This window comes from Mustela nivalis (genome assembly GCF_964662115.1).
Source record: "Mustela nivalis genome assembly, chromosome: 8".
In the NCBI taxonomy this organism is placed as follows: Eukaryota; Metazoa; Chordata; class Mammalia; order Carnivora; family Mustelidae; genus Mustela; species Mustela nivalis.
Genome location: NC_139027.1, coordinates 54,242,767 through 54,386,945, shown reverse-complemented (window position 1 = coordinate 54,386,945; position 144,179 = coordinate 54,242,767). Strand labels below are relative to the sequence as shown.

The following is a 144,179-nucleotide window of genomic DNA, read 5'->3' as shown; positions in this document are numbered from 1 at the left end:
AAATCTTTTTTAAAAATAAATAACTTCTTTTATTGATATCATGCTACATTTCAATATGCTTTTTAAAAGAGCTATTTTCTTTAATTGGACTTGGAAGTCATATATATATATATATATATATATATATATATATATATATTTTTTTTTTTTTTTTTTTTTTTTTTGAGAAGAAACTTAACTGGACTGTTAACCAGGACAGGGTTATAAAATAGGTGGAGTAGCATTTGTTTAGAGAAAAGGTGTTCTATATTTAGAAAAGAGAACAAACACCTCATTTGTCTCATTTGATTTTTTTTTTCCAAAGGTCTAATGAAAATTCTCTAGGGGACATTGCTTTTTTGTTTGTTTTTTTGGGGGGGTTTTCTTTCTGCAATAGAATAATAGGTAGCCTACAAACTTAATATTCATGTATAATTTTGTACTAAAGGAAGCTTTAAACATTGTTATCACTATTTTGTGAATTGGAAAACCTAGCCACATGCAATTTAGATCCTATGACCCACCCTTAGCCAAAATGTGTAACAGTAAAGTGCAATGCCCATTCCACTTAGTGCTTCATACTGTCCTCTCCTGGTAGATTTTCTGGAAAGCTCACATCTCAGGCAGCTAAGTCCCAAATCCTAGACAAAGCAGTGAACAGATGCACATGAATATCTGTTCACCTCTGAACCAAAAATGAAAAAGAAAAGGAATTAAAAAGTGGACAAAAAGAGAAGAATACATTTGGATATGTCTAGATTTGGCAATTCAAATAATATTAGAATCATTCTTCATCTACACACCTACCACTTAGTTCCTTAGTTCCTTTTTCTCTTGTTTCTTTTTGTTCTTTTCTCAAGAAATAGCTCATCAAAATAGCTCATCAAAATAGCAAATGACTAAGTGGTTAGGAAGAAGGAGCCCACGTTTGAAATTGTTTTGTTTTTAACAGAATGAAAAAAAAAATCCTAAACCCAAACCCTATAATTCAACCCAACTTGTCACTACCCTCTGATTAAAGCATTTTTTTAAATAACAGATAGGAAGCTGAGATGGGCATTGAGATAAAGATGGTTAGCATAGATCAAAAGGAATTGTACATACGTCAGTTAGATTAAGTGACAGGATGTGGGGAAGTGGTAGGTCCCATATCCAGTTACTTTATGCACGAGTACATTTGCTGAATGCAGGTACTCTAACAGGCTAGCCACGCATAGACGGAAACCAGGGAAATTAATGGAAAGCAATCTATAATGGCTAGAGTGTTTGTTCTGATATGGATCCAAGACCACATTTCTCCTAATTAGTAATATTACTGTAATTTTTTATAACTGTCTATCTTGCCCTGCCAGGATAGTAAATTATCTTTGAATCTTTCATCTGGCATTTCTGAGGGGTCAGTGTTACGTTGTAAGTATTCTGTATCCCACATACATAAACTTAGTAATTAGATATAGACAAGTTTCCCAGCCAATTAGAAAGAGAAATATTTAAAATCTTCTCCCCCACCAAAAAAAAAAAAATCCATCTGAAGGCAATGGGGACACAAAGGGGGCAAATGATATAGAATTTCAATATCAGTAGAGCCCAGAAAAGAATACTTATCTGGTTTTGAGGTGAAGTAGTGTTGTGGAGAGGAGAGAATAAGAAGCAAGAATAGTTTGTTTGCTAAATAAAATGAAAAAATCATACAAGGGTTATTTTCCAGGAAGAGTGAGTTACAACAGAAGAGTATTGCTTAAGACCACAATTAATACCACATATTTCTTTGGGATTAGATTCATATATTACCATTCATAATGAAGGTGATCTTGGCTAATCAAGCCAGACTATAAAACAGAGAAATTTAAAACCCATGTTAGGGAAACTCTATGGGACTTAATAAGGGATCGCTTCCTTACCTAATGTAGTCACTAAGATCTGAAATTCTAGAGCTGGAAAGACCTTCTCACTTACTTTTACCAGACCTGACTAACTCTAATTTAGTAATAATCAAATCACCCTTTAGCTGAAACAATTGCATATCTTTAATAATCCAACAGGCTAGGACTAATATGAGGGAAATGAGGCACTTTGCCTTCAGGCACAAATTTAAAGGGGGCCAGAAGAGGGGGTTCCACTGCCTTAGTAGTCAAGATAAATAATATTTCAACTTTGCCTACCCAAATGCCTTCTCTGTTGAATCTTATCTTTAAATAAAATTTTGTTATTTTGTTCATCATGAATTTTTTGCATTGATTTTGTTGTTTTTAAAATATTGTTTATCTTGATAACTAAGGTTTTTGGCACTAAAATTTTGTACCCTAAAACAAATACTTCACTCACTTCACACTAGTCCTGGACCCATAAACCCATTCCACTATTAAAGATTTTTATTTATTTATTTATTTATTTGATAGACAGAGAGAGATCACAAGTAGGCAGAGAGGCAGGCAGAGAGAGGGGGGGAAGCAGGCTCCCTGCTGAGCAGACAGCCCGATGTGGGGCTCGATCCCAGGACCCTGAGATCATGACCTGAACTGAGCCACCCAGGCGCCCCCCATTCCACTATTTATATAATTTCAGAATCAGAAATTTTTTCCTTACATCTAACTCAGGGTTTCCCAAGCTTAGCACTATTAGACATTTTGGGACCAGATAATTCTATTTTGTGAGTGTTGTCCTATAAATTATAGGATGTTTAGCAGCATCCCTGGCTTCTACTGGATGCCAGTAACACCCTCCCTCACCCTTCCACCAAAAATGTCTCCAAATTAGTCCTGGTTTAGAATCATTATTCTTCCCACAGCCTCTTATGCTACAAACCACCCCATTTCTTCCTGTTGTGTCCTCAGTAGAGATAGAAAGCAGCTTTTCATCATCTTCTAAATAACCCCATGAGATTCTTTGCTTTGTAGAGTGTGTGTTTACTTTATAATCTGATTAGAGTGATGATAATCATGTTAGTATGTCTAGACATACCAAGGTCAAACCCCTGGCCTCTGTAAGGTTTATTCCTATCTAATATCTGACATCTCATAGACCACTTGGCCATCTGAAGCAATAGCTTATTCCAGAATTTCCAAGATGTCTTGTAATCATAACCCCTTTGTCAAACTGCAAACTCAACTCCCTCATTGAATTAGGCCAGAGAGATTAGTTATACCCAACCACATTTCATTTTCTTCAAAGTGAATTTCATCTGGGAATTTATCAATAATCTTTATGTAAGCTATCATATCCTCTTCCATCTCAGAAACTAAGACTCTAATGAGTTAGATTACATCAAGTAATTCAGCAGTTCAACTTCCTCTGTGATCTTGGTTTTCTAAGTACTATAGTTTTGGGAAGCCATTTTTCCTGTAATGAGCAGGAAAGATATTTAGTATTTTTTCTTATTATTATTCAAAAATGAAATTCTTTACAAAATGTTTAAAGCTCACAGTTAGACCTAGAAATCAAATTACACTTGGAAGGTAAAAATCCATTTCTGGATTCTAGTTTAGTAGCAACATGCCGAAAAGTCTCATGTCCATCCATGCGAACTGCAGTATGAATCATAAATAGGTAGTCAAACAGACGACCTAGAAATTCTTCCCAATGATGCACAGTCTGCCACCTTCATCCTCCACTCAAATGAACTTTCATAAAATTCTGGATCCATATGTGGGAGTTTTTTCCAGGTAGGAATGGTGTTGACTACCTATATTCAAGATAATCAGTTTGAAATAAGCAACTTCTTCTTTCCAGGTAGGAATGGTGTTGACTACCTATATTCAAGATAATCAGTTTGAAATAAGCAACTTCTTCTTTCGAAGAAGAAGAAGAAGAAGAAGAAAAATTATATATATATATATATATATATATATATATATATATATATATATATATATATATGGCTGAGTTATTAAATAGTTCAAGGAGTTTCCAACATGATTGGAACCAGGCTAGAAAAGGAGACCAGACAAGGGAGTTAGGCAGCAAGTGGACCCCCCCCCAAAAGAACACCCTACCCGTCTAAGGAGGAAGCCACCACTACTGCTACTACCACTAAAGAACGGATGCTGCAAGTTACCAGGCAGCCACAGACAGTGAACTTTGAATGGTGCTCCTTCTGCTACCACCACCTCAGTGCCTCTGGATTCTCTACTGTCTCTGCCTCTTTATGTTACCAGCTCCCAGTTCAGTCACTAGTAGAGGCTTCTCTTTAGTCAAGCTTGGGTCAAGTGCCTATATTCTAGCTGCAGTGGAAGCTGGGATAATGTCTGGATTTCTCAGCTTCTAAAGTGAGAAGCAGGCAACCAAAAAAATGAGAGCTGTCCTTTACAGGTATGATGAAGAGAGGTAACAAATAAAAACAGATTAGAGGGGCGCCTAGGTGGCTCAGTGGGTTAAGTCTCTGCCTTCAGCTCAGGTCATGATCTCAGGGTCCTGGGATCAAGCCCCACATCGGGCTCTCTGCTCAGCGGGAGCCTGCTTCCTTCTCTCTCTCTGCCTGCCTCTCTGCCTACGTATGATTTCTCTCTCTGTCAAATAAATTAAAAATTTTAAAAATTAAAAAAAAACAGATTAGATTTTGGGCTCTGGAGTCAGACTATCTGAATTTGAATTTATGCCTATTACTAGCTATGTGATCTTGAGCAAATTACTTAAATTCTTAATCATTTCTATTTCCTCACCTTTACAACAGACCCTTTATGAGGATTAAATAAAAACATTTATGTAAAATTGCCTAGCCTACAGTATATGGCACATAGTAAGTACTTCTATAGATTTATGTTTATATGTCTGTACACACATAGTTACACATATATGAATGTGTGTATGCGAGCATGCAACATTGATAACAGAGATAGACCTTTTCTACCCCTATTCTCTTCCTCCTTTTTAAATACCTACCAAATACTGAGACAGTACTTGTATATCTCAGCCTTTTCATTTAGTTTAATGCAGAACAAGGCAACTAAACTTAACTTTGGTGTCCCCCACCCCTCCACTTAAAACATACATGATAGCAGAGCAAAACCAAAAAAGAAATCATCATCATTCAACATATGCTAGAGTAGCATAAAAATGGAAATTCAAAAGACGGGATTAATTTTGTCTAGGGAGCTAGAAGATTCATTACAGAAGGAACTTGACTGGAAACATGAAGAATAGATAATGAACTTCTTTAGAGAGAAGAGAGAAGACTTCTGCCAGGGAGTGAGAATACTCTCAGCACAGCTATGTAACTGCAGGTCTGCTGGGAATAGGGAAGAGCTGGGAAGGACAAGAACAAGGGATGGGTGGGAGGGTGGAAAAAGATGACCGGAGAAAGACAACTGGGGCCGTATTATCAAAACCACACCAGATCTGACCAAAGGCCCTGGCAATGTGTCGCATCATTGGGATCAATATCTTAGATGATTATTTATTTCTGGTAAGATTTTTGTTCATTATGCAGAAGTTCAACCCCAGGGATTAAGGCTGGCTTAAGCAAAACAATGGAATAGGCAGAGTTTGTCCCACACCTTCCTTTTGTTGAGTCTCCCTTTCCCTCTAAACCCACTATCCAGGTCCCCATGGCCATGTGGAAAGCCTCTGCCTGGATAGCACAACCTATCTGATGCTGCCAGAGGTTTCAGGCCTTTATAGTGCTCCCAGCTCCGTGCCCTGCCATTCTTCTTCCTTCTCCACACCTGTCAGAGCCCCACTTTCTGTTTAATTGACAAGACTAGGAGTGTGCTAGACAGATAACGCAGTTTCACCTGCAGTCCCGGCCCACAGCTCTTCCTCATAACACATTGCCCTAATAGTTGCAGTGGGATCCCCAGAAACCATATGAGCAGTTCTCCAAACTCAATTTTGTTGGCTCCTAGACGTACATTTTCCCAATTTCTTCACCCAAACTCCAGCCACAGGTAGATCATGGGCTCTAATGAGCACAGAAGAGCTTTTTTTATAGCCCACAAGATAAGAAAGCTCAAAACAGGATTGCTCTAGAAAGTCTGATGTGAGTGATTGCTTCCTCATTTCTTCTCAGGAAATAGAAGTGGCTCTGGCTTCTCTTCTGGACATAGAGTTTGGTCTCAACTTCTTCAAGACCATTAACCCAGGGATCTGAGCCCAGTGAGACTGGAAACTGAAGGGTTTGGCCTCTTGCTGTGGAGAGGTTTAGCATACTGGTTGTAGAGCTTAGTGGGTTTCTTTTAGGTTTTGTTTCAACTGCTAAGAGCCCAGGGACTCAAGCCTTATGAGATGTTCAAGGAATGTCAGGGAATTGACTGGGACCCAAGGAATTGGTGTTCACTGAGCTATCGCTGGTGTATTGCCTGGGATGGAGAGTGAGAAGGCTTAGAGATGCAGCCCGCCCTGAGGAGCTGTGGCTGAGAGGGCTTCATGCTGCAGGGCTAGTTTCTTTAGTAATCTACTCTGGTAAGACACAAGGGATGGATAAAAATGAGCAATTATACTTGAGGCAGATCCATTCCTTCAGTGGCAATATATTTTCCTCACATGGTTTTCTCTTCACAGCAAGCAAATGCACATGAAGCCAGTGACTATGAAGTCAGTCATATTAAATTTACTCAGTTTTCTTCAAGTCTTAAAGCGTGAAGTGTTACAAACTCTCATGTGTACACTAGGAAAAGAAGGGAAGAAAAAAAAAAAAAAAACTCCACAGCAAGGCCCAAGGAAAAACCTGTGGAAAGAAAACGGCAAGATAAAGCAACACAATTTCAAATCTTAATCTCCTGAAATGGTGCCTTTAAAGCCTCACTTTCCACATTTCTGAGTGGGGCCCATCAAAACTCCGTGTCAAATCATGTTATAACCCTGCTTCTTATCTGTTTGTGATAGCTTTCAAGGGCCAGTAATTCCCCCATATGTGGCAGAAAAGTTCATAGTAGAGATTTGCACACTTGACTAAGCTTCCTGCATTGCTTTTTGTGGAGTGCTGGTGAAGGAGAGAGATTTGTTCTCCCTTTCAGATCTAAAGCATGCAACTGCCAGCGACACAGTCTAGAAGCAAACCAGAATCACTCACTTGGTCAGATAATCTACAGAACGATGACTTAATATTATATATTCTCCACTTTTGTCCAGTAAAACACACAGCCAGGTAGAATGCCCCTGCCTTTTTTCAAGTGCAAATTAATGAACAAGACCCCATCTATGAGGGAGGGCTTTTTGGTGCCCTCTGCACAGACCCCCTCCTTTGGCACTTCTGTTCCATCACCAGAGGTGGCCTGGAGCTCTGGGTTCCAGCTGACTTCTGCTGTAAGGAAAAGAGATTTGTGGAAGCCATAGAGCTGTGGAGAGAGGATGTGTGTCATCTACCTTGGGAAGGGTGGGGGACAACTCACTCTGTTTCCTCCTCTGTCTACCTGGTTGCACTGACTGGCCTGAGGCTTAAACAGGAAGAGACAGGTTTGAGCAGCTCTGAATGGCATCCTCAGGCCCAGGAGTCATAATCACAGGCATCAGCCAGGACCAGGCAGATAGTGTCAGTGAGTGAAATGGGCCAGGTACAGGCAGTAAAGATGTTTGGGGTCTCAGTAAAGAAAAAAAGACATAATCTACTACGTTGATTATTTGTTTGTTTTTTGGGGTTTTGGTGTGTTGTTTGTTTGTTTTTAAAACAAAGACAGCTTTCTTTTTTTTTTTAATAGACAGCATTCCGAAACAAAAATAAAATTAATCCCTCTTGGCAAACTAACACACTTTCTTGAATTAGGCATGACATCTTTTTTTTCCTTTTCCTCTTGACTTTCAAGAAGCCCAAACCTATGTGGTGTGCTTGCCTTTGATTTTTTTTTTTCCAAGTTTGTTTTTTTGTTTGTTTTGTTTTGTTATAAGCTCTACACCCAACTTGGGGCTTGAACTCATGACCCTGAGATCAAGAATCACATGCTCTACCAACTGAGTCAGCCAGGCATCTCCCTTTGATTTTTTGGACGCAGTAATCTCCCTTTCCCTCCCATCCATTTCCTTTCCTGATACACACACACATAAGTACACATACACACAGCACACTTGCCTGGTGCGCTCTAAAGATATAACATAGATAATATAAGTGTAATACTTATTAAATATTTCAGAGTTCTTAACTTCTTAATATTAAGTTTTAATATGTGCCAAGGTCCTATTTTTATTTTCTTCTAAACCCTTCTATGATGTATTTCATCTAAAACATTCTATTGAATGACTGAACTCAGTGGAAAGAACCATTATATAAGTTCTAAATTCTGGCTCTGTCAGTGAACTCTAAAGGTATCCTAATTATAAAACATCTTTTATTCTCATTTTAAAGACCAAAAGTATTTCCTTTGGAAATTTTTGGGTTTTGGTTTTTGGTTTTGGTTTTGGTTTTCTTTTTCTTTCTCTCTCTTTTTTTTTTACAGTCACTACCATCACTGTCTGCCAGCCAAGACTGTGAAAAGAGATGATATATTTTACGAAGGGGCCATAGATCCAAAATTAATCTCTCTCTACCGGTTAATTCCTGCATAAATTAAGCTGAATATGTTTTCCAACACCATAAATCAAGTGTAATAGGTATAAATAAAACATGAACTCAGGTTTCCTCATTTGTAGCTTCAGATCTATGACACTTCAGTGTGGAGAAAGGTAAAATTGTTTTTGTTCTTTTTTTAGAGCTGTTGGGTTAGTAGCTTTGTAAAATCAAATAGATTTCCTCTCTTTGGCTGAAAAAGCTAATAATCAGAAGCCCACAGAAAAATTCCTTCTGCATACTTGTGCAAAACATCATGACCCTCCTCCATCTATATTGATTTCAGCTTTAGGCTCATTGTATATCAACTAAACATTTATATATGGAAGGCTTAGATTTCCTTACCCTAAAAGATACTCATGCATGCTTGTATTCTGAAGCATAAGCTCATAGGGTCAGTGGACCAGATTTTCACAAAAGGAGTAAGGCTCTGGGAACAAAATGAAGTAGTCTTAAATCCCCCAAGATTTAACTGAGAAGTGTGAGTCTTTGCAGCAGGCAAGCAATGCCCAGGTTGGGGGCGGGGCTGAAGACTAAAGCACGAGCTGAAGACTTTTGGTAGAGCAGAAGAAGATGTTCCATGGCTGTGAAAGCAGGCTACCTGATTGAAGGTAGAAGACAAGCCGTAGTCTCAATGTCAACTTCCTCATCCTTAACAAGAACTAAATGTTACATAGAGAAAATGAGTTCATTCCCTCCCTGTTATTTACAGAGAGCTTGCTCTATATCATATGTCATGTACGTTTGCCTCCGCTTTCTTTCTTTAGGTCTTCTCTTTGAGTCTTCAAAGGAGTAGTTTCCTCTTCCTGAATATTTTAGCACTGGGTCTGTATAGAAGTATAATGCAAGCCACATAGGTAATTTAAATTTTCTGGTAGTCAAAAAAAACAAAAGGAAACAGGCGAATTTAATTTTAATAATCTATTTTATTTAGCATAATATATCCAAAATATTATCATTTCAACATACAATCAGTATAAAAACTTGTTAATGAGACATGTTCCATTCTTTTTTCTCATGTTAAGCGTTCAAGATCCAGTGTGTAGTTTACACATATACTACATCTCATTTCGGACTGGCCATATTTCCATTGCCTTTAGATTTTGTGTGTATGTTATATATACAAAATTAAAATTACATTATTGCCTTTTAAGTGAGATTAAGAACAAAATAATTTAGAGCAAAAGTTTCCAAACAACTGAACACAATTGGGCACCTTGCAGGTCAGTTGTAAGGATCAAATAAGATTATTTATGTTGATGCCCTGCATAGTCTGACACTTAGTAGGTATGAAATAAATCATAGATAGTCTTGAATTGAAATTACAGCTACCCTTAAGCTACTCTTAAGGTTTAAGAGACACAATTTTAATAGGTAATTGGTGTAAAATCCATAATTTCCAGCTGCAATAATGCTTTTTTTTTTTTTTTTTTTTTTTTGAAGGAGCATGAAGGTGGGGAGTAGGGAGCTTGTGGGAAGAGAAGGCTGGGCTAGAACTCTTTTGTCACTAATCCAGCATCCAGCCAGGGGATTTTTTTCAGTATGTTACATCTGTATGATAGAGATATGTTTGTCAGTGGGAAGAAGGAAAAAGGTAGGTAAAGCAAGTTGGGTTAAACAAGCAAGAGGAGCACTGTATAACCACCAATTATCTAGACAAAGAAATGAAAGGAGAAATGAAATCTGGATAGGATATTAATGAAATCTCCTCCTACAGAAAGAGTAACTGAGAGGCCCTTAATTCTGTCTGGAACACAGTAAATAAAACACTTACCTTGTTGAAAGTATCCCCACTGGGATCCTCCCTCATCCATGCTACAATGGCCACAAGTGTGGAGTAAGTAGCTTTACTCCTGTAGAGTGTGGTTTTTTCTGCCTATAGACCTGACCAGAAGGGCATGGAAATAAATACATTTTTCCAAAAGATATGGTCTGAGACCACATGAAATGCTATGTGTTCAAATATTGGGAATGATAGGGGCACCTGGGTGTCTCAATCAGCTACGTGTCTGATCTCAGCTCAGGTGTTGATCTCATAGGTGAGAGTTTAAGCCCTGTGTTGGGCTTTATGCTGGGCAGGTTTAATCTCTCTGCTGGAATTGATACATCCTTCTCTTGTTCACTGACCCTGACACTCCTGGTTCTCAGGCCTTCCTGTTGGGACTGGAACTATACCATGGGCCTTTATGGGCCTCTAGCTTGCCAACTGCAGATCACAGGACTTCTCATTCTCCATAACCTCGTGAGCCAGTCCCTCATAATAAATCTTTCTATATATCTCTATTATTTCCTATTGGTTCTGTTCTGTAGAGAACCCTAATACAGACTTCAATATATCTTTTAGGGGAACACAGATCAGCCCTTTGCGTGATACAATGGCAGCAGCCAGGGAAGACCAAAGTCTGAGAAAGAATTGGGAGCTGGCAGGCGTGGACAGGAGAACCACATTAGGCATCACGCCATGGATTGTATTTACTGAGAGTTAGGGGTTTGGAGGAGAGTGAAGGCAGCTAGATATGAGCTTCTCTTTCCATCTGTGTTTCCAGCCAAGGAAACCAGCTGCAATTCCAGAGAACACGAGGGAAGCACTCCAAAACATGTTGCAAAATGCCTAGTTCCTGAGCCAGATGCAAGCAGCCTGTTCTATACTAGAGCTAAAAAAAGAAGAAAGTCAAGGGAAGGGGTGACTTTGTACTTGTTATTTCTCCAGTCCCTGGGGCACAATGAAACCTTTTCAGCTCAAGACTTTTGCTGCCAGGATTCTAGCATGGTTTGTCAGACTGCGCTAACCAACCATGCATTCATTATTCCTCCGGAATCCCAGTTCTAGAAGCATTTTCCCCAACCCATTCAGACCATCAGTATCCAAATCTCCCTAAGGGGATTTCTTTTTGTTTTATTTAGTCAGAGTTGAATGTCCTGATTGCAACCCTAAGGATGCATCTCTTAGACATGAGTCATTTAGAGTTGTATGTATACAAGGCCAAACAGTACTGTCCAAACACATTCTAAAACAAAAGCCACATCTGCTGGGCCTTAACACAAAGAATATTCTGTCCCTTTGTACTTAGGATCCTCTTCTTGGCATCCATATATGTGCTTTTAAATGCTCTGTCAGACAAGCCCTGGATGCAGCTCATGGTCATATTTGTATGTGGGAGTAGAGGGGAGAGGGGAAGGCTTGGGGCATAAAAGAGAAGATGGAAAAATGAGCGGATTATCATGGGCAGAGCTTGATAGCACAGTGACCAAAGGGAGGGTAAACCCTGAAATTTAGAAAATAAGAGTAATCATAGTGATCATTTCTTACTTTTACTGAGCATTTAATAAGTGCTCTAAAAGTATTATCTTATATAAGCTTCATGGCAACTCTCTGGGATGGGAACTATTATTGCCTTCATTTTAAGGATGAGAATCTTGCGATTTAAGGGATTAGGGATTTACATAAAGTCATACAGCCATTGTAGTAGCAGCACCCAGGATGAGATCCAGGCAATCTGGCTTTGAGACAGACCCTTACTGTTTTTTTTTAAATCTTATTATGTAATCGTTGATGCATAAAACATAAATAAGGCATATATGTTATAATGTGTAATAATAACATTAATCACTGTGCAATGTTAAAACTCCATCACTATCAATGTCTTTTAAGTGACCTATTCACTTCTACTTATTCCATCTCCAGCCTAACCCCTGGAGAAACCACCATTATGTGTTTATCACCCCCTAAGTGTGTAAAATAGTCTTTTCACATAGGTAAATGTCCTTAAAGCTATAGTTTTAGCGTGGTTTTCGAGCTTTTAAAAAGTAAGTTCATATTTTCTTTTAATTTTTGAATTTTTTTATTAACATATAATTATTATTTGCCCCAGGGTACAGTCTGTGAATCGCCAGGTTTACACACTTCACAGCACTCACCAAAAAAGTAGGGTCATATTATACACAACACCTTGTGACTTACATTTTTTATTTTATTTTTTATTTAAATTCTAATTAGCCAACATATAGTACATCATTAATTTCAGATGTAGAGTTCAGTAATTCATCAGTTGCATCTAACACTCAGTGCTCATTGGGGAAGGGAGGGAAAACGGAATGGGAAGAAATCAGAGCTGGACTTACCTTTCTTTAAAATTCAACATTATGTTTCTAAAATTCTTCCCTATTGAGTCAGTTGACTGTACTGTCCACATTTTCACTGCTCGGCTCCATTTGTATAAATAGACCACAGTTTATCTATACTTTCTCCCGTTGAGAGACATTGGGGTTGTCCCCAGTTTCTGCTGTTGCAGACAATGCTATAATGAACATTTTTGAACTCGTCCTCAAGTCCACATGTGCAAGAATATCTCTAGAGTGTTACAGGATCAAATTATTTTCCAGAGTGTTTGCACCAATTTCTACTCTTCAACTGTGAGTAGGAGTCCTTACTCCACATTTTCACCAACATGAGGTGTTGTCAGGCTTCTTAGTGTCTGCTAAGATAGTGGGTGTGTAAAATGGTCTCTCATTTCATGTCAACTTGTATTTGAATGTTATTTTATTATATTTGTATTATATTATTATTTTAATCATATCTGGATAATGTTTGTTCACCTTTATCTCAGTTTAGCCTTCATGTTTACCAGGTATGTTTGCCCATCATTCCTTCTTATATTTCTGACCTTCCTACTAGGATAATTTTTCTTCTTCCTGAATGATGTCTTTTAGAAGTTCATTGTTGAAGAGCCATTGATTGTAAATTCTCTCATTCTTTGCTACTCTGAAGATATTTTTATTTAGCCCTTGTTCTTAAAAAAATGCCTTTCCCGGAACACAGTCTTATTTGGATAGCATGTTAATGAGCTGGAAGATATTCCTGTCTGCTTTCCCTTGTTGTTATTGAGAAGCCTACTGTCGCCCCATTTGCCTTTCCTTTATAGGTGATCCTTTTTTCCTGGCTAGTTTTAAGATCTTTGGTATTTTGTGGAATCATAGAAAAAATATGTCTAGGTGTAGAATGTTTTTTATTCTGTCTGATATGTGCTGGTCTTCCTGTAGCTGTGGACTCATGGCTTTCATCGTATTTCATCACTTCAAACACTGTCTCACTTCTCTTGCTCCTTCTGTTTTTCATACGGTTTAACTTTTATGTCATCCTTCTCATTTCCCCATGTCTCCGTGCAGTATTACAGTTAATTTCCTCAGCTCTTTCCTATAGTTTGTCAGTTCTTTTCTCAGTATTTCTAATTTTCTGTTTAACCCACCTGTTTGTTATTCACATCAAGATTATAGTTCTTCATTTCGGAAATGGATTCCATTTCTGACTTCTAGGTCATTGTTGATAGCCTCTCATATGCACATTTTTAATATGCACACTTTTAAGTGAATTTTTTATCTTTAAATTATCTTTAAGCTTTCTTTAAAGTTTTCATTTTCTGATCATTACAATATCTGAATTCTTGGAGGAGCACCGCATCTGTTTTTGTTTCTTCAAACTCTTGATTAGTTTCCTATAACTGCTGTAACAAATTATTGCAAAATTGAAACTGGTGATTTAAAACAACACAAGTTCATTCTGTGACAGTTTTGGAAGCCAGGAGTCTAAAATCACTTCGTTAAAGCTGGGGTGTTGGAAGGGTTGCTCTTTCCAGATGTTGTAGGGCAGAATCAATTTCCTTTCGTTTTCCAGCTTCTCGAGGCCACCCTCATTCCTTGGCTTGGGACCCCTTCCTTGCATCACTCTGGCCTCTTGCTTCCATCATGATGTGCCCTACTTCTGTAGTCAAATCTTCTTTCCTCTCTTAAGGATACTTCTGATTGTATCTAAGATCTACTTGGGTTATCCAGAATAACTTTCCTATCTCAGTATCCTTAATCACAGCTGCAAAGTCCCTTTCTTCTTGCAAGCTGATGTTCACAGGACCAGGGATTGGGACTAAGATATTTAGGAGGTTCATTACTAAGACTACCACACTCTCAGTTGTCAGAGACTGTTAGTTACCAATTCGTATCCATTCTATCATCCCTTCCTAGGAATGAAAATACTAATTTTTAGCCAGGCTTATTGTCAGCCAGTTAAAATTCCCTAGTTTTTTGTTTTTTGTTTTTTTCCTTGTTTTGACATACAGATGTGGTCACCAGAATTAAAATTTTGCCAGTAAGTTATAAGTGGAGGTGCTATGTGCAACATCCTAAATATGTTTTTAAAGAGAATGGTCATGCTCTTCTTGTCCTTCCTTCCATAATGGTCTGAAATGTGGATATCTGGAGCTTCAGCAGCCACCTGGGATCACAAGAACAAAGATCATAAGCAAGATCTCAGAGGATTCACGAACCATAAGAAAATAAGTCCCTGACGTATTTGTAATAAACCTGTCCTGGATATCTACTTCTTCATTTGTTTTAAATAAAAACAAATAAATGCGTGCTTAAGCCACCATTATTTGGTGGGGTTTTGGGGTTTGTTTGGGGCTTTTTTGGTGTGGGGTTTTTGTTTGGTTTGGTTTGGTTTTTGATTTTTGTTCTTTTGCCACATGAGGTTGAATTTAGTCCTAAGTGATTTAATCATTATGTCATGTTTCCTCGTGTGTTTGGTACTTTTATTCTGATCCTTTATTTGGTTTTACACAATCTGTGGGAATTCTAAAAACCTGAATTAATGTCACCCCCCCCAAATGGGTTTGCATTGACTTATTCCTGGAGTCGTATATACCACCAACAGGAGATGGCTTTAACCTTCTTAATGAGGGAATAGTCTCCAGCAGCAGGCTGAGGTTAGCTTCCAGTCCCTGCATTTTTGGCTGGCATTGTCATTTCTTTATCTTCCAAATTTGCAGTTTTCTTTCCTCTATCAATCCTGGTCTTGCTTATTTTTGCATGTTTATATGTTGTTCTTTTGTTTTATTATCATTGGACAGTTCTGCGTCTGGTGAGAGCTCAATGTATTAAAAATCATGTCATCGCCTGGATACTATGCCATTGTAGTAGACTATTACCTCAGGGGCTCTTGTTCACCTTCCTGCCAGGAACCACCCCAGTTTCATGATTAAGATGAGCCACAAAGGCCTTACATCTGATTGGCCCACCCAATATTTTGGTGCAAATTTGGTACAAACAGAACTCTTCTGGAAACCAGATTGGTAGCACTTTCTCTGACCATGGAATCCATTCATTTACTTGTTCTCAGGGGTTCATCGCAGTTAGTAACTATGATTCTCTCTTTTAGAGTTTCCGGCAGCTCTTTCAAATTACACAGTCTCCTTCATCTGTCCACAGAGATTTTGATACACTTCCAGGAAAACATATAATAAAACTCTACTAATGAGCTATTATAATATGTGTAATATTCTGCAGCTTGCTTTTTAATTTAGTAATGCCTCCTATCCATCTCAGTACTTCTAGTCACCTCATTCTTCTTCCATAGCTGCATGGTATCCCAAGGTAAATGTAATAGCTTCTTGGACAATTTGATTGTTGATGGACAGTTAGTATGTTTCCAATTTTGTGATATTATTAACAATGCTATGCTATAATAAGCACTTATACACCTATTTGTGTGATCACATATGTGAGAGTAAATACATAGAAAGGATTTCTAAAAATTAGTGTTTTGGTTCAAAGACTATGAATATTTAACATTTTGACAGATGTTCCCAATTTGTCTCCCTCATGTTAATGTAATGGTGTTTTGTGACAAACTACTAATGTGAAATCAATGTCCATTTTCCCTAATTCCTGAGTGGGGAGTCTCTGTTTTATTTCAGAGTAGTGGTATGCCTACCTAGAGACTACACTTCACAGCCTCACTTTCAGTGAAATGTGACCGCATGACTATCTCTGGCCCCTGAGCTGTGAGTGGCCATCTTGTTTGGAACATGGTGCAGTATTGCTCCCTGAAACTTATGCCACTTTCTGCCCTTCTGCCTTTATGCCTTCTTCCAACATATGCAGGGGTTTAATGGCTAACATTCCAGTATCCAAGATCATTAGAAGTGGATTTTGAGGATAGAAACTAGCCATTAGGGATTGTAGAGAAGAAAGAAAGGAGGCTGAATCTTGGAGAGCTACCGTACAACCTTAGACTCACTACATCTTGACTCCCATTATAAGAGAGAATAAACCCCTATATCCTGAGTCTTTGTAACATGCAGCTGAATTCCTAAATGACACAGTGTTCCTTTCAACCATTTAACCAATAAGCTAGTCTTTGCTATGAGCCCGGTCTTGTGCTATGGATTACCACCACAGTGTACTTACCTGTACCCAAAGTGGGCTGTCCTTGGAGGGGTTGGTGTGACCATGTATGTGACATTTTACATTGATGCCCATCTCTTCTTCCCCAAATGGTATTCTCAGTCCACAGAATAGAGCAAACTTTAAATTCCTGTCTTTGGCTCAGATCACCTAAGGAAATCAGTCAGAAACACGCACGCGCACGCACTCACACACACACACACACACACACACACACACACATACACACACACACACACCCATGCATAAAAAAAGCCAAATAACTTTTCACAGCACCCATAAAACTTCCTTACTTCAATCTCAGGAATTTTACAGAATAACCCTTTGGCCCTCTTTAAGAGAAGGCCCGTCTGATGAAAAATGTAATAGTTCTATGGATTAAAGAATTGCAGAATTAATAATTCAAAGCTACTATTAAATCAGTGTACTTCATGTTGGTTTGTCAATGTGGACTGTTTCAATTAGACAATTTTATTACAGTGATGAATACCAATGGCACAATTTAGAGAGACCTGTTCTAAGTTATGGCCGGGTTAGCCTCGCAATCCATATTTGCTACTGAGTAAGTGTGATGGCTGTAGCCTTTCAAAGATTAACAGACCCTTATTGGGAACTGAGCCTGCTCCTGTCCCTGGTAAGGATCAGGCAGGAGTGACTTTACTCGTGTATCCCCAAAGGATCCTTCCTGACCATTGTAATGGCTCACTTCCCTCCCCACAAAAGGAACACACACCCTGCCAGTGGCAGGTGTCACAGACAGTGCTGACAAGTATCTGAGTCCCAAACCAAGTCCTACATTGCCTGGTAAAGACAGCAAATAAAATTCCTTTTAATTTACATCTTCATGTGTATTAAAGTTCTAGAAGAACTTGTCAAATGAGAATCAAGTGTGGCAAAGGTTCACAGTCAATGCAATCAAATCCAGAGAGTCTCTGTTATGAGTAATGTATGATTAATGCCTGAGTTATTTTGCCTGCTGTCAGGAGAAGCGACACCAGATACAGAGCAGAACAGGGAAATGCTGGCTCTACCGTACTCTAACAGTCACCTTAAGCAATTCTCTCAACTGTTCTAAGCCTTGGCTTCCTCACGGGTAGATTGGGGATAATAACCTCTACTTTCTAGAGTGGGAATAATTACATAATAAAAGAGTGTACTTCCTCTAGCACAGAGCAGATATTCAAAAAAGGCTGATTGACTCTGAATCTGTTCAGTTTATTGACAGGACAGCCCCTGTGCCTCAGCGAAGGGTCAGGAACTTTCACTTTTCCTTCCATGACAATGTTTTATTATTGCTTTTCCTCTTTATCTGATTGGAAGTACATGCTTTTTGGCCCATTAATGATCTGTGAGCAGTATTTGTTGCTTCCCCTCTGAATTTGCTGTAGGAAACTCTTGGCTTACAGCTGTTCCATATTTGATGGCAAAGATGGTGTCCCCTGCCTTGAAGGGAATGGCAAGCCAGGCAGATAATCTTGCTCCTATCCTTGTTTTGATGCCCCTAAAGCATGGGCAAGCAAAGTCCAAATTAACCCTGTTGGCTCTCACATTACCTCACATAATGTTCATGCCCCTCCTGGTCAGCTCCTCAGAAGTCAGAGCACAATTCAGTCCTTGAAGGGGGGTAGGATGACTAACTCATCCTGGTCTATGTGGGACTTTTCTGGGTTTTTTCCCTGAAAGCCCAGCAATATCCCAGCACTGGTGGTCACCCTCAGAGGGGAACAGCCCCAGCATGTGGATTGGAATAGCTTCTCTTAGAGGCCTTCGCCTGTTAAATGCAGAGCAGGTCCCATGGCCACCTGTGGGTGCTTGACTCACTGGGTTTTCACTGCCTTGCATCTTGCTTCAGAGACTGCTCCTCCTTGGGGACAAGCACCTGGTCACCAGAGTGCTGCTCCTGCCTTGGGCCTCACTGGGCCAGGCAAATAACAGCCTGGCCTGAGGGACCAGGCCCTCATGGGTGTCCTTTCCCCCATGGCAGGCAGGCACACGAGCGAGCGCTACACTAATTAGCAGATCCCATGTTTCTCCTTTTCCCAGGCTGCTCCTGAGAGAGTCCTGAGGGCAGGAAGCCCTGGGGGCGCAAAGCCGTAGCCAGGTCTTCCCCACTGGTTAGTAATGAGAATGCCTGTGGGCTGAGGCCTGCAGCTAGCGCTGTGTTGACTCTTCTGCAAGTTATTTCTCTTTAGGGATGTATGCTTCCGTATCAAAAATCACACAGTTACTCAGCACCCATGCTTGTTCCCCTTTCTCAGGGACTTTACGGTCTTTCTTTCTATACCCTCCTCAGGGTTCTGCCCGCACCCATCCTGGTGACTCTGTTTCCCTTATTTGTGCTCTAGATGTCTTCCCTCTTGTCTGACCATGTTGGTCTCCTCTTAACTTTTAGATCTGTGGAAGGTTGTGTCAGTTTCCAGAGGGCTCGCGCATACCTTCTCGCACTTGCTGGTTTTGCAGATGGCCACCTCAAGCTAGACCTGGAGCACCTGAAGAGCAGGACTATGGCTGTGCCTCCCCACAGCATGCTGTTTTGGCCTGTGCAACTGCCGTTCCTCTGCGTCTTGTAGTGATGGTACCCTCATGCTGCTGGAGGAAACCGTCCAGTCTTTTCCACATCGTGTGGACTTTTGTGGGCACAGGACTGGGCCTGAATAATGAGAGCACTCATTCTCCTTGACTAACACAAGTTAGCTCAGGGAGGGCCTGGGACCAGCTCGGCCAGTAAGCCTTGAGCCCAGTACCTCCACTGGATCTGATGTGGGAACATGCCTTCTGCCGGCAAGGGCTGCCCAGCTGAGCAGACATAGACTCGGTCTCTTCATCTACCATGTTGGGAGAGCCTGCCCGAGAATGCAGTCAACCCATGACTCCAAGACTCTGCCCTAGCAGCACTGCAGGAACTTAGCATCTTGGTTTAGCCATGCCAGACGCAATTTACCCTGGACTTCATAGTTTCACACTTCCCCATTTTTATTAGCCCAGTGTGACCCGAGTTCCTGTGTCTTGAACCCAAAAAGGCATGACTTACCCTGCAGCTTTCTGATTCTGTGATCAGTGTTCTTTCTGTTCTACCGTGTCACATCTTTCTCCCTAGTGTGCCACACATGTGCCCTTCATCAGCATCTCCGCTCCAAACCACTTTGCCTGGCCTGTGCCACCAGCCATCAAGTTCAGGTCAAGACTTCCATCTCTTCTGCCAAGCCTTTTTTTTTTTTTTTTTTTTTTTTTCCTGCCAAGCCCTTCTTAACCTCAGCACCCTTCACCACTCTGCCCTTCTTCTCAATTCCTGCCCAAGGGGGCACCACACAACTTAGCAATGTCCAGGTCATTGGCTCTTTTTTCCATAGAATGACCTTATCTCTTCAATTTTAAGTTGTCCAAGTTCAGAGATGATGCACCTCCACTTCCACAAATATTGAATCAGTGTTGGGAAAAAATAACGACTAAAAATTTGTGTGAGCACATGCTGTGTGCCAGACATAAGTCTAAGCCCTTTACGTGTACAAACTCATTAAAACCCTCGAGACAAACCTGTAACTATCATTACTGTCCCTATTCTACAGAGGAAGAAAGCAAGGCACAAAATGTTAAGGCCAGGAAGTGGTAGAATTAGGATTTTCTCCAAAGCATTCTGGGCTCCAGGGTCCCCTGGTTTGACTACTACACTACATGTCATTTTGTGAACCAGTTTCTGCCACTTTGTGAAAATTATCAGTTGCTGGAACATAGGGAATTGTGGAATTTTACCAAGCATGAAGTAGTAGTTATTACATTTTTCAGAGTCACCTTACTTCTCTGATAATCTGAAAGTTTTGTACCCTTCTAGAAAATATACACATCTCTCACATACACATGTGCATGTGCACGTGCACACAGAGCACACACACACATGCACACCACACCTGAAAAAAAGGTGCAACCCTGAGTCCTGATTCTGGGGTCATTTTGGCATCTTCAGTCTATCCCTCAGTCCTTTGTTATGGCTGGGTGTTTGCAAGGGACACCACAGAGGAAGAGGAAGATGTCTCTGCTGTCCAAAAACTCATTCAAAGCATAAGTACAACTAGAGGCTGACCTGACAGGAGAGCCATTGGTTTTCTGTGCCTCCTGCCTCCTGTTCCCCGGCATTCAACAGGTGCAGGGGGCAGCCACTGTGTCTGCCTTTCCAGCATACATGCCCTTATTTCTTGTAATAGCATTTTGATTTCCCTTTGGGAGGCCACCACCCCCTTTTCATGCTCTGTTATTTGGACAGTCGACCAAGGAGTCTACTCTCCTCTGGCCAAGTTATGAGTACAGGACCCCAGCAGCCGACCAGACTGTGTCCTGGGAATTTGAGCAGTCCAAAGAGGGAATGCAGCTGGAGGGGACTCTGGGGCTTGGAGAAAATCTGAGTGTCATTTTCAGGTTCCCCGGAGCTGCCTTGCTTTCTTTCCTGTCCTTGGTCTGACTGCAATTTTTCCTTCAGTTCCATAAGCTACCTGAGGTGGCTTTATAATCTGCCAACCTGGCTAAGCTGAACTACTTCCCAGAACTCCCTTACCTATATGTTTTCATGTAGGACGAGCCAGGAGAGAGATTCTGGGGTGAGACTTGGAAGGTGGAAGAGAAGTATCCGCTCCTGGGACCCACAGTGTTGTCATTCATCTGCTCATTAGCAAGAGGCCTTACTGCTTCCCAGCCCTCACAACTGTATGAAGTCAAATCTCTGTTAAAGAATATCTATCTATCTATCTATACATATATATATGTAGATAGATAGATATATCTATCTCTATCTACCGATAGAGAAATATCTGATATATCTCTATCGGTAGATAGAGATAGATATATGATATATCTATATATTAGATATATATGAAATATATGATATATATCTATAGATATCATATATATGATATCTATAGATATATAGATCTATAGATCTATTATAGATATATATCAAAGATATCTATGATATCTATATCTATATCGATATAGATATAGATAGATATCTATGATATCTATAGATCTTTATCTATATCGATATAGATATAGACAGATATCTATGATATCTATAGATCTATATAGATATCATAGATATCATAGATATCTATATATATGATACATATATTTATAGATATCAATATCAATATCTATGTTATCTAGATATATATGTCATATATATCATATAGATCTATATATATATATATAGATATATCATATATCTATCTCTGTCTATCGGTAGACACACCTCCCCAAATCCTCCTCGTAGAGTCCACTTCAGTGGAAGTTATCCAGAATCTATTGCTGCTGCTTGCAGCCCCAAATCCCAAACTATATACATTGCATAATGCTTAAGAAAAAGTTTTCAAATGAAAGAGCACTTAATACGCGCATATTCCTACTACTCTTCCTAGTCTAGACTGTGCTGGAAAGGCAGACTCTGGGGTCAGAGAGATTTAAGTCTGAATTTGGCCAAGTAATACTTGTATGACTTTGGATAGAATTATTTACTCTTTACTCTTTCTGACCCTGATTCCCCCTTTGTAAAAAGAAGAAAAAACAGTGTTAGTAGTCAGCAGCAGGTATCCATGCATACAAAGAGAAAATCCAGAGTACGTGCATTTGTCGGTCATGTGGAAGCAGTAGAGGTAAACAGACTTGGGTTCTCCATCATCAGGCCCCCAGGCTCCTCACACCCTGTGTTCCGCTGTCCCTGGAGGGCAAACCCATGCTCAGGGTCGGTGGTGGCCGCACCTAGCTAAAAGGGAGGCTGGCAAATGCAATCTTTATTATGTGAGGCAATAAAAACAGGTTCCTGTCATGGAGGAAGGGGGAAAGAGCAGGCAGGGAAAGCAACTGCTGCTGCACAGTGGGAGACAACAGGGCTGTGCCCAGGGTGGGAAGGAAGCCAGAGCCCATCCATGGCAGAACCCAGCAAGTGTCCATTTTCCTCCCCTACTCGTCTCCTGTTTCCCGCCTACCCTGCCCCCAAGCCCATCAGTGGGCCCTCAGTGCCTCCTGCTCTGATGAGAATCCCTGCTATAGGCTCCATTCACTATGATAAAACTTTCTAGCAGGGCTTGTATCCTTAAAGTGTGAAATAAATGGGGGAAAATGCATTAAATATCTTATGCCGATTATATGAAAAAGGAGAGGTTAAAAGTCTGGGTTCTAGAGTTAGATAAACTACATTTCTACTATTGGATCTTCTGCTGCTTGGCTGTCGAATTTTGAGCAAGTCTCTTAATCTCCTGAGATCTTTTTCTTAGAGGAGAGGGAGGGACAGAGAGAGAGAGGATCTTCAGCAGGCTCCACACCCAGTGCAGAGCCAGATGTGGAGCTCCCTCTCATGACTCTGAAACCACAGAGCTGAGCTGAAATCAAGAATCAGACATGTAATCGACTAAGCCACCCAGGCATCCCTGAAGTCTATTTTTTAATTGCAAATTTCAACAACAGTATTGACCTCCAAGTTTTTGTGGTGAGCAATGAATAATATGGTGCAGGAGAAATACTTAGTACTGCCAGACATATAGTAAGTGCTCAGTAAATATTAACTGTTACTGTTATCATTATCATTATCTTTATATACATTATCTTAGTCAAGACTCTCTGTAGACACACTAACGGTTTTCTCTCTGGGTTCATTCTTCACTGCTTTCTTATGCTTTAGGAACCTGAACAGTGAGTGAGAGAATGAGGCTTCTGACATTTCTCCTGTCTCAGAAGCTTTACTGGACAGATTCGGAAAATCCATGGCATGCCCCATGGCCCTTCATGGATGAATAGAGATTGAGACCACAAAGACTCCCCTGCTGAGACTTTTGGCTCTGTCTTCTTTGGAATCTTAGCCTGTGATTTCCCTGGAGTTCAGGGACCCCTCGGTAGGTGGTAACAGTTTCCCATAATCCGTTGATCATCTAGTGTGAGGACCAGGCCAGCACTCTTAGGGTTCCCAGTGTGCTTGCTGCAAACACAGACTCCCTCTGAGTGTGAATGTTGTTTCACACCAGATAAGGCATGTGCTCAGTCCAGATCAAACACTGGTTTATCTTCAGAGTGCTGAGAGCCAAACCTCTGCTTCTGTTCCTCGCTGGTGTTTATTTGCTTACCCTTGTTGCCTCTGACCCTGGTGTTATTTGCATACCTGATCTCAGTTTCTGGCATGGATGCCCAGAAAGGTATCCTGCTTCTCGAGGGAATAGAACATGGAGCAGCTTGTAGGTGGTACAGGGCAGGGAGCATTGGACTAGGGGGTCAAGAGACATAGCCCCTGAATCCATCTCCAAATGGAAGGATTGGGCTCAGTAGACTTGAAGCCCTCTTCCAGAGCTGACATTCTGTTTTGCTATGATAATCCCAGCGTGAGCGTTCTTAGGGATAAAGAAGAAAAGTTGAAGACTTAAAATGAGGAGCAGGAAGCATGTCTTCAGCCTTCTGTGTCAGGGAGAATTGTGAGTCTCTTTTGACCACATTATTTTGTGTTGCTTGACTTAGCTGTGTGGTCACAGCACCAAAAGTGAGCAGGAGGGCTCCTGCTCATTGACTTGTTTGTGCAGAAATAGCTTGTAAAAACAGTGACTATACTCCATGCAAATATGGAACAAGAGAGGTTGGGGGAGAATTCTAGAATCCTTGCTGGAAGATAACCAATGGTATAAGGAGGTCCTTACTTTGAGAAATATTTCATATTACAATCAGAACTTACAGAATGAATGGGTGGTGGGAGGTAGGGGCATAGATTATTTACTTTACAAGATAGTTTCCCACTTTAGAAGAAGCCAAATGTTTCCTTTAGGAAATCAGCCCTCATGGTGCACTAAAAATATGGTTGAATCTATAATAAAGCTGATTACACAACTTTTGGCAAATGAACCCATTGTGTACAAGCTTGGCCATCCTGTACAGCGTTATCACATTCTTTTCATAAATACGCTCCCATCTTTGGGAAACATTTCTAAAGATAATGCCTTTTTTGCGGTCTAGTTTGATTTATGCGTTTACTGTGAACAATGAAGATTTTTCCAATTGCAGCTGAAGGGCAAAATCCCTTTTCTTTGGTGATAAATGATCTGCAATGCCCGCGCTTTCCCACAAGGGGGCAGCACACCACAGGGCCCTTTGGTACAACACGGGCTTGGGATTCAGAAAGCACCGCCTGCCCTAGGAGAGAGAAGCTCATTCCCAGGTGGAAGACAATTCACTAAAAGCTGTTAAAAGGCAGATCTGATAGTGTCTCGGCATAATTGAAAGCCCTAAATATGTGCCAGAAACTTTTTGGCTGTTCTTTTGGAGAAAAAGGATGAAATCATTTGGTGATGGATAATCCTTCGATATTAGCAGAAATTATTTTTTCTATATCAATACAAAATTTATCCACCTATGTCACCAACAAAAGTAATCTTGGGCAAAGATACATTGAATCATAAATATATTGTTTCCCTTCAAGTTTCTTTGGTGAGTTTATGGAAATCCATGAGGTCAAGTGTTGCATTCATGTTCTACTCCACTGCCCAGTAGACAGAAGCAGGGCTTAGGATTTGAAACAATTTGTTATTAAGTAAACACAAATTTTTAAGGAAAGAAATTTAGGATAGAAGATCAGTTTGAGTTTTAGGGAGAGCGTCCCTTTCATAATTTTATACAGGGCCAGGCTTCCACTACATGTATGTAAAGAATAGTAAAAGAAATTCAACGGGTCAGGAAAACAAGTGATTCCACCATGTCCTGTCTATACTAGCTGATGGAGAAGATTCAGTTGCCAAAAGTGTATTTTGGTTGCCAAGATCCAGTTCCAGCCTGAGAGATATGAATTGATCACTCCCTGGTTTTCACCTCATGGGAAACCTTAGCCAAGGAGATTTTATGCTGGACTATTCTGTGATACTGTGGTTAAATCCATTATTTCTCCTAATAGCCTTCCTTCCTCAGAACTTCTGGATGTGAGTTGAATATATCACTGCAGGGAATAGATCTGTTTCTCAGGTTACTATATGGTAGGTGTGACCACATGACCAAACCGTGGCCAATGAAATGAAAGCAGAAGTTGTATTCCTTAAAATGGCAGGGTATCCTTTCTCTTACTTTCCTACTTTTATTTCTTGCTGGCTGGAATGTAGATGTGATGGTTGGAGCTGGAGCAGCCCCAATAATGATGAGGTAAAAGATATATAATAAAGATGGTAGAAAAACAAGATAGAATCAGGTTTCTTCTTATGAAGCCATCATAATAGCCTAGACTGCCTATCTAGATTTTTGGAAGAGAGAGAAGTAAAAATGTTTTGGGTTTTTCTCATCAACAGACATATGTTGAGAAAACAGGTCAGAAGATGGACTTTTTTTTCTAATTATTTGTTTTGCCATGATTTCATAATTTTTACCACCAATCAACATATATTGAACATTATATGAAGGGCACTGCTGGATGATTTGGTTTTAAGTTGGCTTAAGGACAGAGATCAGGACCACCATAAACAAAGTTCAGTTGTTAAAAAGTCCTTCATGGAAATTGCTTCAGTGCTACTACATAAATAAAGGCAGCTGTATTTGGTCACAGCCATAGCTTTTTCTGACATCTGTGTTTTCCCTGGCAGCAGAGGTTGTGTTTATCCCGAATCTCCCTTATGACTTAAACACAGTGAGAATCTGTTTCTGCATTCAAACTTGATGTTTGGTGCAAAATATGCAAAACCTGTGGACATTAATGGTCATGGCACTGTGAGGCCGTTTTGCATCCTCTCTCTCTGTGTCATTCTAACTAAGAAGCACCCACTTCTGTGGTTCGAAGTTGAGCACAGGCATGTCTGTTTCCCTCTAGATCCTGACACAATGATACAGGTTCACAGGATCTGGATAAAACAGTTTTCATGCAGCGACTTGCCTGCCCTAGCCCTACAGGAGCCAAACTACTTCTCACCCCTCCAGGCAGCATTCAGGGGTGTGGGTGGAGTGAGGTATAGGGCAGTGTCCTAGCAGTCCTGAGTCCTCAGCTGTCTGGATGAGGGACAGGACTTCCATCAGGTCTGAGAACAGCACGGGCTCAGTGCCTCCTGGCTTATAGGGACTCCTGGGTATGGCCCAGCTCTGAGAGCTCTGTGCAAAATAGGAACCTAGTAGCCTAATCCCACCCACAGTAATGAGGTGGGGCCGCAGAATACAAGGGTGGCCATTTGGGGCTGAGGTTTTTCTAGGCACTTAAAATGATCAACCAGTCCTTTTTAAGTAACATAGCTAAAAGCCAACTGCCTGCTTATTTTCCATACTAGCCAGAGCAACTGAAGGCAGACAGAGATACTATACTCAGATTGCACAAACCAGCCTTCTATTCAAAGTCTATTTGCTGCTTTGCCCACCTTAGGGGACAGTCTGGTGTCAAAGGAAAAACATGTCTTTACAAAGTAACACTTGCCTGGAAGGGCTGAGACCCCATGATGAGAATTATTCCAGGGAACTTGTACCAAAATATTCAATAATTACCACCATTCCTAGCCAAGTGCTAATGTTTATGCTACAGGAGGATAGAAACAAGTACACAAAAACAGACACACTATCCAAGGGCTTCACTGCCCAGAGTTGGGTTTTCAGGCTTCACCAAGGCCCGGATTATTTCTAAATGCTGCCCATGTCTGGTTCTAATTTGACCCCACAGGAAGCCTTCAGATATGTTAACACAGAGGGTACCCCAGCTGGCAAACCTAAGCATTATGGTAGCTAAGAGACTCATTTCTCACGGTATACAAATGAAGTGCCATTTCATTTTTGCATGTTTGGTTTATATGGTCTAGTGCAGGGCACTCTCATCATTGCTTGGGATATTGAAAAACAGCACCAAGGTTTGAGGGAGACCACACTGAGGTAATGTCTGGTCCAGGAGACTATCTGAACTCCATTAGGGTATCCCCAACAGCTGGTAGTAGGTCCTAGTTGTATGATAAAGCTTGTGAGACTCAGAGAAAATTAGTACCATTAGTGATTAGTAATAGCCATACTAAATTAGGGGCAGGGAGGTGTGAGAACAGGTAAGTGGGACAGGAGGGCTGCATTCCAAGTAACAAACTTCATTCATTTTAACCAGTCTGTGACCCTCCTTCCACATTTTTACATCTTTGAAGTTGTGATTCATCCTGTAACTTTACCAAGCCAGACTGTATCTTCGAAAAGTGGACAAAATATTTTAAGTCTCACACGCTCTTCCAGGACCTAGCCACGCCCCCATAAAGAACTGGAATTTATGTCCCCTCCCCTTGAACTGGGGAGAGAGGAAGATTTTGTGACTGCCTCAACTAACAGTGTGTGGCAAAAGTGATGCTAAGTAAATGATGGAGCTAGCCCATTAAAAAATGCTCCTGCTTCTACCTGGCCTTCTCTTCTGGGATGCTCATCCTGGGAACCCAGCCACCACTGCTCCGAGGACGCACACGCCATGTGCAGAGGCCCTGGTTCTCAGGCCTGGCTGAGGTCCCAGCTGACAACCTGAATGCCGCCTTGGAGACAGATCCTCTAGCCCTAAGGAGGGCCGCCTGACTGATGCTGCACAGAGCACAGTTACTAAGTTTTGCGATGATCTGTGACACAGCAACAGACAACTGAAATGGTCCTCTGGTAAGCCAAGCAGCCATCATGACCGTTGTCACCACCGGCACGGGTACACCAGAACTTGCAGAGAAAGTGTCCAATAACTGGAGACAATAGAGAAGCAGGTTTCAAAGAGAGGCTGTGTCACCAACATTTTTTATGGTACAAAGGACAGTACTGTAAGGAAAATATTGAGAGGTGGTGTAGAAGGATCAGACTCTGAAGCGGGAGAAATCCGAGGCATACCATGCCAAATTTATTTTTTATGTCTTCCTTTATAAGGATGCACAAAGTAAAACATATATCTAAGTTTAAAAGAATATCCAGGGGCACCTGGGTAGCTCAGTTGTTGGGCGTCTGCCTCAGGCTCAGGTCATGATCCCAGGGTGCTGGGTGCGAGCCCCGCATCGGGCTCCCTGCTCAGTGGGAAGCCTGCTTCACCCTCTCCCACTCCCCCTGCTTGTGGTTCCCTCTCTTACTGTGTTTCTCTCTGTTGAATAAATAAAATCTTTAAAAAAAAAAATATCCAATGAACATTAAAGAAATGCTGAGTCATAAGTGTGTATGGGTTTCTAGACAGCGTATTCCTTTCTCAGTGGTTGAAGTTCATCTTACAATCGATGACATCTTAGATTTAATGAAATCAAAGTATTTATTGTTCTTGATTTAAAACCTCTCTAATTACATCACCAATTACAAGTTTTCTAAGAATTTCACAAATTTTTCATTTTTCTTTGACAATTAAAAAAACCCCAATCAAAAACACCAGCAGGTACAGGCTTTAAATTCAATTTAATTTTTACTTCCATAATTATGTCCACAGCAAAAAAATATCTTGAGGATTTTTTAAAAGGTTAATTTTCTGAATATTCCAGATTAATGACTTTCCAGGAACCCATGAAGTCACAGGACTCTTAGATATTTCAAATGTTTCAGGTGGCCGATTCCTGATCTGAGGAGTGAGGGAGGGTGGGCTTAACGCAAGTGAGTGCCTCCGAGCTAAGTGAAAGATCTGGGGAGCATTAAAGAGGCCTACTGAATGAAGAGGTTCACAGAACAAAGATGTGATGGTGTTGGCTTTATTACTACTATTAAATTAACAGAATCAAAACTTCCATAGATTTCAAAAGCAAATTTATTCATAAAATATATGAAAAGATTTGACAAAAAATAAGGCTAGAAAACCTCCATAATCTTATACATCTCAACATCACTTACCAGTCAATAACCAAAAGTCCAATTTGACTCCTATTTTTTTTTTTTAAGTAAAAAGAGATCATTGTACATATTCACTTGGTAAATATTTTTTCATTTTAGGAGTTACACAGCTGAAAATAGTTACCCAAATCTAGTCTGACCATGCCATTTTGGGATTTTAGAAAGTGATATTCTTTACAGAAACTTACTGACACTGAAATCTCTCAAAGTATATTTACGAAGTTAATTCACAGTACTTTTAGAACTATTTTAAACCAAGTGTTACGGTAAAATATGTAACTCTGGGGATGAAGAACAAATTTAAAATACAAGTATCAACTTCTTCTTAGAAATGGAGGGAAAATGGACAGAGCTGGAAACAGTGGTGTCCCGCTGCAGCAAACCAGTTCTGAGTCCGGTCACTGGAAGACAGCACTCTGTGTTTCACACCCACGGAAAGGCTAGTCTGGACGTTGGCATCTGGGGTCTGTTTTCATCAGTCAAATCCAGCTCTGTTCAGTGAGGGTCAGAGGATCCCAGTGCATGTCCTAAATACTAGGAGTGTTCCTCTGGAAGGTTTCAAGTCCTAAGTCTTCAGATCAAATTTTATGGAGTTTTGTAATAATCAATACTCTTACCATTTGATCAAATGAACTACAGATGCAGAGACCCCTTTTATCTGGACTCCAGTCCAAACTGGAAATGGGCTGAGTAGACAAGGTGACATTCTGCAGAAGGCTGACGGAGCCCGCAACTCCCATCTCTACTCCCTCAGAATCTTTCTTTGACCGCTGAACAGGGTATTCACTGCAAACAAGGCCAGAGTAGTAAGGAGAGAAATCTTAGCATTCTCCACACTGTTTACAAGCATACAGACCAGTAGCTCTATTTTTACTTCTATGTTGATTACTACAACTAACTGATAACTACTTAAAGAATCTTTCTAACGTTGTTTTATAACAATAAAGAGAATATATGTGTGTGTGTGTGTGTTTCAAATACACACACACAAAAATCAGCATGTTGGGGTCCATTCATTCAAAAAACAGTTTCTGAATTAACTAGATAAGATGCCCTAGGAACTCTTGTGTGCTCAGTAATACAACTTAACTGCACTACTACCAAGGGAAAATGGCAAATGGAAATAAGGCTAAGTATCATTTTACTTAAACCAAATCTCTTTTGCTGGTATAATACTCTGACAGCAAATCTCCAGACCAGTTTGAAGATTATACTAGATATCTTTTTTGGTAAGGATTCAAGTTCATACTGAGATAAGCTTCCAATTTCTAATTAAACACAAGTCCCCAATCGTCAAAAATTCTAGCTGTAAATGTGTTTGCACATCACATGGAATACAACTCCATATGTGGATTACAAAGAAAACGGGAACCAGTTCTTCAAGGAAGCAGCCTAAGGAGTTTGGTTCCCAGGCAGAATAATGCTGCTGCATGGCTTAACTAAGGACACAGGCAGAGCCTAATGGACAGTGCAGACTGGGCTGGAATAAATCAGGGAAGGACAATGGGCAAGATATTAAGAAAACAGTAGTTACCAAATGGTCTGTCTACCCGGCATGCTCCCAGAATTCTTAAAACTCTTCCTCTGCTTTTTACTCACAAAAACTATACAGTGTTGATCTAATGCATTCACTCTGTTTTTGTTTTTGTTCTGTCGGCTAGATCCCTAAATACCTTAACACTTTTCAAATGTAGCCCTGTTTTTCAGCTTCCCTGCTAGCTTCTTTTTTTTTTTTTTTTTAAGATTTTATTTATTTATTTGAGAGAGAGAGAGAGACAGTGAGAGAGAGCATGAGCGAGGAGAAGGTCAGAGGGAGAAGCAGACTCCCCATGGAGCTGGGAGCCCGATGCGGGACTCGATCCCGGGACTCCGGGATCACGACCTGAGCCGAAGGCAGTCGTCCAACCAACTGAGCCACCCAGGCGTCCCGTCCCTGCTAGCTTCTAAAAGGAGCTAATACATAGACATGTATTTTGCAAATGTGAAAGTCCCAGCTATACTGAAGATGGTGTTTTTCTTCTTCTTCTTTTTTTTTTAAAGATTTTATTTATTTGTTTGTCAGAGAGACAGGCACAGCGAGAGAGGGAACACAAGCAGGGGAAGTGAGAGAGGGAGAAAGAGGCTTCCTGAGGAGCAAGCAGCCGATTGTGGGGCTTGATCCCGGGACGCTGGGACCATGACCCGAGCTGAAGGAAGACGCCTAACGACTGAGCCACCCAGGAGCCCCTGGTGTTTTTCTTCTTATATCATTAATCAAACTTTATTTTTGAACTATCTTTCAGTTGCAGGCTTGTGTTGTTAGGTATTTTTTTTCCTTGAGTGATGGAAAAAGAAATACCATTCACTCCTATCTTTTATTGTGCCTTTTAAATGAGCAGCTGACCTCGTACATGCCACCTTAGGGACTTGGGATTCAAGGCACATCTACAGCTGTAACTCAGGCAGCCCCCAGCATACAGAAAACAAGCTCAATGACCAGGCTTTCCCTGAAGACCCATTGGGCCCTTGGCGCTCTTCTGGTTCTTTCATTACAATGGTATCTGAACTTGGGCAAATGAATTATCAGGATCTAAAATTAAGAATTCCAACCCTTGGGGCGCCTGTGTGGCTCAGTGACTTAAAGCCTCTGCCTTGGGCTCAGGTCATGATCCCAGGGTCCTGGGATTGAGCCTCACATTGGGCTCTCTGCTTAGCGGAGAGCCTGCTTCCTCCTCCTCTCTCTCTCTCTCTCTCTCTCTCTGCCTGCCTCTCTGCCTACTTGTGATCTCTGTCAAAAAAATAAATAAAATCTTAAAAAAAAAAAAAAAGAATTCCAACCCTTTTCTTATTCTCTAGAGGTAGTGTTGTAATGACCAGATGGTAGTATTTCCAAAAAGCCTTCAGTCACATTTTTCATATCAAAACAAAAAAAGACAAAAACAACAATTTCAATTAAAAAACCACGATTTTAAACCTATGAAAAGAATGATTCCTAAGGCACCCTGATATATGGAAGACACAACTACAATGACAAGTATATGCAGTGTGTCAAAAGAAGGTTAATATTTACTAAGTGTAAAGTAAGTACATGAATGTTTTAAAAAGCTGACAAAATAACACTTATGTAATACCATTTAATTTAAAATCACTTCAAAATGAATGAAGTCAAAGGAGGAAGAAAGACAACAAAGTTCAATCCAATCCTACTTTCCTCCCACCAGTAACTTAAAAAGCAGCAACGTGCACAGGCAGAGACTTACTACTTCCAGAGGTGAAGGCTGCCGGCGCCTCCCGCTGTCAGAAAAAGCTCTCTGTTCTGTGGCAGGTGTCGGACCTGCCACACAGTTGATTTATGAGCCTATGAGGATGAGAAGCACATAACTAGTTTTTACATTTATATGATAAACAAAGACTGCCCTAGAAGAGAAACTCTGTAAAAAAAAATTTTTTACTACTATAATTTCAACTGTTATTAAAGTATTTCTGGCACATCTCTTTGTGAGGGCTACAGAGATTTATAGGAGTCCATCACAAATTAAGAAAAGCATCATTTTTCTTTATTGCTTTATGCAACAAAGTTCTACTGGATTAAAAAATGTTAGATTAAAAGTCCATATAAGTTTATAGTACCATATAAATTATGCAAATAGATTTTTACACATTTAAGTATCTCTAGCTCACTCCGAGAAGAAAAACTCAAAATGCAAACATATATACTTCCTCCTAAGGGGAAAAAAAGGATACTGAATTAAAAAAAAAAAAAAAAAAGAAAGTAGACTTTATTTTTTTTTTTAAAGATCTTATTTATTTATTTGACAGAGAGAGAGAGAGATCACAAGTAGGCAGAGAGGCAGGCAAACAGAGGGGGGAGCCGGCTCCCCGCTGAGCAGAGAGCCCGATATGGGGCTTGATCCCAGGACCCTGAGATCATGACCTGAGTTGAAAGCAGAGGCTTAACCCATTGAGCCACCCAGGTGCCCCTAGACTTTATTTTTTACAGCAGTTTCAGGTTTCCAGCAAACTGAATGGGAACTACAAGAAGTTCCCATACACCAAATGAACTTTAACTTAAAGCTCCCAGAGCCTTATCTTTAATTTATACCATTTGACCTGTCTAGTCTTCAAAATAGGTATCATAAGACTTATAAATGGTGTTTAAAGCCATAATAAGCCAGGGTCTTTATCAGTCACATTAAACTAAAAGACAAAAATGGCAACTGGAAGGTAATAGCTTGTTAGCACCTCCACAACAGCTAATAAATCAGTGTTAATGGTGTATTCACTATAAGGGATCTGAGAGAGAAATGGAGGGAGGCAGGGAGGAGGAAAGAGAAGTGAAAAGGAGGGAGGAGAGTCGGATGGTGGGAAATAGGAAAGATTTTGTTTGCAGAGACAGTGAGACCAACTAGATCTAAGTCATTCTTAGATACTTCACATTTCAGTGAGTGATTTGTCTTGGCATTTGACTTAATAGTCTTATAAAAGGATTACCACTAGCAGATTAAAATCCCATATCTCAAAATATACCCTTTAAGTGTGTAAGACTCCTCAACTGAGTGGGTTCAAAGTGTTAAAACCTATTTCAATTTTAAACTTCTCTTTTGATTCTGAAAGCTGATAAAAAACAAAACAAAACAAAACAAAAAAAAAAACCTAAAAAGCAAGAGGGGCGCCTGGGTGGCTCAGTTGATTAAGCATCTGCCTTTGGCTCAGGTTATGATCCCAGTGTTGTGGAATTAAACCCTGCGTTGGGCTCCCTGCTCAGCAGAGAGCCTGCTTCTCCCTCTCCCTCTGCCTGCTGCTCTGCCTACTTGTGCTCTGTCAAGTAAATAAATAAAATCTTAAAATATATACTGGATGAGGGGCGCCTGAGTGGCTCAGTGGGTTAAAATATATACTAGATGAGAAAAGTGTTATAACTGTATAAAGGATAATTTAACAAAGTGCTTTATATTGTTTGTAGATACATAAGTATATTCAGAAATAACAAAGGCAAACAATATTGCAATTTATAGCTGCCTTGTTAAGATTTAGTTCATCAGGCAGTGACAGCAATTTATATGCAGTGATAATAATAATTAACAGTAGTAACAGACAAAACAGGAAGGTTTGAGAAATACTGCTGAATCCACAATGGAGGGGGAGAGCGCAAGAGAGTAAATTTTTATTTCCTGAGCAACTTATATATTTTAATCTTATAGAAACTACAAATCTGTAACTGATCTTTACTTTCACACTCAAGGAAGGTAGAGTCACATTCCCAACCCGTCTCTGGCCAACAACAGGCTGTTTCAGCTTGAGTCTGATGCAGTCCTTACTGCAGGCTTCATTATAGTTTTTTTCTTTCTTTAACCAGTATTTTCCCTGTGCTCTGCTTTCTTCATCTATTTTTGAGGTTGTAATACCTTATGTTTCCTTCTAAGCTACCTTAGATACTTCTGGAATAAGGTAAAGTATGTATATATGTGTAAGTGACTGACTGAAGAATTTTTTTGAACCTACTATGTGCCCACGATTGATGCTACAAATAATTTCACTTAATATAGAAAACCAGAATATAAAATGTGAAGAAATGACATAAGGTATATGTGTTATATGTTCTGAAAAGTATGCAGATACTAACACAAATATTATATATTTATTAGAAAACACCAGGCTAGATTTTGTTGATCTAATTCTTCGCATCAGCTAGTTGTCTTGGGATTGTTCCTAAAGTACAAAACAAGATTCTTAGCCAGCTGAGGCCTTTATTATAATCAAGAAATCTAAAACTGATCAACTTTGAGAAAGTACTCTCTGCACAGAAAAACTTGTCAAGTTCCCACAAGAATATATTAAAAATAGCTCCTTTCATATAAAGACCTGGAAGGAACCTTGGTGACTAATTCTATTTATTAGTCTAAAACAAGCAATGAACATTCCTGTTCATAGAAAGACATTTCCCTCATATTTACCTTCTCTGAAACAGAAGCAAAACCTTTCGTTGGATGCTGTGTTCTCATATCAAAAACATGAAACTTTCCTTCCAATGATGTAGCTACTAACTTATTCATACTTATGTCTTTTCTGTCAAACTCCAAGCTACATACCTGAAATAGAAAATATTTATTATTCATAGCCTAATAATTATTATTCAGGAGGCTCTTTTAAACTAAGTAAAACAACTTTAAAAGCGTCAGCTCATGTGAAAGCATTTAAATAATCAGTTTATCTTTTGAGGATCAATACATCAAATACTTCTTTTTTTAAAGATTTTATTTATTTATGTATTTGTCACAGAGAGAGAGAGAGAGAGAGAGAGCGCACAAGTAGGCAGAGGCGGAGAGAGAAGCAGGCTCCCTGCCGAGCAAGGAGCCCGACGCGGGACTCGATCCCAGGACCCTGAGATCATGACCTGAGCTGAAGGCAGTGGCTTAACCGACTGAGCCACCCAGGCATCCCTCAAATACTTTTAATTGAAAAAATTTCTTCTTGGTTCATAGGATCAACAAACCATTTTGAGTTCCCCTGTCTAGAAGATTAATTTGGAAAGCTATATAATCTTTTATTGTTGTTACATAGTTATTTTATATAATGCAACCAAAGCTAATTTTAGAAAACAGGAAGGAACCACATTCTTTATTAACGGTATACGGTATATGACTCAGGACCCCAAAATCTCCAAGTACTTGGGGAGGCTGTTACTATTCAGGCTTTCTAATATTAGCAGGAAAAAAGGCCTCTTACTAGCTCATTTTAATATCACACTGCATAGCTACAGAGGTCCACAGATAGGCTACAGGGACTGGTGACTCACCAGGGATTGTCATACCACATCTGAGTATGTGTTCACTTTCTGAAGAGAGGCTCCATGATTTTCATTAAGTTTTCAAAGGGCTCCACAGCCCCAAAAGTTAAAAACTACTGCTGTACGAGATGAGTCATTAGAGGCGCTCTCCTTATGAAATAGTTCAGAGGTGGACACAAACATGCTTAAGCTATAAAGCAACCAAATATACTTACCCCATTTTTTATGTTTGTCTCCCACCGCAACGACATATTTCTGAGATCAAACAGTTTGATATCCCCATTGTCATAGCCAGCACAAACAACACGTTCCTCTTGATTATAAGCATTGCCTAGAAATCAAGATACGTTGCAGATCTGTACAAATGCTCATTTGAAGGCTGCTAAAATAATGTTATAAAACGACACATATAGCTTGTACCAAATCTCTCTCTCTCTCTCACACACACACACAATCACACTAGGCAGAATCTCATTTTGCTAATCCTGACAGGACATCAAGATTATTAAGTTGGTTATCTAACATTGTTTTTCAAAAAAAAAAGCTCATTTGCTGAGATTCTCTACTGAAGGGGTAAGTGAAAGTGTTCACTGGAGTCTGAGTCCAAAGCAAATGTTCTTTCTCTACCATATTTGCAGACTAAGAAGTCTCGAGATTCCTTCTATATTCATCTACACGTCTTGTGACCTTTTATCATTCCTACCCTGTACTATAATTAGTGTGGATATCATGCCCTCTTTACTAAACTACAAGGTTCTTAAGGCAAGACTAGGAATCTCTCTCACCTTTGCATGTCCACAGTATTCTGGACATACTTGACATTCATAGAAGAGTAAAAATAATGGATTATTTTTCAAATTTAATGTCCCCAATTTCAAACTGCACTTATATTCCTTAGATCAAAGATGAAAGGCATTAATGGACCCATAGGTAATTACTTTTTAATTACCATATCAAATTTTAGATGATGACTCTAAATACAAATCCTGAAATTTCTTACCAAACTGTACACGTGCTAAGTTTATATATTATTGTTCATAATGTACAAACACAGTAATTCCCATATAAGAACTTGTTTTTTCTTTAATTGGAAACCTAAAACGTTCCTCTGATTACAAAATACTGCAATTTTAAAATAACATATGAAAGTTAAACAGTTCACATATACTGTTAAATTAAATTTTTAATGTCTGTTATCAACAAATTATTTTAATTATGGCTCTCAGTAAGAGATACTAGGGCACACATCAATTAGCCCTACAAAGTCAATATTCATTTTATGTATAGTAACAGAAGAACACATTTATCAAATTATAACAAATAATTCTATAATGGCATAACTATGTTCTAGAAAATAAACATCTTCTGTGTAGCATATAATGTAAGATTTGTTAGGTCACATTCGAGCATCTGAAACTCTGCTTGGCTCCATTAATGGCATTTGGTTCTAAACTAGGTCAACATTATCTAGTTAAACAGAAGTATATAATAGTAGCAAATATTTTTGAGCACTTAATAATTTAAGCACAAATCTAAGCACTTTACATGTATTAATTCATTGAATCCTCATAATACTATTAGGTAAATTCTATTATTCGTTCCACTTTATAAATGAAGAAACTAAGGAATAGAGACGCTCGGTAAATTGCCCACTTCACTCAGCCAAGAAATAACAAAGTGAGGATTCAAACCGAGGCCCCGGAGGCTGACATTAACCACCACCTCTATTTGCCTCAATAAACTATCAGAATAATCCACAAAACAGTGTGTGATGAGACTATTGGGAATTTCTGAAAGCACTATGCTTTTTACCATATGATACCTCAAATGCAAGGTTCTTCAATAATTTACCGAATGCCACAGTCCAACAGTCTCTCTTGTTTTCTCCTTGTACAGGTTCCATATTAGCAACAGGATCATCTTTTTGTCTTGGGTCCCACACCTTCACAGTTCCTGTTGTGCATATAAGTGAGTTGGCAAAATTCAATAGTGATTGATGACATTTCTTTTCTGCATTCTCTTCCTATGACTTCCTGTGTATATGGCCACATTACAGATAGTATAACACTTAAAAATATTCATATATTTCTGACTTCTACTTGGGTAAGTTGTATTTAAAGTTTTTTTTTTTTTTTTGAAGACTTTATTTATTTATTTGACAGACAGAGATCACAAGTAGGTGGAGAGGCAGGCAGAGAGAGAGAGAGGGAAGCAGGCTCCCCGCTGAGCAGAGAGCCCAATGCAGGGCTCTATCCCAGGACCCTGAGACCATGTTCTGAGCTGAAGGCAAAAGCTTAACCCACTGAGCCACCCAGGCACCCAGGCAAGCTGTATTTAATAACAGAGATACAACCCATATGTTACCGTCAGACTTGATTTCCAAGTTACTAGATACACAGAAAAGCCAACAACTGTTCTAAAGTTTCCAACAAGGTGTAACTGACAAGGGAAAAACAAATGTTACTGACTCAGATCATGTCTTTCTTTGAGTCTAAACCTAATGTACTATTTACTTAGAAGAATATCACTGTTATTTTAATTCTTTTCCATACTACCATATAATCATGGGCATTTTTCTTATACAGATGAACAAACTCTAATTTTTACATTTATGATTTCTTATATGGGGTTTTAGAATACTATCTCACATACAATTAAGTTTAATTTCCCTGTGGCAGTAGAGATGAGGGAAATATTAAATAAAATTAACACATATTTCTTCTCATTGCTTCTCCTTTTAATGCAAACTGCAGGACTACTAACTAAACTCACCACTGCCTATGAGAAATACAAATGCATTTAATAAAATGGCGAAAAGGCAAGTACTTAAGAGAGAACAGGACAAGGGTGAAAAGCCCTTAAAAGAGATAATAAACTCAGGAAAAGGAGAGATATCCCACTAGATTTTTCTCCAACGATAAAATAAAGTTGGTCATTAAAAAGGCTACTTTAAAGAGAATAAAATGCTCACAAATGTGACAAGAGGTTATTTTATTACGCTAGAGGGTTCATACAAATTGATAAGATGCATGTGAAATTTGCAACAGTTAAATGAGCAAAGAATATAAACAAAATTCACAAAGCAAAACTAACTGAAAAACAAATGCAGAAAGAAGTTAACACAAATTGGAATGGACTACTATTTTTATCTATAAAATTAGGGGAAAATGGAAAATCAATGCTGGTAGGATAGACTGGAAATCCACCTCATCTATCATAGTTCAGAATGGACATGGATACTTTGGAAAGTCTGACAATAACTTTTAAAAATAATAAAGTATGCTTATTCTAAAAAGTTATATACATGATGATACTCATTCCCTCATTATTTTATAGTCACTCTCCCAAAACAATAAACAAAAACTTAAAGCAAACTGAATGCTTAACAAAGACATAGTTAAGGGCTCCTGTGACACATCCATAGGAGAGAATATCACAGTCATCAGAATGGTAATGATGGAAACAGCAACATTTGCATATGACAAAGCACAAAATAAAAAAAGACAAAAATGGGGCGCCTGGGTGGCTCAGTGGGTTAAGCCGCTGCCTTCAGCTCAGGTCATGATCTCAGGGTCCTGGGATTGAGCCCCGCATCGGGCTCTCTACTCAGCAGGGAGCCTGCTTCCTCCTCTCTCTCTCTGCCTGCCTCTCTGCCTACATGTAATCTCTCTCTGACAAATAAATAAATAAAATCTTTAAAAAAAAAAAAAAAGACAAAAATCATATTCACACTGACAACTATATAAAATGGTATACAAGACTGGAAAGGAAAACAAATCTAAGGGTTATGCTACTGTGGTAGACTGAATGCTATTTTTCCTCCCCTATTTCATATTTCTTCTATTATTAAAAGGAATAATTGATTTCTGAAACACATATACTCTTGAATAACTATTAGAAAATTATATCTCACTTCTTTTAAAACAATTTCCTCATGGTCTTGAGCAGCCATTAAAAACTAGCCAAACCCACTAAGGTACCAAATTTTTTATGTACCCATCATGAAGAAACAAATTCTGACTCCTCTTACAGTCATTCAGAACATCTTTGGACACCAATAGACCTGGTCCCTGTTAGTCACCACAGGTAGAAAAGTAGAGTTCATGCCCTTGGATCTTTCACAATGCTTAGTGGAAGGATCATAGAACTTCGATGTTCAGCCAGCTGTCAACACGATAATTTTTGCAAGTACTAATTCTACTTTTTAAAAAAAGAAAGTGAGGAGTGCCTGGGTGGCTTAGTCAGTTAAGCATCCGACTCTTGATTTCAGCTCAGGTTATGATCTCAGCGTCATGAGATTGAGCCCTGGGTTGGGCTCTGCATTGGGCATGGAGCCTGCTTAAGATTCTCCCACTCTTTCCCTCTGCTCCTCCCCACCCCCCAAAATGTGAAAAGCTGCCACCCACCTTATATTGTCAGCTGTCTCAAAAACCTGTAAAGAAATTTTAAATCTTTCAAAGTTCAAAGGAAAATATGATTGTAAGGATTTGAACTAGCTCAAAGCTAAAATAGTAAGTGCTCTGCCTCTATCTCAAAACACCCAGAAGTCTGAGGCAATTGAGGGCCATGCAATTAAACGTACCTATTAAAACAGTACAGTTAAATTTAGGGAATCATGGCTACCAAAGAGGATTTCCATAAGAGAAGATGTACTGTTGCACAAAGATTTATCTAAAGAAAAAAACAATTTTGAAATACAAAGAATACTTTAACTTACCATCTCGGCTGCCAGTCACAATTTCTGGTGCGCCTTCCCCAATTCCCAGTCCACCTACACCATCTATGGTGTTTATAATTTCCTTATGGCCCTTTACGGAATATACTGGGATCTCTGGAGCTTCCAAATTCCTAGACAACACAACACAGCTTCTTACTTACTCCATGTGTCCCAAACATTTAGTGCACTACTGAAATTTAAGAATGCATACTGTACTTAGATTTTTGTTTAAAAATAAGGGCTTTGCTGTGAAGCTAATTTATACATTTACTTCCAATATTCTCTCTCTATTTGAGTTTCTTTCGAGCCCTCAATGAGAACTGTCATAATTCAACTTGGAACTCTACATCCTGAGCCCACTTAGTGATTCTCAGAGATAATCTATCTAGGACCTTTGCACATGACTTATTAGACAAGCTTGATAATAAATGTGGGCTCCTCCCCATATGTAATGGATGAGGAGCCCCAAATCTGCCAACCCTTTGGGTCACTGAAATCTAATAATCACTACTTTAAACAAAGAGTAAATTCAAAGTAATTCAGAATGCTTTTTCCAAATAGGTCTTGGAAGTCTGATCTTGAGATCTTTTGGAAGGATAAAATACAAGTAGTGTTTACTTTGTATACATTTCTCCCTTTATAATGTACTATTTTCTCACTAAATTCCATACTATTTTTCTCTCTTTACATATTTTTCAGTGTATCATCATGCTGGTCAAAACAAAGGCAGGTGTGTCTAAGTGTAGTTTAGTTAAGAGAAAGAAACAGAGAAAAGCAGTCACCACGAGTGCCTGAATCTACCCAAGATGGCAGGGTGATGAATGGTTCAAGTAGGTTACGTTAACATATCCCTTCACCTGTCTCTCTTTTTTCTACTAAAGCTTCTAAATCGCATTTTTCTATAACAAGTTAGTTTCTGATAACCTACACTTACAAAAAATTAATGTAGCTATCCATGAAATGTAATCCTACCTTATTACTAGGCCAAGATTTATTGGTAAAATCTCCCTAATTAAAATTTCAGGTAGCTCAACCTAGTTCAGTGACAGTTTATTTTTGTAGTATCACTGAAAGAAACAAGACTAAAAGGGCTGAGATTTTACTTAAAAGAACTGTTTTACTGTTTTTACAGACTTTAAAACACTGTTTTTATAACATGAAATTATAAGACTTAATAATGAAAATAAGTCAGTAATACCTGTAACTATACTAAGGCACTCTATTAGGAAGACAGTCAACAGTGTATATTTTTTTGCATATTCTTATACTGAAATATGTTATTTTTAAAAATAACAATCAGACTCGTCTTTCCCCATTTCTTTGAAAGAATATGACACAGCATATAAGAACCATTAAGTATTCTAACAAATGCAAACTTAAGTATTTAGCAGTTAAAGCAAAGGTAAGTTAAAATATAGCTTCATTCTGTTTTATATTGTGATTCTAAAATAAATATGTTAAGAGTAATTCAATTACAAAGCAACAGATTCTAAGTGAGAATCAAGAAAGGTCACCTTTGAAAACAGAAGGCAGAGGAAATCGTTTCTTCCTAGAACATTACTATATATACTTCACACAGTTAAAATAAGAAACATTCTTGAAAAGTAATTAAGGAGAAATATCAATTCCTGCAAATTAACTTAAATATGAGGAAATAATTCTAGGTAGAACATGAAAATTACAAACATTTGGCATAATTACAGTTTTGTTCATTTATAACAGATTTATATTGATTTGTTCAACAGATGTTTTCCTAAAAAGTTGTGCTTAGATGTTAGCTAAAGTATTAAAAAAAACTTTAATAAATTGAGGATTCTACATTAAAAAATTAAACAGGGGCGCCTGGGGTGGCTCAGTGGGTTAAGCCTCTACCTTCGGCTCAGGTCATGATCCCAGGGTCCTGGGATCGAGCCCCGCATCCGGCTCTCTGCTCAGCAGGGAGCCTGCTTCCCATCCTCTCTCTCTGCCTGCCTCTCTGCCTACTTGTGATCTCTGTCAAATAAATAAATAAAAATCTTAAAAAAAAAAATTAAACAAAGAAATTCAGTAGATTATTCTGTAATGCCAATTGTCCTGTTGATATGTTAACAATATCAAACTTCTCTGTGTTACACATGTGTGGGGAAGAGCCCTTTATGTACACTTATAAAGTATTAAATGCTAGCACCAAACAGCTGGTGTGGAAATAAATACTGGTAACATTATGAAAATATCTACAGAAAAACAGTATTTTTAAAAGGGTTTTGAATATAAAATCTAAAAATGTATATTAATAGACAATTCTTGCATTTTTATAAATAGTTAAAATTGAACAAGAAATTTTAAAATTAGAATTCTCTCTTTCAGAGGAAGAGCAACAAGACTATCAAAGGAATAGCCTACCTCATGTCTTAATATTGATCAAATAATCTTACCATATATGAAGGTTTCCAGCAAAATCTCCAGTAGCTAAATATCTCTGCTGTAAAGATGTTGCACCAAATGTTCCACATTTAATGGGTTTGGCCTTTTCAATCTTGACAGAAGGGAGGAAGAGAGGATACATTATTTATGTAAGCAGCTATTTATAATTCATGATATTTATGGCTCTATTATGGAACTTTAATAAGACACATAATATAAAAAGCAATTAAAACACTTTCTGGTCAAAATTATCATGCATTTCCTCTAGTCACTTTCCTATAGTTTAAAAGTATGTAACTGTCAAAGAGAATGAGTTTTAATTTTGCCTTTCCTCTCATCTCACTAATGAGACATTCAAATGCTGACAAGTATACCATCTCCACTGGTTTGCAAATATGAAAATTTCAGGATTTAATGTGCTATTCTTCTTTAAGATCCTCAGCAGAAACGAGAACATAATGAAGATATTATTCTTTCCAGATGGCTACTGGAACAAAAATGTTTATGTGTCTCCTATAGTTTTCCCTGCAGGACCCTATAAACTGAGAATGTTTATGTCCTTATTCTCTCTGGGACCTTATCAATGCATAGAGATTTGTATACATGTGGGTACCAAAGGCACTGCTATTGGTATGGATTAGACAGTATTTTGATGTTTCTTTAAAAAGCAACTGCTCCCCGTATTGCATAATCACAGTAGTAAAACAACTACACACTGATGTACTATTTAATTAATGTGGCTTATGGGAATCATGTATAGACCATATCACCGAAAGGGTCCTCGGAAATGATATCATATCCCGCCACAAACAAAGAGCTTGAAGCATACAGCTTTATACATTTGCCCAACTCGGGCATTCAGTATTTTTAATGAGTTCCTACTAAATGCAATCAATGGACTAGGCAGAATAGGATACAAACATGAAGGAGATTGGCCATGCCCTCAAGAAGCTTACAATCAAAGCATCAGGACCTCTCTGACTCCTCCCACATACACCTATGCGTTCTGCTACTCTCATCTACGCCCACACCTCTGTGGAGCCTCTGCTAATCTTCTACTTCCTGATGATTTCCATTTGTCTGCTGCCCCCTACCCGCCCCTGCTCACCCCGACCCCACCTGTTCAGGCCACTGAAGTCCCTCCCGGAGAGTGCTGCTGCCTTAAACCCTGGGAATTCTGGGCAATGCGGAACCAGATGAGGCAGTTACCTGATGCCTGCTGACACCATACTCTAGCCCTATATCCTCCCATTTACTGCTGGCCTCAACACGGCAACTATTCCTCCTATTTAATCTCTTCTAAACTCTTAAGTTTTGTGTGTACAAAAGTAATACGCGTTCCCTATACAAATTCAAACAAAACAAAAAAACATCAAGAAGTGAGTTTCCTTTTGATGCTCCCCAGTAGTAATCTCCATCCTTCTAGACCTTTTTTTACACATTTACAAGCATACATAGGTGTGCTTTAATATAAGAAAGCCCATAATATATTTTCATTTCACTTTCTTTTGTTTGACATAACAATATTCTGGATATACTTTTTTCTCTCCACAGAGAGCTCCAGTTTCTAGATTTCTTCTTGTAACCTTTCAGTTCTGAGCCAATCGGCATCCCTCCTACTGGGTTTAGCCTATTTCATATAATTTAAAAAATGATTTCCCTGATACTTCCAGTGTTTGGCTGAGCACTTCCATACAGAGTATACACAGCAATTTTCAAAGAAAAAGAAAATAAAATTCACTTAACACAAACTGTAAACTTTTCTTTCCTGGCTCAAAAGATATGATTATATGGTGCAGGGCTTTGGAAACTCCCAGCCTGTTAAGCTTTCTCACTGTTTGGGAGAAATTAGCAAGTTACTATGTAGCCAGGTCTACAAGAAAGCATTCACAGCCTCCTTGGAACTGCCCAGTAATCAAAAGCAGTCATCGACAATAACAGGACTGTAAAAGACCACACTGATGAGAAGCACAAAATCACAGAATCATATTTTTCTTTAGAATACATATGTGGTCTGATAGTTCAGTTATTCAGAAAACTGATATTCATTTCAGTTCTTTCTCCAATTTTATAAAAGTTATCTTATAATGCAGCAACATCAAGAATCAAAATTTTGTCAGTTTAACAAAATAGTTTCCAGGGCACCTGGGTGGCTCAGTGGGTTAATCCTCGGGTCATGATCTCAGGGTCCTGGGATTGAGTCCCACATGGGGCTCTCTGCTCAGCAGGGAGCCTGCTTCTTCCTCTCTCTCTCTCTGCCTGCCTCTCTGCCTACTTGTGATCTGTCAAATAAATGAATAATATCTTAAAAAAAAAAAAAAAAAGAAGTCACCAGTCATAGTTCCCACAGCTGGAGGTACAGGATGAAGATGAGCCTCTCAGGTAAGCAGCGGGATAGACACACACATGGTTCGAAGAACTCAGGGGATTGGCAGCTGTGGAGAGGTTGCATCATGTATTAACTCTCCAGGAAAATTCTTCTCAGAGACCGGGGAAGAGCAGTCTCCCATGTTCTCCTCTTCTACCACCTAAAGCACGCTGCTTCCCACAATTCCACTATCCCCTGGGGTCTTTGACGGGGTATGTCTTCTTCCTAAGCCACAGGAGAGTTTTACCTTCAAAGCTAACCTCTACTTTTCAGTCCCTATTTCCATGTGTCATTGCACAAATTCTGAAAGTCAGTCTTTATTGAAATATAATGGAATGAAATAAAATGCACCTACATTTAGAGTGTCACCAAGGCCTGTGGTAGACAAAAGGTACAAAGCTCTTTGAAATCTTGCCTTGATTCTTTGGCCTTATTTCCTGCTTCTCTCCTCTCTACTACACTCCACCCATATCTGCAGCTTTGTTTTTTGCTCTTCAGACACAACGAAGTCGATTCTACCTTAGGACATTTGCATTTACTATTACCACTGCCTGAATTGCTCTTCCCTCAGATCATCATGTCTTCCTTCTCCTAATTCAGATTTGTTTAAATGTCACCTCCTTTAAGAGACTTTCCATGCTCCTCCATTCTGAAGTGGAACCCCTAAATCACTATCACTCACCCAGTTTAACCTTCTTTATTGCACTTACCAATAAAACTATCTATTCAGTTCTCTATCCCCATCCTTTCTAGAGTGAGTGCCATGAGAATGGGACCTTGTCCAATCTGTTAAACACTTTGTAGGTGGTCAACATTCGTTGACTCCAAGCATAAAGGAATATCTATCAATCTCTCATTCCTAGTGCTGGGGAGAAAGAAACCATTACTGAAGTCTATATTCTCCTTTCTCCCACGTTTTCACATGACACACCATATAGTTTCTGGTGTCATATATATGCAATGATAAAAACAGCATCCATATATTGAATACATATATCAGATATGTTCTAGATGGCTAGGCCATCCCTCTTCTTCCTAACACAACTGCAAGCAAAGTATTTGGAACACTCCTTTCCAGATGAGGAAACAGGTTCAGAGGACGGGGCTTGCTCAAGGTTCCTAGAGCCAGGAAGACTCCAAGCTCTTTATACTAAACTAGGCTGCCCTCAGATCTACATGTAAATCAATTAAATAAAGTTCAGTATATAGCCCCCATTCTATAAACCCAAGAGTCATTAGAAGTACCAAAGAAATGTTCCAACCTTGAAATGGATTGGTGAGGGAAATGGTATAGTCACTAACTGAATCTACTTTCAGACTTGTGCCTTCAGTTTTTACCTTGATTCATATCTTTATAAGATATAAATGCATGGTATTTATGCTTCCCCCATGTTTTTTCTCCTTATATCAAAGAAAAATAAAGAGATTTATAGGTAGTAGTAGTCTGCTGTGCCAAGAGTCAAATTCAACTCAAAATATAAGAACATTAAAAAAAAATCCAATGTATAAACATCTGATCATCTGCAGGACAGTGAGAACTGCAGTTTGCTGAGAAGGGCTGAGCTCTGCTGGGAAAGGGTCTTACAGAAACAGGGGTATTTTCTCTAAGATATTCATGGAAATCATAATAGCTTTTTTAAGAAGGGGTGTTGGAGTGAAGCCAACTTTTTATAGTTAATAAAAAGGCTCCCTCCCTGCCTGTTAAATACTTTATCTTTGAAAAGAAAGATTTTAAAAATCCAGTGGTTACTTAAATTTTTCTTGCTGGGGAAAAAAAAAAAAAAAAAAACTGGCTAAAAAGATTTTATAAAATGTGTTCCACAAAGAAAATTTGGTCTATATTAACAAGTTTTGCTGTGTGACACACCATAGATGGTCATTTTGGACCCAGCTGTTGGTTCTCTTTGCTACAATAAGTGAACATGATTAAGGAAGCCCATGATGGATAATTCCCATGAGAGCTATTTTTGTTCTGTCTGTGGGTGGGTCTAGTACAGCCTGTCAGTATTTCCTCCTCCATATCCCAGCACTACTTTAATTAACATTAAAAGGGTTAGTCAACCAAGTGGTAATAAGCACTGAACTCAGTGGCACAGGAACTAAAAAAGGAGACATTTGTTACCTTATTATTTTTACAGTATAAACATCCACAACTGTGATTCCATTTTTCAGGGCCATCCCTCGTTCTTTATGCCAATTAGAGAAAAGCTGCCCTTTACAGGATGAGGAAGTCTCACATTTGTCAAGTTTGATAAGAAAGAAACAGAGTTCAGCTTTCCCTGGACCCTGCAACCCTGTGTGTGGTAGAGCAAAGTGCTCAGCTGTACAAGAAGGCCCTCGCTCCCTGTCTGTCCTTAGTAACAAGAGAAGGCAGCCGTCAATGAAGACCTCTTTGCTTCCTTCACGTATTTTTACCTTGGATGCATGAGATGTGGAACACATGACTTGTAGTGGTTCCACAATGAAGAACCAAGTATTTCAATAATTCATCTAGCCCAATTGTAGTCAACATTGGTAGTTGTTAGATTCACCTCGTTAAAGTTTTAAAAATACTGCTATCTAGGCCTCACTCTAGTGTAGTTGCAAGAGTCCCACTGCAGGGTGCCTGGGTGGCTCAGTCATTAAACACCTGCCTTCGGGTCAGGTCATGATCCCAGGGTCCTGGGACTGAGCCCCACATGGGGCTCCCTGCTTTGCGGGAAGCCTGCTTCTCCCTCTCCCACTCCCCCTGCTTGTGCTCCCTCTCTCGCTATGTCTGTCAAATAAATAAATAAAACCTTAAAAAAAAAAAAAGTCCCACTGCATCAGAATTCCTTAAGGTGGGACCAAGGCATGATTATTTTAAAACACACACACACACACAACAGCGACAACAGAACATACTCAGCTGACCCTGATGCACAGTGAGGGCTGAGAATCACTGAGCCTGTATTAAACTGATACCCTTTTCCACTGCACCATCACAGCCAAATGTAATCTAAGTTCTTAAAAGTGTTTTTGCATTAGTCTTATCCTCTCTTTAGAAGAAGAAACTCATCTTTTAAGTACCTTTTGTCCTTCTTTAACATACTATTTTGAAATAGTAGGTTGCCAATATATAGAGACAAAGGGCACTATTTCACTTTGTGGAAAAAGTGTATTCCTGGGCGCCTGGGTGGCTCAGTGAGTTAAGCCACAGCCTTCGGCTCAGGGCTCAGGTTGCGATCCGGGTCCTGGGATCGAGTCCCGCATCGGGCTCTCTGCTCAGCAGGGAGACTGCTTCCTCATCTCTCTCTGCCTGCCTCTCTGCCTACTTGTGATCTCTCTCTGTCAAATAAATAAATAAAAATATTTTTTAAAAAAAGTGTATTCCTGAAATGTACACAAATTATATTTTATTTTTAAAAAGTCACAAGTCAAAAAAAAAAAAAAAAAGTCACAAGTCTGTAAATGCTCTCTGGTGAAATTTGATGGTATTTAGTATTTGTTCCTAATATTTACCTATCAGTTTCTGTCTGCTATTCCAATGTTTTCCATTTGTTCAAACCCTGATGCCCGTTGATCAATGATCAATAAGCCAATATTTAAATTTTCCAAGTTATATCCTTATACAGATATACATTCACTCTTTCTTTTAACAAGCAATTTATTGAATGGCTGAACCTTACAAACCACACTAACAAAAAACACTATCCTTACTCTCCAGGAGCTTACAATCTAATTAGAGATAAATGGGACACAATTAGATACTCCTGGAGTGGGTAATAATCACTAAAAGGATGTAGTGTAGAGGAGTTTGTGCGGAGATCAGAAAGGGATTTCCTAAGTCAAATAATTTGAACTGGACCCTAAAATAGCAACATTAACAGGTGCAAAGGGGCTAAGTGGTGTGCAACCGAAGGCAAGGTAGAAGAGAAAAAGCCATGTTTAGGAACTCTTGAGTACCCGGCTAGAAAAGACAAACTGAACAAGGAAACTGGCACTGATAGATATTTAAAGTGAGATGGAATCTTATATACCTTCACATCCAAGCTTGCCAAACTATATTCATCCTTTATCTACCAGTTTAATGCCTATCTGGTCCAAGCAGACTCTCTCCATAGTTTTAAGCCTTGGAGTTCTCAGCCTTCTCTGTAGTCTGTTAGAACACTAAATATTTATGACTGATCACCTGAAATCAATGCATTTTAAAAACAAGTGTAAGAATGTCAACATCATTATTCTCTAATTCTTTCAATAATGATCTTCACTAAACTTGTGAACCTGATCTTGACACACCCAGTTAAAGTCCTTCAATGATGTACCATTTAAAAAGGAGTATATCTTATAAATGACCTACAGACCTTGCAAAGTCTGCTCCCTTTCCGGAGCTTCCACTGATGCTGTTTTCTTTGGAAACCACCTCCTCTACTACTAATTTAGCCTAGTTAGCTTCTATTTATCCCCAATCTGTTTCACTTTCACAGAACCATGTTACTTTACGTTAGAGAATACATCTCGGTATTTAGGCATCGTCGGTTTGATTATCTAACTGATTCTCTCTCCCACTAGAAAATAAACTCCATGAGACCGGAGACAGTCTCATTCACATGCCTGGGATTACAGGCAATGAATTGGTAACTCGTTGAAAGAATAAATGGTTACGGGGCGCCTGGGGTGGCTCGGTCGGTTAAGCGTCTGCCTTTGGCTCAGGTCGTAATTCCGGGGTCCAGATCGGGTTCCACATCTGGCTCCCTGCTCCGCTGAGAACCTGCTTCTCCCTATACCTCTCTCTCTTCTGTGTCTCATGAATATTTAACAAATAATAATAAATGGTTGCGTTGTCTCCTCCCATTACAGTGCAGGCATCCTGGAGCCTGCCTTGTCTCTGCTTGTATGAAAGAATATTTTACTATTTACATTATTACTTAAATCGACTCTCCACAAACAACTGCCCACCGCCTAGAACCTCAAATTTAGATACGAAGTCTTCGTGTCACTTCCCAGAGACCTCGTGGTGGAATGGAAGAGTGGCTGCAGGAAGGGGCCAGCAGGGAGATGCACTGGCCAGCCGAGAATTCAGGACTCGAACCAAAGCCTTTTACGTCGGAAGTATCCCTCAGTTTGCGATCTCCTTCGCTGGTTCCGCGCAGCTCGAGCTGTGCTTTTGGCGGACGCTGGACGGAGGCTGGGGCAAAAAATGCCAACTTCCCCCACCCCCGGATCCGCACTCGCCCCCTCACCAACGGCAGATCCTGGACCTGGGCAGTCTCGCCCGGCACCCACCTCCCGAAGCAGCTTCAGGTCCCCGTGCTGGATCTCGTACAGTTGAATGACGCCGGTGCCCCGGGCGAAGTTGCCCATGGTCACAAATTTGGCGCTGCAGGGCACCCATTTACAGTCAAATACCGTATAGTTGAGTCCCTTCTGGATATGGGCGATGATCTGAGGTTTCTCGAAGGCCGACATGGTCCAACCGGTTTCCCCTCCAAGCAGCAGCACATCCAGAGCCTGACAAAACACTAACCGGGAAACCAAACTCCAAACAGAAACGACAGTTTCTTCCCCCCCCCCCCCCGCCCTTCCCGTAGTCGCCTTGTTCGCCCTGGCGAGGTGGGTTTAGTTGTCTCAGATAATGCCTGATGCGCTACTGAAGTCAAGCCGATAGTTCTTCACTGAGAGCACAAATCTACTCATCGTCTTTACCTACTACCATTCCCACATACACATATTGGAGATGGCAATTGTTTCGGCTGTGAGTGGTGGAGCCAGACGGGCACCACAGAAATCAGGCATAAATTAGGAGGTCCCCGCTTTCCTACCCCCAGCAAACGCACAAAACCCTGCTTCAGGTCCCCTGCGTGGGACTTCTCAGGAAACGGGGCGGAGGCCTGGGGCTGGTTGGCGGACGCTGGACCCTGCGTGGCGCGCCTGCGCGGTGCGGCGGCGCTCGCGTGCGAGCCGGAAGCACATGTCGGAGCTAGAGATAACCGGGCATGGAAACGGAGATGGAGGCGCAGAGCGCGGGGGCCGAGGACGGCTTCACCCAAGTCACCCGCAAGGGTGGCCGGCGGGCGAAGAAACGGCAGGCTGAGCAGCTGTCCGCCGCGGGGGACGGCGGGGACGCGGGCCGCATGGACACGGAGGAGGCCCGGCCCGCGAAGAGGCCCGTTTTCCCTCCCCTCGCCGGGGATGGATTCCTGGTACTAGCGGGGACCGTGGGACGGGAAAGGGACCGGAGACAAAGGTGGGCCAAGCCGGTGGTCTCTGCGGGATGTTGAAAGTGCGGGGGCTCTTCTTTACTGACGTCCTTAAAGAAGTGATTGTCTTGCACGAAGTTCATTTTTTCAGTTAAAGAAAGCTTCTTGTGGAAGAGCCGTCAGTTTACAGCTCCACCTCCATCCCTCGATCCATCTCCCGACTTGTGTGTTCTTTTATTGTAGAGTGGGAAAGAAGAAACAAGGAAAATTCCAGTCCCAGCTAACAGATACACGCCATTAAAAGAGAACTGGATGAAGATATTTACTCCTATTGTAGAACATTTGGGACTTCAGATACGGTTTAACTTGAAGTCGAGGAATGTAGAAATTAGGGTAAGGAGAATGTCAACCATTTCGCAATATATTAGGGTTTCTTTTTTCTACAGGGGTGAAAAAGCGTGAATAGACTTTCCTTAATGGGACTTATTTTGTTAAGTGGTCGTTATGCAGTTTTCTCAAGTAGTAGAGTGAGTTTGAACTTCTTGAATGTCTTCAAAATCTGCTTCAGCACAAATGCTAGTTGAATTCATAAGGTGGACAAAAGGTCATAACCAAAATATTGGTTATGCCTGTGCGTGTATTTTATGATGCTCTTAGCAGAGCAGGGAGCCGGATATGGGGCTGGATCCCAGGACCCTGCAATCATGACCTGAGCTGAAAGCAGTCACTTAACTGAGACACCCAGGTGTCCCTGAACTTGCCTTTTACGTAGGGATCTAAGTCCCAAGTTCATCTGACCAACTCTTTGAACCTTTTTATGTCCACACCTGTGGGGACTTTGCTGTTTGAAGAAAGCCCTCTACTGCATACTCTGTTTTCCAGCCTCGATTCCAGGCATCCCTTGGAATCTGGCTCAAGTGCTTTCTTCTTTACGATTGCTGTGTGTTTCAGTCCTTTCTGCGGAGCCTACACTCTTAAACTGTGCTTGGCTGTCTTATGACTCGCAGAGGCATCAATTTGGATTCCACTCACACCTGTTGGGACTGCAGGATGCCAGGCACACAGTGGTGCTTTGGCATGTCCCATGTCATTTTAATCTTTCAGATAAGCCTGTGAAGTAGTCATATCCCCACCATTTAGATGTGAGGAAACGGAGTCAAAGGAGTAGGTTAGTCAGAGTCATCAAAGTCGTTCACTAACAGGTGAGTCTTGTTAGTCCTGAAAAGATCCCCCACTCTGACCTTTTTATTTTACAAATGAGAAAACTTAAGACCTGGAGCACCTATGGGACTTTCCCAAGTTCACATACAAGATTGGAACTGGGAGCTAGTTTTATATGTACATTATACAACTTTGCGTAGTTAGAAATTTGTCAAATATGTGGTCTCCTCAACTAAATTGGAGTCTTTGTGGAAGAATGGAAATGATGCTTTTGGAATCAGACCTGTTTCAGAATTCTGCCTTTTTCACATTTCAGTACTTCAGTTTTCTCAAATACAGAACTTATCGTATTACATAACTTTCAGAAGCTGTTGTGTGTGAAGCACCTTTGCGGTGCCTGTCACTTTTAGTGGCTGAGATTTTATGAATAGCAGCTATTTCTGCAGTTATCTAGTAAAGCCTTTAAGGACAAGATCCTGCTTAAACCATTCGTGGTAGTTAGTCCTGGAGTTGGTGCTTTGGGAAACATCAGCATATGATGACGATTATAAGCTGATGATCACTCCTAGTGTTGTACTAGAATATTTTCATTTCCAGTCATAATATGTGCCTCTTCTCTTTTTTTTTTTTAAACAGACTTGTAAAGAAACCAAGGATGTTAGTGCACTGACAAAAGCAGCTGATTTTGTGAAAGCCTTTATTCTTGGGTTTCAGGTGGAGGTAAGTGATTTCATGACATCTAAAATAGGTGCTTAAAAACACTTAATATGAGGAGCACCTGGGGGGCCCAGTAGGTTAAGTGTTGCCTTTAGCTCAGGTCTTGATCCCAGAATCCTGGGAATGAGCCCCGCACTGGTTTCCCCATTCTGTGAGGAGCTTGCTTCCCCCTCTCCCTCTATCTGCTGCTCCCCTTACTTGTGTGCGCTCTCTTTCTCAAATAAATAAAATTTTTTAAAATACACACACTTAATACGAATGTTTCAGTGGTTGGGCTTTTTAAAAAAATTGAGTTTTCTAAGTCTGGTGAATTTTAACTTAATAGTTATTCTCAGGTATATAAATGCTAAATTCACAGCATTTATATTTATGTTATAGGACGCACTTGCCCTCATTAGGTTGGATGATCTCTTCCTAGAGTCTTTTGAAATTACAGATGGTGAGTATAAGGTGATCTTTTCCTGTTAACTATTGTACTGCCGACTTTGTTTTGCTGGAGACTCTTAGCTTTCTAATAGCATCAGTTGACCTGTATTATTAGCCAGTTTTAAAAATATATATTTTTTGTATCTTTTAGTAGGGAAATTTAGGTAGTGATTAAAGTTCATTACAGAACAGGTGGTATCCTGGAATTGCATGTCTCCTGAGGCTTTAATCTCTCATTTAGTGAAACCCCTAAAGGGAGACCACCTGTCAAGGGCAATAGGAAGAATCGCTGGCAAAGGAGGAAAAACCAAATTCACCATAGAGAACGTGACACGGACACGGATAGTTTTGGCTGATGTGTAAGTATCTGATCTTGGAAAAATTATTGTCCTGATTTATATTTGATCTTCTGCTTGTTTCAAGAAGTCATAAAGTTTTGTACTTTATGCATAATATTGCTACTGACTCTTTGTCAATATTTGGTTCTGAATGAAATACATAGTTACCTCGAAAGCAGTTTAAGTTATCTGAGGAAATCTTGGGAATTCTTGTGTTTTTCCTCGGTTAGCAATAAAGTACAATAAAGGGCACATGGTGGCTCAGTTGATTAAGTGTCTGCCTTCGGCTGGGTTCCCTTGGGCTGGGAACCTGCCTTCGGTTGGGTTCACCTTCAGTCCGGGTTGCCTGCTTCTCCCTCTGCCCCTCCCCCTCTTCATGCTCATTCTTTCTCTCTCTCTCTCCCTCTCAAATAAATAAAATCTTAAAGAAAAAAAATAATAAAGGAAATGTTTAGAATTACTATTAAAAGAAGTTACATGACAGGTGAAGATTTAAATACTATCCGAGGGGACTCTTAAACCAATAGGAGACAGCAAGGAGTGGATTTTTTAATGCCATTGTGACTTTCCTTTTCAAGAAAGAAATATATGTGTATAGTTTTACACATATTTTAAAACTATATATAAAGGCCTTTCATAAAAGGACAATGAGTATTGCACGTTGGGTGAAAAACCTGGGAGCAGCTCTATGTGAACAGAAAGAAGATGATATAGGCTTAAAGTAAGGGTGCAGGAAGTCAAGCTGGGATTAGCCCTTGTGGGGGTTGAAGCTGCTGCGGGGCCAGGTTGGGGTTGCTGGCAGATGGTGTGGAGATTAGATAATGCCATGAAGTTGGGGGACAAAGCAGGTGACTGACAAGAGGAGGGACGTGCCTGTCGCTAAGCATAGAAGTAATATTTAAAATCATACTAACTTGGCTGTAAACTCGGGCTCACCATTTTTTAGAGCCTAAATTTTAGACTCTTTTACACTCGAGGGATAACAATGATACCAGATTGATGCCCAGTTACTGGAAGACAGGTTCATTATAATTTTGATCTTTGAGAGGGGAACCTGAGTGAGAGGGCCATGAGGAAAACTTGTTTTGCACTAGACATTTTAAAATATTTGGAAATGCATACGACATTTGGAAGTATCATACGTAGCCCTAAAAACCTTTGCTAATTTAGAAATCTAAAAATGCAACTGATGTGCTAATCAAATTATAGATACTATGATGTATCAAATTATAAGTATAAGCCTGCTTCCCCCTCTCTCTGCCTGCCTCTCTGCCTAATTGTGATCTCTCTCTCTGTTAAATAAATCTTTGAAAAAAAATTCTAAGTATATTGATGTGTTAACATAAAATTTACTAGTCGAACTGGTTTTTTTAACAGCTTGACTGCGGTGTGATTTACATATAAAAAACATCACAGTATTTAGTATCCTGTTCAGTGAGTTTTGGCCAAATCTATAGTCCTCTGATCCCACCTCAGTCCCAGGCAATCACTGATCTTTCTGCCATGGTTTTACCTTTTCTAGAAATTTATATAAATGGAAATACACAGTATGCAGCCTTTGGGGTATGGCTTCTTTTAATTAGCGTGCTGTTTTTCAGTAATTTCTCTTTACTGCCAAGTACTCTCGTAAGGTATTGCATTTTGTTTATCCATTCAGGTTTGATGGACGTTTGGGCTGTTTTCAGTTTGGGTTATTATGAATAATGTTGGCTATTATTGAATTACTTTTGTATTTTTCGGGTTTTTTTTCCCCAAACTGAATTACATACAACTTGAACTTGAGTATACTGTCTTGAGTGTTCAGTATAAATAGGCTAATTGGAAATCCACACGTTCATCCACGTACTAATTGTAGTTAACCATAATGTGGACTAGTATGCACCCGTAGGTGTTGTTTTGATGAGTTGCTGATAACCTGGTGGTAAAATACAGTATGATGTGAGCAAGATAAAAAACTAAAAGCTATCCCCAATGTATTCAGGGCTTCAAATGGGAAATAGTGTTGCCTGCGTGTCCCGAGACCTCCATACCACTCCAGCCACTGCCCCATCATTTTGGTGGTTTTGGCAGCAAAACTGCTCACACTTCATTCGAGCTCACTGTTCCTCATCTTTCCTGCGCCATTGTCAAGAGTTTTTATCAAAGTTAGACACACACATACTTGAGCAAGCCCCAGATTTCTACCCCTACCTCTAGTTCCTCTTCCTCAGAGGAACTAATTTCACTTCCTCCAGGTCATTTTAAAAAACGGTTTATCTCCAGATTTTCAAATACCATGTTTACATACCAGCTTTTTTTTCTTCATCATTGACTTTCTACCATAAAAGATGAAAATTTAGCTTTTTTTCATCTCTCCCCCAACTTCTACCCCGTGTACTCAGCCCTTCTGACAGCCAGGTTGCTCATGTGTCCCTGAGCTCCCCGTACGCTCTGGGTTTTGTGAGACCGGTGTTCCCGTTACCTGTGCACGGCGGCAGCGCTCGGTGTGTTGGCAGCCGGCCTGGGTGATGACCGTGATTCTGTGATTATTCTGTCTGCCCTTCACCACTTTGTTTTCACTTGAAAAAATTCTTACTCACGTTTGTGCTTTCTGATTATCAGTACAATTGAGTAAAAAGCTGTATGTCATCATATCTCCCCACGGTGTATCTGGGTGCATCACACGTTTGAGCAGCCTCTCCTGGAGCCTGCTTCCTCAGAAGCACTGCTACCCTCTCTGCCTGGTTCTCCTTTCACCTGTGCTCTTCCGCTGTGTGAATCCCTTGGTTGTTGGGTTCTCTTCCCTGAGTATTTCTTAAGGTTCTTTTGTTTTTCTTTTTTAATTTGAAATTTCATGTATTGCGAAATGAGCGCCACAGTAGGTCTGGTTAACACCCATCACCACAGTTACAAATTTGTTATTTTGTGTGTGAAACTTTTAAGATTTACTCTTAGCAACTTTCCATCATGTAGCATGGTGTTATTGACTAGATTGACACGCTGTTACCTTATATCCCCAGGACTTTTCTAACTGAAAGTTTGTGCTGTTTGACCCCCTTCACTCAAGTTGCACACCCTGCCACCCCTGAGTACTCCTCATTTTGGTGCCATATATAGTCGATGAGCTAGCTTAGCTAATATTTTTTTAAGAACTTCTAGTTCCAAAGGTGTCCTCTCTCCTGACTGACTATACAGTTCTGTTCTGTATGTTCTCAATGACATCCATTGAGAATTTTGAAGACATTGCTATATCCAGGCTTTCAGTGTTGCTGTTGAGAGGTCCAACGCCATTTTTATACCTGATTCTTCGAGCGTCCTAGCTGGCAGTCGTATTCTCTTCATCCAGTGTGTTCTGAAATTTCATAATGCTATGTGTTAGCGTGGGTCTATTTTTATTCATCTTACTGGGCCCTTTCAAACTAGACACTCATTTTCTACACTTTTCAGAAATTTTCTTGAATTACTTTGGTCTCGTTTTTCTTTCCCCCTTCCTATCTGGAATTCCTGTCTGTAACTTTATTCTTAATACCATATCCTTGATTTATGGGTGCATGAAAATAGCTTTTCTGACCTTACTGATGTGATTTCGTTTTTGCTGTTTCATTCTTTTTCCCCCTGGTCTCCATTTCTCTTTCTTCACCTTGCTGGTTGTAGCCTGTTTTTTGTAGTAGATGCTTCCGTCGGATTCTGGAGATCCTCTGTGTGTGTGCCACATGTACAAGAGGGAGGCAATAAAGAGCAGACCAGAAGCCCTGAGCTCATGGGGTCTGGAGCGTGGGGGACGCCAGCTGACCATAGGCTTCGCTTAGGGTAATTGCCAGGCTGTTTCTGATGCATCTTTTAATCATTTTTTTTAATTTCATTTATTTATTTGAGAGAGAGGAGGAGAGTGTAGAGGGAGAATGAGGAGCAGACTCCCTGCTGAGCAGAGAGCCAGACATGGGGCTCAATCCCAGGAACCCGGGGATCATGACCGAGCCGAAGGCAGACGCTTGACTGAGCCACCCAGGGCGCTTCTCTTTTGGACTTTTTTATTGAGCAGGTCAGGTTCCTGCAGAGAAGCATTCTCTAGGCTCTTTGCTGCAAGGCTTTGAAGCCTGGTTAAGGAAGATAGCTGGAGGTCTCAACAGCCAGTGTGCAGATATTTGCTTCCTATTGCCCGTTTTAACATGGCATTCCTACCCCTGGTCGAGACACCAGGTCTTTTACCTTTCCCAGGAAGCAACACCGCGCATCCCCCCACCATAATTTTGCCAGTTACGAGGGGTAGTTGCCTGATTGTACACAGAGTGGGGAAGAAAATCTAGATCATCTTGAACGGACTGTGTCAGTTTTGCCCCCATTTCAACATGCCTGAGCCTGTCTGGATGACTGAATGTTCTGTGCTATTCCCCTGACAGTTTTGGTGTCAGTTCCTTACATTTTGGAAGATGGGCTCAACAAGACAAATACTGTATTATCCATCTTGAGTCAGTCAGCCAAGAATTTCCCTTTGTAGGGTCCGGATGATCCTGAGTAGCAAAGAAATTCAGATAACCTTGAGAAAGCTTTACAGTTGAAATCCAGATGCTTTAATTAAGTGCAATGTTACTTCCATTTCTGGGTACTTAATACCAGCTCTGCCATTGTGTAATGATGGGCAGGTGTGTTTATTTTTTTACTTGTAAAATTTCCTTCCTCATTTATAAAATGCGAATACCACCTACCTTAATAAAACTCATGTGAGGATTAAATGGGAACACATAAAGCCCTAGCACATAAAAATCACTCACTTGGTGGTAGCCATTATTAGCCAAGAATCTTAAAAAATTCATTTCTTAAAATTGTTTTTTGTAATTTTTATTGGGCTATAATACACATACCATAGAATTCTTCAAAATGATTTTTAGTTTATTTAAGAGTTGTGCTACCATCACCGCCATTTTTATTTAAGAACATGTATTGTGATTTTCCAGAGTTTCTGGATCATGGGATTTAGTTAAGGAAATGCTTTTGTTGCTAACTTGTCTCACATTCTCTTGCAGGAAAGTTCACATCCTTGGCTCTTTCCAAAACATCAAGATGGCAAGAACTGCCATTTGCAACCTCATTCTGGGTAATAATAATGTATAATTATAATAATAGGGAATTTAGAACTCAAACCCCGTTTGCACATCAGCTCAAATTAAGCATAATGTTAAAGATTTCAAGTAGAAACTCTTAGAGGTTGGCAAATGTGGACCTAAAGAAAAAAGGATTATTTTTGCTTAGATTTCATCAGTCTGCTAGAGAAAAGAGTTTATTGGGTTATAGTGCTTAAATCTTTGCTTTGTTCCCCTGAGGTGCAGTGAAAAGCCACTGCAGAATAGCAGGCAGTGTGTTTTAGGCTTCAACGAAAAGAGAGCTGCTGATCACCATCAGTCAACTTAATTGATGCACTTCGTCGTCTTGTTTGTTTTAAATTTTATTTGAGGGTGAGCAAGCATGAGCAACTGGAAAGGGGGAGAGAATCTTCAGCAGACTCTGCACTGAGGGCAGACCCCAAGGCAGGCCTCTATCTGATGGCCCTGGGGTCATGACCTGAACCAAAACCAAGAATCAGACATTCAACCGACTGAGCCACCCAGAGGCCCCAGTCCTGTTTTTCAAACTGTGCAGCAAAGTCAGTAACTTCTGGTACCAGTTATAGGATTGTAGTAGTTTGCTCTAAATGGGATTTTCCATCAGTGCCCAGATCTGACGGACTAGCTTCTTTTTTGAAATATTTAGATAAGTCCTTGCCTTTGACTCTTAGGATGTAAAATATTTTGGGAGAATATTTGGGTATGATTTATGGTTCTTCTGTTAATTTAAGAGCGATCCAGTGGAAAATGTGCTCTTTAGTTGTAGACCACCTATCATGTGTTTTCTGTTTATGTGAGTATATTTGTATAGATGTGTTTCTTTTCCTCTGCAGGAAATCCTCCATCAAAGGTTTATGGCAATATCCGAGCTGTGGCTAGCAGAGCAGCAGATCGATTCTGATTTCAAATCAGAGACCTTTTGTCTTTGGACTCTAGAGAAAAAGCCCTTGCCCTCTGCACATGCTTATGAGAAACCACACGAAGAACTTTTCAGTCACGTTAAGCCTCCATAGCTTCTTCTGTTCTCAACCAGAAGCATCAACAGAAAGGTTTGATAATATTCACATGCAGCAACTTGAGGATAATTCCCCTGCCTGAATTTATTATCATTATTGTACTTATACCTTAATTATAATTTGTCACTTCATTTTAAATAAAAGATTTACATAGTTTATAATTCTATTGAAACTTGTTTAAACAGTCCTATATGAAATTATTTATAAATTTATAACCTTTATAAACATTTCTTGTCTATGGAGTGTAATTAAAACAGACAGCTTACAAAATCACTGAATCCTGACCCTTAATACTGAGTGGTATGTGGGCTTTTTAAAAGCAGTAGTTTGGAATTACTGTTGTGAACAAAGGCTAATCTTTTTACCTCTTTTGTAGTTTATAAAATTAAAGACATCACAAAGTTGATGTGAGGAAAGAATTCTATTTTTCAAATAAGCATTCGATCAAAGTAGCCGACCTTACCAGTGTTTCGATAAAGGTAAAATATGGTAAAAGTATGTTTTTACCAGGAAAACTATAAAATTCTGCAAATATAAGAGCTTGTTTTAACTACTGTCTGCCTATTCACATACTCATTTGGTAAGCATTTAATGTAAGTATTAATCTTTAAAGTATTTAATTTTAGCAAACACTAAGAGGTAGGTAGAATTCTGGACACTTGAGGCTGTTGGTGGACAGGGGGCAGAAAAAAAAAATCACTGTACTTGTGGAGTTTTCCTTTTATCTCAATAACCATGGAAGACAAATGTGCAAAAATACCTAAATTCTGTCAGCAAAGAGAAAAATGCTCTGAGGAAGTAAAGAGTGGAGATAAAGGAGATGCAGATGCAGCGATATGTTCACATGGGGTGGCCAGGACACACCTGAACAAACCTGGTGGCATTAGCTGTGAGGTCTCTGGTGGGGGAGACGGTACAAAGGCCCGCAGCAGCAGCAGGCCCCAAACTCCAGGAACCACAGGAGGCAAAGGCAGTGGGAAGCAGAGGAAGAGTGAGTAGTAAAGCAATGAGTTAGGGCTTTGTAGGTTGTAATGATTTGTGTTTTTAACTAGTGATAAAGCAGATCTATCTTTACTTATGGCTTATAGTCAAATATCAAACATCAGTTTATCAGGGTTTTTTTTTTTCAAAACCCAAAAGAAGGGAAAAAAGACTACCTCATAGGAAAAAAATACTCATGCCTGTGGAAGCCCAGCAAAGACAATTATGAACACACACAGGCAAGTTTCAAATATTTTATTTTCTTATTCATACAGTATGAAGTTTTCTAAAGATCCCACAACATGACATTTCATGCAGAAGAAAAACTAAACATTCAACATAAACCCCTCCCCCACCCACACTTTAAAAAAAAAAAAAAAAAAGGTAAAGGAAAAAAAACCCTCATTCCCCAGTAAGGAAATAATGTTTGCACTATTTTTCTGTAACGCCAGCCAAGATATGCACAAGCAAGAGAAATAGAAAGCATTTGCTAAAATATTTGTAACAAATACTTATGTACAAAAAATTCACAAAAGACTAGTTCCCCCTTGAAGCAGAGCACATGGCAGTTGACACTGGAACAGATCAAACCACTGGCTGGGATTATAAGCCACGTACTGATCCAGAGGAAGAAAGTTACATGTAGTGGAGATTTTCAGTTTGAACATTAACATTTCCAAAGTTTGGCAACATTATCTTTTAAAATTATGCAAATTATGTAAACAAGAGGTACATTTTAAATTGATCTACATGCAAAACTCCATGTCATGCAAGGACACCAAGCACCGGGATTTTTCTCTCACAGACAGAGCCCATGATGTGCAGCACTCAGTTGAAGGAACAGCGATGGCAGGCAGGTGTGCCCAATTTAAGATTCGTTTACCTTGATTCAACCTGCCCTTTTCCACTTAAGATTATAAAACCGTTTTTCTAGAAAAACTATACAGGGGAAGACTACTTTCCTAGAAAGCTAACCAAAACGTTTTCTTCCAGCCAATAGTACCTTTGCAGAAAAGGGAAGGGATAATATCAAGTGGTGGAATATGATAGGCTACTTTTATATCACACATTTAGTAAGTTAGCATCCATTACAAATATGGGCAAATCAAGAAAGAAAACCATCATGCACTCTATGCCTTGTGGTAAAGACATTCAAAAGGTATAAACTGAGATAAAATTTTGCTCTTCTGTGGCATCAAAACTAGTAAGACTTTTCCATTTAAGTCACAAATATATGTGGGCGTTCAGATATACACATGCACATTAAGTATCACCAATTTTTAGATGAGCTGCAAGTCTTTTGAAACAAGTGTAATTTATGGTTCAAAGGTAAGTTTAATGACAAACTGTTTACCCACATACTGAAACGAATGGATATCTTTAGTACGTGATTCCATCAGGTATTATTAAGAAATATCTAAAGAAAATCGTGAATGCCTCAAATGGCTTCTGGCCTTTACACAACTGATAACTTACGTTGATTCAGGGACACTTACTAAATGTAATGGCTCCTAGTTAAGAAATAACAACGAAGCAGCCACAAGCTCTGTGCAGTGACTATATGAACACAAGAATGAGCTCTTGGCAGGAGCACTGCACTACACTTTCTCCTCAAGCAGGGATGTAGTAAAAGCTGCTCAGCAATGAGACATAGTCCCTGGAAATATCTTCATAGGTATAAATAAAATTACAAACTCCTTTGTTACAAAAATGTAATTCAGGTAAATAATAGGACGTTAACAAATGCTTTGTCAATCTCTCAAAGGAGAAAGCACAGGAAAAGGAAAATAGCTGGCCTAACACCCGGCTCAAATTGTACAATTTTCTATCTATATATAAAACTGTGTGAAATAAAAGTAAGGATGTTTTATGTTCTGCTTGGCACTTTTGTACTCTATCATTTTGTTTCTGAATCAAGTAGATTAAATTAAAGCCAACCTACTACACATATAGAAAGCTACATATATCTATATATAAATATTTACATATGTATATATAGATACTTTCTCGTTATAAAAGATGAAGAAAAATAAATTAAAAAGCCAACCCCTTCCCTTTCTTCACCACATTGATATGCTCTTTTCATGCTGCTGTCCTTCAGACTTTAAAGTGCTACACTGAGTTATTGAGAGAATAAGAGTTCAATAACACTTAGTTGGCTTCATGAGGCTCGTGTTGGAAAATGTGGCTTCACAGAGAAAAATACTTCCATTTAAATACACAGAGAGCATTGCTGGACGTCTTGAGCAGATCTTCAGAGATGGAGAAGAAAGCAAAAGTGTTGGGTGGTACTCTTTTAAAAAGAGTCACACATCTACCACCATCTTTTTGTGGATATCTAGGCCACCTACAACCTGCAACAGATAGGAACAAATCAAGCTTAACCATGCCTGAAAACTTTTTACTAGTCTAACCACCTGAACCAAAATTAAAATTTAAAAAATACACTACACTTTATTCTCAGAAATTGGCTTTTTGATTGTTTTTGTTTTTAAACCTGTACTACCTACCTCTAGTTAGAATTTTCATGGCTTCTTCCAGGATAATGGGCATTTTCTTGTGTTCTAGGACAACGGTTGGCAAACTTAAAAGGGCCAGAGAGTATTTGAGGCTTTGTAGGCCACATGTAATTTCTCTTGGCATTTCCTTCTCCCGCTTTTTTTGTTTTTTAAAAGATTTTATTTATTACAGAGAGAACTCAAGCAGGAGGAGATGCAAAGGGAAGAGGAGCAGCAGACTCCCTGCCGAGGGAGCAAGGGCTCAATCCCAGGACCCAGAGATCATGACCTGAGCCAAAGGTAGATGCTGAACTGACTAAGCCTCCCACAGGTGCCCCTTTCTCTCACTTTAACACTTTAAAAAATGTAAACTGTTCTAAGCTCAAAGACACACAATACAGGCCATGGGAAGGATCTGACCCACTCTATTTGCCAACCCCTGCTTTTATATAAAGTTTAATATCAATAACCAGAGGTCTGCATAAAAATTTGTCCACAAAATCCAAATATGGGCTTAATTGTCAGTCTACTCTAGAAGGTAGTAAAAGGTACCAAATGAGTAAACTTTTCTGCACATTATTTTCCCATGGGCTTGAAGATGTGTTGAGTTGTTACAGACATCTCAGTGAATAATGACACGGTAATCTACAAGTGTAATTACCTATATTTGGAGGATAGTCTATTAAGTACAGTCTACCTAAACAAAGTAGATAAGTCATAAATGTTCACAGCTTGATGAATTTTCCCAGAGTAATCACCCAAGTAACTAGCACCCAGACCATCTCCGGGACTCCTGTGTGGCCTGCCTTCCAGCCATCTCCCTCCTCCTATGCTACCACACACACAGAGGGAGCCACTACTGTGACTCTAACAACCTGGATTAGTTTGAGATCTTTTTCGTGCCTGAGTTGCTTCACCGAACACGTTTTTGCTAATCCATGTTGTTGGGTATAACTGCATCTGTATTATTTTTAAACTAAGTTAAGCTTAAACTTACTTTAAAAGTTTATTTGAAAAATAAAGCTTGAACAGCCAATTGGTGCTACAACTTCTGCTATGAAAACATCGGGGTGCTACGCTGCCCTCATTCTCTGTGTCCTTTTACATACAGATGACCATTTAGACTTTTCAACTAATATTCAGTGTTTCCCTATAGGTCTCTAAATAACATTCCAACATGCCTTCTCTTCTGTTTAAAGCTGTAGGCATTATCCACTAATTTCCCACCACACAAGAGGAAGATTGAGCTCTCACATACACACATCCCTCCCATCTATCTCCTACCACAAATATTTCCCACACTACCCTTCCAATAGTTCCAGCTTCATTTTGATTAGGCAAATTCAGCATTTTAATTATAACTATATAAAATACTATTTACAGCAAAACAGAACTGCATACTCCACGTCTGGTCTGCTACAGTTAATAATTATCTTCTTCTTTGCTGGGTATTTTATGTATTTCACTAATTCAGTCTCAAACTTTTGTTCTAAATATGTTCAAATAGATGATGTAATTCTATCAATTTTATTATCTTGAAATTATTCCCAGAGCTTTCCCACCTGCTGCAATCCAGGCCTGTCATCTCTGGACCTTGCTTCACCATGCCGGAAATTTCCTTCTCTCATGTTAGACCTCTGCTTCCTAGACCCCTCATTATCATTTTTGATTTACAACCTTATTATAGTGGAAGCATATCTTCTAGTAGTTTCCCAAAAAGGGAAGCCTTGCAGTACTAGAAAATGTCTTCATTCTTCCATCCAGTTGAGTTTGCAGAGAATTCTAGTTCAGAAATAAATGTCCCTTGGAATTGCAAAGGCAGTGCTCCACTGTGTTCTAGTTCCTACTATGCTGCTGAGAAGTCTGATGTCCTGATGATTTTTGAGTCTTTGTATAAAGCCCCTCCCCACCACCCTTCTATCCCTGGTCTTTGGAAGTTGGATCACCATCTCTGTTTTGCCTTTTAAAATTCCATGACACTGTGCTAGCCCCAGAGTATTTTTAACTTTTTAACTTTTTTTTAAAGATTTTATTTACTTATTTGACAGAGATACGTAGGCAGAGAGGCAGGCAGAGAGAGGAGGAAGCAGGCTCCCTGCTGAGCAGAGAGCCCAATGTGGGGCTCCATCCCAGGACTCTGGGATCATGACCTGAGCCGAAGGCAGAGGCTTTAACCCACTGAGCCACCCGGGTGCCCTGACCCAGAGTATTTTTATATACTATGCTAGATACTCAGTAACCCTTTCAGTCAGGAAACAATATTCTGGTTCATTACTTTTGATTCATTTATAGTGACTTCCTTCCCTCCATTTTCTCTCTGGAAATTCTAGCATTCATTGACTTCCTGCAATGGATCTCCAAATTTAAATTTTTAAGAACTCTCATATATTATCTAAGTTTTAAGGATTCAGTATATTATATGCCTGAGAATGACAGATTTTTGTTTCAGAGATATCAAAATGGAAATGTGTTTACTTCCTCTCCCTTCCCACTACACTCCAACCCTTACCCCCCAATCTATGCCTCCCGCTTCCCAGCCTACAGACTTCACCCTCTCCAATCTCCCACTACAGGGCAGGAGAGTCTGAAGAGCAGGAAAGGAGATCTAGTGAGCTAAATAAATGCCTCTTAGACTAAGCCATTCTGTTTTTAGCTTCACCTTCATCCCCACTTTCACTTACCCTGAGCCACCAGTTTTTGAGCCTTTCAGGGATTCTGCATTATAAATCAAGCTGCTTCTCAGCTTTCCGGGCTAATAGCTTAGAATTCATTTTTTTCTCCTGTTAAGTCAGCATACCTTACTTACAAGCTGTTGAATCTAGTTGTTATCCTCCCTACTGTCTTGTCTTGTGGGTTCATAAACCTTTAACTTTTTAGTTTCACTAGAGTTTGGAGAGCAAGCAAAAGTAAATACAGTTCACCCTTAAACAGCACAGGGCTTAGGGATACCAACCCCCCTATGCAGTCAAAAATCCATGTGTAACTTCTGACTCTCCCAAAGCTTAACTATTAATACCCTACCGTTAACTGAAAGCCTAGCTATTAACATAAACAAAACATTTTGTATGGTATATGCATTACATACTGTATTACAATGAAGTAAGCTAGAGAAACATTAAAATCTCAAGACAAAAAATATGTACTTTACACACACACACACAACAACAAAAAAAACCCCGCACATAAGTGGGAAAGTACAGATTAAACCTTTGTTGTTCAGAAGTCAATTGTACGCATGTTCAGGTCAACCCCAACTTAATCCTGTCGCTAATCATTTCTATTTTATCTGTTTATGTTAACTATTCTGAAAATTTTAAAGAAGCAAACATGCATAAGTGATCTCTTAAAGTAATGTCCCATCTCTTTCATTGCTGTAGCTTGAGAAACCGGAATTAAAAAGGATTCAATGAAGCCAAAGTTATGGGCTTGATCAATGTTCAGTAAAGTTGGTTTAAACACAAAAATTTTTCTAAACTCCTGAACTATGCTCCTCAAAAACACAAAAGGAATTTATCATAAATACCGGAACTGAAATCAAAGCGTAGCTTATGTCTTTAGCATCATTTCTATACCTAAAGATATATTTTAATTTCCTTCCACTGACTACTGATTTATATATAATTTTAATTTACAACTTATATTTACTAAATATAAAAGGAGTCTTCGTCTCTATACATCTCTTCCACATCACTGGGCAAGAGTTTTCCATTTTTATTTGTTCCCTCAAGGATTAGGATTCCTTCTTTCCTTCTTTTATTTATTTTTTAAATATTTTATTTATTTGATAGAAATCACAAGTAGGCAGAGAGAGAGAAGAGAAGCAGGCTCCCTGCAGAGCAGAGAGCCCAGTGCAGGGCTGGATCCCAGGACCCTGAGATCCTGACCTGAGCCGAAGGCAGAGGCCTCAACCCACTGAGCCACCCAGGCACCCTTTTCCTTCTTTTAAAAGCTGGGTACTATCTGTGCTGCCACTGCCAGCCTGGTCTCATGTCACACTCACTCTGACACAAGTCATTCTGTGATCTTTGGCAATGAAGAGACAGACAGATGACAAACCCTTGTACCGATACCACCAGGCAACAGTTCAAAGTCCCAAATCTCACACTTAACTCTCTTCCTTTTTTTCTTCTAATTATTTACTTAAATTCAATTAACTAACATACATTATTCATTTCACAGGTACAGGTCTGTGATTCATCAGTCTTATGTAACACCCGGTGCTCATTACATCACGTGCCCTCCTTAATGTCCATCACCCAGTTAACCTCATCCCCCCACATTCTCCCCTCCAGTAGTTTCCTATGATTAAGAGTCTCTTAAGGGTTTGTCTCCCTCTCTGATTTGTCTTATCTTTCCCTCCCTTCTCCATGCTCTCTGTTTTGTTTCTTAAATTCCACATATGCGTGAGATCGTAAAATTGCCTTTCTCTGACTTTCACTTAGGGTAATACCCTCTAATTCAATCCACGTCATTGCAAATGGCAAGATTTCAATTATTCTGATGACTGAGTAGTATGGTATTCTATGTGTATTACACATCTTTATCTGTTCATCTGTCAATGGACATCTGGGCTCTTTCCACAGTTAAGCTATTGTGGACATTGCTGCTATAAACACTGGGGTACAGGGGACCCTTTGGATCACTACATTTTTATCTCTGGGGTAAATACCTATTAGTGCAATTACTGGATCATAGAGTAACTCTATTTTCAGCTTTTTGAGGAACCTCCATACTGTTCTCTAGAGTGGTTGCACCAGCTTGCATTCCCACCAACAGCGTAAGAGGGTTCTCTTTTCTCAGCATCCACACCAACATCTGTTGATTTCTAACTTATTAATTTTAGTCATTCTGACCGGTGTGAGGTGGTATCTCGTTGTGGTTTTGATTTGTAGTTCCCTGATGCCAAATGACACTGCACATTTTTCATGTGTCTGTTGGCCATTTGGATGTCTTCTTTGCAGAAATGTCTGTTCATGTCTTCTGCTCATTTCTTGGTTGGATTATTTATTCTTCAAGTGTTGAGTTTGATAAGTTCTTTATCGATTTTAGATACTAGCGCTTTATCTGATTCAGACATTGGCAAATATCTTCTCCCAGTCTTTGGCTGACTTTTGGTTTTATTGACTATTTCCTTTGCTGTGCGGAAGCTTTTTATCTTAATGAAATCCCAACGGTCCCTTGCCTTTGTAGATATGTCTAGCAAGATGATGCCGGGGCGGAGGTCAAAGAGATTGCTGCATGTGTTCCCCTCAAGGATTTTGATGGATCCCTGTCTCACATTGAGGTCTTTCATCCATTTTGTATCTATTTTTGTGTATGGTGTAAGGAAGTGGTCCAGTTTCATTTTTCTGCATGTGGCTGTCCAATTTTCCCAACACCATTTGTTGAACAGACTTTTTTCCATTGGACATTCTTTCCTGCTTTGTCAAAGATTATTTGACCATATAGTTGAGGGATCATTTCTGGAGTCTCTCTCCTGTTCCACTAATCTATGTGTCTGTTTCTGTGCCAGTACCCTACTGTCTTGATTACAGCTTTATAACAGAGTCTTAAGTCCAGAATTGTGATGCCATCATCTTGGCTTTTCTTTTTCAACATTCCCCTGGTTATTCCGGGTCTTTTCTAGTTCCACACAAACTTTAGGATTATTTGTTCCAGCTCCGTGAAAAAAGTTGGTGATATTTTGATAAGGAGTGCACTGAATGTATAGACTGCTCTAGGGAGCATAGACATTTTAGCAATATTTATCCTTCCAAACCATGAGCATGGAATGTTTTTCCATTTCTTTGTGTCTTCAATTTCTTTCATGAGTGTTCTGTAGTTTGCTTATTTGGTTAGATTTATTCCTAGGTACCTTATGGTTTTTGGTGCAATTGTAAATGGAATCAACTCCTGAATTTCTCTTTCTTCTGTTTCATTGTTAGTGTATAGAAAGCCAACTGATTTCTATGCACTGATTTGATATCCTGCCACTTTGCTTAACTCCTGTATGAGTTCTAGCAATTTGGGGGTAGAGTCTTTTGGGTTTTCTGCATATAGTATCATGTCATCTGTGAAAGTGAGTTTGACGACTTCTTTACCAATTCAGATGCCTTTTATTTCTTTTAGTTGTCTATGCTAGGCTAGAACTTCTAGTACTGTGTTGTGGTTAGAGTACACATCCCTGTCGTGTTCTTGACTTTAGAGAAAAAGCTCTGTTTTTCCCATTCGCTGTGGGCTTCTCATAGATGGCTTTTATGATACTGAGGTATGTGTCCTCTGTCCCTACATTGTGAAGAGTTTTAATCAAGAAAGGACGCTGTACTTTGTCATGCTTTTTCTGCATCTATTGAGAGGATCCATATGGTTATTGTCCTTTCTTTTATTAATGTAGTATATCATGTTGATTGATCAACCCTTGCAGCCCAGGAATAAATCCCACTTGGTCATGGTGAATAGTCTTTTTAATGTACTGTTGGATCCTATTGGCTAGTATCTTGGTGAGAATTTTTGTATCCATGTTCATCAGGAATATTAGTCTTTTATTCTCCTTTTTGATGGGACCCCTGTCTGTTTTGGGGATCAAGGTAATGCTGGCATCATGAAGTTTGGAAGTTTTCCTTCCATTTCTGTTTTATGAAAACTGCTTCAGAGGAATAGGTATTAATTCTTTAAATGTTTGGGAAGCTCTGGCCCTGGACCCTTGTTTGGTGGGAGATACTTGATGATTGCTTCAATTTCCTTGGTGGTTATGGATCTGTTCAGGTTTTCTATTTCTTCCTCTTTCAGTTTTGGTAGTTTGTACATCTCTAGAAATGCATCCATTTCTTCCAGATTGTCCAGTTTGCTGGCATATAGTTGCTCATAATATGATCTTACAATTGTATTTCTTTGGTGTTGGTTGTGATCTCTCCACTTTCATTCATAATTTTATTTGGGTCTTTTTTCTTTCTGGTAAGTCTGGCCCGGGGTTTATCAGTCTTACTAATTGTCTCAAAAGACCAGCTCCTAGTTACACTGACCTGTTCTACTGTTCTTTTGGTTTCTGTTTCACTGATTTCTGCTCTGATCTTTATTAAGTCTCTTCTCCTGCTGGATTTAGGCTTTCTTTGCTATCCTTTCTCCAGCTCCTTTAGGTGTATGGTTAGGTTGTATATTTGAGACCTTTCTTGTTTCTTGAAGAAGGTTTTTATTGCTGTATACTTCCTTCTTAGAACTGCCTTTGCTGCATCCCAAAGGTTCTGAACAGTTGTGTTTTGTTGTGTTTTGTTTTTGTTTGTTTTCATTTGTTTCCATGAATTTTTAAAATTCTTTAATTTCCTGGTTGATCCATTCCATCTTTAGTAGGATACTCTTTAGCCTCCATGTATCTGAGTTTCTTCCAAATGTTCTTGTGATTAAGTTCAAGTCTCAAAGCACTGCGATCTGAAAACATGCAGGGAATGATCCCAGTCTTTTGGGACAGGTTGAGACCTAATTTGTGATCCAGTATGTGATCTATTCTGGAGAATGTTCCATATGCAGCACTCAAGAAGAATGTGTATTTCTGTTGCTTTAGGATGGAATGTTCTGAATATTATCTGTGAAGTCCATCTGGTCCAGTGTGTTATTCAAAGCCCTTGTTTCCTTGTTGATTTTCTGCTTTGACAATCTGTTCATTGCAGTGAATAGGGTGTTAACATCCCCTACTATTATTGTATTATTATCAATGTGTTTAATTTTGTTATTAATTGTTTTATGTAGTTGGCTGCTCCCATGTTAGGGCCATAAATATTTACAATTGTTAGATCTTACTGTTGGATAGACCCTTTAATTATAATATGTGTCATTCCTCATCTCTTATTACAGTCTTTGGCTTAAAATCTAGTTTATCTGATATAAGGATTGCCACCCCAGCTTTCTTTGGATGTCTATTAGCATGGTAAATTGTTTCCCACCCCCTCACTTTAAATCTGGAGGTGTCTTTGGGTCTAAAATGAGTCCCTTGCAGACAGAGTATCAATGGGTCTTGCTTTTTTATCCAATCTGATACCCTAATTATCTTTTGATTATGGCATTTACCTGTTTACATTCAGAGCAACTACTGAAAGATATGAATTTAGTGCCACTGTAATACCTATAAAGTCACTGTTTCTGTGGGTTGTCTCTGTTCCTTTCTGGTCTTTTTGTGTCTCTGTTTGCTTAAAGGATCCCCTTTAATATTTCTTGCAGACTGGTTTAGTGATCACAAATTCTTCTAGTTTCTGTTTGTCCTGGAAGCTTTATCTTTCTCCTTCTATTCTGAATGATATCCTAGCTGGATGAAGTATTCTTGGCTGCACATTTTTCTCATTTAGAACCCTAAATGTATCACGCCAGTCCTTTCTGGCCTGCCAGTTCTCTGTGGTTAGGTCGGCTGCCAATCTAATATAGGTGAGCTTATATTTTATATTTAAGATTATTATATTAGCTTATTATTCTTTAGCTTATATTTTTGCTTGTATTTTCTAAATAAGATTAGCTTATATATAGTTATATATATAACCTCCAGGGTTATAGACCTCTTGTTCTGGAGCTGCTGAATTTTCTCTCTGAGATTTGCAAGTTTCACTATTACATGTCTGGCTGATGATCAAGTTTTATTGATTTTGAGGAGGGTTCTCTGTGCCTCCCAGACTTGAATGCCTGTTTCTTTCCTGTGATTGGGTTAGTTTTTAGCTATAATTTGCTCCAATATCCCTCTGCCCCTCCCACCCACATCTTTTCCTTCTTCTGGGATCCCAAATATTCTAATATTTTTTCACTTTATGGTATCACTTATCTCTCAGTTTCTCCCCTCATGATCCAGTACTTCATCTCCTTTTCTCAGCTTCTTTATTCTCCATCATTTTATCTTCTCTATCACTAATTCTCTCTTCTACCTCATTTATACCAACTGTTAGAGCCTCCATTTTTTATTGTATCACATTAATAGCCTCTTTTAATTTTGACTTACTAGATTTTAGTTCTCTTATTTCAGAAAGGGATTCTTTAGTGCCTTCTATGGTTTTTGTTTTTTTTTTTTCAAGCCCAGTTAGTATCTTTATAATCAGTATTCTGAGCTCTAGTTCTGGAGTCTATCTTGTTGATCAGATCCCTGGCAGTCAAGAATCTGCTTCCTGTTCTCTTTTTTGAGGTGAGTTTTTCTGTCTTTTTTGAGGTGAGTTTTTCTGTCTTGTCATTCTTGCAGAAAGTGATCACTTTTCTATTTGTAGAATTGCAGCAATTCTTAGATCTCTGGCTGAGTTCACAGGTGTTCAGAATCATTTTATAACTATCTAGCTCAATTCCTGGGACCAAACAATACTAAGGTCTCCTACACCTCCACAATCTTGGACACCTCCCCTTCCTACTCAAGCTTAACTCTCTTCCAAAAAGACACCATCTGTTCTTTAGAGTACCACCCTACTTTTTCAAACAACATGCAGACAGCATCCCCTTGAGATGAAAGAAGATATTTAAAGGAGAATATGAACTTCTTACTTAAATGCCAAAATCGCAACTTTAGTCCTTACATGACACACAGTTTGTTTTTCTTTGTATGATTTAAATAAAAAAATGAAAAGAAGAAGCCTCCAATAGTAACTGAAAAATTTCAAAACGTTTTTGTTATCTCTGCCTTGCCTTCTGGAATCTCTAGCTTATAGTTAAAACTCCTTAAAATATATCAAAAGGCTAGTATCTTTGCTTTAGGGGCAAAATAGTGAAAGAAGATGAATGGTTGTGTTGCTGTTTGGAAGCAGTGAGTGGTGGCAAAACCCTAGACATACTGAAGAAAGGCAATGAACTGGAAGGTAAACTGGGGCCCCAGTTTCTACCTCGCATTAGTTTTCTTACTCCCCATAACTGTGGGCCCTTACCCTACCACACAAAGAACCAGCCAATAATAGCTTGGGAGCAGGGAGGGGTAGAACCACCATTTACACTGCCTCACTGATGAGTCTAAAATCCATGTAGACTCCATTTCTATTGTCCTCATGAAGCCAACCTTCCAGATGCCTAGCTGAAACTCATCAACACATACATACCTTCCACAAGGTTTTCAAACATATTTATTTTTTAAAAAACCTTAAGAATACACCTTGGTTATAATTTGAGGGACTACCAATAAGTTATTAGTAACCATTCTTGTGGTGTATTATCAGATAATCACTGAGAATATGAATTCCTAATAATAATAATTGTTATTAACAATCACAAGGAACAAGGGCCATTAGGCAAAATCAAATATATCAATTTCTAGGGCAAAAAATGTATAAGGAATTCTCTAGTAAGTAATTTTGTTAAGTTTTTTAAAAACTCAACTATTGGAAGAACCAGCTCTTTTGTACTTACAGCACAGAATTCTTCAAAGGATATTCTTCCATCTCCATCCTTATCTGCATTTATTATGGTTTTGTCTACAATTTGCTGTAACTGTGTATCTTTCAGATTGTTCCCCACCATCATCTTCAGCACCTGGAAGAGTTCCCCATTGGAAATATAGCCATCTTTATCCATGTCATAGATACGGAAAGCAACTAAAAAAAAGAGCGTAAGGAAAATCAATGACAATTATAAGGCAACCACAAGTAAATACTTTAATCAGGAAGAAAGAAAGTAAGCATTCAAATATCTAGAATTAGAACTATGACGTAGCTCCTTACCACATTTGATCCTGCCTCTAGGAGCAGTTGGGTAAGAGTATGGACTTTGGTGGGGCGCCTGGGTGGTTCAGTAAGTTAAAGCCTTTGCCTTTGGCTCAGGTCATGATCCCAGGGTTGTGGGATCGAGCCCCGCACTGGGCTCTCTGCTCAGCAGGGAGCCTGCCTGCCGCCCCCTCTCTGCCTGCTTCTATGCCCACTTGTGATCTGTCAAATAAATAAAATCTTAAAAAAAAAAAAAAGAATACGGGCTTTGGAGTCAAGAGTGCTTGGCCAATTAGCGTACCTGAGGGTTAAGTTATTTAGCTTTGCTAACCTTCAGTTTCTACACATAAAATAGGGAATAATAACCGTTCCACTGTACCAGGTTCTTTAGAGTACTTTATGATGAGAAATAATACATGTGAATTGCTGAGAACAGTGTGTGAAACATGGCAAAAGCTCAATAAATGATAGCAGTTGCTATTACTATTATTCTCATTTATACTGAGTTCATTTACAAAGGATGTGTGCATATGGCCTGTGCCTCTGAGAACTGTTATTGAGTAAAACATCTCTCTAGTTAAGAGCTGAATACCTTAAAAAGGTATCAGATGTTTACTGTAATAGAGGCTGGCTACATAAAACCAAAATAATGGACTTCTGGCTAAACAGGCATATAAATGAAGCTTACCTAATTAAATTAGAACATTTTTTCAAACTTTGATCAAAAAGTCTTATTCAAGACATAGTTTATGTAGCTGTTTTTAGAAGGAAATTGTTTTGTTTCTATCCAACTAAAAAGCAAATGACACTGTTTTTAAAAAATACTAGTTGTAAATGTCCTAAAAGGGCTTTCTGCAGAATATAAAATTGCTGTTATATATATTAAGCGTCTAGAATAAAAGAAATCTTTTCGAATATCTTAAAAGATTGTAATGTAGTATAGGGTAATAGTGGCATAGGAGGGAGAATGAACTCAGTGAAGAAAAATACTTACACCTCAACTTCTGTTCCTTATCTCCTTTGACACTGAACTGAGAGACTCCCTCAATGAATTCTGAGTAAGAATAGAAATGTTTACAAATCAATTTTTAATATAAAAATATATATACCCCACACACACAAATTCACATATCCACAAAAAAATGTTACTTGCTGCAAAAAAAAAAAAAAAAATTACTACTAAGCAGTGTTTTAAACTGGAAATGCCAAATCTGAAACTTCAACAAGGTTCTATGTATTTTTTTTTTTAAATCTGAACTTGGGAGTTCTCTAAAGGTCAAATCAATTTGAACAATATTAAGTAACACTGAGCTTATCACTAAGGGAAAAAACATTCTTTAAGCTATTTAACTCTTTTTTGGGGGATGTAACTATAAAAGGGGGGCTTTTAAAAAATATATCAAGCCCTGTGTTGGGTTCTCTGCTCAGTGGGGAGTCTATTTCTCTCTCTCCCTCTGTGCTCTCTTTTGCTCTCTCTCAAAGCAAATAAATAAAACCTTTAAAAAATAAAAACATAAAGGGCGCCTGGGTGGCTCAGTTGGTTAAGCAACTGCTTTCAGCTCAGGTCACTATCCCAGAGTCCCAGGATTAAGTCCCACATCGGGCTCCCAGCTCCACAGGGAGTCTGCTTCTCCCTCTGACCTCCTCACCTCTCATGATCTCTCTCACTATCTCTCAAATAAATAAATAAAATCTTTTAAAAAATAAATATATAAAAAAAATAAAAACAAAAAGATCATGGGGCACCTGGGTAGCTTAGTATGTAGGCAGCACATCTGACTCAGGTGTAGGGATTACTTAAAAATCTTTAAAAAAGAAGAAAGTATTATAAAAAGATTATGTATTGTTTGGGGTTTTTAAAATTATTTTATTTATGTAATCTCAAACCCAACATGGGGCTCAAACTCATGACACCAAGATCAAGAATCTCGTATTCTTCTGACTGAGCAGCCAAGTACCCTGATTATACATTGTTTGCCAGAACAAAAATAATTTTGTATTTCTGGTTCCAAAATTCAGACCCATTTAAATAAAGTCTTGTGAAAATGACCATTTTTCCCTCACTGCCTGCTACACATTTAAGTCATAAAATCAGCTTTAAATCCCCCTTCACTTAAAATTCAGTTCCTGGAAGGAAAATAACAAAATCTGTTGATGACAAATCATGGAATCAAATATAAAATTTTGTACCATGGTAATATTAACGAAAGTACTATCATTTTACATAAAAATTTAGATTAAACAATCCTTTTTATAATGCTCACATCCTAATTACTACACCTCAATTTTATATTGGTTAGTATAAGTCTCATTCTTTAAAGGAAAAAAAAAAAAAGGCTTCTAAAAATCCAGTTCTGGGGCACCTGGGTGTCTCAGCAGTTAAGCATCTGCATTCAGCTCAAGTCATGATCCAAAAGTCCTGGGATTGAGTCCCATGTCAGGCTCCCAACTCAGTGGGGAGCCTACTTTCTCCCTCTCCCACTTCCCCTGCTTGTGCTCTCTCACTCTTGTCAAATAAATAAATAAAATCTTTAAAAAATATAGATAAAAATGTAGTTCTAATATTGTTTCCCTAGAGTAAGACTAGTCTTCTAAAAAAGGAAATACTAAATTTCCTTTTTTTTTTTTTTTAGTTTACCTTGAAGGACAATTTCATCACTTATGAAAGAGTAAAAATCTTAGTTCATATTAAGGTTCATATACCACAGATTGAAAATTTAACAATTATATAATCACACATTTTTAAAAAACAAAATTTGTCAGACGTTTGCATACACCAAACTGTAAAATAAGTCATAGATTACATAACTTGTTAAACTACTTTCTTACCTTTAAAGTCTACTTCTCCATTCCCATCTGTGTCAAATATATCTATTACTCGCTGTACTAAAGGATTCTGTTGTAACTCAGGCAGAGACATGAACTCTTCCACACTCAAAGAACCCGAATTGTCCAAATCAAGCTTCTTAAATCTCTTCCCTAGCCTTTTAATTTCATCGGCATCAACTAAAAGCAAACCAAAAGAAGCAGCAAGATTTATAAATGATTTTATCAAAATTACAGGGAAAAAAATCCAGCAGTTAATCAATAGTAAGCTTAATTTCTAGTTTAATTAGAAGAGTCACATATACTCTTGGTTAATTCCTTGTAACAGATAAAGTCATAATATTTATATTTGGTTACCTTTTTGTTTGCCTGCCCCTGCCATTACATACAACCGACTGTATACTGCACCAAAATATTATAGGATTGCAATGCTAAGCTGATTATGGAAGTCAGGTGATTCCTACTAGGCAGGCTAAATCAATCTCTGTTCTGTACAGCAAAACATCTTTTCACTTATTTTTTTAAAGTTTAATTTATTTCTAATAGTTATGGTTTGAACATGGTTCAAAATTCAAGACTTCCCTCCTACCCCACCTTGTAAATGTTGCCAGTTTCTTCAATACTCTTCCAGAGATAGTCTTAGCAAGTATGAGCAAATAGAACACAGGCATTTTACTTTTTTTAACCAAAAGAACCACAGCTAACAAAATTCACTTTTCAATGTTTTAAAGAAAAACAACTTAAGAAATGTTTGCCTTAGTTTGTAACTTCTCTAAAAATTCAGTAGCCGGTCTCTCAGCAGCATATACGGTCTTGAAAAAAAGATAATTTTCGTCTAAATTACATTACTATTTTCATTCCTTTAAGATATCAGGGTAACTCGGGGCGCCTAGGTGGCTCAGTGGGTTAAAGCCTCTGCCTTCAGCTCAGGTCATGATTCCAGGGTCCTGGGATCGAGCCCCGCATCGGGCTCTCTGCCTGCTTCCTCCTTTCTCTCTCTGCCTGCCTCTGCCTACTTATGATCTGTCAAATAAATAAATAAAATCTTAAAAAAAAAAAAAAGGTATCAGGGTAACTCACACATAATTTTAATTGATAGCAGAAATACAAATATATTTAAAGCTATAACTTCCTAAAAGAAATTTTTCTAAAAAATGAAGTCAAAATAAATGTTCCACAGCCCGAGTATACATTTATCATAGCCCACAATATTAGAGACTGAGACTGCAAACTGTTTTTGAAAATTCAAATATATGGCTTCCTCATTATAAGAAACTTAAAGAATAGATTTTTTAAACATAAGAATACCTTAAAATGGAATAAAAACTATATCTGAATGACTGAAGCACAGACTGTACAACTACCACATGCTGCTGACAGGAAGTAGTTCATATGCAACTGGTAAAGGGAATCATGTCACTCAGTAGAGCACAGAAATTTCAGTGTTGCGGAGGGACTTTTCCTTGTATGTTATGGAGGAAGGGAAAGGAACTAAGTTTTCTCAAATTAAAGACCAAGTACTGATAAAATTTAAGGCTTTCCAACATTGTTATCTGGTGAAAAGTACCAGTAACAAATGAACAAGCTACAAAGATACTTCATCTTTCCACCTCTGCCTCTCCCCACCACAGAGCCTCAAAACACAATTAATGAAGGTGACTATACCCTGGCTTATTATTTAATTTTTACAAAATCAGTTTCTACCAAAGCAGATGTCCTCAAGGACCTTGAGGAAAATCCAAAATAGGAAGCATGAGTCCTAGTTTAAGGCTAACAAATGAATTGCTGTGGTGCTTAATACCAATGCCAGAGGTTATTTAGTGCTGAAAATTTTAAGACCGTTAACAGTTCTATGTACTCTGTTACAAAGCTGCATAATGAGTGGTCTATCTAATCCATACTTTCCCCGGGACATACGACGTTTGCAACATTTGAGGTTTGCAATAATATATACGTTTTACTGTAAGAGAAATGCCTTTCTTAATTTAATAATTCATCTAAACACTGCTTCCAACACCAAAATACACATTTCATAAACACATCAACTGCAGAGAGCCTTTTATCCCTCTATTAAAGAGTATTCCTTCTTTAATGAACAGATGATAAAAGCAAACTGTTCAAATAAACCTTATTTTCTAATTTTCTGTGATGAAACTAGATACCCTTACTCTTGGAGAAAAAAAAAAAACTTAATTTTTTTTAAGTCTCTCAAATGCTTTTCATTTATTTACTTACAGGTTTCCCGTGCCACCTCAGACGAAACACCACTTTTCATTGTTCTTCTGTACACTACATATAAAAGTTGCTCAATAAATGTTTTAAATGAGTATTCTAAGGGTTTCAGATTTAAAACATAATGATCAAAATGCCATCGGAATTTAGAGTAGAACTACTTACGTAGTCAGTCACCAATTAGCAAACCTTTCAGAACATTTCTCCAAGTTCAGATTTTGCTGAAAGCACTTACTCTTCTCTCTCTACATACCAAGGATGAGTTAACTACTTTTTTCTAGTAACTTTTAGTTTTGCCTCAGTTTACAACCACAAACCACAAAGGTGATGAGGAAATTGAACAGAGCGGATCACTAAAGTACATCACAAGAGGAAAAGGAAAGACACGTGTCCACCAACCGCATCTCAGACAGCAACAGCTCTGGAGTGTATCATCAGTTGGAAAGAACAAAGGCAGTAATGTACACCATATTACTTATGGACACTTAAGATTCCATTTACTAAGGCTGGCATATATAACAGTTGATCTAGTCACATTATGAAACTGAAACGGAGGTGGATTATTGTTTAAATGACCCAGAAAACCCCACTAATCCTGAAGAAAGCATTACGGTCCTGACAAATGAATAAGAAATACTAAGAATAAAGATAAGCCATCAAATAAATATACTTCTTTACACGGCCAGCAGTAATCTTTCTAAAAAGCACATTCAGCCAAATTGCTAGCTCTTGTGCTTACAGATTTGTAGTGGCTTCTTAATACAACCAGTATAAAAAATCCAGAGCCCTTGACAATATTTAGCTTCCACAAACACAAACCAGAAAATTTAAATTTCCATCCTTCTCTTCCCCCATTATCTTTACCTAAGCTACACTGCTCTCAGCACAGTTGTTCAGATAGCATAAAATTCATGCATCCATTTTCTTATATACTCTTTACTGGAAGGTCCTTCCCTGAACTCTCCATTTAGGAGACCCCTATCAATTTTTCTCTGATTAAAAAAAAGGGGGATACTAATTGTGTGCCCTGTGGTTATTAAGTATCATTAATGCATTCTCTGGCAAAAGCCCTTAAAGCAACATTTAAAACCATTTTCGGTCTTTTGTTTTAAATATCTTAAATGATATATATAACAGTCGATACCTATTCTGGATGAGTAGTTACAACATTCCTCAAAGGCAAAGTAACATGCCTGCGATCACACTTTAACAATAACTGCGTTTTGGGGGGGCACCTGGGTGGCTCAGTTGGTTAAGCGACTGCCTTCGGCTCAGGTCATGATCCTGGAGTCCTGGGATCGAGTCCCACATCAGACTCCCTGCTCAGCAGGGAATCTGCTTCTCCCGCTGATCTCTCTCCTCTCGTGCTTGCTCTCTCTCTCTCTCTCATAAATAAATAAATAAAATCAAAAAAAAAAAAAAAAAACTGACTTTTTAAAGCCCCTGAAGTAAAACCTGGAGGGAATGAGCTCTATGTAATTTTCTATTCACCACCATTCTCACACATCCCTTGCAGCCAAAACCCACCCTGAGATTCTTTTTCTTTTTTTTTTTTAAGATTTTATTTATTTATTTGACAGAGAGAGATCACAAGTAGGCAGAGAGGCAGGCAGAGAGAGAGAGAGGAGGAAGCAGGCTCCCTGCTGAGCAGAGAGCCCAATGCGGGACTTGATCCCAGGACCCTGAGATCATGACCTGAGCCGAAGGCAGCGGCTTAACCCACTGAGCCACCTAGGCGCCTCTCACCCTGAGATTCTTTAAGAAACCAGTTTAATTTGAAAGAAGGCATATCTATTCTCCAACCACCCATTTATTTCCTCCTTTCTGTCCTTCCTGCTTGCCTCACAACGGTAAGACACAGACTGTTTAGTACTTACTATAGTTGAAGCTAGCTGACCAACTGCAGGACTCTGTACCTAAACAGTTACAGTATTTTCAAATGGTTTGCCTAGAAGCCAATGCCATAAATATTTTTTAAAGCCAAGATTAAAGAAAGCTAGTTTTCAAAAAACAAATGGTAAATACAGTTATTTTAGGTATGGAACAAAGTGATCGGTTTGATCTTTACTGTAGCCAGCAGAAGCAGCACTTCCACTACCCAGCACTGCAGAGCAGATGTGTTGCAGGATTAAATGTATGCTCAGGTGTGAAACAGCATCTCAATTCTTGAAATACGGGCACTTAGCAATCTCCACAAATTAGGCACAGATCTCTCAAACAGATTAAACCCACTAGTACCATTAAATGTTTCAAATCTGCACTTCATACAAGTTAAATATTAAAGAACAAATTCCCATTCGGGGTACCAGCTTTCATCAAAGATTTTTTCTACTGCTTGGGATCATACTCCCTTAAAACAGATGGACAAGGGGAAAAAGAAAAAAAACAAACCTCACCCTCTTGACTCATCTTGTGACTCAGAGACACTTGTTTTCACATGTTTTGCCAAGTTAAAACATGTTATTCTTCTTACTTTTTTTAAGGACTTCCACTTTTTGAAAGGACTATCAATTTTAATTGAAAACCACCTATTCACATTATACAAAGTACTAAAATAATCTTATGAAGTCATATTATCATTATCTAAAATTTAAGCAGGACATTAAAAAGTTGATCTTTTCATCAGTTTATGAAATATAAAGTTGTTAATAAGAACTGATGGATTTCTAATGCAGAAAACACCAAATTATACTATTGAGACCTTATCCAGATCAATGCACCGTGACTATACTCAGGGATAAAGGTGAAATCTAGATGGCTACTCATTTTAACAAGTGATTTCAGGAATCTTATTAACACATAAAATTATTAAGCATTTGCTTTTAGCGAGCCCATCTGGCTACAGTTAATTTTATTTTTTGCATTGATACATAGGATTTTTTTGTTTTATTTTTAATTCCAGTATAGTTAACATAAAGTATTGTATTAGTTTCAGGTGTACAGTACAGTGATTTAACAATCCCATACATTACCCAGTGCTCATCACAAGTGCACTCCTGAATCCCCATCCACCTACCCACCTCCCCTCTGATAACCATCAGTTCTCTAGGGTTAAGTGTCTGTTTCTTGGTTCAAGTCTTTTTTTTTTCCCCTTTGCTCATTTGCTTCTTAAATTCCACATATAAGTTAAATTATATGGTATTTGTCTTTATCTGACTTATTTCTTTTAGCTTTATACTCTCTGGCTCCATCCATGTTGCTGCAAATGGCAGTTTCATTCTTTTATAGCAGAGAACAATATTCCACTGTATATGTATACCATCTCTTCATCCATTCATCTATCAATGGACACTCGGACTCCTTCCATAATTTAGCTATTGGAAATAATGCTGCTACAAACACAGGGCTGCATGTATCCCTTTGGTGTTTTTGTATTTTGGGGGTAGATACCCAGCAGCACAATTACTGGATTGTAGGGTTATTTTTAACCCTTCAAGGAATCTCCATGTTCTCCCATAGTGCCTGCACCAGTTTGCGTTCCCCCCAATAGAGCAAGAGGGTTTCTTTTTCCTCCACATCCGCATTAAGACTTGTTTCTTGGGTTTTTCATTTTAGTCATCCTGACAAGTGTGAGATGTTATCCCACTATAGTTTTGATTTGCATTTCTCTGAAGATGAGTGATGTTGAGCATCCTTTCATGTGTCTGCTGGCCATTTGTAGGTCTTTTTTTTTTTTTTTAAAGATTTTATTTATTTGACAGAGAGAGACACAGCCAGAGGGAACACAGACAGGGAGAGTGGGAGAGGGAGAAGCAGGCTTCCCACCAAGCAGGGAGCCTGACATGAGTCTTGATCCCAGAACCCTGAGATCATGACCCAAGCCGCAGACAGACACCCAACCACAAGCCACCTAGGCACCCCTGTAGGTCTTCTTTGGAGAAATGTCTTTCATGTCTTCTGCCCATTTTTAATTGAATTATTTGTTTGGGGGGCACTGAGTTGTATCAGTTCTTTATATATTCTGGATACTAACCCTTTATCAGGTATGTCATTTGCAAATATCTTCTCCCATTCTGCAAACTGCCTTTTAGTTTTGATTATTTCCTTTGGTATGTGGAAGCTTTTTATTTTGATGAAATCCCAAGAATTTATTTTTGCTTGCCTCAGAAAACTTATCCCTCACTGTAGAAGACTTATCTAGAAAAATGCTGCTATAACTGATGTCAGAGAAATTACTGCCTGTGCATTCTCTTCTAGAATGTTTATGGTTTCAGAACTCACATTCAGGTCTTTAATCCATTTTGAATTTATTTTTATGTATAATTTAAGAAAGTGATCTAGTTTCATTCTTGTGCATGTAGCCGTCCAGTTTTCCCAACAACATATATTGAAGAGAGCTACAGTAAATTTTAATAAATACTGTCAACTGGGCATATTAGTACCAGAGTAATATAATACTAAGAGATAAAATTGCATATTCATTCATCACTCAGATAAAGAAACACAACCATCTCCCTTCATTTTTCTCACTTAGAAAAAAAGAATAAAAGAAGATTCCAAAATAGTATTAATAGAAGACATCTAAATCTCTAGCTGTTAAAGCATTAATATTATTACTACTTACACCCCAACTGCTACTCCACTGTTAGGGTTAAAAGAAAAATAACTGTGAAGTCTAAGCCCTTTTAGGTGATTCTGAAATTTCTCAAAATGAAAAGCAAGCAAGCAGAATGGCAGAAAAATTAACCTTCCACTAACTTTAGCCAATTCCCAAAAATTGTGTAGTAGTCAACAGAAACAATACTATTCCTCCCTAAGGAAACTCTTTTAAATAGCCAATTTATAAATAATTTACTATTCGTCTATTAATTATCTAAGAACAAAAACAATGTCTTTTCAAGTCCTTCTAGCAGTAATAATATTTTCAAAGACACCTAAATGTAATGTGGAATCCTGGAAAAGAAAACTTTTCAGATGTCACCAGTTTTTTCACTAAAATAAGCACTTTGATATACTGTTCCAATGTTAATTTCTTGATTTTGATAACTGTACTATGGTTTAGTAAGACATTACTATTAGAGAAAGCTAGATAAGAGATACCTAGGAACTTTATAATTTTTTAATAATTTCTCCTTAGTCTCCTCTAATTTGTGACAGCTCATAATTCTTCCCTTGTCTTCCACAATCTTGAAACTCTTAATCCAGTATTTTGTGGAAAGTCCCTCAGCTTGGGCTTGTTGATGTTTTCTCATAATTAGGCTGAACTTGGGCATGTGGGGCAAAAATACCATAGAAATGATGATATGTCCTTATCAGCACACTGTTATCAAAGGATTCACAATGTCGATGTGTTTTTGCTAGTGATGTTAACTTTGATCACTTGGGCAGGGTGATGTCTGCCAGATTTCTCCACTATAAATCTACTACCTTTCCCTTTATATTAAAAAATACCAGGGGAAGGGGGGGGCACAATACTTTAAGACCATGCAAATATCCTATTTCTCCTAAAACTGTGACCTAATTTTAGCTTCCATAAGTTAATCTTGTAAGAATTTATTACTATGGTATTTGCCTAGTAATGATCTTCTTTTACCCTTTCTTCCTACATTAATTGAAATGTTCCTATTTAAGAAAAAAAAAACCTGTCCCTTTTCCCCATTTATTTCTTTATTCAGTTATTCATATTGTGGCATGGATTCACAGATATTTATTTTATTCTCTAAGTTAAAACCCAATAATGTCATTACTTGTTAATCAGAATTTTCCAGCTTTGTTTAGGTACTTACTACCTCAAGTTGGCTCCTGCATGACCTGTCACCAATCCCCATTTGAGCACCTTCTTGATTTCTGGCACCATAAGATATTCTAGCCTCATCCTGACTATACATGGTATTTTCCAAGCATAGATTCCCCAATCTATTTTGGATGGCAGAATATTTAGAACTGGATTATAGAATGAAAACTTTTAGAAAAGGTTACTCTAATAAGGAATCTTAGAATTTCTATCTTAGAAATATTTTGGAAAGAGCCATCAGGCATGACTAAGTTACTTATGAAGAAACATGTACTGAATGACTTATAAAGACTATCACAAGAATAAAGCACTATAGTGTTATCAATACAAGATGTTGGGTAGTTTCTCAACGTAAAGTTTGATTTTAAAGTTTTGTGTAAAATGTATCTCCTACAAAGGTAATGAATGAGGAATGTATTTTCATGTTACCCCAAATAAGATGCAAAAACCACCAGAGGGCGCAGTAGAGATGGTCACAGATAAAACCTTCATTAAACAGTTCCAAAAACCCCCCAAATTCTGTAATGACCTTGTGTTTAGACTAGCAGTTTAATATTTATATTCTGCAAGGAACTGTTTGACAACAGAGAAAGAACCCTACCAATAGTATGAGAAAATTGAAAAAGTATTTTATGAAATAAGAACACATAGTGACACAAATTTGTGCAGTTTTTTTTTTAAAAGATTTTATTTATTTGTTAGAGAGAGAGAGGGAGAGAGCGCAAACACAGGCAGAGTCGAAGGTTAGAGGCAGAGGGAGAAGCAGGCTCCCTGCCGAGCAAGGAGCCTGATGTGGGACTCGATCCCAGGACGCTGGGATCATGATCTGAGCCGAAGGCAGCCGCTTAACCAACTGAGCCACCCAGGAGTCCCTGTGCAGTCTTTTCTTAACAAAGAAAAATTTTCCTCCACTTAAAAGGTCTAGGTTTTAGGGGTATATCATAATTTTCTAGTGCAAGAAGCAACATGCACTTGTGGTGTTTCTAGATTATAATTTTTATATCATTTAAGAATGACATAGGGGGGCATGGGTGTGCTCAGTTGGTTAAGCTTCTGCCTTTGGCTCATGTCATGATGCCAGGGTCCTAGGATTGAGTCCCAGGTTGGGCATCCTGCTCAGCGGGAGTATGCTTCTCCCCTCTCCCTCTAACCCTTCCCCCTGTTCATGCTCTTGCTTGCTCTCCCTCAAATGAATAAATAATCTTTTTAAAAAAATGAATTGTCAAATAGCGAAAGCTAGACATCAGCACCAAGAATTATCAAGTTGTAAAATGCTAATAAGAAATTTTAAGCCAATTGAGAAATAAGACATTCCAAAAGTATATTATTAAATACATAGTTCTATGGGTTTTGACAAGTATATACACTTATGTAAAGCATCACTACAATCAAGATAAAAGCACATTTCCATCCCCAAAAACATTCCCCTGAGCCCTTCTGCAATCAATCACATGCCCTACCACCAATTGCAGGTAACCACTGTTCTGCTTTCTGTAACTATGTCTAGAATTTCATACAAATGAGATCATATAGGATGTACTCTTGTATCTATTTTTTCTCATCTAGCTTTTTTTACATTAATTCATATGTCAGTAGTTTGTTCCTTTTTATTGCAGAATAATACAGTCCACTATATGGATATACACTTTTTAATGCATTCATCATTTACTAAACATACCTGCTCTTTCCTGTTTGAGACTATCAGGAATAAAACTGCTAAGAAGAGTTACAAATTCTTTTTTGTAAACAATTGTTTTCCTGGGCTTGCTATGTCAGACGGGGTAAATATATGTTCAACTTTCAGAAACCATCACAAAGTTTTCTGGAGTGGTGTTCCTTTTTTCATTCTCATCATTTATATAGGAGAACTCCAGGAGCTCCACATTCTTGCCAACACTTGGTACTGTCGGTCTTTTTAAATTTAGCCATTCTCGTGGGTAGCAGCAGTATGTATAGTTGTAATCTGTACTTCTCTAAGGACTAGTGATCTTGAATACCTTTTTCATGTAATTATTTTCAATTTATCTATCTTCGTTTGTCAAGTGACTGTTTAAATCTTTTTCTCTTTTAAAAACTGAGTTGTCTGAAAGAGCTGTGAAATTCTGTAGGTATTTCAAGTATTTTCTCCCAGTCTGTTAAGCTACCTTTTCATGTCTTTTTTGATGACTTTTTAAGAAAGATTTTATTTATTTATTTGACAGAGACACAGCGAGAGAGGGAACACAAAGAAGGAGAGTGGGAGAGAGAAAAGCAGGCTTCCTGCTCAGCAGGGAGCCCAATGCCAGGCTTGATCCCAGAATCCTGGGATCATGACCCTAGCTGAAGCAGATGCTTAATGACTGAGACACCCAGGAGCCCCTGCCTTTTCATGTCTTTTAAAGACCAAAAATGTGGGGTTCCTGGGTGGCACAGTTGGTTGAACATCTGACTCTTGATTTTGGCTCAGGTCATAATATTGGGGTCATGGGACTGGGCTCCGCATCGGGCTCAACACTTAGTGCAAAGTCTGCTTTGGGATTCTCTTTCCCCCAGCTTCTCCCACTGCCCCTTCCCCCAATCCGTGCTCAAGAGATAAATAAAATCTTAAACAGCAAAAATGTTCAATTTTGATAAAATCCGTTTTTTTCTTTTATGATTCATGTTTTATGTATACCAAGTAGACAAAAATCTTTGTCTATCCTGGTTGTGAAGATTTTCTCCTATGTTTTCTTCTAGAAGTTCCACAGTTTTGGCTTTTATGTTTCTATCTATGACCCATGTAATTTTTTGTATATGGTATGAGGGTAGAGGCAGATTTTTATTCCATGTAGAAATATAGTTATATTTCATTGAAAAGTAACCCTTATAATGGCATCCTTGGTGCATTTGTGAAAAATCTACTCTACAGGGGCACCTGGGTGGCTCAGTCAGTTGAGCATCCAACTCTTAATTTTCTCAGGTCATTATCTCAGGATTGTGAGATAAAGCCCTGTGTCAGGTTCCACACACAGCACAGAGTCACCTTGAGATTCTCTCTCCCTCTCTACCCCTCCCACTGGTACACTCTTAAATGAATGAATAAATAAATAAATCTTTTTTTAAAAAGCAAGTATATAAATCAATATGTTGTACACCTTACATTTACACAATGTTATACTGTTATACTGAGATAATGTCAACTATATTCAATTATACTCATTTAAATATAAATTAGAAACCAATCAAATTATATATATATATTTACCAGTGAAGCTACATATGTGTGTGTGTGTGTGTGTGTGTGTATGTATATATATATATATACATATACATATATATATGTTATGTATTTATACGGATCAATACCCTTTAGTGTGTTCCATTAATTTATCTTATGCCAATGCCAGACTTATGTTTTAAAAATAAATGTTTCAATCAGGGAGCACTGTCCTCATACTCTATTGTTCTTTCTCAAAATTGTTATGGCTTTTCTCAGACCTGTACATTTTCATATGGAATTAACAGTTAGTTCGGTAATTTTTACAAAAAGCTTACTGAGAATTTGCTAAGGATTGGCTTGAATCTATAAATCAGTCTGAGTAGAACTGATGCCTTAACAGTATCGCGTCTTCCAATCTATGAATGTGGTTATGGTTATCTCCCTTTTAAGTATCCCTTAGTAATATTTTATGGTTACACATAAAAATCATACAAATCTTAAGTTAAATTTTTATATGAATAACTCGTTTTTTCTTTATAAATGGTGTTTCTATCAATTTCATTTTAATTATTGTGATTATATAAACTTCCACTGATTTTTGTGTATTGTCCTTGTATCTTACAATATTGCCAAATTATTTCTAGTAACTCAGGATTTGCTATATATACAATGATGTCATCTGAAAATAAAGACTATTTTTTACTCCTTCCTTCCTAATCTGAACGTAATTTATTTCTTTCTGGGTCTAATGTATTGACCAGGACTTCTAGTACAGTTTTGACTACATTTGGTCAGAGTGAAAAACCATGCCTTTTTCCCAATCTTACATGGGAAGGATTCAGTCTTTCATCATTAAATATGATGTAACTGTAGGCTTTTTATTTTTATTTTTTTTTAAAGATTTTTATTTATCAGAGAGAGGGCAGGGGGGGAGAGAGCAAGCACAGGCAGACAGAATGGCAGGCAGAGGCAGAGGGAGAAGCCGAACAAGGAGCCCGATGTGGGACTCAATCCCAGGACGCTGGGATCATGACCTGAGCCGAAGGCAGCTGCTTAACCAACTGAGCCACCCAGGTGTCCCCTGTAGGCTTTTTATAAATAATTTATCAGAACTAGGAAGTTCCTTTCTATTCCTAATTTGCTAAGAGATTTACCCCTGAACTCTGTCAAAGATTTTGCTACATCTACTGATAAAATTATGTTGTTTTTTTCCTCTTATTCTGGCCGCATTGTGAATTAGATTATTTATAATTTAAAAATGATACTCAGGATAAATTCCACTTGGTCGTGTTTTATTGTCTTTTTTACATATTGCTGGATTTGACTTACAAATATTTAAAGATTTTTGCGTTACATTCATGGTGAATGTTGGTCTATAGTTTTCTATAATGTCTTTGATATTGCTAATGGTGTAATGCTAGCTTCTATTTTCTGAAGGAATCTAGATTATGATTTTTTTTTTCATTAAATGTTTGCTAGAATTTACCAGTAAAGCCATATGGCTAGGTTTCTTTGTGGAAAGATTTTTAAATAAGAATTTAGTTTCATTAACAGATACAATTCTATTAAGATTTTCTACTACTTTTGTGTCAGCTTTAAGGTTTCTGAAGAAATTTTTCCATTTATTCTAAGGTGTAGAACTTACTGGCACAAAATTCTTCATAATGTTCCCTTGTTATCTATTAACATATGTAGGATCTGTAATGATTTCAGTTCTTTTGTTATTGATATTGATAATTGCGTTTTCTTTCTTCTACAGTATTCCTTCAAAATGTGAATGCTGTATGTTCCACTAACTTCTTCCTACCTTATATAAAAGGCATAACCAAAAATGATCCATCACACAGAACTCATTCAGGCAAATAAATGTTGTCCAAAAATGTTAAAATAAGCTACACAGTTGGAGTAATCTTAAAATTCTTTCTTAAAATTGTTTTCAGAGCTAACTGAGCTTCAGAAGAAAATTTGTCATAGAAAAGCCGTGTAATGTAAATTGTTCAAAGAAACCTTGGAGATGAAACACTCATGATGAGAAAACAGACCCAGAGATTTAAATAAGTTGCTCAATGCTATAAAGCTTGATGACAAAGCTAAGTGACAGAATTTCTTGAAATACTTTCTGATCTAATTTCTCTTCCTATGTTAGCTCCATGAGAACAGTTAGTACAGAAGTTTAGGCTAAGAGATATCAGACACTGCTGTTCATCAACCTGCATTTTCAGGCTAAGTGTGGAGAAAAGGGAATAATAAGAATGTTTTCGCTCCAGACAGATAAAAATCAAACCATATAATTCTGAGATGTTCTCCAACTTATACATTACTGGTTTTCCTACTGCAGGTGTTTATATTGATGTTGTTTTTCTTCTTTCGGTTTATCTATATTGTGGTTCTAATCAAAATAGGCAACAAGCTACTTAAAAAAGCATATAAGATATATTTCTATAAGATCATAAGAACACAAGTTTTCTCATTGTTATTAATAACCATGGCTTAAAAGTCACACTTTTTTTTTTTTTAAACCTAAGTGCATACTGTGTAGGTCAGTAACAGATCTCATTCAAAAGATCTAGCTCTTGGGACGCCTGGGTGGCTCAGTTGGTTAAGCGGCTGCCTTTGGCTCAGGTCATGATCCCAGCATCCTGGGATCAAGTCCCACATCACGCTCCTTGCTTGGCGGGGAGCCTGCTTCTCCCTCTGCCTCTGCTGCCACTCTGCCTGCCTGTTCGTGTTCTCTCTCTCTCTCTCTGGCAAATAAATAAATAAATAAATAAATTTAAAAAAAAAAAAAAAAAGATCTAGCTCTTAAAGATTTCCATTGTTTTGTAAGTCAAATCCAACCCCTATACCATTATACATCATATTCTCCAGGTTTTCCTCTTGTTCTTATCTGTTCCTATGTTCTGTTGCATTTAAACACTTAGTTGTACTTTTCTGTAGTTTGGTACCACCTCCATCTCAAACTCCCCCCAAAATGCAAGAATATGTATTTAAGAGTCTTCTATTACATTCAACACCAATTATTCAAGACTTATTTATGGCTGCTCCAGAGTTCAATCTCGTTTCAGGAATGGGACACTATATACAAAGGGTTTTGGTTTTTTTGTTTGTTTGTTTTTTCTTATTGACTTGACTTTTATGTTAAGAAATTCTGGAAGGGAGGAAGGGAAGGAAGGCAGGTTCCAGCACACAATTTATATAATGGCTTTTCTTTATTTTTGAAGTCATTCTTCACAAACAATTCTAGCTTCTTGCTCTAATTTGTACCAACTGTTTTCCAGACCCACTAGCATAACTGTTACCCTTTTCTCTAAAACACCTTTTCACTGGTGTCTTAGAGACTTGGTTTCTTGGATCTCATTTCATCTTCTTTAACTTCTACTTCATTTTCCCAGGTACATATTCAAGAACTTAGATAAATTTCCCAAGTCCTTAAATACCTTAATTTGATCTCATACCTGAAAAAATCATTTAAACTGGTTATCAAACTCTGGATTGAGGAATTCAGAACTTTGAATAAAATGTTCCACAGCTTTCTGCTAATAAATCCAATGCCAAAAGATTTCTATTCTTTTTAGGTAATTTTTTCCCCCCTGTCTAGTTGTAGGGTTTTCTTTCTACTCTTGGAATTTTAAAATTACAAAATAAGTTGAGACTAAATGTTGATTTTTTTTTTAATTAAACTTCTTGGTTATCAGAATTCTCTTTAAATCAGAATATTTTATTTTACAGGTGAGGAAAATTATCTCTCTCACTGATGAGTTTTGCTTCTATTTTATCTATTACATACCTTGATGTTTACTCTAGGCAGATACTATTACTCACTGTATTTGTGCCCCCAATCTTTCCTTTTTTGTATATTTTTCCTTATCCTTTGCTCTAACATTCTGAAGGAAATCCAAGAATTCATCATACTTTTGCTAACTGGTTGGCTAGGCTTTTCCACCAACTAAACCAACTTCTGCATACCAGCTATAAAATTATTCAAATTCTGACAGACCATCACATCACTACATGTCATGCACTTCAGTGTTAAAACCGTGAATTTGTAAATGCTACCATACCAAAATTGGATAGTCTGGCCTCTCAGTTTTTCTTAAGACTACCTGCCTAAAAATTTAAAATATTTAGAACCTAGCAGACAACCCAGGATTTTCTTTAAAAAGTTATCTATAATGCAAAACAAGGAAACATCTCAAAACCCAGATGTTCAGACGAGATCGGGCGCGTTCAGGGTGGTATGGCCGTAGACTCAAAACCCAGATGTTCAAGTCCTACACTATCCTTTAGAAAACTTTTCATCTTTTTCTCCATTATTCAGCTCTAAAGTTTTACTCAAAGCAGAATGTAAGTAATTCTCAGTGGACTAGGTAAAACAGAATTCAGGATCACTAAATTACTAAATAAATGGTAAATCATGGCTGCTAGATTAAGAAACATTAACTATGTGATACATTTATGAATATTTTAATCGAAGAAACAAATGTAAAAGTCAATTTCAAAGTTAATGGTGAAAAAGTTTTTTAATACTAAATAGTATTATAAGAATAAAATGTGTTTGTTTGTTTTAAAGATTTTGTTTATCTGTGTGTGAGAGAGAGAGGGAGACCAAACATGAGCAGGGGAAGGGGGAGATGGGGCAGAGGAGAAGCAGACTACCCGCTGAGCGGGGAGCAAGACACAGGGCTCGATTCCAGGACCCTGGGATCTTGAGCTGAGTCAAAGGCAGACGCCTACCCAACTAAGCCACCTAGGCACCCCTATAGGAATAAAATGTTTTAAAACATTCTGAGCTGTGCACAAACTGAATTCTTTTTGATATTAAAAAGGTTTCCTCCAAAGGTTTCTGAGATGATGAATAAAGGTTTCAGAGTCAACCAGAAATCACTCTTTAGAACACACATTATTTAAACATCGAATGAGGGGCACCTGGGTGACTCAGTCAGTTAAGCACCCAACTCTTTATTTCAGCTCAGGTCATGAGATCAAACCCGGCTGGCTGTGTTTAACAGGCAGTCTACTTGACTGCCTGCTAAGTCTCTCTTTCCCCCTCTGCCCCTCCTCCCTCCCATGGGTGCACTCTCTCTAAAATAAATAAAATCTTTAAAATAAATAAATAATGAAATTAAGCACGTCCATATAAGAAAGGGAAAAGAAGAATAAAAGAAAGACATTATAAATAAAAGAAATAAAAAAAGACATTAAATTCACCTTAGATTAACTTTTTCTCTGAAAAAGTTTTCACAACAAAAAACTACATTCTAAAGACTATGACTATGTAAACTTCCCTGTGACCACCTGAGAGCAGGTATTAACAGCACAAGGTAAAGTCTCTACACTTTCAAGTCACCTGTAAATACTCAAACCGTAAACAAAATTGCCTGAATATGAGACTGTTTACTCACAATGAGAGCAGTGTCCTAAAGGCTAATTAATCAGGTCTTCAAGGTTTCTACACATAGCTCTTGATACAAAAGGACATGCCTTCAGAATCTGCCAAGCTCTTCTTAAGTCACCTTCTAATGAAAAGAAAATTGAGAAATCTTTTTAGATAAAAGATTTCTTGGGGTACCTGCATGGCTCAGTCGGTTGGGTGTTTGACTCTTGATTTCAGGTCATGATCTTGGGGTTGTGGGACAGAGCCCCAATCAGACTCTGCTCAGTGCAGAGTCTGTTTGGGATTTTCTCTCCCTCTCGCACTATCCCCCCCCCCATGCATCTCTAAAATAAAATCTTAAAAAAAAAAAAAAGGAGAGAGAGATTTGTCTTTCATCTACATTCAGTCTACAAAATAAGCCAGACCTAAGTTTACCAATTTTATCAGAAACATTCAGAATTACACTGGTTTTATCAGCAGTAAAAATTAGCTGAATCTGAGTTTCCACTCAAACTTGCAACTATTCCCCCATTTAGTCTTCTGCTTAAACTATCTGAAGTAGTATCTTCCACTTAGCCACTTTTCCAAGTTATCATGCCAACTTACAACTAAGGTCTCAATTTTGAGCAAATCACCCCAACAGAGTGAGTATACATTTCCTAGTCCAGTCAGGTTAGCCAACAGACAACAAAGTCACAATGGTCTACAATAATTTAACACAATAAGAAGTGAACAATGATTTGAGAGACAAAAATAAGGAGGAGGAGGAGAAGGCAGAGCAAGAGCAGGAAGAGAGGAGGAGAATACCTATCTATGTACTGGACAAGTCCAGTTTTACCTAAAATTATTCTATACACACAAATGTTAACACTGATCTTGTAAAACCTACTATAAGGAAGGTGATTAAAAACCTAACTCTGGAGCATGACTATTTAAGATCAACTCATGGTTTTGTTACTTCACCTGCTGATGTGTGGCCTTAAGCCTATTACCAAAGGTCCCTCCATTTCCTGTTTTCTCACCTATACAACAGGGAAAGTAAACTTCTCTCATGAGGCTACTGTAAGGATTAAAAAGGTTAATGTATGTAAATTGCTCAGAATAGTACCTGGCACATGTTAAATGCCATAAAAGTATTTGTTGTGATTAGTTAATAAATGGAGTGACTGGTAACTACTGAGTTTTCCTAAAGGTACAGCCTTTAAAATTATCCAAGTAGGTATCTATTAGTCCAGCAATGAGCTCTTACTAGCTTATTCAGTCAACAGGTATTTATTCAGTATTTGCTTTATGCCAGGCATTGCACTTATGTTTCTACTGTCAAAGCCTCCATTCCTTTATGGGGGAAATGTGCTTAAGCAGCCTCTTAATATTATTAAAGCTTGTTGTGTTACATGCCATACTTAACTATACATCAATTTTTTCTCCTTGATATTACTCTTAGTTAACCTACCTCTCCCTTTTTCCATTCATTAAAAAAAAAAACTTTCAATAACAAAATTTCAGACACATACAATAGTTTAATGAATCAAATAGTTTAATGAAGCCCATATAGCTATCATCCAGCTTCAATTAACATATGAGAAATCTTATTTTATTTATACACCCATTTCAATTATCTTACAGAAAATCCCAGATATACCATTTCCATGTCACTGATTAGTATATACTCTAAAATATTCTTTTTAAAAAGATCACAATAACATTACTTGAAAATTACTAACAAATTAATAATTAACTCCTTGACATTAAATAATAATGCTTCAGTTTCCCCAAGCATCACAAACGACACTTCACATTTTCTGAATCCACCAGATTTGGCAAAAAAGGCAATGTGTCAATAAAACAAAGGTAATCTTAATAGTAACAGTTTCATGAGAGTAGTAAGAGAATGAAACCCAGAATGTAGCAGGCCAAGAAATTAGAAGAAATAAGGAAATGGATATAACTGTATATGCTCTTTAAAAAAAAAAAAAAAAAGTGTAAGAAAAAGTGAAAGGTACACACAGGATCAGAATCACAGCATAGTTGGTTGTATGTTTAAACTGAAGAGAGACGAAGAGGCTGAAGACATAGAAGACATAGGAAAAAACAGAGAAACAAAATAAGGTCCTAGAGATGAGACTAGAATAAGGACCCTGAATAATGGAGCTGTAACACAAACTCAGACACCGCCAGGAGTTAGTTAAGTATGAATGGGACCGGGAAAATTAGCAGGCAGGGGTGGAAGGTGGAGGTGGGGGCATGTGAACGCTAACATTAAAGGTTTCCAGTTTTCTTCAGAATCAGGAGACAAAGCACTGATTAAAAGCAGAGGATGGGAAAGGATTATGTAGGGAATTGGACAGAATCTTGAAGACCTGGATGGAATTTAAGGAGATTGGGGGTAAAAAAATGGACCAGATAGATAAAAAATTAGTCAGCATTCAAATCTTATACAGCTTTCAAAATAATTTTTCAAGGATCACCCATTCCACGAAGCTTTTCTTCCTTTTCTCTCTCTCTTTCTTTTCTTTCTTTCTTTTTTTTTTTTTTTTAAGAGAGAGAGAGAGAATCTTAAGGAGGCTCCACACCCAGAGTGGAGCAAGGCAAGGGGCTTGATCTCACTCTCAGGATCCTAAGATCATGACCTGAGTGGAAAAAGTCAGATGCTTCACTGACTGAGTCACCCATGCCACTCCATTAAGTTTTTCTTTATGTCCTTAACCAAAAGTAATTTTCCCTCCTTAGAACTTTAGTTTTCATTTCTCATAGAGGTCTATTTGTACTATAGTCATTTCTCCCAAGAGCCAGACTGTAAGCACTTTGTGGGTGTTTACTTCTCTGCGTATAACAGGGCCAAAAACAGTACCTTACAGGATATAATTGAGATTCTTCTTACCTTTTTAAAAAGCACAATTTAAATACTAAAAGAACAAAACAGACAGTAACTACTTGAAGAGTTAAGAAGACCACTCAAGGCAGAGACAAGTATATAAGGCCTCATGAAGAACATAGAATTGAGGTGGATCTTGGAGGGATGAGAGGCATGACATCATTTTACCTCAACAGGAAAGTATAAATAGTGAAGTGTCTCAAGGATTAGTTTTAACATTCTTATCTATAATGGTGACTATTCGCAGATAACAGTAAGCTCTTCCAATAATGAAGAGGTTTCTTAAATGAGCAAGAAGAGTTTACTGCAACATGTTGGTGGGGGGAAATTAATCGTTTTAATGAGGACAGGTTCACTTTGGGGAAATTCATCCAAATCATGTATAAAATTGGGGAAGGCATATTTATTCTAGTGAACCAAACAAGGAACAGAAAAAATCCAGATAAGATTCATAGCAGATTGAACAATCACTGACAAGTACAACACTTTAGTGACAAGGCTCAACAGTTTCATAAAAGCATAAATGAAGTCCTAAGAAAGAAGACAGTTCTGATGATAAAACTCAAAGCTTTAACAGTATATGAAATCTATTTTAAATACCCCATACATTTAAAAAAAAAAAAAAAACTTGGCCTTTGCCATCCTGGATGTGTGTCCCCTTAGGGACCTCTTTCTTTGGTAAAGAAACAAAAATTAACTTCTGAAGACCTCTTTCCTGTTGCAATCCCAACAGCCAATCCCAACTCTATTTGCATTCTGAAGCCCAGCTGATTACAGATTTCCAGACCTCCTTTTTGCCCTAGCAACTGGAGAAATAATTATGTCATATGCTCAAATTAAACACTAAATAGCAAGGCACAATTTTGAGCAGAACCCTTTCAATTCTGAAGAAACTATAAAACTGACATAGTAACTTTGCTAGAGACCAAGAATTACAGATCTACATAACACCTGGGGAACCAGTATGTAACTATTCTAACACTGATCATATTTCAGAGGTACGTTAGACACTGACAGAATTGACAGTTCTCCATACCAGAAGACCACAACAGTCTGTAACAGTTCAGCAAACTTTTCCTTTAACAGGCTGGGTAGTAAATATTTTAGGCTTTGTGTACCCATTTGGTCTCTGTTATAATTATACAATTCTGCCACGTGTCACATGAAAACAGCCATATGCAGTATATAAGGAAATGGGCACAGCTGTATTCCAAGCAAACTTTATTAACAAAAACTCCCACTAGGCAGTCGTTTACCAACCCCCATCTACCGTGTCACAAATAGGTTTGGTTTTAGTTAATTCTAGCAATATGCTGATGTAACAATTTATCCTCATGTTTAAAATAGAAACAAACACCTACATATGATCACAATTACACAATAAATTCATTTTAAAAAGACTGGGAGGAAACAGTAAAATAAAATTTAAACAGCAGTTAGGATGGCAGAATTACAGATAACTGGGTCTAGAGTAGGACCATTTAGGGGCACCTGGGTGGCTCATTGGGTTAGAGTAGGACCATTTAAAAAAAAATTTAAATAAATAATTTCAGATTATAGCTGCTATAAAGAAAATAAACAGGATACTATTCATGAAAGATAGAATCTAAGCCAAGTAGAGAGAGAGAAACATCTCCAAACAGGTGACATTTATGCTGACAGCTGAATGACAACAAAGTCAACTAGAGGGCTGATAGAACAGCGTTCTACCCAGAGCTCGTAAGCAAGCAAAGGTGTTAAAGAGAATGAAATTGACATGTGTTCTGGGAAAAGAAAGGAGACCAATGAAACAATAAAGAACAACTGGGAAAATGGTTTTAGTAAGACACAAAGGAAGTGACACTTCATTGCAAGGTAAGATGTCTCCAAACAAGAACCAGCTACATCAAACAGGGGCATAACAGACAAGGAAAATTCAGAATGGTTTAAGGATTCTGGGACCTCAAGATGGCATCTAAATTTACCAAAGGTCTGTATTTCAATTCTGAAGATCTCTCCCTTACCCAATCATTGCCCTTCCACACAAGAGACTTTTTGATTTTTATTTAATCTCCCTGATCCTCTGACTGATCCTTAAATCAAGAATTTCTAAAACTGTCATTTTCCTTTTTTACATTCTCCAGTATGGTCAGAAATGACCATACCACCCACACTTTTTATACTCCTCATTGCCCTGAGAAACATCTTTTGCAACAGCTACTTGGTCTATGGAAGTTTTGCCTTCAACAAACATTTTTTGTTACCAAAAGATAAATAAGCTAGCTGTTTACTTGACATTTTGTTAATCTGAAAAACTTCTGTTGGGTTGCTCCACTGAGATTTGAGGGTTGACTTAACTATAGCTCAGTGTAAATAATAAAGAGCAGCTCTATTAAAAAAAAATTTCCCTACTCTAGTAACTTAAAAAAACTATAAGTCGGGGCGCCTAGGTGGATTAAAGCCTCTGCCTTCGGCTCAGGTCATGATCCCAGGGTCCTGGGATCGAGTCCCACATCAGGCTCTCTGCTCAACAGGGAGCCTGCTTCCTCCTCTCCCCCTCTCTGCCTGCCTCTCTGCCTGCTAGTGATCTCTGTCAAATAAATAAATAAAATCTTAAAAAAAAAAAAAGACTATAAGTCAAATTCATTACCCATTAAATAGTTAAGGTCTAACTTTGCTATAAAAATATATACAGGGGTATTATATATATACATACATATATAGGGATGGGTAGATAAAAGAAATTCTTGATACCAAGAATATCTGACTTACAGTGTGAGCACATTTCCAAAGGATAACTGGCCTCATTTCCCTGGAGAAAAGAAATAAATAATAATTAGTCACAAAACTGGCACAAATTTCTTTAAAAGGTTAAATATTTTGAGTCACAAAACATAGGGAAATAAGCCAAAAACCAAAGTAGCTAGATCTATAAATTACAGGTTTTTTTTTTGGTATGAAAAAAATTATACAGTATGACAGAAAGAGCTCTTGAATCAAAGAGGCCTGAGCTGTGTGACTTACACAAACATTTGAGTAAAATTTATTTTAAATATTTTTAATGCCCTAAATATGTTGTATACCCAACTGTAACACACTGGAGACCATCAAGGCTCTAAGTGAATTCAGTTGGGGACAGAGCTCAGAAAAAAGCTGCCACCTCTATTTAAATGAAGAGGTTTCTGAGACTGTAAAACTCTTTAAAAGAAAAAACCAAACACATTTATAATAAGTGCACTGAAACAATTTTCTATATGCTTTGCAACTAAAATAAGAAAAATAATCACTGGAAGGTGGGTCCAATGTAAGACAGCCAATTCAGGTTTTTTTTTTCTTGAGAAGTCTTATTTCAGTGGATAAACTCCATATTGATATAATTTATCTGAATTCCTAATTTTAAAATATATAAAAGTAATCATCTGTTTTCTATACAGGATTCCATCTAAATCTATTTTAAGGAAAAAAAGAGTTCTAGGAAAACTACAGACCTGGCCCAAAGCCTACATTTAATAATTCCTAAGGAACTGATGATCCCAGGGAGATAAAGTACCGATCACACCATTTGATTAGTGATAAAACCAAGAGTAGTTCTAAATCTAAAACAGTAAAAACTTCGGTACAACAGACTAACATGAGATAAAAATCATGAAGATCTTTTTATTTTTTTAAAGATTTTACTTATTTGTGACAGAGAGAGAGAGTGAGAGAGGGAACACAAGCACAGGGGAGCTGGAGAAGGAAAAGCAGTCTCCCCACTGAGGAGGGAGCCCAATACGGACCGGGCTCAATTCCAGAATGCTGGGATTATGACTCAAACCAAAGGCAGATGCTTACAAACTGAGCCATCCAGGCACCCCAAAATCATGAAGATCTTTTAAAAAGTCTACAGAATTTAGGGGCCCCTGGGTGGCTCAACCAGTTAAGCATCCAACTCTTCATTTCGGCTCAGGTAATGCTCTCAGGGTCATGGGATCAAGCCCTGCCCCTGGCTCTGGGCTCAACAGAGTCTGCCTGTCCCTTTCCCTCTGCTGCTTCCCAGCTCCATCTCTGAAATAACTAAATAAAGTCTTTTAAAAAAAGTCTACAGAATTCTAAATAATGTAAATTAAGCTAAAAATTCAGTGATAAAATCAGAGTAGCATGCATCCTATATTCATTCCATGTACCTAATCTTGGCCCTGTCTAGCAGTGTACAATAGAATTAACATAAGAATATACTCATAAGACATTAAGAAATTATTGAATACAGCCTGAAAAAAAAATTTAGTTTGGATCCTTAGCTTTTACTCTTAAAAGTATCTTATACTAGGGGCACCTGGGTGGCTCAGTGGGTTAAGCCTCTGCCTTCAGCTCAGGTCATGATCCCAGGGTCCTGGGATCGAGCCCCACATCAGGCTCTCTGCTCTGCAGGGAGCCTGCTTCCTCCTCTCTCTCTCTGCCTGCCTCTCTGCCTACTTGTGATCTCTGTCTGTCAAATAAATAAATAAAATCTTAAAAAAAAAAAAAAGTATCTTATACTACATAAATTTGACGTCTAAGAAAGGTTACCAGTAAATTAGCATCTCCAATTCTTATGTCACCAATGATTACTCTTTCCCTTGAAAAGTATGGCAGATAATTGCAATTTTTCAGAACTGGTTAATTTTGGGTTACTTTATCAAATATATATTAAAAATATAAGAAATAGGAAAATTAATAAAACTTGATAGCAATGAGCAGAGACAGTGTTTCTGCTTATTCTGCCCCTTACTTGATTTAACATCCTTACGGTGATTCCTACCTTTGACTGCCTCACATATTTCATGTCTGAATTTTTAAAACACATTTTAATTTATTATTTAGTTGGTTTTTTTTTAAGGTTTTATCTATTTATTTGACAGAGAGAGGGAGCAAGCACAATCGGGGGAGCAGCAGACAGAAGGAGAGGGAGAAGCAGGCTCCCTGACAACCAGAAAGCAGGGTCCATCCTAGGGTAACGACCTGAGGCCAAAGTAGATGCTTTACCAACAAAGGGACTAAGCCACCCAGGAGCCCCTTAAAATACACTTTAAAGAACAAAACAAAACAAAAAACTTCACTCTACCTTAAGAATAAGTATGTTTCTTGAGAGGCTCCCAAAAAAAGGAATATAGGGGCACCTAGGTGGCTCAGTGGGTTAAGCCTCTTCCTTCGGCTCAGGTCATGATCCCGGGGGTCCTGGGATCGAGCCCCACATCGGGCTCTCTGCTCCGCAGGGAGCCTGCTTCCTCCTCTCTCTCTTTGCCTGCCTCTCTGCCTACTTGTGATCTGTCAGAAAAATAAAATCTTTAAAAAAAAAAAAAAAAGAATACAATAATACTTTGGATTGTCATTCTGAAGTGGGTTGGGTTTTTTTTTTTTTTGGTTTGGTTTGGTTTGGGTTTCTTTGATGATAATGATTAATATTACAACTGTCTTAAAAGTGAGGGGCTTGGGGGCACTGGCTGGCTCAGTCAGCAGAACATATGACTTTTTATTTCAGGATCATGAGTTCAAGCCCCACGATGGGTGTAGAGATTACTTAAATAAATAAATAAATAAATACTTAAAAAAGAAAAAAGAAGTGATAGCAAAAAGGTCATATGGCAGTTTGGTAGTTTCAGGAACTAGGTCCTTGTTTCTTCAACCCACTGACTTTTATAATGTTATCAATTCTTTATAAATGATACCATCCATCCCCTATCTGTATCATCCCCAGCTAGCCAGCATCCACAAAACCCAAGGACCAGCCCAGCTGGAGCCCTTCAGTGCTTATCCACTAACATTGAATGCTTCATCTGCCTCCCAAACTTAGAACCCATATATCCAAAAGACTACTCAACCTCAACCTGTCTGATCTTGGGCCCAGCAAAAATATCTTTCGAATATTAAGCCAAAATGCTTTTCCCAGATAACCAAAAACTGAAAGAATTAAGCTCCAATACACATGCACTACAAGAAATGTCACAAGAAAATTCTTCAGGCAGAAGAAAAATGACACTAAATGAAAATCTGGATCTAGACCAAGAAATGAAGATCACCAGAAATGGTAAACGTGTTATGTAAATATAAAAGACTTTTTTCTCATTTTCAAATGTCTTTAAAATATAACTGTTTAACACAAACATAATAAAAATGTATTCAGGGGTGTATAATGTATACTGCAGAAGTAAACCGTATGAAAAGAGCAGCACAAATGTGAGATGGAAGAATGATGCATGTTGTCAAGACCATACACTATGAGGGAAACATTACAATATTATTTGAAAGTAGAGCATAATATTGAATACATTTATTATAAACCCTAGAGCAAACACTTTCTAATAAAAAGATAAATAAAATGGTACCATAAAGAATACTCAATCCAAAGGGAAGCAGATAAATAGGAAAAAAGAAACAAAAATCAAAAGTAAAAAATAGAAAGTAAAATAGGACAGCAGATTTAAATCCAAAGTTTTGAGAATGATACAATGTTACTAGGTGTATCATTCTAACAACTACAATTAAAGAAGATTCAGCTGTAGGAGTGTCTGGGTGTATCACCTCCCTAAGCATCCAACTCTTGATTTTGACTGAGATCATGATCTCCGGTCCTGAGATTGAGCCCCAAGTCGGGATCCCTGCTCAGCAGAAAGTCTGCTTTTCTGTCTCACTCTCCCTCCATATCCTGGCTCACAAATGCACACAGTCAGTCTCTCTCTCTCTCTCCAAAATAAATCTTAGGGGCACCTGGGTGACTCAGTCATTAAGCATCTGCCTTCAGCTCAGATAATGAACCCGGGGTCCTGAGATGGAGCCCTACATCGGCCTCCCTGCTAGGCGGGAAGCCTGCTTCTCCCTCCCCCATTTCCCGAGCTTTTTTTTTTACCTCTCTTGCTGTCTCCCTGTCAAATAAACAAATAAAATCTTTTTAAAATATAAATAAATAAAATCTTTTTAAAAAACGGAAGATGCAACTGTATGCTATCTACAAGAAGCCTACTTTAAAAACAGGATAGAGCTAGATGAGTCCTTCACCTGTGGAATCTGATGCTATCTCTAGGTAGAGGGTGTCAGAATTGAGTTGAATTATTGGATATCCAGCTGATGTGCAGATACTGTGTATATATGTGAGGAACTCCCACCACCACATTATAATTAAGTCTCTACAAATACACATACAGGAACAGAGCTTCAAAATAAATGAAATCAAACACTTTTAAGAACTGAAGGGCAAACAGTCGATCATTTTAAAGATTTTAGTATTTCTCTCACAGTAACTGATAGAAAACAAGTAGAACAACAACAAAAAATCAACAACACGCTATCAAATAACATGTCCTAAACCAGGAGAATATTCTTTTCCAGGGCACATGAAACAATCATAAAGACATTCTTCTGAGTCTAAAAAAGTCTCAATAGAAAGGTCTAAAATCATGCAGAATGTATTCTCCCAGTAGAATGTAATTAAACTAGAAAGGTATTTGGGAATATTCGAATTTGGAAACAAAACACAATTCTAAACAATTACCCATGAATCACAGAGGAAATGACAAGAGAAATCAGAAAATATTTTGCATAGAATGAAAACAGAACCTATCAGAATTTATGGAATACAGGTTAAGCAGTGTTTTGAGGAAAATGCTGTTACAAGAGAAGGTCCAAAACAAAATTATCTGTTCCTAAAGTAAAAAGCTAGAAAAAGACTAAGTCAAATCAAGAGAAAACAAGAAAGAAAAAAAAATGAGAAATTAATAAAATAGAAGTGGACTAACAAGAAAAATCAATAAAGACAAAAACCCATCTTTGGGAAAAGATCAATAAGTAAGCCCCCAGGCAAACCAACACAAATCCCATAGACACTTAAAGAAAAATAAAGGAATTTTCTAAATGTTCTGAAAACAAATTTTATAATTCAGATGAATGGACAAGTTTCTTGAAAGATAGTATATGACAAAACTAACTCAAGATAAAAGAGAAAAGCTGAACAGCTCTATAGGTTTTTATTAAAATACACTGAATTTGGGGGCACCTGGGTGGCTCAGTGTTAGGTTAAGCCTCTGCCTTCAGCTCAGGTCATGATAAGGTCCTGGGATAGAGTCTCATAGCAGGTTCTCTGCTCAGCGGGGAGCCTGTTTCCCTCTCTCTCTCTGCCTGCCTCTCGCCTACTTGTGATCTCTTGTCAAATAAATAAAATCTTAAAAAATATATATACTGAATTTGAGTTTAAAACTTTCCTATAAAGAAAACTACAGACCCGGATGGCTTCACTGGTCAATTTCATCGTATATTCAAAGTAAAAAACATGCCAACCCTGCACAAGTTCTTTCAGAAAGCAGAAGGGGAAAGGAATAGTTCTCAACTCCTTTCATGAGGCCAATATTACTCTCACCAAAATCAGACAGTAACATTACAAAAAAGAAAACTATACTCCCATACTTCTTCATGACAATGGATGCAAAAATCCTTAACAATATTTGAGCAAATCCAGAAAAAAAATTTAAAACAATAAAATTTCATATATGAGGAATATCCCAGCAATGTAAGGTTGGTTTAATATTCCAAATCAATGTGATTCACTACACTGACTAAAAAAGAATAAACACCATATGATCATCTCAATAAATACTATAAAAGCATCTGACAAATTTCAACACCTACTCATGATAAAAAAAGAACCACAATTCAGCAAGCAAAGGATCTTCCTCAATCTATAAAGGCTATCTACAAAAAGCCTACAGTTAACATCATACTTAATATGGTGAAAGACTAAATGCCTTCTCCTCAGAAAAGGAACATGGTACGATATCTGCACTAGTGCAATCAGGCAAGAGAGAAGAAATAAGAGGCATACAGACTGGAAAAAGGAAGTTAAACTGCCTTTACTTGCAGACAACATGATTGAGTCTGTACGTAAATACTAAACAAACTGCAAAAGACTATCAGAACTAATAAATGAATGAAGCAAAGTCACCCAATACAAAGTGTATATAAAAATAAAATGCATTTCCATAAAGACCTAAGTAGCCAAACAATTTGAAAAAGAAGGAACAATGTTAAAGGAGTTACACTATCTGACTTAAAGAATTATTATAAAGCTAGAGTTGTTAATAAAGTGATATCGGCAGAAGATTAGACATAAAGATCAATGCAACAGAATAAAATGTAAAACACACACACAGGGCCACCTGGGTGGCTCAGGCGTTAAGCATCTGCCTTCGGCTCAGGTCATGATCGCAGGGTCCTGGGATTGAGCCCTACATTGGGCTCCCTGCTCTGCAGGTAGCCTGCTTCTCCTTCTCCCACTCCCCCTCCTTGTGTTCCCTCTTTTGCTGTCTGTCAAATAAATAAATATAAAATCTTAAAACAACAACAACAACAACAACAACAAAAAACACACACACAGACGCAAAGTTAAGTGTTTTTGACAAAAAGGTGTCCAGGTAAATTCAATGCGGGAAAAAAACCTTTTCAACAAATTATGCTAAAACAAATGAGTATAATATTTTAAAAAGGAAAAGAAAAAAACACTTGAATAGATATTTTATAACAAAAGATATAGGCAGGGGTGCCTGGGTGGCTCAGTCAGTTAAGCGTCTGCCTTCAGCTCAGATCATGATTCCAAGGTCCTGGGACTGAGCCCCCCAAAGGGAATCCCTGCTCAGCGGGAAGCCTGCTTCTTCCTCTCCTCCTCCCCACTCATGCTCTCTGTCACTATTTCTGTCTTTCTCTCTCTAATAAATAAACCTTAAAAAAAATAAAAAATACAGACACAGCAAATAAGCAAGATGAAAAGATGTTTCATGTCATTAGACATTAGTGAAATGCAAATTAAAACTACAATTAGATACAATACTTGCAACTAGTATATATATATATGCTTAAAATTTTAAAACTGGCATACCAAATGTTGCTGAAAATGTAGAACAAATGGTTATGTGCTAGGCAGAATTCTAAGATAGTCCCCTCTGAAATTCCCAACCCTAGGTAAACAAACATCTTTTCCCAGTTATTCAAATAATAATCTAGGTACTGGCTCAAAGGGATTTTGTACATGTAATTTAGGTTCCACACCAGTTGACCTTAGGATAACATTATTAGGGTGGACCTGTTCTAATCTCAAGAGCTTTTTTAAAAGAAAGAGGGGAAGTAAGAGATTCAAACCATGGGAATTCAAGACCAGGGAGTGCACCACATGCCATTGAGTGCATGCGGCTTCTAAAGGCTGAGTGTAGTCTCCAGCTGACAAGTGAACAAGGAAACCGAGATCTCAATCCTACAACAGCAAGAAACTGAATTCTGCCAACAACCTAAATGAGCCTGGAAACAGATTCTTCCCCAAAACCTCTAGACAGGTCAACACCTGGATTTCAGCCTTCTGATTCCCTGAAGAGAGACCCCATTTGAACTTTGACTTACAGAACTATGAAATAACAACTAGGTGCTGTTTTAAGCCACCTGTTTTAAGGTAATTTGTAACACAGCAACAGTAATTAACACCCAGACATACAGTATATGAGGCTAAAAATAAAAATGTCAACATAACATATGTTGGTGAAGATATGGAACAAATGAAATTTTTATATATTGCTGGTGGAAACCCCAAATGACACAGCCATTTTGGAAGAGTTTGACGGATTCTGAATAGTAAGTTTCATGTAACATTCAGAAATGAAAACATGTCCACGCAAAGATTTATACACATGTCCACAGAAGCTCTGTTAACAGCCCAAATAAGAAGCAATCTAAATGTCCATCAATTGTCAAATGGATAAACTGTGGCATATCCAGACAATGGAGTACTACTCAGGAAAAGGAAAAGACAATTTATACACACAACAACATAAATGAATCTTGAGGCGCCTGTTAAGGGTCTGCCTTCAGCTCAGATCTGATCCCAGGGTCCTCGGCTGAGCACCACCACCGCACCCCCCTCCCAGCCCCCTGCCCCTCCTCCCACACCCCCCACACCCGCCCCCCCCATCAGGCCCTGCTCAGCAGGAAGCTTGCTTCTCCCTCTCCCACTCCCCCTGCTTGTGTCCCCTCTGTCATTGTGTCTCTGTCAAATAAATAAATAAAAATTAAAAAAATAAATAAATAAATAAATAAGTGAATCTCAAAAGCAGTAAGTGAAAGAAACCAGGTACAAAAGGTTACCTGCTGCATGATCCCATTTATAAATAGTACAGTTACCAAAAGATCAAGGGTTGCCAGGGGTTAAGAGGGTCAGTGAAAAGGGGTAACAGGTAACATTTTAGGGTGAAAGAAATGTTCTACACATCTTGATTGTTGTGGTGCTTACAAAACTATAAATCTGTCAAGACATGTTAACTGTACACTTAAAATTGGTTAACTTTATTATATGTAAGTTATACTGCAATAAAGCTGTTTTTTTTTTTTCTCCCCCATTTATTTAAGTGAGAGAAAGTGTGTGCATCATGATCAGGTGGAGTAGAGAATCTCAAGCAGATTCCCCATTGAGTGTGGAGCCCCACACAGGGCTCCATCTTACAGCCCATGAGATCACCACCGCCTGAGCCGAAAGCAAGAGTTGGACACTCAACTGAGCCACCCAGGTGCCCCTTAAGCTTGTTTTTAAAAATTCAGTAGGAGTCTCAAGTATAATGGAATTGCTTTGTAACTTAATAGATTTAAATTCCTACTTCATTAGAAATACCTCATCACTGTCTTTAAAATAGTAAATTTCCTGTCATACTATTATTCACAAAGTATATGGATTTTTGTTTTTATAACTTACACACTCATTTCAAGGTAGCAAATTATGTATTTTTCAGATTAATTTTACAATATCATGAGAAACCAGAAACTTATAGTAAACTCGATCCTTATAATTCTTTCATCCTTTACTTAGTCCTCTTCTCAGATCTCTAATTCCATGAAGGCAGTATTGTTTTATTATCTTTTGATACTCCCTGCCAGATTTAACACTGTCCTTAACTTATGTAAGGAAGTATTTTAGAGGTGCATGTAAAAATCCAGACAGCCTTAAGGAACTTGGTTTAAGTTGCATGTTAAGCATCAATGTATTATATAACATGGTTAAGATTAAGGACATATTAAGAGTTTCAATAAATTCTTTTAAAAATTCAATTATTAAAGAACTTTTGATTTCTGCTTTCCTTAATGCTCACTTTTCATAGTGAGAATCTATTAAGCATCTGGCTCTCCATACACTTGAAATAAGCAAGCAGTACTCTAATACATAAGTAGTATTTATAGTTCCCAAGAAGAGCCTATAACCAAATAAGACAATGTTGTCACCTCTTAAAGTCTCCTAAAGATAAATGTCTACATAATCTGATAGCAGGCCCTTCGAAAATAGTCTAAACTTTTACAGCATGCATCCATAAAATTTATTTTTATTCTCTCACATCTAGACATTTCAAGATAAAAGTAACTCTAAACAAAAGGAGATAAAAGAGATCCAAAAATAGTTTCTTCATTTCTTTCCAGAAAATTTTAGAAATTATATTTCTATTCTTCCTGATTTAATGTGTATCAAAATTGATAATCATAAAACAGTAAAATTTTAAAAATACTAAAAATATGGATTTGAAAGTTAGACAAATGTTTTCATCTGCTGAAAGACAAAGTTTGCCCACTTCCCACAGTTAATGTAATTTTTATAAGGAAATCAATTTCTAGGGTAAAAATCACTGACCATCTTAATGCTCCAGGACAGATATCCCTTAATTTCAGAAGTATAAAACAAGATGTGAAACTGTGTATGGGTAAATTTGGGTGAAAGGAAATGGAAAGATCAAAGGACAGAAGCAAGAGATAAAAATCCCTGGTTATCAGTAGACTTCAAGGACTCTTCCAAGTCTCTGCATCAAGCTGAGTTCACGAGTACCCCTCCCTCTGGACACTGATTTCTCCAAGCAGGAAATAAGAGAAGTTGATTAGATGATTTCAAGGGGTCCTTCCAGCTGTGTTTTGGGTTTGTGGTGGGTTTATTTTTTTTGTTGTTTTGGGGTTTTTTTTGTTTTTTGGGTTTTTTTTTTTGGACTACTAATGAAGATGCTACTAGGGGAGGGAGGGAGAACAGGAGAGAGAACACAGACAATGTCAAGAAATGCCTTCAAGCATCCTGTTGGTCCAGGAGACCAAAGTTTCCCAATAGAGTATACTTAACTTTGTATTATGTTCTTTTGTAGGCCAGTCAACAATCAGTATAAGAAAAGGAAAGGCAAGGGTACCTGGGTGGCTGAGTCGGTTAAGTCTCTGCCTTCAGCTTAGGTCATGATCCCAGGGTCCTGGGATAGAGCCCCACATTGGACTCCCTGCTCAGAGGATAGCCTGCTTCTCCCTCTCCCTCTGCACCCCCCACCCCCACCCAATCTTTAAAAAAAAAAGGCAATGAATCTCAGAGGCAGAGTTGTTAGCAATACAAATCAAACATGACCTTGGTTATGGCAACAAATCTGGCACCAGGGATCTTGTGGATACTTTATAAAAATTAGCTATGATGCTATCATATGGCAGAAATTGTTCATTAACACAGTATGCCATTGTTAAACAGTGACTAGTTTTCCAGCAGGAGTCAATAACATCTATACTTGTCAAATTATTTTAGGAGGAAAATAAAACCCTCAAATTTTTTAGACTGATAAATGTTGCCAAAATTATACTCCATAACTTCACCTAGCCAATGTTTGAGGGTACATAATATGTTAACAATTTTAAAGACCCTACTGCATAAAAATATAAAGACCCTACCACCATATGATGGGCCCTGAAATAGTGATACGTATTATTCAATCTCACAGTTTAAAATGTGTCCATTCAACAGTATCTAACCTAACCAATCCTATTTGTCTTTTCCACCCAAAATTAACCATGATTTTTGTATGTTTCTCTTGTATCCTACAATCTTGCTGAACTCATTTATTAGTTCTATTTTTTTGTTGTAGATTTCCCAGAATTTTCTATATAGACAATCATGTCATCTACAAATAGGGAGTTTTCTTCCTTTCCAATCTGTATGCCTTTACTTTTTTCTTGCCTTATTCCAGTGGGTAGAACTTTTATCACTATGTTGAAAGACTGGTAAGAGCAGGTTTACCTTGTTACTGATCCTATAGGAAAAGCAGTCAGTCTTTGCCATTAAGTATAATGTTACCTATAGGTTTATATAGATATTCCTTATCCAACTGAGTTAGTTTCCCCATACATATTAATTTTTTAAAGAAACTATGAATGGGTCCTGAATTCTATTAAATGCCATTTTCCATCAAATTATGTGATCATTTGATTTTTCTTTAGCTGTTAATAGTGGTTTATAAATATTGAGTTTCAAATGGTGTATCTGTGCAGTGACACATACTTGCTAATGATATTCAATTTTTTTCCCATACTGCTTTATTTTCTTAACCATTTTCTTAAAATTTTTGCATTACACTGATACGGGTAAATTGATAGTTTTTGTACTGCTTTTTGGAGGTGGTATCAAGGGAATGGGGACTATTCAGATTATTTAATTCATATTGGGTGAAGGGTGGTACTACGTATTTTTCAAGGAACTGGTCCATTATACCAAAGTTGTCAAAATTATGTATGAGTTGTTCATCGTATCTCCATATTATCTTTTCCATGTCTGAAGGGCCCATGGTAATACCCTACACATCATTCCTAATATTGATAACTTGTTTCCTCTTCTAATCCTCCCAGTCTTGGTAGAGTTTTGTCAATGTATTTATCTTTCTGAAGAACCAGCTCTTTATTTCATTGATTTTCTGGTTTTTGTTTTCAACTCCACTGATTTGTTTTTATCTTTATTTCTTTCTTGCTTGATTTGGGTAGATCTTGGTTTTTTGTTTTGTTTTGTTTTGTTTTAAGATTTTATTTACTTTTTTGGGAGAGAGAGAGTGTAAATGAGATTAAGAACACAGGCCGGTGGGGAAAGGTAGAGGGAGAGGGAGAAGCAGACTCCCCACAGAGCAGGGAGCTCAATGTGGAGCTATTCCCCAGGACCTCGGATCATGACCTGAGCTGAAGGCAGATGCTCAACCAACTGAGCCACCCACGCACCCCTTGATTTTGCTTTTTTTTTTCTTCTTCAGGTTCTTGAGATGGGAGCTCAGATTTACACTTTTCCCATCTTTTCTAAAATGTGCATATAGTGCTGTAAGTTTCCTTCTCAGCACAGCTTTACCTACATTCCACAAATTTCAATAAGTTGTATTCTTTTTTTTTTTTTAATTTAAGAGAGAGAGCAAGAGGGAAGGAGAAAGAGAGAGCATAGCAGGAGGAGAGGCAGAAGGAAACGCAGGCCCCCCACTGAGCAAGGAGCTGGATGTAAGACTGGATCCTAAGACCCCAGGATTGTGACCAGAGCTGAAGGCAGATGCTTGATGAACAGAACCACCCTGGAGCCCTCAGTGGGTTGTATTTTTTTCCCCAATATAGTTATTCTCCAGTGCACGGAAACATAGAAAATACTTATTAATATTTTTGAATTATCACTGAAATATGCTTTTATAAAGTAAATCCTTTTGTAATTTCTTTGAAAAAATGTATTATGTTCCAAACAACTGTTATATGAACTTTAAACATAATCCATTTGCCAATTAATCTTCCTTTTTATGCCAACTCAAAATTTTCCAGGACTGAAACTGAGTGTATGCCCAAAAGTTAAGAATGATACCTTAACAAAGTGTTTGGTCCACTGTAAGCAATTAATGAAAGGGACTTAAGAATTTAAGATTTCATTCCCAAAGGTGTAAGACACTTCTCAAGTAGCAACAGACACATGATAAAACTTTATTAAAGCAGAGATCTTTCTGAAAGTGTAGGTTTGCAAAAACAAACAAAAACCTGCTGGCTTTTTTCATCTGGTTTGCCTTTTAACAACGATTACATTATTTTCATCAAATTAAGACAATTCTTTACATAAAGGCCTAATATCCTTCAGACATTTCAGGTGCACTAATTTCAATTTCAAGAACTACCTTAGTTCAAACTAAACATGCAGTACAATAAATGATACTCTGTCTAGTTCTCATGGACTTTTTATAAGGTAAAAGCTGAGGAAGAGATCTTTAAAAGTTAGTTTGTAAATATAGATATGTATGGAAAAAAAGAAAGTTTACCAAATACAAAAAAAAAAAGAAAAGAAGTCACATTAAGGTGTGGGGCATTCTTTTAGAGACTTTACATACATTATCTCATTTATCTTCCAAACAATCTCCCAGGTAGATAGTCTCTAGAATATTTACTGTCTAGCCTTTTACAGAAATAGTTTTCCAACTCCTTCCTTCACCTGAAGAACTGTAAGGTAAACGATATCCTTTGGAAGGAAGCAGACTTTTGGTTATGGTAAAGTAGGTAGAGAAAATATTTTTGTGAAGAAGCCGACAACACAGGGTTATAGCTACATACTGGTGAAGGAGGAAATACAGTATAACATGAAAAACCAGATATAATTTTCACTGCCTACAATCTCATCAGTAATCACTGACTTCTCAGAATACCAAATAAAATACTGAAATGGTTTTTACTACATAAGGCCCAGCTTCTGGTGACGGAAGGTAAACTAGGGACAGTTTATAAGAACTGCCTTGAAGGAAGGTGATCAAAAGGTACAAACTTCCAGTAATAAGGAAGTAAGTATTAGGGATATAATGCACAACGTGATGACTAGAGCAAACACTGCTATTTAACATGTAGGAAAATTATTAAGAGTTCTCATCACAAGGAGAAAAAGGTTTTTTCTCCTCTTTTTACTGTATTTATACGAGACCATGGATATTAAATGAACCTATCATGTCAATTATTTCATAATATGCATATTGTGCATATTATGAAATATATATCTAACAATCTCGCTGTATGCCTTAAACTTACAGGGATGTATGTCAACTCTTTCTCAATAAAAAAGTGGGATTTGTGCAGGGAGGGGGTGGGGAGGATACACTTAGCTGCCAGAGTTAGAAATTTGGTCTTTTTCTGGTACGCAAGAAACATGGAAAAGACAACGGACCTTATGAAAAAAAACCTATAGGGGTGCCTGGGTGGCTCAGTGGTTTTTAAAGCCTCTGCCTTCAGCTCAGGTCATGATCCTAGGGTCCTGGGATCGAGCCCTGCACCAGGCTCTTTGCTCAGCGGAGAGTCTGCTTCCTCCTCTCTCTCTGTCTCTCTCTCTCTCTGCCTACTTGTGATCTCTGTCTGTCAAATAAGTAAATAAAATCTTAAAAAAAAAAAAAAAGAAAGAAAGAAAAGAAAAAGAAAAAGAAAAAGCCTATAATGAGACTTGCAATCTAATAAAAAGAGACACTTGAGGAAGTGCTCCCCACTTTTCTTCAGGCAGGTGTTGGTGTCTGAAATTGTAGTGGCCCTCTTTGGACAGTGAAGCTTTAATGTCCCTGATGAAACTGGATGAACTGTGAACCACACTGTAACTCTGATTCTAGGCTTCTCATTTTGTGAAATGATACATTCCTCGTTATTTAGGCCACATTTAGTTGGGTAGGTATTCTGTTACTCAAAGCCCACCATTCAGATACATTTTCTACATTGTTAATGAGTATATTACAGGACACAGAGTAACACAGGACAGAGAGTTACACAGAAATCAGAATGAAAGGATTATGAAACCCAAATCTGCCCAAAAAACAACATACTGGTTTTTAGTACATTGATCTTTAAAAATTTAAACAGGGCAGCCCCTGGGTGGCTGAGTTGCTTAAGCATCCAACTCTTGGTTTCAGCTCAGGTCATGATCTCATGATCTCAGGCCCCCTGTTGGGTATTGCACTGGGCGAGGAGACTGCTTACAAATTCTCTCTCTCCTTCTCCCCCTCCACCACTCTCCTGCACTCTCTGTCTAAAACAATATAGAATAGGGGCACCATTAAGCATCTGCCTTTGGGTTGGGTCATGATCCCAGAGTCCTGGGATGGAGCCCGCATTGGGGTCCTCCTACTCATTCTCTCACTCTCTAATAGAATAAAATATTTAAAATAAAAATAAAAATAAAATAAAAATTTAAACGGCATTTTGCATTCTATCAAGCATCTTAGGTAATTACCTTACTCAATACCCACAAGAACTCTGAAATCAATCAGTCTGGTGGCCATTTTATAAACATGTATTTATTTGTGTCTGTTCATGTGTGTGTATACATTCAGTAAACTCAATTACAGATCTTTCAATTCTCTAACCCTGCATGTTCCACCACATCATATTATATCTCAACATAACAACAAAATGATTATTCTCTCAGCACTTAACTGTTTCACATTATCTGTAAGTAATGAGAACCACATGAATAATAAAAATGTCCGAATAGCTACTACATGTCAAATTCAAACTGGGCAAGCAAAGTGATCAAAAGAAATCTAGCACCTTATAATGGCGCTATTGAAACATTTATCAGCATGTATGTATGTACATGTATATATATATTTATATATTCTATTGTATTTTAATTTTAATTTTAATTACATACACATACACTACTTTTTTCTCCATATCCTGACTCAGTCTATGAAGTGAAGTCCCTGGGAGTTTTTTTTCTTTCACCTTTGTACTCAACACTAAGTTTGATATGTGTAGAAGGCAAACACTAAATTAAGAAAATGTTCACTAAATTAAGAAATCAAAGATTTAGAGTAACAGTCTCATTTTTTATCAGCTGTTCAAGAATATATCTAGTACAAAAATGTTATGATAAATCAGCTTAATAAAAATGTTATTTACCAATTCTGAGTTTCATTTATGAAAAAGTCTACTTACCACTTAACAAATAACATTCTCAAATGCAACTAACAATTTACTCAAATATGTTAAAAAATCTTGAAGCATAAAAGAAGTCCTATAACTTTTAGAATCTACAGTTTCCTTTCCAGTAGCTTTCCCATTATGCTAATGCACTTAAGCTTTCTAATTGTTTATTCATAGGACTTCCACAGACCTCCCTAGCCCTAGACAATAAATATACCTAACCCAGTTGCATCTTTGCTGGCTTGTCTACTTATATGTATCCATCATTTACATTTATATTCCATGAGAGATGCTACAATGGTAACTAGCTTTACAAAGATGAATAAAAATGCATCCCCTGCTTTAGAGGAGTCCACAGGTTAGGGTAAGCAATTACACACAATGAAATATGGTATGTACTTTTATGAAAGTTATTTCCAAATAGCCATTAATTGCTGGAGGGAGCTGGAGATGTTTTCACAGAATGCCACTGGAATAGGATCTTTTTTTTTTAAAGATTTTATTTATTAATTTGAGACAGAAAGATACAGAGAGAGAAAATGAGCAGGGGGCAGGGGCAGTGGGCTCCCCTGCCCGATGAGGGGATCGATACCAGGACCCAGAGATCATGACCTAAGCCAAAGGCAAATGCCCAACCATCTGAGCCACCCAAGTGCCCCTGGAATAGGATCTTGATGTCTGCCAGACAAAGGAGCACAGGGCAGATGGAAGAAAAAGTAAAAAACAAAGCCCCAGTAAGTTTAAAAAAAAAAAGAGAGAGAGAGAGAGATGAGGCACTTGAGAACTAAGTAGTCTGACTTGGTTATAACATAAAGATAGCTAGAAATAAGAATCAGAACATGAGTGTCAGCAAAAGACTTTACATTTTTTAAAGTTTTCATATTTTTTTTTAAAGATTGTATTTATTTGGGCGCACCTGGGTGGCTCAGTGGGTTAGGCCTCTCTGCCTTCAGCTCTCTGGGATCGAGCAGCGCACTGGACTATCTGCTCAGCAGGGAGCCTGCTTTACTCTCTCTCTCTGCCAGCCTCTCTGCCTACTTGTGATCACTCTTTCTCAAATAAATAAATAAAATCTTTTTTTTTTTTATTGTATTTATTTGACAGGGAGAGCACAAGCAGGGGAAACAGCAGGGAAAGGGGAGAAGCAGGCTCCCCACTGAGCAGGGAGCCCAATGTGGGGCTCGATCCCAGGACCCTGAGATCAGGACCTGAGCTGAAGGCAGATGCCTAACAGACTGAGCCACCCAGGCAACCCAGGCAATTTAATTTAATTAAAATTTAAAATTTTTAATGTAAGATGTAGCACTGACTTTCAAGTAAGGCAGTGACACAGATTTCCTTTTCAGAAGGAAAACTCTGGTGGCAATATGAAAGACAGAATGAAAAAGGAAGAAACTGGAGGCAAAAAGAGCAAAGCATTTAGTAGGCTACAGAAATGATCCACATGAGATCTAAATGAAACCCTAGCAATGCCAGTGGCAATAGGGATAAAGAAGCTGATTCAAGAGGCACAGGAGGATCTAAAAGGGAAGACCGTTTGCTATAACATGATACTATCTTTCCAAAAAAACTTCATGCTCTTAAAACTACACATTAAAAGTAACATGGCTTAGGGCACCTGGATGGTTCAGTCGGTTGAGCATGCGATTCTTGATCTCAGAGTCCTAAGTTCATGCCCCACGCTGGGCATAAAGCTTACTTTAAAAATACATAAATAACATGACTTAAGGAAAACAGAGTTGGAAGCAGACACTAAAAGCCTATGCATTCAGAGTACTAACAAAACCAACAAAAATCCTAATTAAGTATAGTTAAAGATATACTAACTAATCAGTATGGCACTTTTTAAAGGTACAGATGAAAGTAACAGAAAAAAGGGGTATTTGAAACTAAGTTAAAGAAACAAAAGAAAAAGGGAAAAACATCTGAGGGAATTATACAATAAATTGTTCCAAATAGGTGAATTTGTAATTCACTCACGCTGAGTCAAGAGGAAGAATGTGGGCTATATGGATAGTATACAATACTGTTATTCTTCAATAGCTTGCCACTTTTAACTGCTAGTGTTTTGGATTCAGCTGCCACTACTTAACAGCAAGAAGCATTAGTACACTGGGAACATTGTAAATATATTTTCCTCTTTTATCAGTAGTACATGAACCAAGGTGGAATTTCTCAAAAAAATCCCTCTAGTAAGTGACTTATCCTCCCACGCCCACACCAGGTCAGGCCACGTATTCCTATGTTATACTCTTCCAATACAAGATGCAACTGATGACTGCTTAAGATGTAAATAGCAGTAAAGGGGAGAAAATGGCATACCAGGTTTCCAGATATGAGTGAATGAACAGATACTGTTTCTAGGAAGAAAAATTAGGGAATAATGGAAGCATGAATAGGAAGACAAGAATGAATGTGGTTTTAGTTATGATGAGCTGAGGTGACTGACAGACACCCTCATTTAGATAAGTATCCTGTAAGCAGTCAGATCCATGGACTGGAGCAGAAAAGAATAATGCAGGCTGAAAGTATGAATCATCAGTACACAGAAAATGATGGAACTTTGGGAATAAACAAAGAATATATGCATCCCCTCAATTCACTCATTCAACAAATATTTATTAAATTCCTGTAATATGGAGGGATCTATGCTGGCAGCTAGCATAACAGAGGAACAGTCTGACCTGGCATGGGGGTGGGAGGCTCTGTTACTTCCTTGAGGCACTCTGAACCATTCCAAACATAACCTATGCAAAAGACTGATGGTAGATTAAACAGATGGCAGAATAAATCTAGCATACAATACTGAATGAAACGTTAACAAGACCAAGTTGCTAGAGTATAGAGAAAAAGCAGGAACATGGAAAAAGCTGAAGTAAACAACAAGTAGAGCCCATAGAGTCCATGTGCTACATTAAGGTGATGTTAATCCTATAATATATAGGGATTTTAAATGGGAAAGTAATATTTAAGAGGGCCTTGGACCAAACCCAGATGAGAAGCTACCAACAAAGATTAAAAATGGTCAGAGATGTAGAACAGCAACTAGCAGAAAATGTCACAGATGCCAAAAAAGGAAAGAATTCCAAGAGTTTCCAACAAGTTCCAACATTATCAAAAACTCAAGTAAGAAGAATGAAGAACTAAATACATTTAAAGAGTACCAACTGGATTTCTGAATACTCTCTATTATCACTACAATCTGAGGTGCTCTTATTCCCATTTTACACTACTAATAAGGTCAAGAGTTTATGGTATTCGTTCAAGGTCACACAGCCAATGAATGACAGAACTAGAATCTAAATTCACATCTTTCCAACTCCCAACTCCGTGCTGGTATTAGAAGATTAGTGCCAACACAATAACTCTTCAGGGAACTGCAGATACATAATCATTCTAAACCAGTGCTACCTAATAAAAATTTCTGCTCTGTACAGACAGAAATGTTCTATATCTGCACGAATGCAGGAACCATTAGACACAAGGAGCCATTAAGTGCTTGTAATATAGCTAGTGTGGCTAAAGAACTGAATTTATAATTTTATTTAATTTTAATTAATTTAATTAAAATGTAAACAATCACATGTAGCTACTAAATAGCACATCACAAATCTAGACTGTAGTATATTGAAAATAAGAAAATGAGCATTAAGAGTCATAAAAGAGTCAAGAAATATGATGGTAAAGATAGTGACAGCCACACAAGGCAACAGAGTTTAAGTACTGATTGTTCATAAATTCATTATTTATTTGAAAAATACTATTATGAGTTAGTTTATAATTCATAAAATTCCATTTGTTAGGAAAACAGTTGCAACACAGATATAAACTCTATATATAGATACAAAATCATGATTTCCCTTATTACCTATTAGCACTTGTTCTTCCTGACATTCCAAATTTTATTAAAGACTGCCTTACAAGTAAATAATATTACAGGATGCCAGCTTATTGCACACCTGTAACAGGAGATTCCTTGTGGCATCACACTCAGGCAGATAGGATAAAAAATATATATGTATCAGCCTTGAAACTAGGCAGATTAAGGATTAATAAAACTGCTAACAGCTCCATTAAGGCCAATGATAAATAAAGATCTGATCTTTTCTGAAGGTTGCTATGCTTCACAGTCTTGTACTTGGGTTTCAAAATGCCTATCTAATTCTCACACACAAAAATTAATACTATGTATTATTTACAAAGGACAAAAGAGAGCTGGTTAGAGTACAGATAAGTTTAATAATGCTAATAATGCTACCAAAACAAGTCAAAGTGTCAATCTCACAGAAATGTTTTTGGGATAGATTACAGATAAGTTTAATAATGCTAATAATGCTACCAAAACAAGTCAAAGTGTCAATCTCACAGAAATGTTTTTGGGATAGCAATAGATTATCACATGGCCCTCCTTGTAACACCCCTAACAAAGGGCTCTAAGTGACAAAACAAAACTCTAAGGAAGGAACCTATAAGAACCTACGGACTGTTGAATTTTCAGTGCTCAATTTTCAAAGGTTTCCTATAGAAATCTCCAAATGTCGAAAAAATTTTTATAGTACAAGATTATAAAAACCAAAGACAAATCCAGAAACATATTAGTTATACCTCATTTCAAAATTTATTCCTGTGCCAAATCTATGCATTAGCTGTCAACTCATGACCACAAAAAAAGTATGGCAGTTCAAAAAAAAAAAAGTATGGAAGTTCAAGGAGAAAATTCAGCAAAGGAGAGTAGATGTGAGCTGTTGAATAAAAGGTTTATTTGGAAGTATAAAAGTGTGGAAGTAATTTTAATCTGGCAAGCCTGAAATAGAATAGATGTCTGATAGACTACACTTTGGAGATAATTTTCTCCTTTTAAGAAATGGTTATTCATTTTGTTAACACTTATTAAGGTCATAAATGGAAAAAGTAAGTACAAAAAATTTTGAAATAAATTATTTTCTTGGGGGACTGGCTGGCTTAGTCAGTAGAGCTGTGGTTCTTGATCTCAGAGTTACGAACTCAAGCCCCACATTGCATGGAGAAATTACTTCATTATTTTTTCTCTGAAGAGTTAATTTTGCAGAATACTGTCATAGTTAAAACCTTGTTAAAACTCAAGTCATTACAAAACTGCTACCTGATCAAAAAATTATGGTCAATTGTTGAGTCATGCTTACAATGAAATAGTTAAAAACCTGGGAATAAAACTAACTATAATCAAAAACAACTTTATTAAGATGTATGTTACATAGTGTATAATTCACCTACTTGAAGTGTATAACTCAATGATTTTTAGTAAGGTTACCAAGTTGTACAACCATCACAATAAATCAGTTTTAAAATAAAAAAAAAAAAAAAAAAAAAAAAAAAAAAAAAAACAAAACAAAAAAAAAAACTAACTATAATCAGTCAACTAGAACATGGTACTGTTAAAATCTCTTTAAAGTTGACCTTTATAATCTTTTAAATAAGAACTAATTTAAAAAGAAATTAATAAATCCATATACTGTCCCAAGTTTTTAAAAAAAAGTAAAAAAGGAAGAATACAACCCCCCCCCCCAAAAAAACCCTCCCTTTCATTAAAGTACACAACAAACTCAACAGTGATCAATACAAGAAAAAGGCGTGCCCTGAAGAGGCTCACTTGCCATGTTATACCTTCTGGTATAATCCGAGTTTTAAGCAAATGTATTAACAGTGTCTTTACAACTTCAAAAAAAAAAAAATTAAGACTATCAATCCACAACTCTATGTTCCCCTTATATAAAATAGGTACTCAGAAAATGGGTTTTTTTAGACCTCTGTAACTTTGTCAGAAGTTATTAAAACAAACACTGACAAAGTATTAACCTCTTTTCTTCTTAATACTCCTTTTTCTTACATTCATTCCCTAGGTCACTGACTCACTGGTGCTCACTCCTGTGTCCACTTATTATTTAATAACATTTACTTAATACCCTATTAACTGCATATCAAATCTCCCCCAAATCAGTATTATAATCTTTTCCATACTCCTCTCTCTCAATCTCACCTCATTTGCCTCAGCCTTTAATCTCAACTTCAGATGATCTTGCCTCAAACTATCTTGAATTCCTGAGAGAATTTAGGCCACTTCCCATGAACTCCATTAAAACTATCAATTGCCATGCCTACTCACCTCACTCTTTGATATTTTCCCCCTCTCTTTTGATGTCCCTTCTTTCCCGTTATCCCTCTTCTTTCCGTAACTTCTAGTACTCATTCTAGGACTCATTCCATTAATTATCCTTTCTTATGGCTCCCTCGAATGGGCTTCTCTCGTAAATCTAAAGAATACCAAAATCTGGGCGCCTGGGTGGCTCAGTTGATTAAGCGTCTGCCTTTGGCTCAGTCATGATCCCAGGGTCACAGCCCCTCACTGGGCTCCTTGCTCAGCGGGGAGTCTACTTCCCCCTCTGCCTCTCCTCTCCAGCTTGTGCTCTCCCACTCAAGCTCTCTCATATAAGTGAAATCTTTGAAAATAAAGAATACAATTCTAGGGCACCTGGGTGGCTCAGTGGGTTAAGCCACTGCCTTCGGCTCGGGTCATGATCTCAGGGTCCTGGGATCGAGTTCCGCATCGGGTTCTCTGCTCAGCAGGGAGCCTGCTTCCTCCTCTCTCTCTCTGCCTGCCTGCCTCTGCCTACTTGTAATCTCTCTCTATCAAATAAATAAATAAAATCTTTAAAAAAAAAAAAAAGAATACAATTCTATCCTAAATAGAATTCACCCCAACTGTAAAGCAGTAAGGTTAACCTTTTTTTAATAAATGTCTCAGAAAAGGAACTGACACCCATTGCCTCCACTGTCTCATCAACACTCACTAGTTTATTCCACTTACTCATTCACATATTCCTTCTTTAAACACTCCTTAATATCCAGTATATAACATGTATTTGTAATAGAACAATGAAAAAACAAAGACAAGGCCTCTGCATTCTCAGTGTTTACTTTCCCCTGCAATCTAATTTCTATTACCTAGGATTTAAGTGAAGTTCTGTCGTAAAGATTATGATCTCTATAACAGTTTTCATTTTTATTTCCTTCCCTCTCTTGTTAACGGATTTAAGAAAAAAATCTCTTAAATTGCCTAAGGAGAGTTCTATTTCATCCTACCTTCTTAGGTAACCTCAAACTATTAACAATTCCATCTTCTCCCTCTGAATACTTAACCACACTCCCTCTTTCCAGGCTATTCCTTTTACTCCAGAATAAATTCTTCCTCATACCTAAACTCCATAGCTTTTATCTGGTCTCCTTTTAGTCAAAATTTTAAAGAATATCTATACTCAATGTTTGGCCTCCCATTCATCCCTCAACTCACTGCATCCTGGCTTTTCTTGTTATCAGTACAAAATGGTGTTTTCTTGTACTGTTGCCAGGGTCACCAGAACTCTCCTGATGCCTCCAAGATAAACTTTTAAGTTCTTCTCTGACTCCTTCAAATCTGACATCACTCTACTAATTTTCCAACACTCTCTGGCAATTTATTCTCAGACAACCTTTGGGGATTGCTTAACCTCGATTTACCTCTTAAATGCAGCGTTAGGGTTTACCCTCTTCTCATTCTACATTCTTTCTCCATAGGATTTCATCCAGTTTCATGGCTTCAGCTACTAAGAGACCCGGACAGACAATGCTCAAATCTTTAATCCTAATCCAGATTTCTCTTCTGAGCTCCAGACACAGAGATCCAATTACCTGTTCACCATTTCCACCTAGATGACCCACGATTACTTTCTTTTTTTTTTTTTTCCTAAGATTTTGTTTCTTTGAGAGAGAGACAGAGAAAGAGCAGGCGGAGGGGGGGGCAGAGGGAGAGGAAGAGGGAGAAGCAGACTCTCTCCCAGCTGAGCAAGGAGCCCCACACACAGCTTCATCCCAGCACCCTGGGATCATGACCTGAGCAGAAAGGCAGATACTTAACCAACTGAGCCACCCAGGTGCTCCAATCCACAACTACTTTAAATTCAACATGTCCAAAACAGAAATCAACATTACTTCCTCATATCTCCTTTTCTAATACCTCCTAGGCACAGAACATGCCTTTCTGAAACAATCCCAGATGATGCTGATGCAGCCAGTTCAGGATTCACACACTGAGAATCACTGTTCTAACATACATTACCTCTTCCTACCTTCAGGTTAACAAGTCTCCTCTATCCTAGGCCACGATATCTATGCAGTAAGCAGCATTAATATTTCATAGCGGTCTATCTGACTGAACTTACAGAATCTTGCAATACAGCATTCCAAGTATTAATTACCAAATGATGAGAATGCTGGAGATAATACGACAGTCATCCCAGCAAACTGCAAGTTTCTTGAGGACAGGACATTTCTTATATCTGTAGAACTGAATCTTACCCATTAGGTGCTCAATAAATATTTGCTGAATGGATGGCACAATCATCTGTCCAGTCACCGAAGTCAGAAGCCACACACTGCATATACCTTTTCTTCCTACAATCCAATAGTCACCAAGTCCTCTCTTCTACCTTCCAAAATGTGTCTCATACCTGGTCTCTCCTCTTCATTTCAACTGTTCCTATAGTCTTTTAAGTCCTCACATTAGTACTGTAACAATTTCTTAACTGGCCACCATACCTTTATTCATTTATCCTATTTTATTATCCCCATGGCCACCAGGCTGATCTCTCTAATAAGACAAAGGAGACAATGTCATTCTCCTGCTTAAAAATAATGGTTTCCCACTGGTTTAGGAAAAAACTTTAACTCCTTTATATGATATGCAAACTCTTCTATGATCTTGCCTCAATCTAACTGACCACCCTCCTTCTCCTTTCCACCCTAACCCTCCACCCTCCAGCCATACTGAACTGGCTTATATATATTATGCCTCTATTGCTTTAAACATAAAGTTCTCTATCTAGACCACCTCTCTCATTGGCTAAATACTCATCCTTTTATTTATTTATTTATTTTAAGATTTTTTTTTTTTAAGATTTTATTTATTTGACAGAGATCACAAGTAGGCAGAGGCAGGCAGAGAGAGAGAGGAGGAAGCAGGCCTCCTGCTGAGCAGAGAGCCTGATGTGGGACCCGATCCCAGGACCCTGAGATCATGACCTGAGCAGAAGGCAGAGGCTTTATCCTCTGAGCCACCCAGACACCCCAATACTCATCCTTTTAAAACTCAGCTCAGCTCCTTCCCTGCCACCACTGAGCTTCGCAGAGCCAGAGGCTTGGGTGCAGTCAAGATTCGGCTACACTCACTAATCCACCGCCAGGGCACCATAGCCAAGGAAGACATTGCTGCTGAAGGCATAATGGATGTTAATACTGCTTTACAAGAGGTTCTAAAGACTCCCCTCATCCACGATGGCCTAGCACATGGAACTGGCAAAGCTGCCAAAGACTTAGACAAGCACCAAGCTCATCTTTGTATCCTTGCATCCAACTGTGATGAGCCTATGTATATCACGTTGGTGGAGGCCCTTTGTGCTGAACACCAAATCAACCTAATCAAGCTTGATGACAGAAGAAACAAGATGAATGGATAGGCCTCTGTAAAACTGACAGAGATGGAAAAACCCCATGAAGTGGCTGGCTGCAGCTGTGTGGTAGTTAAGGGATATGGCAAAGGATACCTGGCAAAGGATGTCCTCAAGGAATACTTCAAACACAAGAAATGAATAAAAATTTGGTTCTTGTTCCAAAAATAAAAATAAAAAGACTCAGCTCAGACACCATCTCTCTCTCTTGAGGAAGCTTTCTGGGTGCCATTTATCTCCCTGCCCCATCCTCATCCCAGTTCAGATTAAACCTTTCCTCTGCCACGTACTTCTTTTTTTCTTTTTTTAAAGTAATTTCTACACTCAGTGTGGGGCTTGAACCCACAACCCCAAGATCAAGAGTCACATGCTCCACTGACTGAACCAGCCAGGCACCCCACCCCTACACCAAGTACTCAAGCACCCCGTGTTTAGTCTGTTAATAGCAAGGGCCACAATGCATAGTTGTTTTGTTTGCTCCATGTAATTAAGTTCCTTGGAAATTACAAATGTATCTTATGTTTGTACAGTCAGTGTGAGGTATGTTAACAGATACTCAATTAAGATTTAAATAAACATATTCCTCACTATTTTCTAAATAGTGGCTCTCAAAAATTAGCATATAACAGAGTTATAAAATTTAGACTGCTTGCCTCCATCCCCAGAGTTCTGGATTCATCTGGTCTGGGTAGGACCTAACGAGTTCCCAGATGATGCTGACAATGCTGTTCCAAGTATCAGTGCTCCAAATAATGTTTTCTCTATCTCCAGGATTTAAAGAATCTTTTCCTAGATGCCTCCAACTCTGCCTTCTGCAATCTTAACAACCTTTGTAGACCCAAGTTAATTTTCACCTACTTCATAAAACTTTCCCTAATCCCAGATAAAACTGATCTTGCTCTTTCCTCAATTTCTATTAGGCTTTGTGTGCATTACTCATATTGTAACTTGGACTAACTTTTTTCATACCTACTAGCATTTGATTATTTTCTAAACTTAAATGAAGATAGAAGACCTACCTTAGATATTTTAATATCTTCAACAACCAAGCACAGTAACCAGTGAACAGCAGACAAAAGCTACAAGTATTTGTGATATGAATGAATTCCTGTTGCTTGACCAGCCTCTAAGCCCTCTGACTTGCTTAATTCTCCTGGCCCAAGCTGACCTCCTTATACTGCCGTGTACTTTTGCTTGCCTTACTACCTAGAACGATGCCTGATCTATCCACAGTTATCTGTCCCTCACATTGCTTTGCTGACTGATCCTCAGCTTCTTTACCTTACAATCTATGCCCTTTTAATTTTCTCATCCACTATGGGACATAATGAACAGAGAAATTTTCTTCTCATGACTACTGTGAATTTTAATTCTACAGGTCATAATACAGAGGTTGCTTACTTTGTTGTTGCTATACAGCCTTTGTCACGGAATCTGAACTAAAATACATTGTATGCAACTCCAACTGCAGGTATCACGGACAGCAATAAATGTTTTGAATTCTGTTTACAGATTGGAAATTATTTTATTTTAAAGATTTTATTATTTGTTTATTTGAGAAAGAGAGCACAAGCAGGGCAAGCGGGAGAGGGAGAAGCAGCCCAATGAGGGCTCCATCCCAGGACCCCAGGATAAGGACCCGAGCCAAAGGCAGATGCCTAACCAACTGAGCCACCCTAGTACCCCAGATTGTGGAAGTAATTTTAATAAAAAGTTCAAAAACACAAAGACATAAAAACATCATTTATAAAATTAAAGCCAATTACTTACACACATTGATATATGCATCCAAAATAAAATTCTATTTTTAAATTATACTAAGTACATGGTGAAAACTATTTCTGATGCATGAAAAGTTAACTAAGTTTCTAGAAATGCTCCAAAAGGGGGGCCTGGGTGGCTCAGTCAGTTAAGCATCTGCCTACAGCTCAGGTCATGATCTCGGGGTCCTGGGATGAGCCCTACATAGGTCTCCCTGCTAAGCAGGGAGTCTACTTCTTCCTCTCACTCTGTGTTCTCTATCTCTGTCTCAAATGCATAAAGTCTTTAAAAACTAATTAATTAAAATAAATAGAAAATAAAATAAAATAACGTCCCTACAAAATTTACTCCTCCAAAAATTACTCGGAGACTTTTCAATCATACAGACCTAAACAAACATTCTTCTGTTCAATCATTTTATTCTTTTTCTGCATGGCAGTAACTCTGAAGTACTCTTATCTAAAACAGATGCCTACCCAGAGAAAAGAATTGTGAAGACATCTAGTTATTTACTTCAGTAAACATACACAATTTTATCAGACAACTGGGAGGGGAGTGGATATTCCTAGAAGCTCGGTACTCAGGTGTGTGTCTGTGTATGTAAAATCTTCAAGCCACCTGCATGCTCAGCAGTTTAAGATTCAAAAAGAGATGGAGGGAGGGAAAGACTTGACTCTCAGGTAACTGGGGCACCTGGGTAGCTCAGTGGGTTAAGCCGCTACCTTCGGCTTGGGTCATGATCTCAGGGTCCTGGGATCGAGTCCCGTATAGGGCGGGCTCTCTGCTCAGCAGGGAGCCTGCTTCCCTCTCTCTCTCTGCCTGCCTCTCCGTCTACTTGTGATTTCTCTCTTTCAAATAAATAAATAAAATCTTTGAAAAAAAAAAAAAAAGAAAGAAACTACGTTTAACATAGCAACTAAAATAAATACGTACCGGAAAGGACTGTTGGTAAATTCAATTCAATCTTTTCACTTACCCCTTACTTGAATTAATCAGTGATATTCGTAAGTTAATTCATAAATTAAAACCCCCTGACAAAATTGTCAATATGGTCATGATACTCAGTAAGAGTTATAATAAAGTTTTCCAAAGGGAGTGAAAATTTTCAGAATTCTAGGCTCCATTAACTAGAAAAATGAACCAGATCACTCCAAAGCCCAAATTATGTGAGTTAATTAATATCCCATACAGCAGAGTTGACCTGTAGGTATGGTCTTGATACCTTGAAACCAGTGCTGCATTCAACAGACTAAAATAATTCTAAGGTTGGGAAGCCAATGTCACAATAAATTAACTAGGTCCTGAAAAGGTATTGAGAGATGGCAGAAGAAAGAAGGAAAAGTAAATCAGAAAATACGGAAAAGAAAACTGGAAAGAGGGAAATAATGACCTAGAAGAAAAAAATATCAAAAGATAAACCTTAGAATATTCTTTTAAGATAAGAAAACACTGAGTATGAGGAAGGCAAATTTAAGAGCTAAAAAAGAATTTCCCAAATTCAATCTGTTGGTCAAAAAAAGGGGTGGGGGGGGGGCTCCTGAGGGGACACTACAGGGGAAAAAAAAAAAAACACCTGGAAACCAGCTCATTCTGATGTATAACAGGTAAGCAACAAAAGGCTGGGTCATTATTCCTCACAACTTATTGTTTACAAATGCTGGTAAAAACATTCACTGCAATGGTCAAAGATCTTCAAGATCATGACATTCAAGTAAAATATATGTATAAGGAAACGGCAGTAAAGCACTCAAATGCAATTCATAACTCCAAAAAAACTATGCCAACAAAAAGACTGCACTATTAATGGCCTTGATCTAAACTGTTTTCTGTTGTACTCTGGAAAAACCGAAAGTTTTCTAACTTTGGGGGCCAAAGCTGTCTCTGAGCTGCCTTCCAAGTTGGCCGGGAAAAACTTCCTCCATATATCACTCACTAATCATTTATTAAGTCTCTTCATAACCTGGATTTTAAGTCTACTGATAAGTGCACTTAATCATTTGTCCTTTATTTTAAATAAAAGCTGACTTACTTGAATTTTCTAGTGTCACTTTGTTCCTTCACAATCCCATCGAACTGATTTTAAGTTGCCGTCAACAGGATTTCTCCCTTTGCTAATCCACCGCTCTATTTTGAAACACTTAAATTCTACATACAGGGTGAAATACAATCCAAGAAATTACCCAACGTCAAACAATCGGTCTAAAAAATCTCCTGACAACTGTTGGAAGACTCTTGGAAAAAGCTGAACAACCGAATCACATGTCTGAATATCTGACACGTATGGAAGAGCCCTGCGAACTTTTCCTACTACGTATACAATTCGCGATCGCAGAGAGGAAACTGCAGCGGCTACCCGGGGCGAGGGAACCGGTAAGGTAACAGGCTAAAAGGGCGTCGTTGATTTCTTGGCTACAGTGACAGAGGCGGGAGACACACCCCTAGCGTCGGTTTGAAACACTACAGCAATGAATTCTACCTAGGGATTAATGCGAGGGTAAGGAAAGACAAAATTTAAATCGCCATGATTCAAAAACAACCACAAGCGAGACTTAGGAAGGTAACAAAGGAAACGAAAAGCCGTGGACAGCCAGGACGCGTTGAAAACAAGTATCCCCGTGTATCAAAGACCGAGTTAGAGACTGCGTTTTCAGGACTATACACCTCGGACCTTTCCGGTTCGCCCGTGCAGAGAGAAAAAGCAGCGGCGAAAGGAACCCCGTAAGGTTTGCAAACAGCACCAAAATACGAACAGGAGAGGGGAGAAGTAAGTGGCAGGATCCCTGCGAAGGCTCACTGCTGGAAAATGGAGTGGGAGAGAGAACAGCTCTGGAGAGAAAGTGGGTCTTATATAAAAAGCCATTTACCACGTATTATTTCCCTAGAATTCTGGAATGTGCCCGAACTTGAAGGAGTGAGTCTGGGGGGTGGAAGGGGGGGGGCTCCACGTGCAGGAGGGTCCGTAAAGAAGTAATGCAGGGCGACGAGGGGCCAGGGCCAGGGCCAGGCGGAAGGCCGGGGAGGAGGGGGTCGAGGCCGGCGCGCGCGGAGGGAGGAGGCGGAGGGGCGCCCCGCGGGGGCCCGGGGGCGGGCGCGGGGGCCCCGCGGTCCTGTCAGGCAGCCGGCCCACCGCCTCCACCCGCTGCCGGCCGCCAACGCACCCGGACCGCTGAGGGCTCTCCCGGACCCTCCGCGGCCCCAGCTGGGCCGGGTCTCTCGAATTTTCCACTGGGGGAAGCCGGCCGGGGGTATCGAGGCTCGCCCCCGGCCCTGGAAGCGGCGGGCGGAGGAGGGATGGTGCAGTGGGGAAGCAAAGGTCTCACCATTTTGCTCGGCGGTCGGCGGCTCGCGCGGGAGGAGAAGAGTGTCGGCGCTCAGAAGGGCTCCCGCAGGAAGCGGCGGCGGCGGCCCAGCTGCGCCGGGCTGTGGCGGCTGCGGCCCTCGGGACGCCCGCGGGGGAGGGGGTGCAGGTTGGGGGAAGGGAGGCGGTGCCTCGGGGCCCGCGCCGGCCGGGTGACTGGGCACGCGGGAGCGAGCGGGGAAGAAGAGAAATTAAGGTCGAGATTCGGAGACAGAGAGAGAGGGAGGAGAGACAGCGAGAAAGGGGAGAGGCAGAGAGGCAGAGAGGAAGGGGAGAGGGGGGAGAGGGGGCCAGGCGGCTCGTGGGGTACAGCCTAGCTCTCGCGCCGGAGCCGTAACGGACTCACTGCAGTGGCTCGCGCTGACCCGCAACCTCAAGGCACGAAAAAGGGGGAGGGCGGGAGAGGGAGGGGAAAGCGGAGCGCGGCGGGGCGGAGGGCGGGGGCGCGCGCGGAGCCGGCGGGGGGGCGGGGCTTCCGCGAGCGGCGCACATCCGGGAACCCGCGCGCGGGCTCCGCGGCGGCCGCCGGGGTGCTCTGGCGAGCTCTGGTTGGGGATCGCGGAGCGCGCGACCACGTTCTCCCCACCGTGGGCCGCCCTTTGCGTGCGGTGCGGGGGGAGGACAGGGACGGGGGCGCGGACGTCGGTGACGTCGCGTGGCGGAGCCCTTCCTGTCATGTGGCTGGAGGCGGGCAGGTGGGAGGAAGGCTGGATCGGGAGGAGGAGGAGGAAATGCGAGGGTGCAGTGAGAGGGAGGAAGTGCGAGAGGTGCCCGAGCTGTGGGCGAAGGCGTACTTGGTTCCTGGAGTAGGAACCTCGTGGGGGAGGAGCCGCAGATGAGCGGCCTTAAGGTGTCAGAGCCACCCAGGCACCGCACCAAAAGAACAAAAACCAAAAAAGAGGACTATCCGAGCCCTGGAGCTAGAAGAGGATCCGTTTGCTCAGGAGGATTGCTATCTTTGCATCAGTGTACCGACTTGGACCCACTACAAAATGGCTTGGCGCATCTAGACTGTTTGTTGTCACCCCGGTGCAGCACCCGCAGGCCCACACCCCAGTATGAGCTGGCAGGGTCAGGAGCCAGGTTGGAAAGGCAGGGAAGAAGAGCCAAAGCTGGCTACAGCTTGAGACTTGAGGAGCCACAAAACAGCTGAGTGGAAGGACTGCTTCCCACTCCCGCAAAGACTTCCTCACCCAGTTCTGTATTTTCCTTAAACCCTCCAAGCTGCCGTTTGACGAGGTGCCCAGTGTTTGTTTTTGAAACACATTCGAAGATAGATTGCCCACTTATCCCTTTAGTAGGGCTGTATCTACTTTGGTGGCAATTACCATTCCCAGAAAATTCAGGCTGTAATGGGAAACGCAAGAGCATAAGGAAGAAAGTTATTGGGGGCTGGGGCGGGGTTGGGGGGAGAGCCGATGGGAGAGATGTGATAAGGCTAGTGAAGAAAACATTTTGCTACTATTTTAACCATTTATTCCTTTTCAAATTTTTTTATAATCTTGAGGCTTATGTGTATGAAAGACGGGGAGATAATGTTTTCTGAGTGGTCAGAAACTCCTTATTGACAAATCTTTTGAATAGTTTATAAAAAGGTGTAGTGTTTTTAAAACAGTCTTGTTGACGCTTCTCACATAAGAGTGTTATTCTTTGTGGTAATTATTTTTTCATGATAAGGGTGCATCTTTTCTAAGAGGCTCAGAGTCGTGCCCTCGGTTTCTCTGTCTCTCCCTCTCTCTCTTTTTCTAAGAACTACTTTGTGTCCAGATGAACAAAGAAAACTAACTAAAACATAACAAATTGTCTCATATGGTAAATGCTTCAAGGAAAGACCAAGAAATTACACTGTTTCTTCTGCTATTTAAGTTTCTTATATGTGTTGCTATTTATATAATATGTTACCTTCTAAAACGGAAAATTCCCTAAGCTAAAATGTGTGTCATTTATGTTTTTTAGGTATATTATTTTTTTTTAAGATTTTATTTATCCATTTGACACAGAGAGAGAGATCACAAGCAGGCAGAGAGGCAGGCAGAGAGAGAGAGAGGAGGAAGCAAGCTCTCTGTTGGCAGAGAGCCCGATGTGGGGCTCGATTCCAGGACCCCGAGACCACGACCTGAGCCGAAGGCAGAGGCCTAACCCTCTGGGCCACCCAGGCGCCCCGAGGTATATTATTTTTAATTATTCATCATAAAATTGATATGCTCAGTTTTTAAAAAGTAGTATGTAAAAAAATTCCTCCCCCTTAACTCCACTTCTTAGAGGTAATCACTGTAACTGCAGTGGTGCGTATGTCCTTTGGACATAATGAAAATTAAATTCTCATTTTGACTGAGGATTAAATAGCAAGAAAGAATTTGGCTTACATGGGATTCAGTAGATTTAGAATAACCCATAATTTTGTGAAGATTTGAGCCAATTTAGACTACCATCATTCAACAAGTATGTACTATGAACCTAACTCGGAAATTCAAAAGCTAGGCACTGTGAAAGATTGGTTAGCCTCTGTTACTGACCAAAGCATGAGACACAAGGGCCAAGTCTACTTGGTCCTTCCCATCCTACAGATCTCCCAGATAAACATGATTTATATTCTCTCAGCCTTGTGTATACTGCATAAAATACAGACATAATAGCAGGTTCCAATTCTGACACTGAAACTAGGCTATTCTGAATCCACTGAAAGAGGCAAACCTAAACTGTACCTTTAGTATACAGGTTTTTGCCCTAAGGTTCAAAAAAGAAAGTATAATAATCATTCCTCTTGTCTCTTTCCATTAAGTTTTACTGTAAAGCTTAGTATGGGAGGGGCCAGGGACCAAATAGTCCTGCAGCAAGTATACATGTTTTTAGTTAACTAGGTAAGCGAAAGACAAAGGACATAGCTAACAAATGGATCTTTTCCTGGAAAACTTAGCAACTAAAAGATGACTGTTGGGGAGTTTTTTTGTCAGGTAGGTTGGAGGGAGACATACTTAAGACATCCCAGTTAAAAGAACAGTAACAGTCATGCATGAGGTAATGAGAAATACTAATGGCAAAGGAAAGGACGGAGTAAAGAAAGACATGAAGCAAAAATGCACTGACAAACTTGGCGGATGTAGGGAACAAGGAGAGGAAGAAATAAAAAAGATGACCAGTTTGGGGTGCCTAGGTGTTCAGTTGGTTAGGCAACTGCCTTCGCTCAGGTCATGATCCCAGAGTTCTGGGATGGAGTCCCTCTTCAGGCTCCCAGGTTGCTGGGGAGTCTGCTTCTCCCTCTGACCTTCTCCCCTCTCATGCTCTCTCTCAAATAAGTAAATAAAATCTTAAAAAAAGAAAAAAGATGACCAATTTTAGTTTGGATGACAGAAAATAATGATGTTATTAAAAGAAATCAGGAAAAATTGGGGTGCTGAGTGGAGAAAGATGTGTTTGGATTTAAGAATGCTGATTTGCTGGGGCGCCTGGGTGGCTCAGTGGGTTCTCTGCCTTTGGCTCGGGTCATGATCTTAGGGTCCTGGGCTCTCTGCTCAGCAGGGAGCCTGCTTCCCCACCCCCCACCCCCCTACCAGCCTCTCTGCTTACTTGTGCACTCTCTGTCAAATAAATAAATAAGATCTTAAAAAAAAAAAAAAAAGAATGCTGAGTTGTTGATGAGAGATCCCAGTTGGAGCATCGAAGTAGGAGCTGGAAGTGCAGGTTAGGAGGGAGTAGGAAATCAACTTCAAAATAGGTTGAAAGTGAACTCTTCAAATTTTATCTTAGAGATAGGAAAAAAGGAAGAATGCAAAGATAGTAATTAAGTAGCTCAGCAGAAAGCAAATTCAAGAGAAAAAAAAGTTTTAAGAAAGAATGTTTATAGTCCTATTCAACCACAAACAGCCTCAAGCTTCAATGTGTCCACGATTATCTTTAAGAAGTTTGAAATGGGGGCACCTGGGTGGCTCAGTGGGTTAAGCCGCTGCCTTCGGCTCAGGTCATGATCTCAGGGTCCTGGGATCGAGTCCTGCATCGGGCTCTCTGCTCATCAGGGAGCCTGCTTCCTCCTCTCTCTCTGCCTGCCTCTCTGCCTACTTGTGATCTCTCTCTGTCAAATAAATAAATAAAATCTTTAAAAAAAAAAAAAAAAAGAAGTTTGAAATGTCCCAGGAAACTTTATGTATAGAGTCTCCAGATCATTGTGATATCCAGAATCCACCTTATTCTTTTTTTTAATCTTTTTTTTTTCTTTTAAGACTTTATGTATGTATTTGAGAGAGAAAGAGAGAGAGAGAGAGAGAGAGAGGAGGGTCAGAGAGAGAAGCAGACTCCCCATCAAGCAGGGAGCCCAATATAGGACCTGATCCCGGGACTCCAGGATCATGACCTGAGTTGAAGGCAATTGCTTAACCAACTGAGCCACCTAGGCTCCCCAGAATCCACCTTATTCTTAAAGGACTGGTGACTGCCATTTATTCATATATAAGATTTAAGGGTGACAGAAGAAACAAATTACCACTCCTGTAGTTGTTGAAGATATGCCAGTGCAGTATAACCCCAAAGTGTCCACACTTTTATTCATGATTATACTGACTAATGTGAACTAGAAACCATGTTTAATTTTATACTCTCATACATAGGACGAAAATGCCAATTAAAAAAGAGAGGGGCACCTGGGTGGTTCAGTGGGTTAAAGCCTCTGCCTTCGGCTCAGGTCATGATCCCAGGGTCCTGGGATCGAGCCCCACATCAGGCTTTCTGCTCAGCCGGGAGCCTGCTTCCTCCTTTCTCTCTCTCTGCCTGCCTCTCTGCCTACTTGTGATCTCTGTCTGTCAAATTAATTAATTAATTAATTAATTTTAAAAAAAAAAGAGCCAGTTAAAACAACTTGAAAGTAATGTCTGTTCCTTTGTAGCACATGTTTGTTGTTAATGAAGATTTAGAGGAAATGTCTGCTCTCCTCCTAGATAAAACCTATACATCCCAGTTCAAGAATCCCAGATTTAAGAATATTTTGTACCTTTTACCACATAGTTTCACACCACAAAATTCTCTTTTGGTGGGCGTGAGGTTGCATGGGGAATAAATCGCCTTCCTTCCTGGAATCCTCTTTTGTAGAAAGAGCAGGAATGTCACCTCACCCCTTACTCAATGGGGTGGTTGAGGAAGGGTTCCTCAGCCCCTGAGAGAGCATGGAAGTAGCTCCTTCCCTTCTTGCTAAGCAGCAGAGGTTTGAGCCAAGGATTCTATATTCCATCTTGGAAACTCATTTCTCCATAGAAACCATTTTACAAAGAGTTTTATAAACAATGGCTTTTCTGCAAAAGACTATTTAAATTAAAATATAGCTGAAACTCTGCATTTGCTGTTAAAAACATAATGGTAGAAAAACAATGCTCCTTTTTAAAAACATATGGCTTTATGAATTAATGAGTTTTGGGAAAATGTATACCAATTACTAGATGAAATTCTTGAAATTTTAAGCGTAAGTATTTCAAATTATGGATCATGTGCAACTTTTTTTTAAAGTACTTTATTTTATTTTTAGATTTTTATTTATTTATTTGTCAGAGAGAGAGAGCACAAGCAGGCAGAGGCAGAGAGAGAAGCAGGCTTCCTGCTAAGCAAGGAGCCCGATGCGGGGCTCAATCCCAGGACTCTGGGGTCACGACTGGAGACGAAGGCAGCTGCTTAACCAGCTGAGCCACCCAGGCATTCCTATGTGCATCTTCTGTAATTCTCCTAAGAATTAATAACATTAGATTTGTTCAAAATAAAATCCTTTGTCATTTAGTTTTCAGATAAAAAGCAAAATTTTTAAATTTGGACAAGTTTCCCAAAATTATGTGATTAATTGGTTGTATAAGTTATTTTTATATTATAAACAGAGCCAAAAAGAAAAGGAGGAAGAAGTCTTCATGAAATGTATTCCTAAAGCTCCTGAATTCACATCTAAATCTGTGTGTTGGAGGAATATTCCACAGTTCTTTTAGAGGCAGTCTGTTAACACTCTTTACATAACAAGCAATTCTTTTTCTGTGCTGATAATTTTTCCATATGATAAGTACATTACAATTGGGTAGTTATCAGCGTAAAGATGAATGTTGAAACATGAGGTAAAGAACAGAAATCAGAGAGCACAGAAGCAATAGAGCAGGACCATAGGCAGAACAGAAGGTAGCATCTACTTTCAAGTGATGCAAGAAGAAAGAAATGAGATAAAAGATAATGGATGAGGCTCTGGGAGGGAGACCCAGCAAGAATGCCCAGGAAGCTGAAGAAGAGGAGTTCAAGATGACAAGGATGGTCCATCAGCATGTCAAAGAGGTCCAGGACAGGCGGAAAAGTTCTGCCAGTTCGTATACACCTGGACATTTCCATTGAGATGTCCTAGATGATGTCTTAAAATAGTTTTTTGAATTAGAAGTATCATTTGTTTCTTTGGTGTCTTCCACTTATAATACCAAGAATAAGTTGTGTGTTTCAGGAGCGCCTGGCTGGCTCAGTGGATTAAAGCCTCTGCCTTTGGCTCAGGTCATGATCCCAGGGTCCTGGGATGGAGTCCCTTATCGGGCTTTCTGCTCAGCAGGGAGCCTGTTTCCTCCTCTCTCTGCCTGCGTCTCTACCTACTTGTGATCTCTGTCTGTCAGATAAATAAATAAAATCTTAAAAAAAAAAAGTTGTGGTTTCAATTTTGATAGCATTTCCACTTTACACATTTACTAAGAGTATTTACCTTGTAGCATTAACCTGAACAATATTTATCTAAGCATAACAGAAAATAAGATTTAAATATAAAACAGACATATTGGGCGCCTGGGTGGCTCAGCCAGTTAAGCGTCTGCCTTTGGCTCAAGTCATGATCTCAGGGTCCTGGGATCTAGCTTCTGCCTCCCCCTCTCCTTCTTTCTGCTGTTCCCCCTGCTTGTGCTCTATCTCCCTCTCTGTCAAATAAATAAATAAAATCTTTAAAATCAATCGATCGATCAATAAACAGGACACCTGGGTGGCTCAGTCAGTTAAGCGTCTACTTTTGGCTCAGGTCCTGATCCCCTGGTCCTGGGATAGAATCCCAGCATCTGGCTCCTTGCTCAGCGGGGAAACTGCTTCTCCCTCTGTCTGCTCTGCCTGCCACTCTCTCTGCTGTGCACTCTCTCGCTGACAAATGAATAAATAAAATCTTAAATAAATAAATGGGCATATTATGACACTAGAGAAGACCTGCTTTTCACACTTGTTAACACATTTATATACTTACATGCTCACAAATATCTACATGTGCTCCACACATGAGATAGCATGTAAGTCAAGAGTGAGACCCTAGTTCTAATCCCACCACTGGCTCCAGTGCATATCTGTATGAATTTTGGATAGTTCATTTAAGTCTAAGTCTGCATTATCTAATATGGTAGCCACTAGAAACTTGTGGCCATTTAAATTTAAATTAATTAAGATTGAATAAAATTTCAATTCAGTTCTGTCTTTTTTTTTTTTTAAGATTTTTTTTTTATTTGTCAGACAGAGAGAGCACAAATGAGAGGAGTGGCAGGCAGAGGGTGAAGCTCCCTGCTGAGCAACGCTCCCTGCTGAGCAAGGAGCCCCATGCGGGACTCAATTCCAGAACCCCGGGATCATGACCTGAGCCAAAGGCAGGTGCTTAACCAACTGAGCTACCCAGGCATCCCCAGTTCTTCTGTCTTATTAGCTACATTTCAAATGCTTGATAACTACATACTTAGTGGCTACTCTATTGGACATCACAAAAAGTTCTCTTGGAGAGCACTCACCTAAATACTTTACCTGAAATTATTTATCACTACCCACAAATTTAATATTTGTTCATTTTGAGGGTAAGAAAATTTTACATATAACAAACTAATTGAAACTTATTATGTGTCCTTAGCATTTGACATATAATTGGCACTTAAAATAAACCAGAAAAGTATATTTGAACAAATAAAAATGGGCTGATGTCAGAAAAAAATTGTGTATGTATGTACTGAGAGACTAAAAAATGAAAAATTCAAAATACTCCCAATACTTTTATTTAAAAAGTATATTTATAGAATTATGATTATCAATTACATAGAATTAATAATTTATTTAGTTTCATTAATAATTTTTCTTACTATAATTCAAATTCCATATTTTATCCATGCCATTAATGTAAATTTCAAATACCAATCAGTACACTGTAGAGAAATTCTAAAATGCAAAGAGAATGTATTAGGGGATAAAGTGTTAATCTTGCCATCTTACAAAGATTCTTTTTTTTTTTTAAAGATTTTATTTATTTATTTGACAGAGAGAGATCACAAGTAGACAGAAAGGCAGGCAGAGAGAGAGAGAGGAGGAAGCAGGCTCCTCGATGAGCAGAGAGCCCGATTCGGGACTCGATCCCAGGACCCCGAGATCTCGACCCGAGCCGAAGGCAGTGGCCCAACCCACTGAGCCACCCAGGCATCCTATCTTACAAAGATTCTTAAGAGATCTTTAGTAAATAAAGGATCAAGATTTCAGTTTTATGGTCCATCTAAAAATAACAATCCTTACCACTGATTAGTACCTTGAGCAAGCAACATATTAAATCTAGTTCTTTCAATTGTCAGGGTTTTTCTCATGGAATTTTCACTGTAGACTGTGACTTCCATGGATATGAATAAACTGGCAAAAGAAGATTGGTTGGCATACAATAGCCATTCATTAATTTAACTCACCTGATGTTTGAAAAGATATACACTCAGAAGCCAGCTAACCTCTAGAAAAGGAAACAGTGTTTTACAGATTATAACCTGCAGGTACTAGAGATTAGTTGGCTTAAGATGGCAGAACTCAGAGGTCCCCACTGATTTCTCTTTTGAGTGGGGAGGTAATGCAATGCCATTACATTGCCATTATTGTTAAACCATAACTAGGGCATAACTTAGAATGGCATTTTCTTCTTCCTCTCCTCCTCCTCCTCCTCCTCCTCCTCCTCCTCCTCCTCCTCCTCCTCCTTCTTCTTCTTCTTCTTCTTCTTCTTCTTCTTCTTCTTCTTCTTTTTTAAGATTTATTTATTTATTTGACAGAGAGAGAGACACAGCAAGAGAAGGAACACAAACAGGGGGAGTGGGAGAAGTAGGATTCCCGCGGAGCTGGGAGCCTGATGTAGGGCTCAATGTGGGGCTCAATTCCAGAATCCTGGATCATGACCTGAGCTGAAGGCAGACATTTAAGGACTGAGCCACCCAGGTGCCCTTAGAATGGTATTTTCTAGATGGAGGTGTGGAGAGAGTGGGGAACACTAAGGCTAAATATTAGACATTAGTAACTGGTCCTTTACAACCATTGTTTCCAGTAGAGCGAACTACTCTGAACGTTCCACTTTTGAACAAGCCTTTCTCTCTTTTGCCTGGTGCTGAGCACTGGGTAATTTTTGTGACATAAATGGAATAGCTTAATTCTAAGGGACTCTTGGGGGAAAACCACTGGATCATTAACATGGTTATTATAGAAAATGTCTTAAATACAGAAAAGTACAAAAAAAGAGAAATCATCTGTAATCATACCACCAAGAAATAATCATTGCTTTTATTTGGATGTATATCCAATCTTTTTAATGTATATGTACATTAAAAATTTTTTGTATCTATTTATATATATTATTTACATAATTGGGACCCACTATTTTAAAACATACTTTTTCACTTAATATTTGGTAATGTTTACTACATCTGTAAGTATTCCTCAAGGATATGATTTTTAGTTTTTTTATATTCAATAATATTAATGTATCTCATAATTCACTTAATAAATCTCCTATGACTTAATTTTGAATTTGGTTGCTTTCAGTTTTTTCCTTTTATAGACAATAGCATGTTAAACATCTTTGCAAATATTTGTGCAAATCTCTGATTTTTTTAAAGATACATTCATTGTAGTGAAATTATAAAACCAAAGAATATAAAAATGTTAAAGATTTTTAAAATATATATATAGTCAGATTACTCTCAAGAAAGTTTGTACCATACCAAGAAGCATTGCACATTTTCTAACAACTGTACAAACTATGTATTGACATTATTTTATTTTATTATTTTTTAAGATTTTATTTATTCGTGAGAGAGAGAAAACACAAGCAGGGAGAGCAGCAGGCAAAGGGAGAAGCAGGCTCCCCACCAAGCAAGGAGCCCAACGTGGGACTTGATCCTGGAACATGGGACTTGATCCCAAGATCATGACCCCAGCCAAAGCCTGGAGACCCCAGCCTAACCAACTGAGGCACCCATTTCTTTTAAATGTAGGGTTATTTATTTATTTATTTATTTAAACAGGCATCTTTTTGTAATTTGCATTTTTTGGTTTACTGGTAATATTGAACATTTTTCTTAAGTTTTGACCCTTCGACTCAAACAATAAGAATATGTCCCTGCGCTTTACCTGTTCATTGCCCACTTTTGGGGGGAGGATTTATCATTTTTAGTGATTTATAACAGCCCTTTGTATATGAAGGGTATGATCCTCTTATCATGTGTTATGATGATTTCACCCAAGCTTGTAGTTTGACTTTTTTTTTTTTAAGAGTTTATTTATTTATTTGACAGACAGAAATCACAAGTTAGGCAGAGAGGCAGGCAGAGAGAGAGGAGGAAGCAGGCTCCCTGCTGGGCAGAGCCCGATGTGTGGCTCGATCCCAGAACCCTGGGATCATGACCTGAGCCAAAGGCAGAGGCTAATCCACTGAGCCACCCAGGCGCCCCTGTAGTTTGACTTGTATTTTCTGAGTTTATTTTCCTGTTCTGTATATGGGAGAAAATATAAAGATGTTAACAAAAAAGTTCATATCCTCACTATATAAATATTCTTCTAGGTACTAGTGAACTATTTTTTCATATTGTTAATCTCTCTCTACATTGAGTGCACTGGTGTGTGTGTGTGTGTGTGTGTGTGTATACATTATGTATTCATATATATTCATTATATATACAAATGTATGTATCATATATATCTACATCTACATCTATATCTATATATATTTGGCGATTAGATTTAAGGTAAAAAATCTAGGAAAGTACCACCCACTTTTTCCATACAAAGTATAAGTTAATTAAGCTTGTCTTTTTTTTTTTTAAGATTTTATTTATTTATTTGACAGAGAGAGAGAGATCACAAGTAGGCAGAGGGCAGCCAGAGAGAGAATTAAGCCTGTCTTGACAGTGGATATTTACACTTCTATTGAATAGCTAATCCAATTCATTCAAAATTTCATTTGACTTAAAAAATAAGCAATACTAGGGCACCTGGGTGGCTCAGTGGGTTAAGCCTCTGCCTTCGGCTCAGGTCATGATCTCAGAGTCCTGGGATCGAGCCCCACGTCGGGCTCCCTGCTGGGTGGGGAGCCTGCTTCCCCCTCTCTCTCTGCTTGCCTCTCTGCCTAATTGTGATCTTGATCTCTCTCTCTGTCAAATAAATAAATAAAATTTAAAAAATTTAAAAAATAAGCAATACTGGGGCTCATGGGTGGCTCAGTTGGTTGAGTGTTCAACTCTTGGTTTCTGCTCAGGTCATGATCTTGGGGTCTTGAGATCAGTGAGATTGAGCACCTTGCTGGACTCTGTGCTCAGCAGGGAGTCTGCTTCCCTTCTCCTTCTCCCTCTGCTCCCCAACCCCCACACATCCTCTCCAAAATAAATAAATCTTTTTTTAAAAAAAGCAAAACTAGGGGCACCTGGGTGGCTCAGTGGGTTGAAGCCTCTGCCTTCGGCTGGAATCATGGTCTCAGAGTCCTGGGATTGAGCCCCACATCAGGCTCTCTGCCCGGCAGGGAGCCTGCTTCCTCCTCTCTGCCTGCCTCTCTGCCTACTTGTGATCTCTGTCAAATAAATAAATAAAATCTTAAAAAAAAAAAAAAGCAAAACTGATCTGTCAGTCATATTCTTTAATGAAGAGGCAAATAATGTATGGAAATCCTGTATCAAGACCATATAATTGAGTACAACTAAAAGATCTTCAGAGGTGAAAATATTATTTTCTGAAAATTTCATATTATCTAGTATCTACCCCTAGATTATTGTATTATTTTGTTATAATTTTTATTTTGTTATAATTTTGCATTATATTGTTATAATTTTGTTTATATTATTTTGTTATAATTTTGTGCCAATTGCACACATAGCCCATATAATGTAGATAGTTATAAAATGTTCTGTGTGATAATATTGCTTTACAATTTTTCTCCATTGAAGTACCTACACTACTTAGAAAATTTCACAAAATTTTATGTCATATCATTCTTTCTCTCTATGGTATCCTAATTGGTAGAAAATTAAACTTGCCTATTATTTTATACATGAAAGTAACTACAGCATAGTTCTTCTATATCTATGAGTATATTAAAACAATTTGCTTCAACAAAAATAACATCATAGCTATTTTGGGTAGTTAATCCTCATTCTGTTTTTTGGCTGGAATGAGTTCTTTCTTGTGCAATATTCTAAATTAGAAATATCTTTTTAAAAAATTGACTGGTTATATCAGTTTTCCTTGTAATGATCAAAATTATCATAGAAAATTGTTTTTTTCCAGGGCAAACTTGTTGGAATCAAATTTAAAGTACTCACTAGCATATTCTCTATAATGCTATTCTTCCAGGAAATATAAGAATAACCAAAAAGGCATATTTTGAAGAAAAATACTTGTGGAAATAAGTATATACAGTACAATGTTATAAATTGTGAATATTCAGTAAATGAGCCATAACGGCCTATTCAAGACTGTATCACTAAAATTAATCAGTATGCTTTTCAAAATAATTTGCTCTTCTGAAAAGAGTTCATAAACATGTAGGAGATATGCAAAATTTATAATGTTGTAAATAGAACTTGTTAGTTCTGCATAATTGGCAAATTGCACTAATGCTAAAATCTCAAGGCCACAGCTGGAAATTGCAATGTAGATTATATTTTATGCATTTTATTAGAATGAGGAAGGTGATTATATTTCAAAGAAAATATTTTACTTACAAATTGCATGTTTTTGACTAAGGATGAAATGTTTGGTAAATGTTGACCTCAGTGAATTCTACATGTTCTACCATTTAAAACTGGTTTTTGGAGGCCCAAAACAATGATATCCTGGTGATTAAAGGGTGTGGGTTTGATGAAGCCTCAGAACCTAAGTCAGGTTCGGTGGGCTGAGGTTCGGAGCTGATGACTAAAGAAAGAATTCTTAAGACATCTTTGGTGCAAAATGGTGGTTTATTAAAGCATGGGGACAGGACCCGTGGGCAGGAGAGCTGCTGCCCCCAGGTTGTGAGAAGTGACTGGTTATATACACAGGAGTTGGGTAGGTGAGGACAAAGGGGTGTACAGAAGGGCTATTGGGGCAAAGAATACTATCAGGATATTGAAGGCCTGGTTACTATCAAGTAAAGACAATTGGGAGTCTCCTGGTGGAATGTTACATTCCTGCTATCAAGTATCCTTGTTAATGAGATTTAGGCTTAGAAGAAATTTAACTTTATTTACTTTTCCTTCTACCTCCGCCTCCTTCGGTTTTTTATGGAGGGGAGGGTGACATTAGGCTTGAGGAACTGAGTTCTGTGTCTTTGGAAATTGGGCTATTGATAAGGTAACTTCTTTGTTGTAATCTCAAGGATATTTGCGAACCAAGGGAGACTCCTGTCTTGCAGGATTGTGATCTCAGCAAGTTAACTATTTATCATTTTATGGCACTCAGGGGTGCCTGAGGAATGCTACACATATGGAGGGGAGCGGATGAAGGGGGGGGTGCAAGGCGCCAGCTTTTGCTTTGTCCTCAGCCAGCCTCCTGCTCCCTCATCAGGTTTAAGAGTAAGGACTTCAAATTACGGGGTTGAGATCATGAGGAGAGTCTCAGAAGATTCAAATCAACTAATGGTTGGATCTGCATATTCTTGTGACAGAATAAACAGGCGTTGGACAG

General features: G+C 38.6%; 3 protein-coding genes, 1 long non-coding RNA gene and 1 pseudogene across 8 annotated transcripts; 2 read left to right on the top strand and 3 right to left on the bottom strand.

Moving 5' to 3' along the window:
• Positions 1 to 29,366: 29,366 nt before the first annotated feature.
• Positions 29,367 to 51,280, bottom strand: DNAAF10 (dynein axonemal assembly factor 10). 2 transcript variants are annotated; one of them, XR_014315150.1, is made up of 8 exons: positions 50,966 to 51,276; positions 43,365 to 43,465; positions 40,951 to 41,081; positions 38,085 to 38,186; positions 36,449 to 36,564; positions 35,401 to 35,535; positions 31,405 to 32,804; positions 29,367 to 31,182 (listed from the first exon to the last, which is right to left on the bottom strand). XR_014315150.1 is itself a non-coding variant. In XM_082744118.1 (8 exons), the coding sequence occupies exons 1-8, from the start codon at positions 51,146 to 51,148 to the stop codon at positions 30,046 to 30,048; spliced, it is 1,074 nt and encodes a 357-aa protein (XP_082600244.1). In that variant the 5' UTR covers positions 51,149 to 51,280; the 3' UTR covers positions 29,367 to 30,045. The 2 variants fall into 2 exon arrangements, 1 of the variants encoding a protein (XP_082600244.1); XM_082744118.1 differs by having other exon boundaries at positions 29,367 to 30,253; positions 32,707 to 32,804; positions 50,966 to 51,280.
• A 263-nt stretch (positions 51,281 to 51,543) lies between these two features.
• Positions 51,544 to 60,888, top strand: PNO1 (partner of NOB1 homolog). 3 transcript variants are annotated; one of them, XR_014315151.1, is made up of 8 exons: positions 51,548 to 51,882; positions 52,123 to 52,272; positions 53,677 to 53,760; positions 54,136 to 54,196; positions 54,425 to 54,542; positions 58,169 to 58,310; positions 59,525 to 59,595; positions 60,436 to 60,888. XR_014315151.1 is itself a non-coding variant. In XM_082744130.1 (7 exons), the coding sequence occupies exons 1-7, from the start codon at positions 51,676 to 51,678 to the stop codon at positions 60,501 to 60,503; spliced, it is 759 nt and encodes a 252-aa protein (XP_082600256.1). In that variant the 5' UTR covers positions 51,544 to 51,675; the 3' UTR covers positions 60,504 to 60,888. The 3 variants fall into 3 exon arrangements, 2 of the variants coding, with proteins under 2 accessions (XP_082600256.1, XP_082600257.1); XM_082744130.1 differs by lacking the exon at positions 58,169 to 58,310 and having other exon boundaries at positions 51,544 to 51,882; XM_082744131.1 differs by lacking the exons at positions 58,169 to 58,310; positions 59,525 to 59,595; positions 60,436 to 60,888 and adding an exon at positions 58,377 to 58,410.
• Positions 60,889 to 61,839: 951 nt separating this feature from the next.
• On the bottom strand, positions 61,840 to 130,877 carry PPP3R1 (protein phosphatase 3 regulatory subunit B, alpha). Its single transcript, XM_082744132.1, has 6 exons — positions 130,240 to 130,877; positions 99,693 to 99,732; positions 77,552 to 77,728; positions 75,717 to 75,776; positions 74,430 to 74,614; positions 61,840 to 63,953 (listed from the first exon to the last, which is right to left on the bottom strand). The coding sequence occupies exons 1-6, from the start codon at positions 130,240 to 130,242 to the stop codon at positions 63,906 to 63,908; spliced, it is 513 nt and encodes a 170-aa protein (XP_082600258.1). The 5' UTR covers positions 130,243 to 130,877; the 3' UTR covers positions 61,840 to 63,905.
• Positions 91,883 to 96,324, bottom strand: LOC309871273. The gene is made up of 2 exons (XR_014315163.1): positions 94,262 to 96,324; positions 91,883 to 92,147 (listed from the first exon to the last, which is right to left on the bottom strand). It is a non-coding gene; the product is annotated as an uncharacterized lncRNA (long non-coding RNA).
• On the top strand, positions 124,841 to 126,612 carry LOC309871262 (small ribosomal subunit protein eS12 pseudogene; annotated as a pseudogene). Its single transcript has one exon. The product of its transcript is annotated as a small ribosomal subunit protein eS12 pseudogene (transcript).
• Positions 130,878 to 144,179: the final 13,302 nt, after the last annotated feature.

Bases quoted from the DNA above. Each gene is read 5' to 3' on its own strand.
- PPP3R1 (XM_082744132.1), bottom strand. The intron at 77,729-99,692 runs GTAAGTCAGATA...GTTTGCTTTTAG, and splicing joins TTTGGAAATGTGCTCACACT to TTGATGCCGATGAAATTAAA. The intron at 74,615-75,716 runs GTAAGTATTTTT...TCTTTTTTTTAG, and splicing joins TAAGGAACAGAAGTTGAGGT to TTGCTTTCCGTATCTATGAC.
- PNO1 (XM_082744130.1), top strand. From the start codon at position 51,676: ATGGAAACGGAGATGGAGGCGCAGAGCGCGGGGGCCGAGGACGGCTTC. The intron at 52,273-53,676 runs GTAAGGAGAATG...TTTTTTAAACAG, and splicing joins CGAGGAATGTAGAAATTAGG to ACTTGTAAAGAAACCAAGGA. The intron at 54,197-54,424 runs GTGAGTATAAGG...TCTCTCATTTAG, and splicing joins GTCTTTTGAAATTACAGATG to TGAAACCCCTAAAGGGAGAC.
- DNAAF10 (XM_082744118.1), bottom strand. From the start codon at position 51,148: ATGTCGGCCTTCGAGAAACCTCAGATCATCGCCCATATCCAGAAGGGA. The intron at 41,082-43,364 runs GTAAGATTATTT...TGTGTTGTCTAG, and splicing joins GCTGGAAACCTTCATATATG to GAATTTGGAAGCTCCAGAGA. The intron at 36,565-38,084 runs GTAAATTATTGA...CTTGATTTCTAG, and splicing joins CTGTTGGACTGTGGCATTCG to GCAATGCTTATAATCAAGAG.